This window comes from Lygodium microphyllum, chromosome 17 (assembly GCF_053477565.2).
Source record: "Lygodium microphyllum isolate KBCC chromosome 17, Lygodium_microphyllum_v1.1.10, whole genome shotgun sequence".
Taxonomy (NCBI): Eukaryota; Viridiplantae; Streptophyta; class Polypodiopsida; order Schizaeales; family Lygodiaceae; genus Lygodium; species Lygodium microphyllum.
The window spans coordinates 54,978,356-55,122,534 of NC_141151.1; the positions used below are offsets into that span (position 1 = coordinate 54,978,356).

The 144,179-nt window shown below is 42.4% G+C and overlaps 1 protein-coding gene and 2 pseudogenes across 6 annotated transcripts; 2 read left to right on the forward strand and 1 right to left on the reverse strand.

The window, feature by feature from the left end:
* Positions 1 to 3,100: 3,100 nt before the first annotated feature.
* On the forward strand, positions 3,101 to 112,132 carry LOC148021902 (EH domain-containing protein 1-like). Of its 6 annotated transcripts, none has more exons than XM_087697415.1 (11): positions 3,103 to 3,258; positions 62,725 to 62,799; positions 63,165 to 63,281; positions 108,795 to 108,897; positions 108,986 to 109,035; positions 109,641 to 109,769; positions 109,911 to 110,153; positions 110,234 to 110,313; positions 110,389 to 110,518; positions 110,587 to 110,730; positions 111,215 to 112,132. In XM_087697415.1, the coding sequence occupies exons 1-11, from the start codon at positions 3,238 to 3,240 to the stop codon at positions 111,443 to 111,445; spliced, it is 1,323 nt and encodes a 440-aa protein (XP_087553541.1). In that variant the 5' UTR covers positions 3,103 to 3,237; the 3' UTR covers positions 111,446 to 112,132. The 6 variants fall into 6 exon arrangements, with proteins under 6 accessions (XP_087553542.1, XP_087553541.1, XP_087553540.1 ...); XM_087697414.1 differs by having other exon boundaries at positions 3,104 to 3,258; positions 109,902 to 110,153; positions 111,215 to 112,124; XM_087697420.1 differs by having other exon boundaries at positions 3,200 to 3,258; positions 62,725 to 62,810; positions 108,799 to 108,897; positions 109,902 to 110,153; positions 111,215 to 112,122.
* LOC148021903 (uncharacterized) lies at positions 65,944 to 67,230 on the reverse strand (annotated as a pseudogene).
* On the forward strand, positions 105,338 to 106,450 carry LOC148021904 (large ribosomal subunit protein eL32z pseudogene; annotated as a pseudogene).
* Positions 112,133 to 144,179: the final 32,047 nt, after the last annotated feature.

Genomic DNA, 144,179 nt, shown 5'->3' on the forward strand with positions numbered 1-144,179 from the left:
CTCTACCACGGCTACCATGGCCGCTTGATTTGAATAAAAGATTGCATCCTTGCTTTTGGAACTGCTTAACCCTATGGCCAAGCCAAGTTTAACCTCCTCATGGATAAGCAATGCAACCAGCTCATTGAAATCAAACATTTCAGCCCGCACAGACATAGAAGTATCAAAAGACTTATACTCAGGCCCCAAGCCATTCAAAGTCACAGCAACCATGTCTTCATCTTCAACCTGTGATCCAACAGATGCCAACTAATCTGCAATGGTCTTGATCTCTGTGACATAATCCTATATAGATCTGCTCTTTCTCTCCATGTTGTTAAATTTTTGCTTTAACTGGATCTTCATGGCACTTGTGGTCGTGCCATAGTACTTGACTAGGATGTCCCAAGCATCCTTAGGAGAGCTACAATTTATTATCAGCATTACCATGGCATCTGATATACATAGAGACAGCCAGTGCAACACCCTGCGAGCTCTTTCTGTCCAAGGTCGGTGTAGTCGTCTTTGATCAGCTGTAGGTCTCTTTGGGAGCTCAAGTTCGGCCTCTACTCCAGTCACCAACTCCCAATATCCTTTCTCAATTAAGAAGTTCTCTATGCGGAACTTCCATATGGCATAATTATGGCTGTCCAATTTCTCCCCCACAATCTGGCGTAATATTGTCTATCTTGTCAATATTTGCCATGTCGTAAGCAATGCCTGACTACCTGCAAGTCAACAAGTCTAATAGACTAACTGCAAACTTTGATTGTTTATGACCGTTTTTTGCACCAAATTTGTTGTTAAAACCAGAGTATTTCAGTCCAATGCTCAAAAACATCCACAAATAGGTAGTCCCTCCTGTAGGCACAATGGTCAATGCATACGCAATGTAGTTGCTTTAGCTTTATCTCCTGCAACCTTACTGTCAAAATGCATACATACAGTCTGTAAACTGTAGACTATCAGTGATTGACCAACAGCTTATTTAGTACCAAAACTGAGTCGTATACACATCATAGATGTCCCAAACCTTCATAAACATTTGCTAGTACATGTAGTAGTCCAAACATAAGCATACGTGCACAAATCAGTGCATAACCAGCAAGTACAAGTATCAAATATCTTGTTCACATATTGCAGTCAACAAATACTTAGTAAAATCAAGTCTTTCTAACTCCAGAACAGCCCCAAATCATGTCATACATTCACCTTGAAGTGCTAGGTTCAATACATGAGCATTCGAGTAATCATAGTCTTCCTGTCTTCAATGACCAATGGCATAGAAACATGAACTGTTTATAACCAACCAATACAATATGACTGCACTAATTTCCAGCTTCAAATGTTTGCATTCAACTCCTTTCTTGATCCACAAGGCATTTGCAAGCTATATGCCAAGTTATCTAGTACATAGTACTAACCAAAGTCATCTAAAATTCCAGGGCCATTAAGTGCTTGCTTCTCATAGATTCATGACAGTTTTTAGCCTGTCACAAGCTCTCAGATCAGAGTGCTTTTGTAAAAAATTGCAGCTTCAATGCACAGGAGCAAGTAAATATGTCTTTCAAGTAAATGCCTATGCTTTAGTGATGGCCAAAGTACATGTCATATGACTTCAATGCATCAACCCAAGGTCAAGTATATGCTGCCCCGTCGCTGTTAACAGTAGGTCTTCGCTGTTTTCAGATCTGTGTATCATTGTTATAGCTCACACATGATCTCCCATCAGTGCATTTGCCTCACACATGAGCTCCCATCACTGTTACAACTCACACATAAGCTCCCATCTATGTATCACTGTTACAGCTCACACACGACCTCCCATCTTTGAGCACCTCCCCAAGGGCATAACCAAGCATTCTATCACTTAGAATGCAATCAATGTGTTGATTTATGAGCAAGGAAGCTTCAGTCTGCATCAGGCGCAGTCGCACAAATATGTAATCTTGTTCCAGCAGCACGTGATGATGCCTAGGCACTCTAATGTGCTCAATGAAGTCTTACAAGGCTCCCCAACAAGCCATTGCCATTATTTCATCCAATGAAGACCACAACCTTACAATGCATACCTTCAAGAAACAATGGTAGTCTACTTGACTTTTGACAAAAACATGAGTCTTCAACTTCTTCAGATCTTCTTTAGTTCCTCTTGCTCTTGAGAGTCCACCAGACTAAGCTTAGATACCATGTTTAAAGTGAGAAAGATAGAGACAAAGAATTAGAACAACTATGAGGAGCCATATGCTCACACACACTTCTTTATTTTCAATTACCCATATATATCAAATGATTACAACACACTAAGGTCTATAAGACCATTCACACCAAGTACTGAATAAGTCTAAAGTCACCGACTTATTTAATGCCCCACACTTGCTGATACAGCTGGACACACGTAAGACTTTGTTGGCGGTCACACACCATACGAGCTTGAAGTCTCAACAAAGTTGCACTAGGATTCTATCGAGACTCTATGAAAAAAAGAAGAATTTGAGGCACTTCAATCATTTACAATAGCACAAGGCAATGCCTTTACAAGCAATGCTAATTTAAAAAAAATGGATCCTGCAAATTATTGTCTTTTGCTAAAACAAATATTTTGTTAGAGGGCCTTTGCACACAAATAATACCCTCATTTAATATTTTTTTAAAATAGACTTTCATGCAGTGTACTGAGCCATCATCTTCAAAGTTTTTCTCTTTTGGTGTAATTAAAAACTATAGACATCATTTATGCTTTCAAGGTAGACTTGCAAATTGTGCCCAATGTAGGGCCCTTCTTAGAAACAATTTATGTTCTATGTCTAGGTTATATTGTTTCCTAGGAAAAAGTTATGTCACCCTTTCCTCCCCTTTTCATATAGACGAGGTGCTTCGCGCCTCTTGTGCTTCCCTGGCAAGCATGCGTGCGGGTGGCCGGGCATGCATGTGGGCGGGTTGCATGGGATGTGTGTGGGGCATGTGGTGGCTCCACAAGGTTTTGTGGGGGGCCTCCGGGCGTGCCACGTGCCCCCTTTGCAAACCTTTTAGTAATAAGAGTAGAAGTCTACTAGTGGATTTCAAGTTTCCACAAACAAAAATATATTGTTAAAAATAATGAAGGAAGAGCTTGCTCTTAAGTTCTTACATGCAGACAGATTAATAGGTGGATGAACAAGTTGGCTTTCTTGTTCTCCAAGGCAAACGAAACCGCACAGGCACAGGCCGGGAGGACTCCCATAACTCAACACCACTGTCGAGCCCCCACCCCACGCAATGCAGCGAATCTGGCCAGAGGTGCTCGTTCAATGCCTCTCTTTTAGTGTGTTTTGAGGGTTACCATCAAGATGACTTCTTCAAATACATTCTGAGCTGCTTATTGCTGCTGAAATTCAAATCGTGTGTTCAGTTTTCAAGTATTGGCATGGATTTTTATTCTGGTTTTGAATCGTTAGGGCCATTAAGATGCCATCTTTCAAGATTACTGAGCTGCTTGTTGGTCAGACTCCAGATCGTGTACTCAATTTCAATTCTTAGCGTACATTATTCATCTGATTGGGGGTGTTTTGAATAACTATGGAACACTGTAAGCGTCGTCTTAGTTATACTGCTCAACTGTTTTTCCAAAAGAGGATCATCTTTAGATGCACCATCTAAAAGAGAAGCGACAAGAGAAGGGGAGGAATCCTTATGGAACAACACATCTTGACTCATAACCACCTCTTGAGTGTCAAGATTAGAAAGTATGTAGCCCTTGGTTTGCTAGTTGTAGCTTTAACAGCATGCCTCTTTGATTTGGCATGCAAATTACCCCTCTTGTTTTTTGGCACGTGCATATAGGCATCACATCTAAAGACTCTGAAATGAGCAACGGAAGGATTTTGCCCATGATAGGCCTTATACAAGGTGTTACTATGAACAATTAGTATGGAAAACCTGTTGTAGATATGAATCATGGTAGCAACTATGCAGTCAAAGGGAATAGGGAAGCCTTTTATGTTCAAGCAAGAGTCTAGCCATCTCTAACATGGTCTGTTTTTTTGCTATATAACAACATTCTCAAATGGTGAGGTGAGACAGTCAAAACTTGTCAAGTTGCTCATTAGAAACAAGTGGTGGCATTTACTAGTGGTGAATGGGAGGAGACCATGTGGCACCTTGTGAACCCAATGTTAGATTGAGAAAGCCATGGATCCCTCCCACATGGATAGACTATATATGCACAAGAACCACATCATTGCAATTTAGCAAGAAGAAATGGACATAGGCATTGAGCATTCAAGAGAGCAACCTAATTTGTGGAGGCATTGTTGGATAAATCTAGAATTGTTAACCCTCGGAACGAGACAAGGCGCAGAGAGGCTTAAGAAGGACCATAAGAAGATAGCCCAATGGAAAAAGAAGACCAAGAAGCGTAGGAAAAATTTTCAAGAATAGGGCACACAAGAGATAAATCACATTTTAGCCCTTTGTAAAAGAGCACTAGGCTCCCTCTTTGCAAGTTGTAAATGAAAAGGTGCATGTAAAGGAGTCATGCGAATAGGAAAAGAGTGAAAAAGAGGACCAAGACTGGATAGCTAGTCATGGAGATGGGTTAGGTGCCCAAGGGGAGAAGGACATGTATAAAAGCCAAAAAGTGAATGGCTAAGCTTATTCTTGGTGTGTGTGCAAACTAGCTGTCTTCTTGTTCTTGCTCTTGCTTTCTTCTTGTGCATGAGAGAGAGAGTGTGTGTGTGAGAGTGAGGGACTGTGGAGAAGCTTTTCCTCTTCTCCTTCTTCTCTTCTCTTTTCTCGTACGTGCGGCTATGGAGGTTGGAGGTTGGAGCATGGAGATGGAGCTTGCTTGAGCTAGTGCCTTGAATCATGGAGCCATCGAAGGATTTGAGAAAAAGGACTACAACGATCGGACTCAACGGTAAGCTCATGACATCATTGTGTGAGAGCGTGCATGGCTATGTGAGAGGTGGCCATTGCCACTCGCTTGAAATGCTTGACTTGATAAGCGGTCTGTAGGGTCTTAGTGGCTGCTAGTGATAGCATTGACATATTGGTTCTGTTGCTAGGACAATGAATTCAAGCTTGAGTGCTTGCGCGCTTCAAATCGAGCGATGGAGTAGGAGTTCGTCTTCAAAATGGTGATTGGTTTAGGTAGCAAGTGAGGGAGTTGAAAGGTATTTGATCTCTTTTGCCGAATGGTTTAGGTTTTGGAAGATTTAGGAACATTAGTTAGATTAGTGGGTAGGATATTTTTCATTCGTAGGATGCATTAAGGTTTGGGAAATAAGGAAAAAGAAAGAAAAGATAAGTTTTTGTAATAGCCAGGAAGCAAGGGAGAAAGGAAAGAAAAAAAAAGAGATTTTGAATACCTTAGAAGGAAACAGAGAGTAAGGGAAGAAAGAGAGAGCATTAAAAGAAGAGAAAAGGGGGGGGGGGGGGAGGGAGAGCTCATTTGAGCTCGTGAGAGATTGAGAGAGAGCAGCAGGTCAAGAGAGAGCAGCAGGACAGGATTATAGCTAGGTGCTTATGTGATTTAGTTCATCATTTGTTATTGATTTGTGCCATTCAGTTTTTTTTCTTGCTGCTCAGACGCAAGCTTTGGATGGTCGAGTCCTAACTAACCCCTCAGACTGCGGAGTCACCTTTGTCCACTAGGACACACCTGTTGGGTATTTGACTCATGCCTCACTTACGCCTACGCTCATATGGGAGTGTCGGTGATCAGCAGGACACTAGGGCACTTTTTACTCTCGGTAGGAGAGGTTTTTTCCCCCAGACTCATAGTCTTATTTTCGTATGTACTTATGTGCTTATGTTTCACATTTATGGGCACTTATCGTGTTCGGGTGTGAACACCCCCTACAACCCTAAGGTTTAAGGGTTGTACTTTGTACTTTCATGTTACACTCTTTCAGTCTATTGGATTGGGTGTCGTGCTTCACTCTGTCTCTCTCACTCTCACACTGTCTACTGCACTCTCAGCTGCACCTCGATCCTATCACCGCCTCACATTTGGTATCAGAGCAGGGATTCGGCTCAGCCTCTCGCCCTGTTCACTCCTGTACTAGCAACACCCAAATTCGCTGAGCTCTTGGTCAGCTCTAGCTTTGTCAGCTGTTGCCCCAACTGCTGGCCATTCAGATCTGCAATCTCCACCATTAGTGCAGCCACCTGCACCGCCTGCAAGTCCGCCCCCAACTGCCAGTGCACCAGCGTGTCCTGCAGCCCACGCCAGTTCTGCAGCCCCCGCCAGTTCAGCCCCAGGTCACCAGCTCCAGCCGCCTTCTCTGCCCAGCGGACCATCTGCACACGTCGCCGTCTCAGCCCTGCGCGCCACCTGCAGACGCCCTTAGCGCCGCCTGTACCCTCCAGCGTGCAGCTCGCCACCGCCTGTCAAACCGCCAGCATCCTTGGCTCATAAAAGAGACGCCGCCACCTGTCTGCTGGAGGCGCCGCCTGTACCTGCTACATCTATTGCTGCACCGCATGTCACCCGTCAGCACCACGCTGAGTGGTCAACGACAGCCTGTCAGTACGTCAGGTATTTTTAATTTTTTTTTTCTTTATCCTTTCATTCCAGGTAAATTTCTGGAAGAGAGGATTCTTATGCAGCAGGCACAGCATTCAGAAACGTGTCTGGGACACATTGAATGCAAATTTCTGGCCAAATTTATCAGACATTTTGGGGCTTTTATGTTTTTTGAGGACATTTGCATACGAACTAAGCTACAGTCTCACAAAAAGACTGTTTTGAACACATTTGAGGCAAGAAATTTTGGGGATTTTGGCATTACAGTGTTGCTGAGCACTGTTTGCACCTTGGGAAGTGTGCATTAGAGACGGTTTTTTTGATAGAGTACACCCTTGCACATTAATTGCAAAAGTGTACTTGCTGCAATTTCTGAAAATTTGTAGATTTCCAGTCCTTACTGCTTTGACATTGCTCATTTGTCTTTGGAAATTTGTCATCATGGCAAATCAGGGAGGTGATGTATTTACGTATGTATCCAAAGAAGACAGATTGGATGGAAATAATTATTCACTATGGTCATTCATGATGAAGAATGTATTAGTGGCTAAGAATTTATGGGATTATGTCAGTGGAGAGGAAACTCAATCGGGAGTTGTAGCTCCCGTTACTCCTCCTCCTCAAGGGGCACGTGGACAACGGGGACCTCAGCTCGCTCCACCTCAACTACTTCCTCCAAGAACTGTAGCTCAAAAAGCTTGGGATACACGTGATGCACAGGCTTTGTCGTTGATTGCTTTGGCAGTTCAGCGGTCCATCATCCCTCATATTCGTTCAGCATCTTCTTCACGAGATGCATGGCTGACTTTGGAGCATATGTTTGTAGGAAAGAATGAGACTTGAATCTCTTTCTTGAATTGCGAGGGATGCATTTTGGGGAAAATGCATCGTTTCTCATTTCCCCGTGATGTTGCTTTCAGAGCAACAACCAGATTGCAGTTGGTGCATTCAGATGTTTGTGGGCCTATGCAAACAATGTCATTGGGCGGTTGTTATTTTTTTGTGACATTCATTGATGACTTTACACGTTTTCGCTGGGTCTACTGTTTGAAAACGAAGTCAGAAGTGTATGATGCATTTTTGGCTTTTAGTTCACTTGTTGAAAATCAATCTGGATGCAAAATTAAGACTCTCTGTTCGGACCGAGGGGGGGAATACATGTCCTCTATGCTGAATTCTTTTTTGAAGCAGAAAGGCATAGTCCATCAGTACACTACTGCCTATACTCCACAGCAGAATGGGGTAGCAGAGAGGAAGAATCAGTCACTCATGGAGATGGCCAGATGTATGCTGAAGGCAAAGAGCTTGTCTCATAGTTTTTGGATGGAAGCAGTCATGTGTGCTTGCCATATTTTGAATAGATGCCCTACCAAAGCCTTGAAGACCATCACACCTTTTGAGGCTTGGAACAGCCGTAAACCTTCTGTTGGCCACTTCCGTACCTTTGGGTGTCTTGCCTATGCCCATATTCCACAGGTACTTAGAAAAAAGTTGGACAACAAGGCTGTTAACTGCATTTTTATGGGATATAGCAGTGAGAGCAAAGGCTACAGACTCTATGATCCCGTTACAAAGAAGGTTTTTGTCAGTAGGAATGTTATTTTGGATGAAAAATCAGAATTATCCTTGGCTGGTTTGGACACATATCAGGCTGCCCGTGATGTTTTTTGAAGGGCTGTTGCCCATTACTTTTGGTGATTCAGCTGGAGCTTCAGAAAATGAACCTAATGTTCAGCCAGCTGCTCCTATGGAAAGTGTAGGAATTCAGCCATTGGCTGATCGGAATATTCAGCATAATGCTGAAACTGAAATTCAGCAAGAGCTTGCACACAGTCAGGAAGCTAGACAGTTACCTAGATGGTATTTGCAGACTACCCATAGCTGGTCGTACTAGAAGGCAAACTCGTTTGCATGATTCAGCACATACCATGGAGTTTGTTATGGCAGCAAGTACTTTTGATAATGAAGAGCCTGAATGTTTTGAGGATGCACAACACAGTGTGCATTGGATGGCAGCAATGCAAGCTGAATTAGATTCTATCACTAAGAATCAAACTTGGGATTTGGTGTCTTTGTCATTTGGGAAGAAAGCCATTGGAATGAAATGGGTCTACAAACTGAAAAGGAAAGCAGATGGATCCATTGATAAATACAAGGCACGGCTTGTAGCTAAAGGCTACGCACAGAAAAAGGGCATTGACTATGAGGAGACATTTGCTCCTACTTCCCGTATGACGACCATCAAGTCTATGATTGCTTTGGCTGCACATTATGGTTGGACAGTGCATCAGCTGGATATCAAGACTGCATTTTTACATGGGGAACTTCAGGAGGAAGTTTATGTACAGTAGCCCATTGGTTTTGCAGTTGAAGGCTCAGAACATTTGGTATGCAAGCTCAAAAAGGCACTATATGGTTTGAAACAAGCTCCTAGAGCTTGGTATGCAAAAATAGATGCTTTCTTGCTTGGTCAGGGGTTTCTAAACAGCTCATCTGAGTCTACCCTTTACGTATGTAAAGAAAGGGGATCTATGCTGATTATATGTCTTTATGTTGATGACCTTCTGCTCACTGGAACACATGCTGATCAGATTTCAGCATTCAAACAAAATTTGCAGCAAACTTTTGACATGTCTGACTTGGGAGTTTCGCATTACTACTTGGGCATCTAGTTCATACATGATGCTCGAGGAATTGGGCTATCACAGTCAAGGTATATTTGGCAGCTTCTTGAGAAGTTTGACTTACAAGATTGCAAGCCAGTTTGTACCCCCATGGAACGTGGACTGAAACTGTCATCACATGATGACAGTGATTTGTTTGATATATATACATATGCTCCTGCAGTTGGATGTCTAATCTACCTATGCAATACTAGGCCGGACGTACAGTTTGCAATTTCAGCTTTGAGCAGGTATATGCATCAGCCACGTATATCACATTGGCAAGCTATCAAGTGTGTTTTTCGTTACTTGCAGGGTACTCGATCTCTTGGGTTGCTTTATGCCAAGGGGGGACCACTGCAGTTACATGCTTACAGTGATTTTGATTGGGCTGGTGATTATGATACACGTCACTCCACTAGTGGCAATTGTTTCTTTCTTGGCTCTTCTTGCATTTCTTGGCTTAGCAAGAAACAATCCACTGTCGCCACATCGTCATGTGAAGCTGAATACAAGGCAGCTTTCACTACCACAGTTGAATGTGTATGGCTTAGACGCTCGCTAGTTGATCTGGATGTATTTGTTACGGAGTCTACTTCTTTGTTCACTGACAGTCAGAGTGCCATTGCAGTGGCACGGAACCTAGTGTTTCATATCCGCACGAAACACATTGAGATCCATTATCACTTTGTCAGAGAGAGACTACATGCAGGTGATATCAACCTTGTCTATTGTCCTACCACCAGTAATGTGGCAGACATCTTCACCAAAGCTCTTCCTCGTGACAAATTTGAAGCATTTCGCAATGCTTTAAATTTGATATCCTTTGGTGGCGGATGATCCTAGTACTCTTGATCACTCTTCACTCCAAGGGGGTTTGTTGGGTATTTGACTCACGCCTCACTTACTCCTACGCTCATATGGGAGTGTCAGTGATCAGTATGACACTAGGGCACTTTTTACTCTCGGTAGGAGAGGTTTTTTCCCCTAGATTCATAGTCTTATTTTTGTATGTACTTATGTGCTTATGTTTCACATTTATGGGCACTTACCGTGTTCGGGTGTGAACACCCCCCACAACCCTAAGGTTTAAGGGTTACACTTTGTACTTTCATGTTACACTCTTTCAGTCTATTGGATTGGGTGTCGTGCTTCACTCTGTCTCTCTCACTCTCACACTGTCTACTGCACTCTCAACTGCACCTTGATCCTATCACCACCTCACAACACCTTCTCAGACTTGGACGGTCCCTGCCGAGTCGGTCCACTTGGACAGCCCACTCTTGGACGGCCTCAGATGGCCAAATTGTCCACTCAGACACATCTTCTCGGACTCGGACGGGCATCCCTATCTGAGTCAGACTCGACTATTCAGACTGGCCAAATTCACCACTTTGATGGCCGAGTCTGGGACTCATGTGGACAAAGGCATGCAGCTCGGAGGTCTGAATTGGAAGACTACTTGACCACAACACATTTTTAGGGATCATCTAGACCTCCCAAATATACCAAGGGCTGTGAGCTAATTACCAGGTGACCCTAGCTAGATCCCAGACCTATAAGTGTGACCATAGAAGTTGACCAATACTGGAATTTACAGAAAATAACAGCTTCTTCTCTGCTGCTCAGAACCCAAATTTGATGGCTCCCGTGGCTTCGAAAGGGGAGTAAAACCCCTGACCAAATCAGCCATTCACTTGTTGCAGTCTACTTTCCAATAGAGATACTATTTGACCGCCTAGGTGAACCACCTATCAGGAGCCCATAGAGAATCAAAATTGATTGCAAGATGTGATTGCAACTCGTGACAAAGGGCTGCAACTGTACAGAACTGATTGGCATGGTGTGTGTATGTGAATGATTTTATTGAAGGTTGCACCTCGCATTGTAGGCACTTAGGTGCATGAGAAAAGTTGAAAGCCTAATTGTGCATCGCTCACCTTGCATTGCACCATCCAAGTGTGTGAGTAAGTGTAAACTTGCGAAGTGATTTCATTAACAAGGAACACACTTAAGGGGAATTAAGCTAAGAAATGAACCCAGTAGTAGGACTTGCAAAATCCTTGGGGCCACGGAAACGAACCAAGAAACCCAACACTGAGAAGTGGACAAACTCAAACCACCAGATAACCAAGGGGAAAAAAGGAACGAACCATAATTAGAGACGTGTCCTTAGCCGACCTAATCATCCTCATTGACACCTTAGTGGTTCAAGAGACAGTGGTCAAGTGTGATTCTCCCATTGCTTCCATACTGCAAGTTTCTGGCTCCGATTCATAGGATCGCACTCCTCTCCTTAAGAGATGGCCACATGAGAAACTTGCAGTGGCTTGGCTTGGAGTTTTCTTTGTGCTAGCTCTACTTACTCTCTCTGCCTATGCCTCATCTCCACCATTCTTTTGGATGGTATGGCTTTCTTCCCTTGCTCTTCTGGTTGTGCTTGTGGTTGCAGAGGGGGGACTTGGTTCATGTGGTTGCTCTTTTTCAACGTAGTCATGCTCAAAGTCTAGGCTCTCTTCAGGCCATTGGCTCTTGAGGGAGACGTTGTGCTTGTTGCTTTGGCTCCCTAAACCCTAGCAATTCGAGTTCTTGCATGGTTAATCCAATTGTGATCAAATGGGCTCTTTATTTCTCCACTCCTAAGCTGGTGCTAGGTTTGCGTACCTTGGTATGGAGTTCGTGTTTAAGCACTCTCCTTGCCATCTCTAATTTTCTTTTGACTTTCTCAATTGTCTCTTCCTCTTTCTTTTGACTGGGTTATATTTAATACTATATTTAAAAAGCCTTTTTGCTGCTCCAGCATCCTTGTCTCTACCGCTGTAGCTTTGCTTTCTACCATGACATGCTTACTCTTTGAATGGGCCAGTCGGTAAGCTAAGTCTTTAATTCTATCCTCATTCTTGGCTGTCCATTTTTCTGTCTTCTCTTTCATCTGCTCCAAACCTCTGTTTTGGCATTGGGCTAGGGTGGTGATGACTTGCTCTTGCTCTTGCCATAATACATTCATTTGTTCTTTTTCTTGGTTGTGGCGCTCCACTTGTTCCTTTAGGATTGCTTGCTCATGGAGAGCTGTTTGAAGTTGGTTATTCAGCTCCACCAACTTCTTTGTGGCCTCTTTATCTTTTTGTGTTTTTGCCACATGTAGCTCTTTTCTTACTTCCCCTCTTTGTCTCTTCAACTCCTCGTTTTCCAGCTCCAAGCGTCTATTTTCTGTGGAGTTGAAGGGACACATTTTCTCTAGAGCCATAACGGTTCTCTCTTACTTCATCATACATGTCTTTTAGGATTTCTTCACCTTGCCTTTCCTTTAAGGTCACCTATTTATTATAGGAGCGCCTTCTCCTTTGTTTAGGTCTAGAGTGTGAGGCATGGAAACTATGAGTTCCAAATGATTGGCGTTTGTGAGGTTGTGGTCTATGCTTGGGAACCCAGTTGAGTGTTCGGTTCGTAGCTTTGGTTGTGGTTTCTAGATGCTGGTGGGACTTCACCATGGGTGTATGTTGTGGTGCACTATCCCCCTTCTTAGGGTTGACACTAGGTTTACCTACTGGTGGCATTACAGACTTTTGGATGGCTGTGGTGCCCTCGTTGAAAGCCATTACTATTCTAACATTGCTTATGGCAAGGTGGATATGCTTTGAGTCGTAGTCAATATTAGAGTAAACTTGTTTTTTGAACACTCGACCCAACAGTGATTCCTTACTAATACTTTGTTTGTTGGGTAGCACATAAAAGATGATGGATAGGCTCTCAGTCTCGATAGAAACCATTAGTTTGCATTTCCCTAAGAGTGGACAGGACTGTCCCCTAAATGGGTTGAGTTTCGCATTGGTTGGTTGCAATTGTGGTTAACCTATGGCAGTCCAATGATCATACGTTAAAATATTAGCGTTTGCTCCCTCGTCAGTTAGTGTGTCAAAGGTGTATGCCTTTTGACTAGTTACTGTTATTCGTAGGTAGGCTGGTGCTACTGCTTCCTCATCCTCCTCCTCTATTTTAGTGATAGTTGCAACTCTCACATTCATTGGTTGTTCTATCATTGGAGGTTCATGGAGTGAATGTGGTGAAGGTTAATACTTTTTGATGTAACTTTCGTTGAAAAAGCCTATGTCTTCTCCCTCTAGGGTTTGGAGTTTGACATTGCTTGTTTTACTAATATTGCAAAGCCTTCCTTGTGATGCGTGCCAGTGCCACTAAGACAAAAGCCCCAAATTTCTTGCACAAATGTCGATGAACAAATTGAAGTGGAATACTTGGGACAAATTATTAGTGAAAAAGGGATCCAGGTTAACCCGAAGGTGTAATGTATTAAAGTTTGGCTGACACCTACTAACATTGCTTCACGAGGATTTCTTGGTCTATCTTCATTTTATTGCCGATTCATCGGTAGCAGGATGAGATGTGCCTTGGATGGCCACATGTCCAATATGCCATGGGCTCATGGTTCTGACCTCCTCCCAGGCCTCTACCCTCCCTCTACCTAAAGCCATGACTGGCACAGGCCTAAGTCTATTAGTATGGGATTATCCTCCTCGTCATAAGAGACATTAAGGGCTCATGTATGAGTCTTCCTCTAGTGGTTTCTCTACAAAGTGCACTGGAGCATCGCTTATGGATGGGTCACTATGGTCTTGGTGGTCTAGGGATTCTTGTTGGGTTGATGTTGATCCTTGGGGCGGCTGGCTTTGAATTGGTACGTGCGGGTAGAGCCAAAGGGGCTCCTCTTCCAAAGTAAGGCTGCCTAACTCCTAGATAGATATGGCTGAGTATAGGGTTGCTGGTATGGCAACCGTCTTGGCAATCAACAATGCATAGCATCATACCCGAATCTTCTGCAGTTGGCACAAGGTCAGATCTAGGATCGGGTCATTTAGATGGTAGGTGGTTCCCTACACAATGCATACACTGCACGTGAGGTCGCACTGGCCTTTGTATTGACTCTTGTAGTTTGATCAGCTTTGACTTTAGATCCACTACTATCGCTTGGATTTGGTCGACACTCTTTCCTTTATCTTGCTCACTAGGGGCTTGATCTTTCGCTAAGTGCTGCGGTTCTCTCGGTATTTCTAATTGTGTTGTTCCCTTGCTACGTAACCCTAGAGATTCTTTCTTTGAGCAAGTCATCCACTTGTATAGCCTCCTCAAGGACTCTTGCCAGCACATCCTTTTGCAGGTTTAAGTTGCTCGGTGGAGACTGCTCTCTTATTGGGTTGCTTAGCTATAGGTATCCTTTTGTAGAGACTCCTCACATGAGTAACGTAGTCTCGTATGTCCTCTTTGTCTCTTTGATTGACATTCATAAGCTTAACAGTGAGGTTATCGGAGTATCCTGCCTTCAAGAATCTCTTGATGAAGAGATCCTTCATATTGTTGAAATTATTGCGTTCGACATTATCTAGATTGGTAAACCAAGTCCGTCCCTTGTCTTCTAAGCAAAGACTGAATGCTTGTGCCTGTTGAGTGGCTACAAGTATCCTCTTGTAGAGACACCTCACATGAGTGACATAGTCTCATATGTCATCTTTGTCTCTTTGGCTGACATTCATCAACTTAACAATGAGGTTATCGGAGTATCTTGCCTCCGAGAATCTCTTGATGAAGAGATTCTTCAGATCGTTGAAATTATTGCGTTTGGCATTATTTAGACTGGTAAACCAAGTTCGTTCCTTATCTTCTAAGCAAAGACCGAACGCTTGTGCCTGTTGTGCGGGGTCCATGATGTTGTTAGCCTTGCACACTTGCTCAAACTGCTTGATGAAGCTGTAGGGGTTATTGCCTACTTGATATTTGTTAAGTTGCTTGGCAACTATGGGTATCTTTATTTGGCTCCTGGTATTTGGGATGACTCCTAGCCCAGCTAGCAATGATGTTGCCATGGCTGCCCTACTTTGCTCGGCGTTGGTGTTGTCTAGCAACTGCTTCGTGAGTAGCTCACTCACTGTAAGGTCTACTTCTAATGCTCTCTCCCTATCGGCATTTCCTCCTGTTCTGTTTCTACCTAAGATGGGTGGAATTGTGTGAATCTTGTTGAGCTCTCTTTTGTGGTGCAACCCCTGAGCCCTTTGCTCCTGGTTATAGCTCGCTATGCATTGCACTATGATCCTGTTAGCCTGCTCTTCTTCAGTCTCAGTCTGTCATCTCCTGGTTGTGAGCTCCTGTCAGAGTCTGACAGGAGACAGAGGAGCTCTGTCAGTGCATTTTTGTGGCTGCCCTAGTCAGCATGCAGCCCTGGGTGTTTTACAGCCCAAACTGGGCTGTTTTTGTCCAGACTGCCCATTTTCTGGGCAGTCGGCCAGATCTGGCCAAAGTCGGCCAGATCTGGCTGGTCGGCCAAATCTGGCCAGGTCGGCCAGTTTGGCTGGTCGGCCAGTTTGCTGGCCTGGGGGCTATTTATAGCAGCCCCCCCAGTCAGTCCAGTATTGTTCTCTGCAGGTACAGCACTGCTCCCTCCGTCTCCGTCTCCGGCATTGGTGCTGCCACTGCTTCCAGTCTGTTCTGGTTCCCTCATTGACGCTCTGGGCTGCGTGCAGGGACTGTTCTGTCCATTCCAGTGTATTCAGCATTCATCTCAGTCAGTGCAGACTTTCTTCCTTCATTCTCTACTTTCTCTCTCCTCTCCTCTGTGTTCGTGTTCTTCTTCCGTTGCGCACTCTCACATGGTATCATCGCTTGATTGAGAGCACGGAGGACACACCTTCAGGAGAGAAATACCTTACTGCTGCTGCCAACAGATCCACAACAGCCAGGCGACTGCTTCAGGAGGCTGCCCACAGTTCCATAACAGCCAGGCGACTGCTTCAGGAGGCTGTACAGCCTGCGTTTGCTGCCCATGCTGACTGCAGAGGCTGCCACGTCATCCATCGACGCAGCAACCCTGCGTTTTACCCCAGGCGGCCTCTCCTGCTGCTGGGCGACCTCCCTACAGGCTGCGTTTTGCTGCTCTGCAGGTCGCTTCCACCCCAGGTGGCTCTTTTCCTGCTGGTGACCTCTGTCCGGGCTGTTTCCTGGTGCTGGTGGTCTCTTTTCTGGTGTTCGACATCAGATCTCTTTGCGTTTTGCAGATCCAGGTGTTTGTAGGCACTTTCTGCCTGCGTCTTGGTGGTTGGTGACCACATTGCTGGTCCTATTTCGACAGCGGCACAACTTTCTTTGGTATTTTGCAGATTGGAAGATGTCTTACCAGTTTTTAGGCTTTGAAGACTCAGAGGATGAGCTTCTCTCTCATCATTCCTCTGAGCGGAGGCGGGATTATCGTGAAGTTTGACATCGGGAAGAACCTCCTCGCACTCATCCTTCTTCAGTCCATGCATCTCAGAGGGTTCCATCTACTGCGAAGGTTTCTTCAGTGAAGACTGCTTCAGATGTGCGGATGCCTTCCTTGATTCCCTCTATACAGGTGCCGATTCTCCCTTCCTTTCCGAAGGAAGATAAGTTGGATGGTTCCAACTACTCCCTATGGTCGTGCAAGGTGGCTTGCATTCTTGATACCTTTGACCTTTGGGAGCTTGTTTCTTCGCCCATCGACCGACCCCCCGTGGATTCGTCCGATGGCACCTCTATGGACCGTGCAACCTTATGGGATAGGCTCAACTCTCGAGCCCGTTCCTTTCTTTTTATGAGTCTCCATGATTCTGTTCTTGTACATGTTCACAGGTTAAAGACCGCGGCGGAAGTATGGACAAAGCTTGCATCTTTGTATCAGCACAAGACATTTGCCCACAAGATTTCCCTAGAGAAGAAGTTGCGGATGCTCAGTCTTGATGGTTCTTCTTCCATGAAGGAGCACATCACGAAGATGGAGGATATGCGAGGCGAGCTAGCCTCTCTTGGTCGTTTGATATCGTCTGAGGATATGGCGATGATTTTGTTGACTCAGCTGCCATCACCCCGTTATGATGTTTTCTACACCAGCCTCATCACTTCGAGGACCCGTGAGACACTCCTATGGGAGGAGCTTTCCCCGCTTGTCTTGGAGCATGACGAGCGACTCAAAGAGGTGGGAGCCAGTGGCTCCCCCAAGGCATTTCCGGCCGGCACAGGTGGTGGCAAGAAGAAGAAACAAAAGAAGGAGAAGGCCAAGGACAAGAAGGATGCGAAGGAGAAGAAGCCCAAGTGTCCCCATTGTGGGAAGGGCACTCATCCCGAGGAGAAGTGTTGGCAGAAGTATCTCCATTTGAAGCCTAAGGAGAAGGACTCGAAGGCGGCCCCAGCCACAACAGAATCTGCGTTTGTGCATCTCTTTGTTGAGGAAGACATTGCCCTAGCTTCTACCACACAGGAGAAGCCTTGGCTCGTCGACAGTGGAGCATCTTCACATATGACCTTCCGTCAGGATTGGCTTCAGGATCTTCGTTCTAGAGGGGGTACAGTCACCATTGGTGACAATTTTACAGTTCCTGTTCGAGGCGTGGGGACTTTACCTATGTTTTCTGATAGGCGGTCTTCCTCTGCCAAAGTTCTCTATGTGCCTGATTTGGGTTTTAACCTATTATCTGTGCATGGTCTTACTCAGTTAGGTACCCGAGTCATTTTTACACAGGATGCAGTCACAGTGGAGGATGCTTCTACAGGTGATGCTCTTTGGACAGGTACACAGGAGGGTGGGCTTTATACGCTCACAGCCTTGGCTGCACGGACTTCCCATGAGCTTGGGCTACTTTGGCATGCTCGGTATGGTCATTTGAACCTCGATTCTCTTCGCCGGGCTTCTAGGAGGAAGATGGTGGAGGGACTTCCTGATTTTCCTCCTCTTTACACTTTGTGCCCTAGCTGCTTGAGGGGCAAGCAGCATCGGCAGCCTCACCCGCAGGTTGCTTCTAGGCGGGCTACTTCTCCGCTTGAGTTGGTTCATACCGACCTTTGCGGACCTATGGGCACGGCCTCCCTTGGGAAGGCCAAGTATTTGATGCTGATTGTGGACGACTTTAGTCGTTATGTGTGGCCTTATTTCTTGGAGTACAAGAGCGAGGCGTACTCCCGTTTCTGTGAGTGGCAGGTGTTTGTGGAGACCCAAACAACTTCCAAGGTTCGTGGTGTTCGAGCTGATCACGGTGGCGAGTTCACTTCTCACCTTTTCTCTCAGTTTTGCAGGGATCATGGTATTCGGGTGGAGTATTCCCATCCGAACACACCATCAGAGAATGGTGTGGTGGAGCGTGCGAATCGGACCATGATTGAGATGGCCCGATCTATACTGGAGCATAGGAGTCTTCCTCATTTCCTTTGGGGTGAGGCGGTGGCTACAGCGGTGCATATCCGCAACCGCTCTCCGACTTCGGCATTACAGGACATGACTCCGTATGAGGCTTTCTTTGGCAAGAAGCCTTCCGTGTCCCATTTTCGCATCTTTGGGTGCGATGCTTTTGTCCATGTGGATAAGAAGAAGAGGAAGACGAAGTTCGACTCTAAGTCGAGAAAGCTTATCTTCGTTGGTTATAGTACGACCACGAAGGGATATCGGCTCTATGACCCGACGACGCGGACGGTTGAGGTGAGCAGGGATGTGATCTTTGATGAGGCTTCGGCCTCTGAGGATCCGATTGATGGTTCTATTACAGATGTTTCTTCATCATCGACGGACCCCCCCCCCCCCCCCCCCCCCCCCACCTTCTCTTCCTTCACTTCCTTCCAGGATGCTGCTTAGCAACCCCCCTATTCCTCCTCCTTCGGCTTCCCTTTCCCCTTTGGTGGATGTGCCTTCGTCTACTACGAGCTCTTCTACCGCCACTTCGGGATCTTCACGGGATGTACAACCTTCTTCAGATGCGGAGGATCTACCTTCACTCGGTGAGGGGGAGTCCCTCTCCGATTTGGGTGCTTTACAGGTTCCGGAGGCCCCCTGGTCTCCCTCACAGCCGCAGGAGTCTCTCAGGATTCCTTTATGGTATCGCCGGCTCATGCAGGATTCAGGTGTTACTCACTTTCCTGCTTCTTCTCCAGGTCCCCGTCGATCAGCCCGTTTACAGGCCCAGCGGGACAGTTCACTATGTGTAAACTATGCTCTTATGTCACAGATTCTTCAGGATTCCGAGCCTTCCACTGTGGAGGAGGCTCTTGCACAGGATATTTGGAGACAGGCTATGCAGGCCGAGCTCGATTCCATCGAGCGAAACCATACGTGGGAGCTTGTTCCGCGTCCCGCGAAACGGAAGGTGATTGGTGTGAAATGGGTCTTTAAGACCAAATATCTTGCAGATGGCTCCTTGGACAAGCATAAGGCTAGGCTTGTTGCCAAGGGTTTTGCTCAGCGTGCAGGGTTGGACTACTTTGAGACTTTTGCTCCTACAGCTAGGATGTCCACCATCCGAGTTCTTTTGGCTCTTGCTGCTCACCACCGTTGGCATATCTATCAGATGGACGTCAAGTCTGCTTTTCTGAATGGCGTTCTTGAGGAGGAGATTTATGTTTCACAGCCTCTTGGTTTTCTTGTGTAGGGGAAGGAGGATCATGTCTACAGGCTGCGGAAGGCTCTTTATGGCCTCAAGCAGGCTCCTCGTGCTTGGTACCAGCGGATTGACCGCTTCTTTCTACAGAGTGGCTTTGCGCGCTCTGCTTATGATCCCAACCTCTACTTCCGGGTTGTGGATTCTCTTTCGGTGTTCCTTATCTTGTATGTGGATGATCTTATCATTACAGGGAGCGACACTCAGCAGGTGGAGCATACACGGTCCATTCTACAGCAGGAGTTTGACATGACAGATCTAGGGATCCTTCACTTCTTTCTAGGTCTGGAGATCTATCAGATGGCACAGGGCATTTTTATCTCGCAGCACAGGTACATCTCCGAGCTTCTTTCGGAGTTTGATATGGCTGAGTGTCGGCCTATCTCGTGCCCCATGGACCCTGAGTCCAAGCTTTTGACAGCTGGAGTTCCTCTTACCGATCCCACCCGTTACAGGTGCCTTGTCGGCTCTCTTATCTGGCTGCTTCACACTCGGCCGGATATCTCTTTTGTGGTGGCTTTATTGTCTTCTTTTATGCAGACTCCTACACAGGATCATTGGCAGGCGGCCTTGCGGGTTCTTCGCTATTTGCAGGGGACTCGATCCTTCGGGATCATGTATGGAGATGGGATTACCCTTTCTGGATGGAGTGATTCTGATTGGGCAGGTGATGTGGATTCGAGACGATCCACTACAGGTTATGCTTTCACCCTTGGATCTGGTGCTGTCTCTTGGAGCAGCAAGAAGCAGCCTACTGTGGCACTTTCTTCTACAGAGGCTGAGTATCGGGCCCTATGTTCGACCACTATGGAGGCAGTTTGGCTTCGTCGCTTAGTCGCGGAGATTGGCTTTTCTCAGACCGAACCTACGGAGCTGCGCGTGGATAACCAGAGTGCTCTTGCTCTGGCTAAGAGCCCGGTGTTCCATGCTCGTACGAAGCACATTGTGGTTCAGTATCACTATGTTCGAGAGCGGATCGTGGATTCGGAGCTGGTGGTGGTCTATTGTCCTACGGCGGCCAATGCAGCTGATCTCTTTACGAAGCCGTTGCCTCAGGCTTCTTTGCTTCATCACATGCAGTTCTTGGGTCTTCAGACTCTCCCAGGAGTTGAGAGGGGGTGTTAGCCTGCTCTTCTTCAGTCTCAGTCTGTCATCTCCTGGTTGTGAGCTCCTGTCAGAGTCTGACAGGAGACAGAGGAGCTCTGTCAGTGCATTTTTGTGGCTGCCCTAGTCAGCATGCAGCCCTGGGTGTTTTACAGCCCAAACTGGGCTTTTTTTGTCCAGACTGCCCATTTTCTGGGCAGTCGGCCAGATCTGGCTGGTCGGCCAAATCTGGCCAGGTCGGCCAGTTTGGCTGGTCGGCCAGTTTGCTGGCCTGGGGGCTATTTATAGCAGCCCCCCCAGTCAGTCCAGTATTGTTCTCTGCAGGTACAGCACTGCTCCCTCCGTTTCCGTCTCCGGCATTGGTGCTGCCACTGCTTCCAGTCTGTTCTGGTTCCCTCACTGACGCTCTGGGCTGTGTGCAAGGACTGTTTTGTCCATTCCAGTGTATTCAGCATTCATCTCAGTCAGTGCAGACTTTCTTCCTTTATTCTCTGCTTTCTCTCTCCTCTCCTCTGTGTTCATGTTCTTCTTCCGTTGCGCACTCTCACAGATCCTTCCTAGCCTCCTCTCCTCCTCAAGATTGGCTATGCTGCAGATCTTTCTTAATGTGTTATCCTTGTTTGTTGGTCATATTGAGTGATAAGTCGCCGGATGTTGTTCGAGTACCTTGCTATGTTAAGGTCAAGGCCAAGGTTGAGGTAATTCTCGTTCGAGTTGGTACCTGCCATGGTGGTTCTTGACCCACTAGTATTTCTATGAGGTCGACTAGGCCGGCTAAAGATGTGTCTCTAATCTTGACTAGTCCTTCCTTCCCTCAGTGGTCTGATGTTTTTGTCTTCCCTAGATCTTTGTTTCTGGTGTCTTGGGTCACTTGTCTAGTTCCCAAGGTTGCACCCCTACTGGTGGGTTCGTTTTTAGCTTAATCCCCTTTAGTGTGTTCCTTGTTAATCCAATCAATCTGCAAATGTACACACTTATACACTTGAGTGGTGCGGCTTGATGTGAGTAGTGCGAAATCAGGCTTTCCAATTTTCACATGCACTTAAGTGTCTATAATGCAGAGTGGAACCTTTGATGAAGTCAATCACATCCAATAAGTTTCATGCAATTGCAGCTTATTCGCGCAAATTGTGATTACTACTAACAGTTGATTTTGGGTCCCTCTCGGGTTTTTAAAGGTGATCTGATAGGTGTTCAGCCTAGATAGTCAACTTAGGTCTCTACCAAGGGATAAGCGGCCGGTGGTTAGTTATTTCAGTCACTTCTGGACCATTAGCTTAAGGTTCTAGGGACAATCGGCTTTATGGTCTCATTTACAGGTTTGGGTTCCAACTTGGGAGTGTTGGACAGCTAGAAATTGGCCTTAACTGGACCTGGAAGGGTTAGAAATGGTCAAAATTTGTGTGTTGAATCATCTTCATCTTCGACAATGCCTCCCACTCAAGATCAGATTTGATGGGATGGCCGTGACGCCCAAGTGCATGCCCTAATTACTTTATCTGTGAAGAGAGCCATTATTCCACACATTTGATCATGCAAGATATCCAAGGAAGCATGGGATAAGCTTGCATCATTATATCAAGTGCACAATGAAGGGCGAGTTGCTTACCTACGTAAGCAACTGGAAGACGTTTGTATGGAAGAAGGAAGTAATGTGGATGCCTATCTCACCGGCATCAAAGATCTTATTGAGCAATTAATAAATATTGATGAAGAAGTTTTTGATAACCAGCTTGTTTCCATCACTCTTAATGGTCTATTGGAGTCATATCAAGGTTTTGCTACCACACCACAGTTGGTAACTATGGGCAACCAAGCTACCTACAGCTTTGATCAGCTTGTATCTCTTTTGTTACAGCCTACAGGAGAAGCAAAGACGTCTCAACTGCAATACTACCATGGCAACCGAACAGGCCTTCTCCAACCATCATTGTGGAAAAACCAAACTCAAGCTAAAAAACAAGGTTGTTGGTCCAAAAACAACAAACTTTCATGTTCGTCATCCTTCTTCCTCCACTTCTTCTACATCGAAGACACCTTTCCATGCAGGTCCATCCTCTTCCAATCCTTCCAAGGGTCTAGTCAACAAAGCTAAGAGGTGCAATTATTGTCGGAAGATAGGGCACGACATCATTGAATGTGATAAGTGCATTGCATCAGAGAAGAAGGAGTCCGGTCTTGCTCTTACACACAAGACTGCAAACTATTCTCAGTTTAAGGATTATGCATTTTTCATTCAATGTCAGTATAATCCTTATATTCATGATATTTGTTTTTCTATTATTGATGCAGCTTCTACTTGGTACTTTGACGGTGGTTTATCTTAGCACATTACCTCTTTCTGAACATTATTTTTCTCTCTCTGACGTACCTAAGGGGGGTATAGTTATGTGTGCTAACAATGCCACTTATGCAGTTAAAGGCATTGGATATGTGTTGGTTATCTCCTTCTTGGGCACTCCTTTGATATTGCATGTTCTCTATGTGCCCGGTATCAAGAAGAATCTTATCTCCATTTCAGCCATTGCTACTTCCAAGTTTCACGTCATTTTTTATGGCACTCGATATGCAGCATATGACAATTAGATTTCTTCTTTCATTGTCTTGACTCTCACTAAAGGTCTCTATTGTCTTGATACTTATGTTCAACAACTTGTTGAAAATCCTATTGACACTCCCTTGGTAACAAAGGAATCTTTTCACGATATACATTTATGGCATCAAAAGGCTTGGTCACATAAACTATCGAGTCTTGATGAAGCTCCACTTAGAGGATATGGTCAAAGATCTTCCAAAAATTCACTTGCCATCAAATCACATTTGTGAAGGTTGTTTACTTGGTAAGATTCATCGATTCTCCTTTCCTACGGATTCTCGTGTTCATTCGCCATCTATTTTGCATCTCCTTTAGAGTGATATTTGTGGTCCTATGCAGACCAAATCCATTGGTGGATTTTTATATTTTGTCACATTCATAGATGACAAATTCCAATTTACTTGGGTATATGGGCTGAAATCTAAGTGTGAAGTCTTCTCTTGCTTCAAAACTTTTATCGCTATGGTGCAAAACCAAAGCGGCTTTTGCATTTGGATCCTTTGCACCGACAAGGGGGTGAATATCTTTCCAAACAATTTTTAGAGTATCTTGCATCTCAAGGAATTCATCATCAATGCGCCATTCCTTACTCCCCACAACAAAATGGAGTAGGAGAGCGCCAGAATAGGTCACCCATGGAGATGGCAAGATGCATGTTGAAGAGTAAGAATTTGCCTAATTCCTTTTGGTTCGATGCTATTCTATGTGCCACTTATGTATTGAACAGGTATCCCACAAGAGTTTTACGTACCATCACTCCTTATGAGGCATGGATTGGTTCCAAGCCTTCTCTCTCTCATAGGAGGATTTTTGGATCATTGGCATATGCTCATGTGCCTTCTCAGAAAATGCATAAGTTGGATGATAAGGTTGTTTGTTGCATATTTATTGGATATAGTCCTGAAAGTAAAGGGTATCATCTTTATCAACCCTCTACAAGCAAGGTTATTGTCAGCAGAGATGTTATCTTTGCTGAAAATGCTTCTCACCCCTTGCTACGCTGCCAAAAACAGCCTATTATTGATGCTTCAGACACTTTGATAGCCTACTATTGCTTTTCCATAATGGTTCCGTGGTTGATCTTTCTTCTCAGCCTTCATTTCCACCACCTACAGATGCATTACAGCAGTCTATTCAACCTGATTTACAGCCACAACAGCATCATAATACCTTGTCTGAAGAGCAGCCCCCTATTTTTGATCAAATGGAGCATACAAGGGCTGAAATTCAGCAGCCTAAAAGAGCCCCTTGCTGGCTGTTAGACACTCTTCGAGACAGCAAACAGTCTCTTCCTTTGGCTGCCCGCACACGAGCCTCTGTCTCAAGGATCAAGGTAATCTTCTTGCATGTGCATTGGTGGCTATAGCATGCAATGAAGAACCTCTATATTATAAACATGCTTTTTCAGATGAAGGTTGGGTGGAAGCAATGAAAGCAGAGATTGATTCCATCCATTAGAATGACACTTGGGAGCTATATGACTTGCCTCATGGCAAATGTGCCATAGGTGCCAAATGGGTTAACAAAATTAAAAGAAAGTCAGATGGTTCTATTGACAGGTACAAAGCCTTCCTTGTTGCCAAGGGCTATGCCCAATAATAAGGCATTGACTTTGAGGAGACTTTTGCTCCTACCTCTTGCATTACTACCATCAGGAGTATTATTGCCCTGAGTACAAAGTCTATCGTCTCAAGAAGGCTTTGTATGGTTTAAAGCAAGCTCCACGGGCTTGATACCTTTGCATACATTCTCATCAATTGCATCTTGGATTTTAGAATAGCCCTATTGAGGCTACTCTTTACATTTGACATCAAGGATCTGATTTTAATAATCTTGTGCTTTATATTGATGACATGCTTGTCATTGAGACCAATACTAGTCAAATTGCAGCATTTAAGTCTGATCTACAACAAAAATTTACCATGACAGATCTTGGTCTATTTCACTATTATTTGGGTATCCAATTCGCCACCATTGAGGGGGGCATCATTATGAACAATCCATGTATATTGGATAGATTCTCCGAGGTTTTCAATTTGAGGATTGCAAGCCCACATTTACTCCCTTGGAGCATGGATTTAGATTTACTTTTAATGATGGTAGCAGATCCTCTGATACTACTATATATCAGGAGGTTGTTGGATGCTTGATTTATCTATGTCACACGAGGCCTTTTGTTGTGTCCCAATTGAGTAGATATTCAATATTTCATTGATAGGTAGTGAAGTGTGTCTTTTAGTATCTTAAAGGCACCCAGGATCTTGGCCTTTTCTACAAGGCTGATTGTTCACTCTCTTTGCATGGATATTCTGATAGTAAATGGGTTGGATGTTTAGATTCTCGTATCTCTCATAGTGGCAACTGCTTCTTCTTGGGTACATCTCTTATTTCCTGGTTTAGCAAGAAACAAACTACGGTTGCTACTTCTAGTTGTGAAGTTGAGTACATTGTAGCGTTCATAGCCACAATGGAGTGTCTTTGGCTCCGCAAGTTACTTGCATATCTTCATGTGCACCAGAAGCTCCAACATTTATCTACATTGACAGCCAGAGTGCTTTGGCCATTGCGTGGAACCCAATGTTCCATGCCCGCACAAAGCATGTAGAAGTTCATTATCATTATGTTTATGAGTGGATGGCGGTTGAAGAAATAGAGTTGTCTTACATATCCACTGAAGACAACTTGACAGATTTTTTCACGAAGGCTCTTCCTCTGTAGGGACCGGTTAGGCACGGAGATCAAGGCACATAGTCGTTATGCACCGTGAGAGACAGAGAGTGAGAGAGAGCAGAGTAGAGAGTGAGCACATTTTCAGGTACAATGACGAGTGTGTACCTTTAGGTTTTTAGATAGATATATATGTGTAAGTATAAGTACTAAGGGTGTGTTCACACTCGAGCACATTTAAATGGCACGAGGCCTTTATTCCCAATAACCTCCCATCTAAAGGCAATGTGCCTTAAGAGGAGAAAAAGAATCAGCTAAGTCTAGGTATGTACAAAGCTGAAATACATATATCTATCCAACTCCCATCATCTGTCGGGAATGAGCAAATTGCTCTGCTGGAAGACCCTTCGTGAGAAGGTCTGCAGGGTTATCATCTGTATGCACTTTGACAAGCTCAATGCTTTTGCTGTCAAGTACATATCTAATGAAGTGGTACTTTACCCGTATGTGTTGTCTTTGCATGAAAGGCAGGATTCCGTGCTAGCATGATAGCACTCTGACTATCATAATGGAGAACAGGTAACTCTGTGATGCCAAGCTCTCCCACCAGACATGAAAGCCATAAAGCCTCCTTGCATGTCTCAGTGGCAGCCGCATACTTTGCCTCTGTAGTAGACAATGCAACACACTTTTGTAGCCTGGAGATTCAAGAGATTGCTTTTCCTGTGAAAGTAAACACATACCCAGAAGTGGACTTCCTGCAGTCTGCATGACCAGCATAGTCTGCATCCGTAAAGCCAACAACAGATGCCTTTTACTTTCCAAAGCAGATGCACAACTCCTTTGTGCCTTTGAGGTATCTCATAATACCTTTCAGTGCATTCCAATGCTTCTTGCCAGGGTTTACTATGTATCTGCTAACCACTCCCACTGCAAAGGCAATGTCAGGATGTGTAGCAACCATAGCATACATTAAACTGCCAACAACTGAAGCATATGGTATCTTGGCCATTTCAGCCTTCTCATCATCAGATGTAGGGCTGTCCTCTGCACTAAGTTTCACATATGGAGGCAATGGAACCCCAATTGTTTTCCCCCCTTCCATATTGAAACACTGAAAAACTTTGGAGATATACTCCTGCTGAGATAGATAGAGTAAGCCTTTCGATCTATCTCTGAGTATTCGCATGCCAAGAATGTGATTTGCATCACCAAGATCCTTCATGTCAAAGCTGCCATGAAGACTTTGCTTCAATAAATCCAAGGCATGAGTATCATTGTCAGCAATTAGCATGTCATCAACATACAAAACCAAGATAATCAGGCTGTCATCTGTTGCCTTCTTGGTATACAAGCAGTAATCCACTTGACTTCTATGAAAGCCTTGGGACTGCATAAATGTATCAAACTTATGATACCATTCTCTTGGTACTTGTTTCAGCCCATACAAACTCCTTTTGAGTTTACATATCATTTTTTCTTTCCCTTGTTTAACAAACCCTTCAGGTTGCTGTATATATATGTCCTCATGTAGATCACCATGTAAAAATGCAGTCTTTACATCTTTCTGTATGAGCTTCATATCCTCAATTGCAACCAAGCCCAAAATGGTTCTCAATGTAGTCATCTTGACTATAGGAGAGAAAATCTCATCAAAGTCAATTCCATGCTTTTGCTTGTACCCCTTTGCAACCAATCTTGCTTTGTACTTTGGTGAGGAACCAGAAATGACATTCTTGTAAATGCATTTGCATGGAAGAGTTTTCTGCCCTTTAGGCAACTGCACCAAGTCCCAAGTGCCATTTTTTTCAAGAGATTCCATCTTTGACAGCATGGCTTTATACCATTTATTGCTATCTTGTCTGTTCATTGCTTCCTTGAAGCAAGACGGTTCACCACAGTCTGTCAACATGACATAATCAGCCACATTAATTGCACCAGGAACAAACATGTCAGGTTGTCTAGTAGCTCTAGACGATCTCCTAACCCAATGATCATTGTTTGTTGGCTGTTCATGCAAATTTCCATTTTCAGCATGCTGTCCTGGCATTTTAGCCTGCAAATCAGCATTAACAGCTTGCTGTCCTGGCTGTTCATGCACATGTAATGGCTCATTTTTATGGGCAATAGCTGTCTGATAATTTCCAGCATCATTTCCTGCATTTACAAGTTCATTTACAGCAGGTGTTTGCTGCTGTATTGCGGGTACATTTTGCTGTCCAAAAGGTATTTCTTCCCGGAATACAACCCTACGGACCTTCTCAGTCTTTTCGGGCTGTTTGTGCATGCGATCTTCCCGGAAGATAACATCATTGCTGCGTACTACTTTCCTTTTCTCGGGATTCCACAATCTATACCCCATTTCACCCTCGTCACCATATCCTAGGAAAATGCATTTACAGGACTTTGGCTCAAGTTTGCTGCATTTTTCTTTACGAATGTGCACAAAAGCCTCGCAACCAAACACTTTCAGATAAGCATATGAAGGTGGCTTTTCCGACCACGCTTCTTAGGAAACTCCCCTCCCCAAAGACGTGTTTGGTGACCGATTAATCAAGTGAATCGCTGTTATAACAGCCTCTGCCCAAAAATCATGGGGTAATGCAACATGAGACAGCATCGTACGGACCTTATCCTGTATGGTCCGATTCATACGCTCTGCAACTTCATTTTGTGGCGGATTATGAGGGGCAGTGAGCTCCCTCTTTATCCCTTTGCTGTCACAAAATGCCTGAAAGGCCTTGGACACATATTCCCCACCATTATCAGAGTGAAGACACTTAAGTGTCTTATTTGTTTGATTTTCAGCCAATGCCAAGAATTTTTAAAACTTGTCAAGCACTTCATCCTTGCTACCAATAGGGTAAATCCATACTTTCCGTGTAGCATCATCGACAAAGGTGACAAAATATTTCTTTCCCCCTAAAGATAATCCCAGCATTTGACATACATCCGAATGTACTAACTCTAAAGGAGAAGATTTCAAAGAAAGAGACTTTTTGTGAGACATTTGTGCATGTTTGCCATAAATGCAATGATCACAATGCTCAAAATCAGCATAATGAAGACAAGGCAAGTAACCCAAATGAGAAAGCACTTTCATTTCTATTTGACTCATGCGTCCCAACCGGCCATGCCACAAAGAAATGCTTGGCTGCTTGGTCACAGCAACAATATGGTCACGCACACTAGATACATGAAGTGGATACAAAGTATTACTCTTGCAATCTTTGGTAATAACCCTAGATCCCTTATAGATCTTCCATTTTTCATCACCAAAGATGGTATGAAAACCATCATCATCTAGCTGCCTTGTGCGAATCAAGCTCTTCTTGAGCTGAGGTACATGCCGTACATGCTGAAGTGTAAAGACAGAGCCAAATGAGAAAGCACTTTCATTTCTATTTGACTCATGCATCCCAACCGGCCATGCCACAAAGAAACGCTTGGTTGCTTGGTCACGGCAACAACATGGTCACGCACACTAGATACATGAAGTGGATACAAAGTATTACTATTGCAATCTCTGGTAATAACCCTAGATCCCTTATAGATCTTCCATTTTTCATCACCAAAGGTGGTATGAAAACCATCATCATCTAGCTGCCTTGTACTAATCAAGCTCTTCTTGAGCTGAGGTACATGCCGTACATGCTGAAGTGTAAAGACAGAGCCATGCTGAAACTGTAATTACACACTGCCAATACCTACAATCTCACATGCATAGTTGTCCCTAAGATGGACAACACCATGTCGACCCCCTGTATAGGCGGAAAACCACTCATGATGAGAGGTGACATGAAATGAAGCACTTGAATCAAGAATCCAGGTATGCATGTCATCATCTGTATCTGCAAGTAAAGCATGTGTACCAAAGTGGGAAGAGACAAACATCACTCCCACTGCCACTGCCATGAGTGACTACATTTACCTCTTCAATTTTGACATTGCTCTTCTTAGGCTGACTGTCATTCTTCTCTTCCTTGCTATCATCTGTCTTCTTGCCTTTTCCTTTCTCTTTCTTCCATTTGTAGTAGTCATGTTCAAAGTGACCCTTCTCTCCACAATGATGGCATTCAACATCTTTGCCACATGATTTACTGCGTCCCTTGCTATCATATTTGCCCTTTTATTGTGATCTGCCCCTAGTATGCAAAGCATTGGAAGACTTATTGGATGCATTGTTCTGCTGATTCATCTCTTCCATAAGTAGAGCACTCTTCACATCAGCATACAAAAGGATTACATTAGAATTGCTCATAGCAGTCCTGAATGTATCCCAACTCTCTGGTAGAGTGCAAAGTAAGAAAGCAGCCTTAAATTCATAAACTTCAAGGTAATTAGCTGGCTGAAAATGGAGTTCAACTCACTCAAGTGAGTAGACATTGTTGTACCCTCTTTCATACGCAAATCCATAAGCCTTTTCAGTCAATACACTTTGCTTGCAGCACTCTTTTGTGCATATAGTTCTTCCAGTCTAGTCCATATAGCATATGCAGAATCCAAACCTTCAATGTTGAAGAGCAAGGCATCAGAAATCGATAGCTCTATGGTTGAGCATGCAAGCTCATTTAACTCATCCCAATCATCCTGATCCATGTCCACGGGCTTTGCCCCTTTGGTTTTGATCGGCTTTGCCTGCTTCTTTTGTAACAGGATATTGTAGCACTGCTTTTGCCAAACAGCAAAGTTATGTGCGCCTTCAAGCTTATTTATGTGCATCAGATTACTGCTGCCATTGTTGCCAAGCATAATTTTCAGTTCAAATGTGACAAAAAAACCGGCAAATGCAGGCCCAAACTGTCACCCAAGTGACCAAGGTACAAACAAGTACCAATCAGCAATAAATGACCACGCAGAAGCACATATTTCAGATCTGTAATTAAATTTTCAGAAGCACCAAACCATGTGCTACAGCATTATCCAACTGATTACAGCTGTTCCAAGGACATGCGCATCACATTACATGAGAAATCCCAAAATTTCAGCTTCAATTTCTGTTGTACATGTACCCACGGGCATAAAATTTGACACGAACAGTCAAAAGCCCCAAAAATTTTGTGCTCAAAGCATCAAACACACATCTGTATTTCCTCTGTCATGCATAGGACAGGCCAATTTTGCCAAAATAGAGCAATTTCAGCAAAACCCCCAAATTTTACCAAGTGTGATGTCCAAATTGCGTGGAATTCAACCTGCATGTACATAAAATGACCAAGAGCTGCACAAATTTTGCCCAAACTACAAAAGCCCCAAATTGCACGGGGTCCAATTAGCTTTCTTTTGCCCAATAGCCTAAGGAGAGTCATGCCACTTAAAGTAGTGGAGGAAGTGATTGCGATTGGAAGCTGACTAGGCCAGCAATGGCTGGAAGAGAGAGAAAAGAATCCCACTCTCTGGGGAACCGAAGAGGCAGAATTTTGGCAAAATAAGGTCTTTGAAGTGCCACATTCTATACAAGGCTATAACTACCAGCCCATGTGGAGGAGACGGGTGTGCGGCATTAACATGCTTGCCTGGATGGCCTTTTGCAACACCTTACCCTATGAGAAGAACAACCCTACATTTATGGCGTACCCTCGTAGGGTAGGAGTGGATTTTGACGCTACCCTCCATGGACGCTATGACTTCTCCTAACAACATAAGGTATCCATGGTAATATTGGCCATGTTTGAGGACTATCATATTGGCAAGTAAGCTCCATGATTCCCTTCTCTTGTCGTTGTAGCCTCGTGGCTTCTTGGCTTGTATCTATTTTTGAGTTTGCCTGGTTGGCGAGAAGGTCCTTTGAAAATATTTTTATTCTTGAGTTCAAAGTCCTTCACAAAAAAAAAGGATGGAGAAATCTAAGACAACAATTGCAATGCTAGAGAAGTGAACACATGCAGAAGGAGCTTCTCTTGCTGGTCACAATGCTGCTCCAGATGATGGCGCTGCTGTTCTAGACAGCTGTAATTCTGTACCAGCCTCCACAATCCTGTTCCTGCTCTCACAATATCAGGAATGAGTTTGTCGAACCCAAAAATGGCTCGACAACTTGCATGAAGCTGAATCTCTACATTGAGTTTAATGGTTATTTTAAGCATTGTATCTGCCCAAAGTTTCATTTGGCTGTCCAAATTTATAAATGGTTGCTGCAAACTTTTGGCCAGCCCAATCTTTGGTCCAAACTTTCACAGTACAATCAAAAGCCACTATTTTGGCCCTTAACTAAAAGTACATTTCAAACATTTGGAATCTTCAATTCCAAGGTCCCGCCCATGTCCATCATGCCTAGAGCTAAGAGTAAGTTCGCATGCTGCATCAATGTCAAGAAATTGGGTAAATTTCAGCCCAATTTGCGCATGTACATTAAAGCCCCAAATCTCAGGGACAGAATGTCACAAATTCCCGCAATTTTCGAGATAGATATCACTGTTGCATCTTGCTCGCATCAAATTTGGACAAATCCCCAAAATTTCCAAGTCCTATGTGGACTAATTTCAGTGAAATCGAAAGAATTTCACTAAAATGTGAAAAAGCCTCAAAATTCCCAGGCAAATGTGCACCAACTTTGCAATTTCTGAGTCAGATTGTCCAATTCTGTGTTGAGATCCCCAAATTCAGGAAAAGCCCCAAATTTCTGGCTCAATTTTACACAGATCTGCACATTGTGCTTGCGCGGGCGAACTCCCGGAGGAGAAGAGGCAAATTCAAAGGAGATTTAGAAGAAAAATTTTTTCCCCCTTTTTTTTGTGTAAGGATGTGACGGGGTCCATTGACCCCGTTCGACTATCCTGCCCCACACACGGGACCTATCCCGCCATGCAACGTGTCCATTGGCTGCGCGCTACTTTGCCTAGTCCTATCGATTGCTGCCCGCTACCCACATGTCATCAGCCTTGTTGACCCGCCACGCCACGCAGGATAGACGCCCGTCAATTGCGTGACGCAGATGCCCGTCAGTCCCCGCTGGTTGTTGCCACGCTGGTCAGCACCCCACTGCCAGCCGTTGCCCAACTTGCCAGTCCAACAGTTGTTCGTCAGTTGGAGCCTAGTCCTGTCGCACTCTCCACAGCCCGCCTTTCTGCAGCTCACGACCTATTCAATGGCTACCTGCACGACTTGTTGCCCACGAACGCCGAGAAGTACGAAGGCCTCAACCGCAGCTCTGATACCAATTTGTAGGGACCAATTAGGCACGGAGATTGAGGTAGACAGTCATTACACGCTGTGAGAGACGGAGAGAGTGAGAGGGAGCAGAGTAGAGAGTGAGTACGTTTTCAAGTACAATGACGAGTGTGTACCTTTAGGTTTTTAGATAGATATATGTGTAAGTATAAGTGCTAAGGGTGTTTTCACACCCGAGCACATTTAAAAGACACAAGGCCTTTATTCCCAACATCCTCGATCAAAGTTCCAGGTTTTTTGGCAAGCCTTGACCTTGATTCCATTTGTTCCATGATTTGTCATACTTTGTATTGTCATTGGTTGCTATGTCCACTTGGATGAACTTGTGTAACCATGACCTCATATTTTCTTTCATTTTCTAGGATTTTACTATGTTTCGTAGATCAGTCCGCCCTTTTCATGGAGGGGGATTTGTAGGCTATCTCATGGGCTATGCATGATACTGTTTGATCCATGATCCGGGATCCCTAGGCATTTAAACTATCATTAAGTGCAGTTGTTTCCCCTAGTGTCCTAGTGTCCTAGCAGTAGGTGACACTAGGGTTAGGGCTTATTTGAGGGTTTTCTATGACGGTTAAGCCATTAGGGACTCCCTGAGGTAATTTTTTATAGGTTCTCTGTTTGTTAGAGGGTATTGTCACTACTAGTGATATTTCTTCGGTGCCTATTAGTGGTATTGGCACCTTGCCTATATTGTCTGACCATCCATCAAGCTTTGTTTCTGAGGCCCTATATGTTCCTGACTTGGGCTTCTCTCTCCTCTCAGTTCATGGCCTTCTTAGAACCTTGACTGTGGTCGTGGTGAGGAAAACTGCTTGCTCCAACTAGCAAAGTTGCTAAATGGACAAGTTTACCCCAAGTTGGAGGACATGATAGATATGAGCTAGGGAAGCGAGATTCAGACCTTGGTCAGTGGGAAAACTGACACGACCTTGGGCGTTAATCTTAACAGAGGAGTTGTTTTCTACATGAACACTCAGTTGTAGGGGCTTGGGAATTGAAAATGTCCTCTATAGGAGTAATGTGATGGGTAGCTTCACTCTCCACAAGCCAAATAGGTGTAGAGGTACTTGGTTGTGATGAATGGGCCTCTGCAAGCACCTCATCAAGAAGCAACTTGCAGATGTGAACAAGGCTTACATTGGATGGACGATGTGGGCCTCTATAGACCAATCAGATAAACGCTTTGGAGTTGAGTAGTTCACTGACTGACTGACTGGTGACAGTGTGGGTCTAGCCTTGCCAATATCCTTGTTGGGGGTTGCCACCACCCTGCTTCCCCTATTGAGGGCTATCCAATTGGGGTGTGGGGGTCCGATTCTTGGATTTTGGCTGTGCCTCTTGCCTTAGAATGGCATTCATCGTCATAGTGACTAGTCTTTTGACAATGTTGACAAATACCTATTCTTCTTAGGTACATTCTGCCATCCAATTTTAAGAGTAGATCGAGTGGTTCCTTGGGATTCACTAGCCTTGTTTTGATTTTGATTTTGATTTTGAGTTGAGTTTTGTTTACCCTTGCCTTGTTGCCCCCTTTGAGAAGATGCAACAAGAGCCCCCTCTATTGAGGACGTGTTATGAAATTGATTGAACAACCGTGCATAATGCGATTGTTGATACTCAAACTCATAAAATGTGGGCATTAGAGGTGGTGAAATCACTTGTTGCACAAAATGAAAATATTTTCTTGGCAGCTTGTTAAGGAATAGGGTAACTTGATCATGAGAGGACTTTGGAGCCCTAATGGTTAAGAACTCAATGAGGAGATGCCAATACTTAGCCAACTTGACTTTCAAGTCATCCTTGTTTGTGATTTTAAGGTTTTGGAGCTTAATTGATGCGACAGATCCTATCTTGAGCAACATAGCAGTTAAGAGTCAAGTGTGCCCAACGCTCGGATGCTAAGTTGAAATGCTGAAGCTGAGAGTGAAACTTAAGCAATAAGCCTTGCATAAGCTTGACAATAGCGGAGATATTATGAGCCTTCCATGAGCAGACAACCTCATATGGAACAAGTGTGGGATCAGGTTGGGGTTCCAACCCCTATACTAAATCCCATAGGTTATGAGAGTCTAAGACATGTCTCATCAAATTTGACCAAGTGAAATAGTTTGACCCATTGAAATGAGTCTTGTGATTAAATGTATGCTTGGCGGATGAGGAGCTAGAACTATGAGGTGTCTGTAAAGAGGGATAAGTGAGGTAAGATGGAGAATAAGATGGTGGTGGTGGTGGGTAAGAAGAAAGAATAGGTAAAGGTGGATAGGCACAAAGGTTATTGATGTTCAACGAGTGCCAATCGCTATGAAGGTATGGAAACCGACATAGGTCCCTATGATACCATAGGTGGAGATGGAGGCACAGGGACATGACAGCCCTATCCAAATGTCGGTTGGGGTAATGCCATAGAGGCAAATTGCGGTACCAAATGATTCACACTTAAGTATGTCTAGGATGCGCCTATAGAGGGATAACTGAAAATTGTGTGTGTGGGAAATCATGCCTTTGTCGCACGTACACCACCCAAAAATAGGTATGGAGAGGTCCTAAGGTTGTCTAAATGTGTGGAACCCCCCGGTGTGGTGTGTGGTGAATAAATGGGTGTACTTAATGGAAGTGGAAAGGAAGGTGCAGCGGAAGATGAGGGAGGGATGGGTGGGAGTTCAAATGGATTTGTGATGGATGTTATTGCGGGAACATGGTTGGTTTCTTTTGTCCATTAAATGCACTAGATGAAGATGTATCTACTCCAAATTGGCCATGAGAAATAAAATCATTTGAAGGAAAGGAAGAGAACGAACACTTACGAGTTTTTCTTTCAACTTCTTACCTAGTTTTGAGTTCATAAAGAAATACCTGTCTTCTTCCTTACTCAAAAACCAAAGGTAGTTTTGAAGAGTCCCTTCTTGATAATCATCCCTCGATCCAAAAGAAAATACAGAATTAGTTGGCATAGAATTTGAAATAATAGGATTTGTATGTGGCATTGGAGAAAAGATATACTGTGGAAGATATGTGTAATCTAAGCCAGTTTTCACTTGCAGATGGCTAGTCCATAGTGGCGATTCCAAAGGTCATGCAAGGTCATTAGTTCTGTGCACCGAATCTAAAGGAGAGAACTCATGCTTACCTTCAACCTCCTGGTGAGCCCTATGCATAAGGATGTGATCATACTTAGTGGATGAAATGTGATATGGCCTGTGGACTACATGGTAGTCCTATAGTTCTTTGCCCATGTTAGATCGGGCAGAAGCAAGCTGGGAGGCCCACTCTTGATCGTTTCTATCCATGTTTAGCTATGTAGATTGCAGCCATGTTGTGAATGTGTTTGATGCCATCTGGCCCTTTTGTTGTTCCTACTTTTCAGGATGAGCTTTCCAATCAAAGGCAATTTATTCTCAGAGAGTACCTAGCTCTGATATCATGTGAAGAAATGCTCTAAACGCAGAAAACACAAAACCAATTGCACGACAAAGCATAGGGTTGATAAACACAGAACGCAATCAGGGTTAGGGTAACTCAGAGACAGTGAGCACAATAAATAATGTAAATGACTACCGAATATACAATGCTCATGTAGCAAACATAGTATGCAGTGAATATTGAACCTCAAACTCTTGTATCTCTAGGATCAAGGCAGAGGTTATGAGCTAGAGAATGTGTTGTCCTCCTAATGGATTGCGAAATGTAGCAAAGTAGCCTTTGTGTGTTGAACTCTAGTAAACACAGCCAGGGAAGGATGGATTTGATGCAGATGGTAGTGTAGGAGAGAGAGAGACTCAAAACAGGGGAACTTGAGAAGAGAGAAAATTGGGCGACAGTTGTTGGATGCAAATGCAGCAGATAGAGGAGAGAGAAAGCGAGGGCAGCAGCTCAAGATTCTAAATGCAGCCTTCAAAAGGATGTGTGCAGCTGGCCAATGAGTAAACACAACAAATCGTCTCAGTGAAGAGTAGTCAATGATAGTAGAAGAGCCTCCAGATACAATTGCTAGCAATGGATGAAGGAGATGGAGGCTGAAATCAGGCCCCCGTTGATGGTAGCAAAGGGCTGTGGGAAGCTGTAACTGTGATGCCCTTTGCGAACGAGGAGTGGGCACTAGAGATATGGCTCTTGAAACCTGCAAAAACGAGATTAAGGGTGAGTGGTGAGCTGTATATCTATTTATAGAAAGTTTGGGGCACGCAAATTAGGATTTTGTATGTGGGACACAATAACTCTCTAGGATCACGTTTCTTTTTAAAGTAAGATGGTTTCTTCATTAATTAAGCGTGTTTTGGGGCTGTTTAAGTTAGGCTAATGGATTTTTAGCTCAACAACAAGTCCTACATAAGCTCGACAGTATCCCATGCATTTTGAGCCTACCATTAGCGGATGACCCCATATGGAATAAGTGCGGGATCGGGTTGGGGTTTCAATGTATGCACTAGATTCCATAGGTTCTAAGAGTCTAAGACATGCCTCATCAAATTTGACCAAGTGGTGTTGTTTGATCCGTGAAAAGGAGTCTTGTCATTAAAAGCATGGTTGGCGGATGAGGAGCTAGAACCATGAGGTGTCTGTGAAGATAGATAAGTGTGGTAAGGTGGAGGATAAGTTGGTGGTGGTGGTGGTGGATAAGAAGGAAGAGGGGGTAAAGATGGATAGACAGAAATAGGCTATTGAGCCGATTGCTATGGAGATATCGAAATGGACATAGGTCCATACAATACTGTAGGTGGAGGTGGAGGCAGTGGGAGATGATAGCCTTGTCCAAATGTCAGATGAGGCACAGCATGATGATTTGATGGTCCACTAGGTAGTGCCATAGAGGCAAATTGCGGAACCAAACGATCCACACTCGAGTATGTCTAGGATACACTCCCAGAGGGATAACTCAAAAGTGTGTATGTGGGAGGTCGAGCCTTCGTCACAGGTACACTACTCGGAAATGGGTGTGTAGAGATCCTAAAGGCTGTGTCTAAATGTGCAGAACCCTTCGGTGGTGTGTTTAGTGGATAATAGGATGCACTTAATGGAAGGAAAATGAATGTGCAGTGGAAGATGAGGGAGGGATGGATGAGGGAACGATGGGTGGGAGCCCAAATGGATTTGTGATGGATGTTGTTGTGGGAAATATGGTTGGTTCCTTTTGTCCATTAAATGCATTAGATGAAGATGCACCTACTCTAAATTGACCATGAGAAATAAAATCATTTGAAGGAAAAGGAAGGAATAGAATACTTACAAGTTTTTCTTTTAGTTTTTTATCTAGTTTTGAGTTCATAAAGAAGTACCTGTATTTTCCTTACTGAGAAACCAAAGGTTGTTTTGAAGAGTCCCTTCTTGACAAGAATCCCCCGATCCAGTAGAAAATGTAGAATACGTTGGCATAGAATCTGAAATAATGGGATTCATATGTGGCATTGGAGAAAAGATATACTGTGGAAGTGATGTGTAATCTGAGCCAGGTTCCACTTGCCGTTTGCTAGTCCATAGTGAAGATTCCAAAGGTTGTTCAAGATCATTAGTTCTGTGCATTGAATCTAAAGGAGAGAACTCACGCTTACCTTCAATGTCCTGTTGAGCCCTATGTATAAGGATGAGATCATATGCAGTGGATAAAATGTGATATGGTTTGTGGACTCCATGGTAGTTTGATGGTTCTCCACCCATATGAGATCAAGCAGAAGCAAGCTAGAAGACCCACTCTCGATTGTTTCTGTTTGTTTTAGGCCATGGAGATTGAAGCCATGTTGTGAATGCGTTTGATGTCATCTAACCCTTTTGTTGTTCTTGCTTTTATGGATGAGCTTTCCGGTCAAAGGACAAGACTTCTCAGAGGGTACCTAGCTCTGATATCATGTGAAGAAATGCTCTAAATGCAGAAAACACAAAACCAATTGCACGACAAAGCACAGATTGATAAATACAAAACGCAGCTAGGGTAAGGGTAACTCAGAGATAGTGCACACAATAAATAATGAAGTGCAACAAACATACTACGCAGTGAATACTGAACCTCGAACGCTCGTATCTTTGGGGTCAAGAGAGATGCTATGAATTGTAGAATGTGTCCTACTTTGAATGGATCCCAAAACGAAGCAAGGCAGTCTCCATGTGTTGAACTCCAGGAAATGTAGCTAGGGAAGGCTGAATCTGATATAGATGGCAGTGCAGGAGAGAGAAAGACTCAAAATAGGGGTACTCGAGGAGAGACAAAATTGGACGATAGCTATTGGATGCAAATTATATAGATAGAGAAGAGAGAAAGTCAGGGTGGCAACTCGAGATTGTAAATGCAACCTCCAAAAAGGTGTGTGCAGTTGGCCGATGGGTAAGAACAATAGATAGTTAAGCAAGGGCAGTCCAGCAACAATAGAAGAGCCTCTAGATACAATTGCTAGCAATGGATTAAGGAGATGGAGGCTGAAATTAGGCGCCGGATGGTAGCAGAGGGATGTGGGAAGCTCAACTACAATGTTCTTTGCAAATGAGGTGTGGGCAGTAGAGATATGGCTCGTGAAACTTGCAAAAACGAGATTAGGGAGAGTGGTGGGCTCCATACCTATTAATAGAAAGTTTGGGATATCCAAATCAGGGTTTTGCATGTGGGACAAAGTAACTCTCTAGGATCCCATGTCTTTTTAAAATAAGTTGTTTTTTTCATTAATTAAGCGTGTTTTGGGGCTGTTTAAGTCAGGCTAATGCATTTTTAGGTCAACAATAAGCTCTACATAAGCTTGATAGTGGCCGAGGTATTACAAGCCTTCCATGAGCAGACAACCTCATATGGAACAAGTGGGAGATTAAGTTTAGGTTCCAATGCACACACTAAATCCTGTAGGTTTTGAGAGTCTAAGACATGCCTCATCAAATTTGACCAAGTGGTGTAGTTTGACCCGTTGAAAGGAGTCTTGTCATTAAAAGCATGGTTGGCGGATGAGGAGCTAGAACCATGAGGTGTTTGTCAAGATAAATAAGTGGGATAAGGTGGAGGATAAGTTGGTAGTGGTGGTGGATAAGAAGGAAGAGAAGGTAAAGATAGATAGGTAGAAATAGACTGTTGATGTCCAATGAGTGCTGATTACTGCAGAGATACCGAAATGGACATAGGTCCATACAATATTGTAGGCAGAGGTGGAGTTAGTGGGACATGATAGCCCTATCCAAATGTCCACTGGGGCACAACATAAAATGATTGGATGGTCCACTAGGTAGTGCCATAGAGGCAAATTGCGGTACCAAATGATCCACTCTCGAGTATATTTGTTATGCAGTCCCAAAGGGATAACTCGAACGTATGTGTGTGTGGGAGGTGGAGCCTTTATCACAGGTACACTACTCGGAAATGGGTGTGTAGAGGTCTTAAAGGCCGTGCCTAAATGTGCAGATCCCCCTTGTGTGGTGTATGGTGGATAATAGGATGCACTTAATGGAAGTGGAAAGGAAGGGGCAAGGGAAGATGAGGGAGGGATGGGTAGGAGCCCAAATGGATTTGTGATAGATGTTGTGGGAAATATGGTCGATTCCTTTTGTCCATTAAATGCATTAGATGAAGATGCACCTACTCCTAATTGACCATGAGAAATAAAATCATTTGAAGGAAAAGGAAGGGACAGAATACGTACAAGTTCTTCTTTCAGTTTCTTACCTAGTTTTGAGTTCATAAAGAAATACTTGTCTTGCCCATTACTCAAAAACCAAAGGTTATTTTGAAGAGTCCCTTCTTGGTAAGCATCCCTCGATCCAATAGAAAATATAGAATTAGTTGGCATAGAATCTAAAATAATAGGGTTTGTACGTGGCATTGGAGAAAAGATGTATTGTGGAAGTGATGTGTAATCTGAGCTAGGTTCTACTTGCGGATAGCCATTTTGTAGTGGAGATTCAGAAGGTCGTGCAAGATCATTAGTTCTATGCATGGAATCCAAAGGAGAGAACTCAAGCTTACCATCAACCTCCCGTTGAGTCCTATGCATAAGGATGTGATCATACTCAATGGCAGAAATCTGATATGGTCTATGGACTCCGTGGTAGTTTGAAGGTTCTCCGCCCATGTCAGATCGAGCAGAAGCAAGTTGGAAGGCCTGATCGTTTCTATCCATGTTTGATTGTGTAGACTGGAGCTGTGTTGTGAATGCATTCAAGGTCATTTGATTCTTTTGTTGTTCGTACTTTTCCAGATGAGCTTTTCAATCAAAGGCCAATGTTTCTCAAAGAGTACCTAGCTCTGATATCATGTGAAGAAATGCTCTAAATAGAGAAAACACAAAACCAATCGCATGACAAAGCATAGACTGATAAACACACAACACAACTAGGGTTAGGGTAACTCAAAGACAATGAACACAATAAATAATGAAGTAAATGACTACTGAAAATACAATGCTCACGCAACAAACATAGTATGCAGTGAATACTGAACCTCGAACTCTTGAGGTGAGATTTGAGAATGACAAAGCATAAGTCCATTCAAGAATCAAGATCCAAGAGAGGTAGATGAGAATGGTAAGTCACAAGTGCTTGTTGGATTGGTGTGGAACCATGGAGGAGAGGAGCACCTTTTGTAGATGAGAGAAGGGTCAAAGTTCAAAGAGTCAAAGAGGGGTCAATGGTCAAAGAGAGGGTTGGCAGGAATCCGAAGAGGGCTAGGGAGGGGAGTGCATGGCTGGAAAAGGGGGTGGGGTGAGGTATCCAAGGCTTCCCACCCCCCAAAAAGTGCCACTCTTGAAGGTGCAGTAAAAGCGGGGGTGCAGAAAACGTGTGACGTGGGATTGATGACACGCAAGCGATGTGGCCCAAATAGGCCCAAAAAGGCGTACGAATTCGTATGGATACGCATCATACGGTACCGTACGGTTTGTATTGTACAAACTTGTCCGTACAACGTACGAAGGCAACTATGAGTCTAAGACATGCCTCATCAAATTTGACCAAGTGGTGTAGTTTGACTCGTTGAAAGGAGTCTTGTCATTAAAAGCATGGTTAGTGGATGAGGAGCTAGAACCATGAGGTTTTTGTGAAGATAGATAAGTGGGGTAAGGTGAAGGATAAGTTGGTGGTGGTGGTGGTGGTAGATAAGAAGAAAGAGAAGGTAAAGGTGGATAGGTAGAAATAGGCTGTTGAAGTCCAATGGGTATTGATTGTTGTGAAGACATCGAAATGGACATAGGTCCATACGATACCATAAGTGGAGGTGGAGGTAGTGGACATGATAGCCCTTTTCGAATGTCGGCTAGGGCACAACATAATGAGTGGATGGTTCACTAGGTAGTACCATAGAGGCAAATTGGGGTACCAAATGATCCACACTCGAGTATGTCTTGGATGCACTCCCAGAGGGATAGCTTGAAAGTATGTGTGTGGGAGGTCGAGCCTTCGTCACAGGTACACTACCCAGAAATGGGTGTGTAGAAGTCCTAAAGGCTGTACCTAAATATGCAGAACCCCCTAGTGTGGTGTGTGGTGGATAATAGGATGCACTTAATGAAAGTGGAAAGGAAGGTGCAGTGGAAGATAAGGGAGGGATGGGTGGGAGCCCAAATGGATTTGTGATGGATGTTGTTGTGGAAAACATGGTTGGTTCCTTTTGTCCATTAAATGCATTAGATGAAGATGCACCTACTCCAAATTGACCATGAGAAATAAAATCATTTGAAGGAAAGGGAAGGGATAGAATACTTACAAGTTCTTCTTTCAATTTCTTACCTAGTTTTGAGTTTATAAAGAAATATTTGTCTTCCTCATTACTAACAAATCAAAGGTTGTTTTGAGGAGTCCCTTCTTGATGAGCATCCCTCAATCCGATAGAAAATACAAAATTAGTTGTCATAGAATCTGAAATAATAGGGTTCATACCTAGCATTGAAGAAAATATATATTGTGGAAGTGATGTGTAATCCAAGCTAGGTTCCACTTGTGGATGGCCATTCAGTAGTGGAGATTCTCAGAGACAGTGAACATAATAAATTATGAAGTGAATGACTATTAAATATATTGTGCTCATGCAACAAAGACACTATGCAATGAATATTAAACCTCGAACTTTCATCCCTCTGGGATCAAGGGAAAGGTTATGAGCTGGAGAATGTGTCGTACTCCGAACAGATCTTGAAACGCAGGAAAGCAGCTTCCGTGTGTCAAACTCCAGTAAACGTAGCTAGGGAAGGCTGGATCTGATGTAAATGGTAGTGCAAGAGAGAGAAAGACTAAAAACGCATGTACCTGAGGAGAGAGAAAAATTGTGCAACAGCCGGAAGCAAATATAGATTGTAGATGATGGCGACAGTGTCTGGTAGATGGTGACAGGTCTTGCTGAGTGCAACAACAATAAACGCAAGGATCTGCAAGTAGGCATAGCTCCAGGGTACCAGGAGGTAGTTGTAGGGTGAAGGTGATAGCTGCAGGATGTGGGCAAAGCCTGGAATTAAGTGCCAAATGGTAGTAGATGGCTGTGGGAAGCTCTGATCGTGATGTCCTCCGCGGACGAGGTATGGGCAGCAGAGATATGGCTCTCGAAACCTGCAAAAACGAGTTTGATGCTGGTAAAAGAGCAAAACTTTAAGTTGATGGAACCATGAAAGGAATGGCGGGCATCTCCTCTCTCCAACTAAGGAAGGACTTGTGCAAGGTTGCATGTTAGCCCTACATTGTAATACAAAACCCTACAAGAGATAAAAAATTTGCATTCACAGAGGTGAGTAGTGAGATGCTCCAGAAAACAAAATTGAAAATAAAAGAAAGCAACGTTGAGTGCAATGCAATGGGTATGTAAGTATATAGCAAAAGTGTTAAAAAAGGGAAAGGCTAAGTGTGTGGCTACCATCGTGTACGCAAGGTGGGGAAGTGGTTTTAGAAGGTGTAGTGGATGTTCTAGGAATGGATGCGTAAAGTGCAATAGGTGAGCCACTAGTAGACCAATCAACCAATCCTTCAGTAGTAGTGAAGGAGATAGATTGCTGAGGGTGTCCGTGTGCCACGTGTCCAATAGCCACCAAGGAAGATGGAGCATATGGTACAGCAGTGGGAGGCGCAGCCCCATTGGACTGGCCAGCCAGAGTGGAGATAGTTGTAGCAGTCTGCTGTGGTTTTCTAGGAGGAAGACCTTGGGCCTTGGTACGACACTCCTTGTCCATATGGCCCGACCTCTAACAGTGTATGCAAAACCTATTTTTCTTAGGAATTTGCTGCAGAAGGGGTCGTGTTTATTTGTTTCCGTTGGAGGAAGTGGTGTCATCCTTGTTTTGGCTTGCCTTTACATCTTACAAGTTCTTGCCATTGTTGTTGGTTTTTCCTCCTAAAGAAGAGGCAACCCACCCTCGCCCCTTTGAATGGATGTGTGTGGAGGACTTCTTGTGGACTTGATCATGTAGCCTTGTGTAACATAAGAACTGACACTCCAACTCGTAGAAGGTCGATAATCTAGACAGTGAGATAATGTGTTGGATAAAAAGAAAGTATTTGTTGGGCAACTTGTTCAAGAAGAACATGACTTGAGTGTCATTTGACTTTGGGGCATAGTTACCAAGAACGGGGAACGGAACCCCCCGGAACGGGGGGAATGCTTAGGATGTATGTGTGTGTGTGTGTGTGTGTGTGTGTGTGTGTGTGTGTAGATAGATAGATAGATAAAATTCAGTCAACACATTGGAAAAGCCCCAAATTTGGGGACATTGCAGCCAATGCCATGCCCCAAATCCTTGCTGAAAAAGCCCCAAATTTGGGGCAATGCTTGATCTGAAATACCCCAAAATTGGGGACATTGCAGCCAAGTCCAATGCCCCACATCTTTGCTGAAAAAGCCCCAAATTTTGGGCAATCCTTTTAGGGACATTGTAGCCAATTCCATGCTCCAAATCCTTGCTCAAAAAGCCCCAAATTTGGGGTAATGCTTGATCTGAAATGCCCTAAAATTGGGGACATTGCAACCAAGACCAATGCTCCAAATCCTTGCTGAAAAAGCCCCAAATTTGGGGCAATCCATGATCTGAAATGCCCCAAATTTGGGGACAGTGTAGTCCGATTCCAGGGAACGGCTGTTCCAAACAGGGAACAACTGCTGGAATGGCCCAGAACGGGGTTGGAAAGGGTAGGAACAGGGCTTGGAACGGGCAGGAATGTTCCATGGGCGTTTCGTTGGTAGACACATGTTGGAACGCGTTAATCCCTTTCTAAGGTCTGGAACAGGCGTTCCCTGTTTCTATGCTTTGGGGAGCCAATAGTAGCAAACTCGGTGAGTAGCCGCCGCTATTCAACCAACTTGACTTTCAAACTATCCCCTTAATGGAAAACTCCTAAAGCTCAAAATCAAGATTGATACATCGAGTGCGATCTTGAGCCGCATAGCGGTCCATGAGATGACTCCAATGCTCAGATGCGAGGGGAAAATGCTATAATTGAGAGTGAAACTTAGGAAGTAACTTCTATATTAACTCAACATTGACTGTGGATGCGAGCTCTCCATCGACAGATGTGATCAAGGTGAGCTAATTGAGGATCCAGCATGTAGCAACGATAAGATCCCAAAGTCCCTAAGATTCAAGCACTTGCTGCATGAAGTTTGATCAAGTGGTGAAATTCGACTCGTTAAAACGAGTCTTATTTGTGAGGGCATTCTTGGCCATTGCAATAGGAGTGGTAGTGCTAAGAGATGGAGAAGGTGTGTTATGGGGGTAGGGTGGATAGGGAGATAGAGTGGAGTACACTTGGGAAGTAATCCCAGAGTGCCCACCATGCATAGTAGATCCAAATGTGGGCATCGGCGAATGGGCATGGTAACCGCTTGCGGAGCCCATCGTGGAGGGATAGGGACATGGGGAGTAGAGGATGGAAATCCTTGCGTAGGAGTGATCCAAGGGATGTGGGACGATAGTCCATAAGCAGAGGATGGATATCCTCGCATTTGAAAGGTCATGTAGGGGGTCTGTGAGTGTTTGGGGGTAGTGAGGGGAATGTCCATCACAAGTGTCCCAGAGTGGAAGGATGTGGTAAAGTTGGGGTAGGTGAAAGGTACAGTGTTAAAGGGTGGCATTCCCTCTAATGATTTACCGAGGGGTAGAGTGAGTGGAGGGTAGGTAGATGGTGGAAGGGAGAATGAGAAGGTGTTAGGAGTAGAGATGGAACATTCAATCCCTAGTGTGCTTTGAGCAGAAGTGGAATGTAATCCAAGATTTTGGAATGAAGATGTGAGTAGATCAGAATGTGGAGAAGATAGTGGTGGGATGGGAGGGAGTTGAGAAGTGTGGTTTACCTGCTCAAATGAAATAGATGATAGAGACATACTTGATGAAGGGTATCTACTTCGAGAGCCTCCTCTATTAAAGTTAACATATTGAAAACCATCCGGCTCCTGCATATCAAAAGGAGAAATAAGAGCGGGTTTTGGCTCATACGACTCAAAAGGGTTATGTGAACTTGACATAATACCCGACTAAGATAAAGGAGATGGATGGCGAGATGCACTGAATGTTGTGGTCCCTTCAAAATTAGAGAGATAGACACTCTCACCAATCGGTCTAGACGGAGTAGTAGCACTCGTTGGAGTGTAAACTAAATGACCAAAACGAGAAGAAGAAGATGGTAAAGATGAAGGTGTGTTCATCTCCTCCTTGAGACCATAATACCTTCTCAGAGCCTCCAATGATGGAGAAGCCTGATAGGGCATCATAGGATCCGAAGAAGAAGGTGCATGAAACATTATGAATTAGAATCAAGTTGCATGTGAGTCTTGCACAAAGACTAGTCTTCATAATCACCACAAGATAGTCTTTAGAAGAGCACGGGCATTGATACCATGTGAAGATATGCTAGGGTTTGCATTGAGGAAACACAACATGTACAACCAAAACTGAAATACAAAGACTTAGACAGAGACAAGCAAAACTCAACCCTAAACGTAAAATGCAAAAACTCAAAACTCAAACATAGAGACAAATAGAGAGAGAATAAACTTTGATGTGAATGAATGTTATAAATGAATGTAAGAGTGTACAGAATGACCAAGGGAAAAGCAATGCAGTATCGGAGAGTGAGGTCCACCAGAGATGGGTCCCAAGTGCTGTGAACACTAGTCGGAGTGTGAGAAACACCAAACGCTGATCACTAGTGTCAGGGAACTAAGGCGACAATAAGAGAGGCGTTTGTTGATGTAGACGGCCTGCTGGAAACATAGGTGCTACATCAGTCACGTGGTGGGAGAGATGATAGCAGCCTCTTCTCTGGCACTAGATGTTGAAAACGCAAGCTAATTAGGTGCTATGATGACACAGCGATGGAGACCTCCAAACAACAGGGCGGTGGCTAAAAACAGGCTGTCTAGGGATGGATAGTGATGGGCTGTAGTTGGTGATGGTTGGACAGCAAATGGTAGGTGGTTGATGGTTGAAATTTGCATGGTAGAGTGATAAACGTGCACAAATGGATGAGACTAAATGGTGGGCAGCTTGTCTATTCATAGATGTTGAAGGGTACCCCAAAAATTAGGGTTTTGGGGGACCACTGAAACTCTCTCGAACGACACATCAAATTTTCGTTTTACATTTATTAAGCGTGTTTTGGGGTTGTTTGAATATGTTAATCAGCTGTAAAGTGCGTTTCAGCTCAACAGTGCTAGCACCAAAAGTTTCCCACAATTTCATAGGAAGGCGTATGCTTTTTCTTCTTTGCAATGGTATGTGAAAAGGAACCATATTGAAATTCATATACATCAAGCTTATCTATGATCACACCTTCTAGGTCCAAATCATACTTTGTGTACGGCTGCACTATCTCCATCCATCCATTATTCACCTCTTCATTACTCTCTTGGTTTTTCCTTCACCATCAAGGATGCAAAACAAAACTTGTTGCATGCAATGGTGAATGCATCATGTTCCAGTGATTGTTGGTATGGAGCTTTGCAAGTGAGGATAATAGGAAAATGGTGAATGGAACTCCATGGAGAGAAGAGAAAGAGAGAGAAAACTCTCACAAGTACACAAGGTGAAGCAGAATGAAAATGATTGATTGATTGATATGAAAGTATAATTGATAAGGCTTGAATATATAGGCTAAGGTGTGTACCTAACCCTTTGACCCTTGTTTAATACTAAGTGGTGTAAAAGGTGTTCACACCTAAATACACACTTTTATACATACTAATGTGTGTTTACACATAGGGATAAATAAAACTAACAATTCCTCCTTCGGGTTATGGGTGACTAAACCTGTAACATAAAATAGAGGAAAAAGAAAAATGAGAAGGCCTTACCTCAAAGAGGCAATGTCTATAGCTGTAAATTGAATCTGGAAAGGATATATGTAAACAAGAGAAATGCAACATGAGGACGGTCATGGCATGGTCTATCGAAAAGCTTACGGACGTGAAGTATGACATGGTCTAGAGGTGCATGTGCATTGCATAGAGGCTGATCAAAACCCAGTGTGGCTCAAAGGCATTGGGCACATGACTAGAGACTGTGTACGTAGGTATAGCTTTTTGGATCAACTCAGAGGTCATGTGTAAAGTGGTTACAATCTCACCAAAACCATAACTCCTTTGTGAATTAGAAAGAAAGGAAATAAAATGAAATACAACTCCTTTTGGATGAAAATTTGGGTAGAGGGCCCCACACAATTATTGAATAAGTGATGGAAAGGTCTTAATGCATACATGCACATGGCCTCTATCTAATTTCAATCATCAGATTTTTAAACTAATTTTTAATATTTAATTTTAGCATTATTTTTTAAATATAATATATTTTTTTGGATGGAAGAGAATGGAAGGAGAAGATGTGCACTGAACTAAATGAAAGCCGAATACAAAGGAGGACTGATCAGTCCTTGCACATAGCCCAAGGTGTGAGTGAGGGTACTAGATCACGCTGATGATGGAAGGCAGCACTAGTAGATAGAGGAATGACCTGGATGTTGGAGCATGTGGGAAGCTTGTAAGAGAGAATGATCTGCTAATTTTGGGCGTTGCATATGAATAGCAGTACCAGCCCAAAACTGGCCAATATGCTCTTCTAGGGGCCATGAATACTGGCCAACTGCATAAAAAATAGGGAAATATGCTGATTGTCCTTGTAAATGCTGATTGCACCAGTTTGGACAGTATGATGCAGACTAAAGTCAATAAAAAAGAAATGCAATGTGCTGGTAAATAATCAGCTAGTATGAACACACCCTAAAATCTGATTGAAAAAGAAATGCACACACTAAATAGAGCTACCGCCTCCATTAAAACACATGGTAGATCGAATGTCAGAGCTCCTAATGTCCCCATCTGACTTAGATTGAGGCTCACAAGCAGGAGATGACAGTGCATGACAAATATGACTGCTAACAACAAAATGCTTTTAAATCCCCTTGATTTTCTTATAAGGTTTATAACTTCAATTGATTAAGGTTATTAAAAGAAAAACCTTATCCCTGGTAGATATAAGGTTGAGATGATGGATGTGGAGCTGCGTTGGCATGAAGTGTGAAACCAACCTTCCTTCTTGGATAGAGTGGTAAATAACCTGATTAAGCACTGATTAGAGCAAGCATAAAATTCACATAAACTGAAATACAAATGTTACCTATCAATCTTGGCCAGTGGATTCCAAGTTGGCCCCAAAATTGGCGCCTCTGTGGTATTTCTTTAGCTTCTATGGAAATTGGATGAAGTACATTGAGATTTGGCTCTAATCTTCTTCCATATCCAATGTCTCTTGCTGTAAAAAAGGACCAGCAAGCCTTCAATCTAATTTGCCCCTTAATCTAATAGAGGATTGTCAATTGACCCTTGGCTGGTCAAATCTTATCCCAAATCCAATTGGGATGTTTGGCTTCTTGAAAGCTTTGGCAAATCCTTGAATTCCAGCTGTTGATTCGAAGTACTAAGTCTTCAGTGGCCACTGCTGGGAAAAGAGTGCTAGCCCTCCTTCACCCATCCACTGGGAGATGTGGTCTGCAACTAGGACTCTTAATTCCTCCTCTATCTGTGTAAACGTCCAGTATCGTGAAAGAGAGTTTTGAAAGAAGAAAGCATAATTTGGTCCATCCGGTGGTGCTAGTAAATGGACCTTGCCGCTCCTTGACTTGCGGACCAGGAAGATCCCCACCTCCAGAGGTAGTGGAAACTCTACGCGCTCCGCAACTCTCAAATAGAACCATGGACCACAGCGGAAAAACTCCTGTGGGAGCAATTGTGCCGGATGAGGGAAAGTGTGACGGGCAGTTGGGCTAGATGAGCTAGTGGCTGTGTGGGGAGGGGGCGGGATTGGGCTGTGGCAAGGAGAAGATATGGGTGTGTGAGACTTGTCACCCCTTGTGGAAGGGGGGGGGGGGGGGGGGGGGATATATGTACTGGGTGAGGATTAGGGGGGACTGGTTGGCAGGGGAGATGGTGGGGAAGAGGAAGAGTGAGGGATAGTGGGGTGATCACAAGTATGTGGCGGGTGTGAGGGGGGGCGAGTGGCCCTGGAAGGGGGGGGTTGTGGGATAGGGTCAAGAGGCAATCCATGAGGTGGGGGTGGACATGGGGGTTGGGGGATCTCGGGTGGGGTGGGTTGTGACGCCTCAGTGGGTGGTAGGGATGGAGGCTTGTGATCTTGTTGGGTGGGACGGGCGAGGGGCTACTGCGGGTTGCTCTAACAGGGGCCCGTTGCCTGCCCTCCTGCTCTTAGCTGCCGTGGTTGTGTTTGAGGGGTCTTGGTGAGGCCCCCTTTGCCGTTTCCTTCTCTGTCATTGCTGGACCTGTATAAAACTATAAGTATCCACCTGCGGGTCTGCCAGTTGAGCCGCCTTGGCTCCGAAACACATGCAATTTGTTGCCTGATGCCCAAAGTCATGGCATCACAGGCACTGACCAGGTTGCCTTGTCACAATAACCTACTGCATGAAAGAGTGTCTGCCTGCCTCAATCTCAAGAAACTTGGGTGAGCCCTTGGCTCTTGTGCACTCAGATGTACGTGGACCCATGCCCTGTCAGTCACTTGGCGGGGCAAAGTACTTTGTTACTTTCATAGATGATTACTCACGTAAGGTTTGGGCTTATCCCATAAAGAGAAAATCCAATGTCTTAGACACATTTCAGCGTTGACTCGAGCCACTCTACCAATGTGTCAAAGGGTGAGTCTCCTATGCCTCGCAATGATGGCTCTAATTTGACCATGGTATGGGCCCCTCGGTCATGGACTAAGTCATCAAGGTCATCGTGCTTGGCAAAGTGCAAGGCTATAGTCATTCAGCCATTTCCAGCAAGACAACAACAAATTTGAGCATTTCCTCAACATAAAAAGCAAAAATCTCTCTTTTTTCAACTCACTCTTTTGTTTACAATCAACAAAGTATTTCTACTATAAACCCTAATTTATAGCAAAAAATAGGGTTTAGCAACCACCTCGGGTCCCATGCCAATAATTGGTGGGTTGGAGCCGAGGTCCCACATCCAAGCATTATTTTTCAAGCCCCTACCCAATAGAGCTCATCGATGGATGTAATCGAGTGGCCCCTTACACAGGCTGCCCGCTTCTACCAGTGCACAGAGTCATGTCTCTCAGCTTGGCTGATGGACGCCATGGTTGTACTGCCTGGAGCATCTATCATCCCCATGGTCGCTCGAGAGCCACCATGGGGGAATGGAGTTCACCCTCCAAGCCTGCGGCCAAGCGCATTCGTATGCCCCATAGCTCTTCTTCTTCATTAGCAGCTTCCACACCCAAGTTCGGTCAGTCACAGGTTTCCCCATGAGTCTACACCTAGCATCTTGATACGTGAGCAGCTTACACTACAGTGGGGCACGTGGTTTCAGGAAATTGATTGTTCGGTAGGAGCTCTAGCTTGCCCTTGCCGGACGGATCGACATTTTCTTCAGGAGCATAAGCTCACACCCTCCTAGGCCCATCAAGTGGGGAAGGTACTTCCAAGCAGCTCACACACCTACTAGGAGTACTCCATCAGTGCCCACGGCAGGAGTGAAGGTGTATGCACCTCTATTGGCTTGAGCCTTACCGCCTATGTGTGAGACCACGGGACGATTGTGGTAGGGGGGGTCCTATGGATCAGACTGGATTTGGGGGACGCATGCCTTGGAGTCCTCAATGTTTATGCTCCTACTGAGGTTAGGGCACGTAGCAGGTTCTCGATGGAGATTGCAGCAGGACTTCCAGAGGTGGACTCTTGGATTGTTGGAGGAGACTTCAACAACCTGGAGGCCTTAGAGGTCCAGCAAGGTAGAGGCAAAGATTACCAGGGTATGGTAGGGGAGGAGCTGGAGGCATGGGAGGTCTTCCTCCTCGTAGTAGGAACATTTGATGCTTGGCGGGACCTAGCTTTTCACATGAGGGAGAGGTCGTTGGACTTGTCTTGGGGATACAGGCGGCTAAGCGGAGCTCTTTTGGAGCAGATGGACCGGTTCTATGTGGGAGAGTGGGGGTGCTCTAGGGAAGGCTAGGTAGGGCTGTTGGCTGGCACCACTTTGTCTGCTCACTGCCCGGTTCTGCTTACGCTTGATGCTCCCGCTTCAGCCCTTGACATTGGATCTTGCCAGATCCTTGACTCGATCTATAGGAGGGAGGAGGTAAGGAGGCAAATTGAGCATCTCTGGACTAGGGAGTGGGCCAAGGGGGACCGGATCGCAAAGGAGGTTGCAGAGATCTTAGTCGAGTCGAGTCGAGTAGGATCTGTGAGCAGGCAGCCCTACAGGCAAGGTAGCAGGGTTGGGAGGAAGAGAGAGCACTCTAGGGAGACCTAGCAGCCACTCAGAGACTACTCCAAGAGGCACAAGGGATTCCACTCTCCACACGCAGGAGGTGCGCCCACGACATATTATCCTGAAACGTCGTTTTGGAGCGCCAAAACAGATTGGCCGTTTTGGACCGTGATGGAAACGGCCGGAGACTGCCGTTTCAGGATTCTGTGGCCCGTTTCGGAGTGGTTATCTAGCGCCGGGATTCGATTCGTTCACCTTCATGACTCACGCGCGCGGCACACTCCAGCAGCTCTCACCTCCTTCTCTTTAGACCTGCAGCTCTTGCCTCAAGCTCCTGCCTCCTCTTTCTCTTTCTCTTCCTCTTCCTTTTCCTCTTCCTCTAAGCTCTTCTTCTTCTCCTTGTTATTCTTTTTTTTTTTCTTCTTCTTCTTCTTCTTCTCCTTCTTCTTCTCCTTCTCCTTCTTCTTCTTTCTTCTCTCTTCTTTCCCTTCTTCTTTCTTCTTCTTCTTCTTCTTCTTCTTCTCCTCGTCCTTTAATCCATTGCCTAGGTTCTAAAGGCTAATCACATCATGGCGCCAGGACCCATATTGGAGGCACGTCACTCCAATCAAGGGATACAAGGGCTCTGACGGATCAAAGAAGTGGCAGTACAACTATTGTGGATTGGAGAAATCGGCGAGTGTAACACGCGTGAAAGACCACTTGGCATGTGTTCCCAACAAAGATATCGGGCCTTGCGTAAATGTGCCGGCAGGAATAACAGTAAGTCTCCATCTTTGGCGCCGAAAGCGTATGGGTATTGAGCTAGAAGAGGATGAATCAACACCACATCGGGCTAATGAAGCACAAGTGGGGCAAAGAGAGGCTAGTGGGCCTAGTGGTGCTAGCCAAATTGGAGGTGCCAGTAGTCCATAAAAAAGAAGTGCATCCATATCCATATCGGGTCAAGTGCAAAAAGGACCCTGTTGCCATATTCTAGTGGTGGTGGAAAAAGGGCTCCTTGCATGGTACAAGTGTCCATGCAGGACTTCAGAGATAGGTAATTATGGAGGCAACTAGGGAACTCACACACTTATTTATTCGGTGTGCTATTCCTTTCAATGTGGCCACTACACATCAATGGAAGAAGACAATCAGGGCAGTAAGCCATATAGGGTGTGAGTGGGAAGACCCATTCGCAAATGCATTACGCACACGGGAGCTTGAAAGGAGAAAGTATTCATAGAGGCTCAATTGGAGCCCTTGAAGGAGACATGGGTGAAATATGGATGCACAATATTATGCGATGGATGGTCAGATATGCACCGAAGGAATGTTTACAATGTTTTGGTGTCTTCATATAAAGATACCATGTTTATTAAGGCCATCGATGCCTTTGCCTCAGGTCTTACCATCACAAGAGCTTTTATTTGGGAGCACATGCGATAGGTCATCATGGACATAGGAGTCCAAAATGTGGTGCAGGTGGTGACAGATAATGGAAGCAATAATGTGTCTATGGAACGTATGCTTAAGGAGGAGTTTCCTAGCATAGTATGGAATCCATATGTATTCCATTGCCTTGACTTGCTTATTGAAGATGTTGGGCAAATATCTTGGGTGGATGACATTTTTAAGACGGCAACAAGCACGGTAAGATTTGTGAATAAAAGGCCATCTGTCACAAGCATGTTTTGAGCCAATAGCACACTTGAGCTATTGAAGCCCTCCACCACTAGATTTGCTTATATGTTTATTGTATTGAAGAGGTTGATACGGGTCCGTCTAAATTTAATACGGACCATTACATGCCAGGAATGGCTCACATGGAGTGAGAGAGTCTCTCCAAAGGATCTTGCTTTTAGACGCAATATTTTAAATGAGAGTTGGTAGGTTGAGGCAGAGGCATTGGTGAAAAGTCTTACTCCTATTTACACTATATTGCGCATCTTTGATATGGAGGGGAGTACTTTGGGGCTTCTATATGAGTATATGGATAAAATTGGCGAGGCCTTGCTTTACAACAACTTTTTGCCCCAAGATAAGTAAGTTTTTGTTTAACTTTTACACATGTAATTATTTGGTATTAATGACTCCTTGATGATTGATCATTATTCTAACTTCTAAGTTTTTAACTTATTTTATCTATAGGGTTGATGAGATTCGTGCAGTGTGGAATGCACGATGGGATTGGTTCCATAAACTAATCCATGCTCTTGTATATATCTTACATCTCCTTTGGTGTAGCAAGGAGCAGTACCCTAGCGAGGAGTTAGAGGAGGGTTTCATGGAGTATATGAGGCGCCTCACAGGGGATGATATAGATGTGATGAGAAGAATAGAGGATGATTTGCTGGCATTTCGCAATCATTCTCTTCATTTTGACTGACCCATAGCTAGGCTTCGAGAGACACAGCTTCAGCCTGTCTCTTGGTGGGAGAAATACGATAATTGTGCTTCTACTTTGGTATATCACTGGTCACTTTTATATTTTGAATCTTAATTATCTAATGCATAATGCAACCTAGGTAACAAGTTTTATAATCTATTACCCACTCAAATGTTGATTTTTCTACATTATGCATGCATATTAGCAATTGCCAATTACTTAACCTCAATCACTTAAATTTGAATAGAAACGCATTGCCATTCGGGTCCTCTCGCAATGTTGTAGTTCAGGGCCTGCTGAAAGGAATTGGAGCACATGGGCCCTTTTTCACATAAATAAGAGAAACAAGCTCACAAATTGCCTAGCTGGAGCATTTAGTGTTTTGCCGTTGCAATCTCCAGCTTCTTGAGAGGGTCGCTCTGTCCTTTGAGCCTTCACATGTAAATTGATAATGATTAGTATTATGTATAATTAACTTTTTAGCCTTGAGTCCTTGACACTTGACATTGCTAATTTGCTTGGATCGTTCACCTTTATAGGTGAATGTTGAGACAAGATTGATATAGAGAAGGTGCGTGACATTCCGCAGATACCACAGGAGTGGGATATCTGCTCCATGCTCTATGAGGAGCTATCGGCACCGGTGCATGAGACTCATGCACAGAGGAGGGTTAGAGTGAGGGCCACACGTGGTCATGCATCACACGTAGAGTCAGAGCCAGAGTTTGAGGATGAGGCTGAGGCTACTTCATCAATTTCTCGGTTAGGGTTCTCGGAGTCGGATGAGGAGATGGTGCATAGATTCTCGGAGTCCAGATGAGTCATGAGTCATGACTCGTGATATACATGAGTCAGTTTAGCAGTGTAGAGTCCAGACTAGAGTTGCCAGTTGTTCATTGATATTGATACTCATAGCCTCACTAGACTTTGGAGTTTTGACAGATTATTCACATGACATAGTTACTATCATTGTATCTTGATTCCACTTACTATGCATCTTGATTCTTGTTCCATTGTTCTTGATGTCAGTTTTCAGTGCTCTTTAGATTTAGATTATTCACGAGTCATAAATTCTAATTCATTTTGTTGACTTAAGTTTTAAAAATTGAGTCTTAATTGTGTTAAGTTGTCTTAAGTTTCAACCATTGAGTCCTCAGTCTTGACTCCTCAATCTTCACTCGTGACGCATGACTCGTGACTCGTGAAATGTGTAATGAATCATGATTTCAATCATATGACATAAAGACTCAAAGTTTTGTATGAAATTTGGATACATGTTGTTGTTGTAGGCATTGATATATTTACATACCCACATATTACTGTATTTTTTTTTAGTGTACAATCCGAAATGTTGTTTCCCCATTTCCAAAATTTGGTCGAAGCTCCGAAACTCCGGTTTTTTCTGTTTCCGTTTCTGTTTCCCTTGTTTTCGAAACTCCCTCGTACTATGGCGCACAGGCAGCCCTCGCCGCTGTTGAGGACAAGCACTTTGAGTTCTCCTTCCGTACCTCAAAAACCTTATGGGTGCGAAAGGGGGACATGATGTGCAAGGAGTTTTTTCAGGTGCATCAGCCTTCACCTCAGGAGATGAGATTCGCAGCCTTCCTGATCAGTATGGGAGATATCGCTCTAGCCTAGATGAGGTGATGGAGATTGCCACTGGCTTCTACAGACAACGTTTTCAACAAGAGGTAGTTTCAGCCAAAGTATAGTGGTGTAGACAGAAAGTCTAGGATTGCATTCCGTCCCTTGTCATAGAGGAGATGGGATGCTCCCTCCTAGACCCCTTCACAAAGAAGGAGCTAGCTGAGGCCTTCCATGCATAGGATGGGAAAAAAATGCTCGGGAGAGGATGGTCTTTCTAAGGCCTTATTCACTACCTATTGGGAGGTGGTGAAGGACCCTCTACTACTGGCCTTTCAGGAGATTTTCAGCTCAGGAATGATGCCAGGGAGTTTATTGGCAGGTCTTATTAGTCTCCTTCCCAAGGGGGGAGACCAGTTGGAGCTGTCCCAGTGGAGACCAATCACCTTGTTGTTAGTGGCCTATAAGACACTGGCCAAGATGATCGGTAGTCAACTCCGCTCCGTGCTTCCAGACATCACTCATGACACTCAGATAGGTTTTGTCCATGATAGGAGCGTCCTAGACAATGTCTTCATGTTCTTCGACTCGACCAAGTGGGCTAAGCACAGTGGTCATGGATTGGCAGTACTTTTGGATTTTGAGAAGGCCTCTAACAGGGTTGAGTGGGACTTCTTAGAGGGCACCATGGCGAGGTTGGGCTTCCCCCAGGCATGGATCAGTGGGTTTTCTGCACTATACAGATCGGCCACTAGCAGGGTTCTCATTGGTGGCAAGAGGGGGGAGGAGTTTCGGCTAGAGAGATCTGTCCGGAAAGGCTGCCCTCTTGCCCTATATCTTTTCTTACTCTTTGCGAAGGCAATGTCCTACTTCCTCCGCTCACATGTGAGCAGGCTACGTGGCCTTTGACTTACGGTGAGAAAGGAGATTGAGCTTTTGGACTTAGAGTACGCAGATGATACCGCTCTTTATGCAAAGGATAATGAGCTGATGTTGGAGAGAGTGAGACTAGCTCAGGAGGTATTTTGCACTGCAACTCCAGTGAAATGAACTAGCAAAATTCGGTTGGTTTTCTTACAGATTTGGACTCTAGCATGGAGTGGGGTATCCACTTGGGGTTCAAATGGGTGAGCAGGGGACAGACCATCCGATATCTAGGGTTCCAGGTGGGACTCGACATCACTTCTGCCCAACAATTTCTTCGAGTTCTCGACTCTATTCATAGCAGCTAAGAAACACATTTCTTTGAATTTGAAACTTATGAAACGTTTCTTAAAGTACGAAACGTTTTTGAGAGTAAAAAACGTGGGCGTTTTTATTTTTTTATATTTTTTTGGTGAGTTGGGACTCAAAATATGGTTTTTTTTTACAAAAACTATTGGGCAATGTTAAACATGATAATGATGATATGTAATGACTCATGAGGGCTCGAGATTTTGGATGAGAGACTGCTTTTTTTGTGATTTTGTTTAGTTATTGAACTTTTTCGATCTAGTATCTATTTTTGTATTGAGATTTGAATATTATACAACCTTAGTCTCATTTATAAGTTATTTATGATATATTACGATTCATTCTCGATTTTGACATTTTGTTAGTTTGTTTTGAAATGAGAATCATGATGTTGCAACTTGACTCAATCCATATTATAGATAGGCTATTTACATGTTAATTTCAATTTTCTTTGTATGATATGTATGAATCATAATGTTTGAGTTCTAACCATACTATAGCTTGGTCCAAAGACTAGGTCCAAAGACTAACTTTGACATAAGTTACAAGTCAATAATGGATCATGGATATGTAATGTATAATGTATTATTCTCAATTGACTCTATTATAACTCAAGCTCAATTAGCCATTCTTTGTTTAAGAGAGAGTTCCATAGAGGTTTAGAATCTCTTTCCCCAATCAAAACTATTAAAAATCCCTATATTAAAAAACCTGTGTTTCTTATTTTACCCTCTGTTGAAAGGAACTTACGAAACACGTTTTTGACATGTCATTTCTTAACGTTTCTGACGTTTCTGGTTGCTATGACTCTATTAGGCAAAAGCTGACCTACTGGAGCACAGTTCGCCTTTCCTTAGCAGGTCAAGCCCTGGTGGTCAACCAGGTCCTCCTAGTGACGGCTTGGTACACCGCCTTTTGTTGGTGCTTCTCCTCGTCTTGTGTGGTTCAACTTTGTTGCCTAGTGTGGAATTTTCTCTAGGCTAGCTTAGACGGTTCCAAGGGTTCTTGGGCCAAGGTGGCGTGGGCGACCATCATCCACCGAGGGAGGGCTTGGGATCATTGACCTAGAGTTCTAGAGCCTGGCCCTTTTGGGCAAGCTAGTGGTCCGTGGTCTCACACCAAGTGGGCAGACCTGAAAAGTCCTTTTGCAGAAGGGTCTCCAGGAGTGTAGACCGAGGCTTGGCAGTGGATGGAGGCCATCCTTGAGATGGATCTTCACGACTGCCCAGATCACGTCACCCAGATCTTCCTTCCTCTGCAACTTACTTCGAGTGTGGCATGGCCTTCTCAAGGCCCTAGTTCAGAGGCCCCCAGGATGTCAGGAGGAGACAGATAGCCAGCTGGTGGTCCGGAATCCCTAGGTCAAAGATCGGGACAGGATACAGATCGGTGAGTGCCCCCACATCCAATGGGTTGGTTGGGAGGCTAGCTTGGCTCATACTATCAGGATGTGGCAAGAGGTGTATAGGATGGTGGATTAGGAGGTGTTGTAGTGGGCATTAGGTTGTCAGTGAGGAGCTAAGGTAAGGAGGAGAGAGATTGACTTAGCGATCCCTTAGGAGTGGCTAGACCCTCCGATTCAAGAGCCGATGGAGCCTGGTAAGGTATGGGCTGCTAGATTCTCACCAGCAGGTATCCCCTTACAGGTGGTAGGTAGAGTGGGTGGTGCCCCCTACGAGACTTTCTTCACTGTGTAGGATTGGGGGCGGTTGGTTCTTGACAGAGGACAACAAGATGAGGAGATTGTTGTCCTGCCTCTTGGAGAAGAATTCGTGTGGTTGGGCTCTAGGGGAAGACTTGGCGACTAGACCCTTATGTGCCTTGGGAGGAGTTTTGGAAGTGGCGTCTTTGGATATAGGAGAGTAGGCCACTTGATGAGCTGGAGTGGGACTCTGGAGAGTGGCTATGGCCGGCCATTGCGGTCGCTAAGAAGCCTTTGAGGTTCTTGAAGTACACAACGAGGAGTGGTAGACATGTACAGATGCAGGAGGACATGGATTGGGCGTCTTTGCATAGCAGATATTGGGCGGAGCCATAGTGACACGAAACGGCCGGAACGGCCCCCCGGCACGTGGAATCGCTGTCCCTGGAATGTATCCGTCATGGACCGCGTTTCCAAATGATGGAATGTTTACTGTCCCGTTTCAGACAGGGAACGCAGCAGGGAACACGTTTCCTGCTGCGTTCCCTGTTTGAAAGGGGACAAGGAACGCCACGTGGCAAAACTTGACTGCGCCCGGTCGCGTCGTGCTCCTGCCTGCATCCTGCCCCCAGCCACCTTCATTCTCTTCCTTCTTCTTCTTTCTTCTCTTCCTTCTCTTCCCTCTCTTCCTTCTTCTTCTTTCTCTTCTTTCTCCTCCCACCTCCAACCTCTTCCTTCTCTTCCTTCTTCTTCTTTCTCTTCTTTCTCTTTCTTCTCTTTCTTCTCTAGGTTCGGCGTTCCTGTTCCTACTTACTTCATGAATTTTGATTTTTTAAATGCCGTTCCCATTCCCACGTCCCCGTTCCCTAGGTTTGGCGTTCCCGTCCCCGTTCCCCATTCCCGTTCCCCGTTTCATGTTTCTATGGGCGGAGCACAACATTAGAGATGCCTTCTGTCGGACTTTCTGGCATCACTTGTGGGACAGCTAGAGGCCGAGAAGGGTGTCGTATTTCCTTTGGCTTTTGGCACATGGGGGTCTGGTTGTTGGGAGTTTGTTGGCCCAGATGTAGCGGGATGGAGGTTGCAAGCACTGCCCACAGTAGCACTTGGAAACTCCAAAGCATTGCCTTTGGTCTTGCGAGGCGGCACAACTTGTGTGGACAGGAGCCTGCTATATTCTCCGCCGTGTGGCACCCAGTCTTGGATGTATCTCATGGGGGCTTTTTGCTGGCAGGTAGTCAGCCAGGGCCGTCATCTTTTGTATGAGGCCGGGATGTAGGACACTATTTTTCTCATCAAGGCTGGGTTTGTGCAGTGGTCAGCTTGGAGGCTTTACCCAGCCGCCAAGTATTGGATCCCACAGTAGAGCACTCAGAGGTATGGGAGATCATAGGGAGTCTTATAGGATGGCACATTCGGAAGGCATGCTGTCAGGTGGTTTTTGGCGGGGAGTGCCTTTCAGTATATGTGACTTTGGCATAGCTTTGGACCTCCATCATCCACTCCCTCCGCAGCCGTTGGGATCAGGTGCAGGACGAGTCTCGAGCTTGTCAAGAGGTCCGTCTTCACTTTCTGCTCACTTGGGGCGGCCATGACCTGTTCTTCACGATGTAGGCGGGCAGCCCTAGATGGCGATACACCCCCCTCCATGGCTTCTTGCCCTCATCCCCCCTAGACTGCCTTGAGAGACTTGTATACATGATGGATTTGTGATTTGCATCAGCTCTAGCTAGTGTGTTGAGCACGTGCACTTCATTGTAATCAGCCTTCTGAGTAATATAATTAGCTACATTTTACTTGCAAAAGAAAATCTAGATATCTTGTACTATAATTTTTAAACTTAAAAGATCTTTAGATATTAGCCTTATACTAGGATGTTAGAGCATTGGACTGATGGCATATACTTGTTTTATTGTCATGCCTCTGTGTGATTTAGTATGGTCCAAGCTTGGACAGAGATTGTTGTAAGGGAAGTGAAGTTTCCATAATAAATTCAATAAAATATTGCTCGTGATGTGAGCGAATAGCTGCACATTAGACTGTAGCTTAATGCTATGATGCAGCAGCCTTGTGGTATTGCTAGTGGAAGCAACTCACTCCCTTTTGCTAATTTCTTGGTTGGAGCTCGATTGGAGGCACTATCAGTGGTGCAGAATCCAGATGGAATATAAATTTCCATGCTCCAAAGATTAATCTGTGGCACTGGTTTTGTACTGGTTTGACAGTTCCTCTAATGAAATTGAAGATTTGGCTCTATAAATGATCAACAAATAGTGTTTGTTTCTGATTGTAGTATATTGCCAGATATCCTCTCATTGAGGACTTCCACATTTGTAAACTAAAGGAATACATAACTATCATTTACCAAAAGGTTTGTACTATCAAAACAATGTTAAAAACTAAAGATTTGAAAACTTTTAGAAAAAAAATATTTTTTGCTTGACTTCATAAATCATTTTAGAGAGACAAAGTTACAATTTATATGACTAAAGGTGACAGGCTACAATCAGGATATCGTTATGAAATTTTGTTGTCAAAATTTGTGTCAAACGATGAGCCACAGAGAGAGTGAAAAGGAACACATGGCTGATTGTGTATGATTGCCCCTGGGCAAGGTTTCACAGGCAACAGAGCAATAAACAAGATGAATGGTGCATTTTCCTCACGTGATAAATATTCCAGAGCAACCAGTTTCTTTAGAAAAACACAGAGCTGGTTGCCTAATATGTCTAGCTTCCATCATAGCTATAGCATTTGTTTGCTAAAAGCTAGGCAAGGTTCACTTTAGAAGATACAGTCCCTCTTGACCACTAATGCTTCCTCTTAAATGTTTTGGCCTGCTTCTAGTATAGCAATAGTATTTGTTTGTTAGAAGCTAGGCATCGTTCACTTTAGCATAGCATAGCAATAGCATTTGTTTTCTAGATGCTAGGCAAGGTTTATATCAGCGCATACTATAGAAAAAAAGACATCATGATGTATGAACTATGCCAGCCCATCAGCAAACCTGGTGCAGACCTTACAAAATACTGATTGTTGTCTGAAATCATTGGACAGGGTGAGTAGTAGGTAAAGCTACTTTAATGAAATTTGATTGTGATGTAGGTAAGGGCAATCTTTACTGCTAGGAGTGCAAATGAGGGAGGAAGGGAAATGCTGCAGAAGAGGATAAATTGCTATGTAAGCACAAGGTAGTAACAATCAAGGAAACTTGATCTTGGTGAAGATAATGAATGGCAGTGATTTGCATGGATGGTAGAAAATAAGATCTTGGTCTTATCTTGATAATGAAGTGGATGGCTGGTAGGAAATCAGCCCTTGGTTTATCTCGGTAGTAAAAAAAGGATTCTTCTATGAACTTGGTGGAGACAATAAAGTGCATGGATGGTAATAAATAATCCATTGGCTTTATCTTGGTAGTAAGAAAGTTTTCTCCTGTAACTGAAGTTACTCTCTTGGCATTTGAGGATTGTTTGATAATCTGATGCTTTCATGTTTATATTTTAAGTATCTTTTGATGACATTATATTGTTGGGATTGTATAGTTTGGGCCTTCAAAAAGCGTGAGGTCTCTTGCTGATGGACTGAAGAAGCTCTATTTTGAGAAGCTCAAGCCTATTGAAGTGACCTACCATTTCAATGAGTTTGTCTCTCCAATTATGGTAAAACTCTATCTCATACCTAGCTGGGCTGAGTGATATTTCAGTGCTGGACCAGATATGAAACTCTTCCTTTTAATAGTAATTTTTATCTGGTTAGACACATTCGTATTGCTTTCAACCTGATTATGCCAAGGCTCAAATGGCTCGATGATGACATAAAGGATGTTTATTGACACATTTTCATGATTTTTGAGTTGTTGACTGGCTTACTTTCCATGCTTCTCTCCTACTACTCTTCAGTTGCTCATTTTCTGCTGTTGATTTTGATTGCACTTCTCTTTTCTTTTTTTGACATTCTTTCTACTCTTCTTATGCTGTCAATGCTCATTGGCAAGGTTTTCTTTTTTTCCCCCTTCTCTTCCTCTTCCTGCTTCCTCAACTACTTATTTTTCATCTCAGTACTCTCTCTTACCACAGTTACATACCAAGGCTCAAACAGCTAGATGATGGCAGAAAGGAGGTTTGTTAATATGTTTTCATGATTTTTTGAGTTGCTGACTGGCTTACTTCTCACGATCATCTCCTATTCCGATTCTTCAGTCACTCATTTGCTGCTGTTGCTTTTGATTGCTCTTTCCCTTTCTTTGTTTGACATTCTTTCTACTCTTCTTATTCTGTCAATGCTCATTGGTAAGGGGTGAGAGAGAAATGAAATGAAATGATTTATCAATGTCTACATAAGGCCAAAATGACCTATGAGACCAAGAGTTACAATCATCTATATCGTGATATAATTATTTGGAAGAAAACAATAAATGGAAATGAAAGACAAATAAAAGAAAAGTCCTACCTGATACAATCATAAGTGATGAGACTATGTACATGGAACAAGACTAATAATACCATCATAGGCATCATGGTGGCATGTTATTAATGCTGATCAGCCTGCTCATCTCAAATCTTGCATGTTTTTGACTCACTTGGTCCATTCTTGGAAAGTGGTGCTTGCAAAGTTTTATTGGCATCTAGATGTTGTTCGCTTGGAGGCTAATTTTGTATAGGCTGAATTGCTGGCTAATTCAAGGCTTGTTTCATGTGAAGGTATACAACAAGCGAGGGTCATGTTGAAGAGAATGACAAGGCTTGGGATGATTACTATTGTTGATGTTCTGTTGACAATGTGCCCCACTGTGATGTCATTTCGATCAGTTTGAAGGGTTTTTTGTGCTCCCAAAGGCTATTCTTACTTATGGGATATCATTTTAGCTTCCTTGCATGCTTTGCAGCCCTTTCCCCACTTAAATTGCAATGGCCCTTGGCAGGATTGGAAAATCAAAGGGTGATTGTTGTTAGCCTGTGCATTTGTGAATCAAATATATCATTTGCTTATCAAAGCTCAAGATTGGTTGGCACTGAAGGATAATCACACTAGGTATTACAAGGGCAAAGCTTGGTGGAAATTTGCAGTGATAATGGGCTGGTTTAACAAAACCCCTTCCCAATACAAAGTGTTTATTTGGAGAATGCTGAGTGGTCTTCCTCTTGCTTTTGCATTGTCAAAACATGATATTTCCAATGGCTCTTGGTTCTTTTGTACTACTAACGAGGAGACTTCTCTTCCATCACTTCCTTTCTTGCCTTGGCACCATGTGGTTGGAACTTGGACCCACCATGCATCCAAGAGACTGGGTTTTTGGAAAGCCAAAATCTTCGATCCTGTGCAGCCACATGTGAAGGTTGTTTTCCACTCTTTGTGTTTCTGGGGATGTTGGCATATTTGGACTAATGTGTTCATTTTTTATCCTGCTTCTGGAGTGCATAGTCTCATTACCCGTCAAAGAGGGATTCTTAATTGGTAGTTTAGCATCATTCAACTTGCTAACATTCTTCCTAGGGAAGATTTGCTTTCTTGGCACTGAGTCTCATTGTCAATCATGTAGTCAAATTGTGACTCTTGTTGTCAGTCATATAGTTTACTCGTATTTTGTGTTTTTGGTAATTAATACAATTACCCTTTGTGCGAGAGAGAGAGAGAGAGAGAGAGAGAGAGAGAGAGAGAGAGAGAGAGATTGATTAACATCTTTTGAGGCCAAAATCGGCCTGTGAGACAAAATCATGTACAATGTTGATCATCATTGGACATCAAAATGTGATGTGCTGGAGTATAGTCAGTGATATACTGTAAAAGAAGCTAAGGTGGTGTACAAGAAAAAATAGTGCTCATGTGGGGATACAATGGGAGGATGAGATAGTACATGTCTAGCTGTGTAGCTGAGTGACACTCGTATATCTAGTTCCACCCAATTAGGATCGGTGGGTAGAGTATGTCATACATCTTGGATGAAATAGTATGAGGGTAGCATCTAGCTTGGGCCCTCAACTTTGTCAACTGCTGCTCATGTTACTGGAGAATCTCCCTCATCTCTCTTTGATGTATCATTTGTGTCTAGTACCTTTGTAGTTGCGAGTGGTGTGCTGCTCTAATCTCCTTTGCTCTTTGGATTGTCACCCCTCTCTATATAGGTGCCGCATGTGTGGTCATCGTCTGGAAGAAATTAGTAAGTTGTGATTGGCGCCCCCCTATTTGTGTAGTTCCAGTTTGTAGTAGTGATGTATAGAGCCTTTGGATCTCAACTAGAAACTGGCACAAGTGGTGTTGGTGTGAGGACTCCATAACTAGTCTGAACAAGGTGTCTCCTCCAAATTGTGCCGGGTATCTAGCTCAGACCGTGCTGTAATTTGTAGATCCGCTCATTCTAGGGATATGGGCTATTCTCTCGGCCTTGATCTCGAGCTAGTGGGAGGATATCCTAAGCTGGCCAATGGCTATCCGCCTCTCATGTGGCATGTATACATCTAAGTATCTAGGTTTCTCAATGAAGCCATCCATGGTAATCTTCATGAAGTGGTCTCTATAATAAGATATCTTGAGGGGAAGGGGCTGCTTGAGTGATAGTCGTGTGTGCTCTATGTACAATTGGTAGAGATCTTGTTGCACGACCAAGTTTCTCTCTGTGGTGTGGGAGAGGTGTATAAAGGGGGAGTTAGGATCATATTGAAAGTCGGGGAGATGGTGGTCCACATCGTTTCCATATCCTGTAAGCCACCGCTCGATCTATGCATACCATGAAGTCTCCTATCTTGCCTGAGCTAGCTGCCTAGATGCCTCAAAGGCTCTCGTAGGTGGTCTATCTAGAGGCATGTCATGTACTCTGTGTATGAAGCTGGTGGTCTAAAAAGAGGGCCTCCATCATCATGGGGGGTGCAATAAATTCGGCTCTAATAATCTCATGTGGTATTGATGGTTTGCTACGGATCATTCGTGAGAGCATAATGATTTGTGGTATCTCGATTTGTGTCTATAGGTATGTAGTCAGGCTTGAGGTTCAAATAGGTGCACGATACATCATGGCTGGTGTGACCTATGTGTCAAATAGCCATCTTCATGTGCGGGGGTCTTGGAAGTGTGCATGGTGGCACTGTCTCTCCATCATGGCCAATGATGTGTATACTTGTGTGAATATCTCTTTGGCTGCTTGTGTTGTGGTGAATCTCCTAGTTGATGTAGTGAAAGTGATCCCTATGTAGACATATGAGTCCACAACCTCCACCTGTCTGGTTCCTAGAGTGAAGATTGATCTCCTCCTCATTGGGGGTGATGTGTGGAAGATTAAGATCTTGGTTTTCCTAAGATTAACTGTCAATCCAAACTGTGCACAAAAATTATGAAGGGCATGAAGATATTGTTGTAGACCCTCCTGTGATTTAGAGACCAGAACAATATTGTCAGCATAAAGCATAATGGAGACAAGTATGCTTGCTATCTCCACCCCATCGCCGCCTCCTTGTGTGATGTGATCTTCTATCTCATTGATGTAGAGACCAAATAGTATGGGGCAGAGGGGATATCCTTGCTTTACTCCAATGGTGCTTGAGACCATGTCTAAAAGTCCTAGAATCTCACTTGGCCTACCACCCTCTCCTATAGTGCATATTTGCCCCAAATCATGTCTAATGGGATCTCCAGTGTCTATAGCCTTTTAATAGTCTATCTCGTGGGATTGTATCAAAGGCTTTTTGGATATCCACAAATTAGCAATAAAGTTTTTTCTTTCTCGTTTTCGCCTGCTCAATCATGCTCCTCAAGGTGAAGATATGGTCAAGTGTGGAGAACCCCTGTCCTACTGCTCTCAATCTCCCTCTCTTTGCATATGCACTGAGCTTTGCCTCTATCACTACTCCATATAGCTTCGCCAATGTGTGGCCCACCATGATGGTTCTATAGTTATCTGGATCTAGTGGGTCTATAGACTTGTGGATGGGCATGATGGTATGCATGGTCCATTCATCTGGGAAGCTCTCTGCTAGAGCCCTATTGAACATAAAAGCAAGGAGAGGAGCTAAAATATGCACTGCATAAATGAAGTGCTCACCTTGTATGTCTATGTGATCCATTGATCGTCCATGCTATAGACGCTCGATCGCTCTCCTCACCATATCACGAGTGAAGGTGGTGGGTGTGGTAGGGTGGGGCTTTTTGGTGGGTGGGGAATTGGTGGCTGGTGTGGTACATCATATAGCCCCTCTTCATTAGGAGTGCCATGTCTTTAGGTCACTGATGGGTGTGGGGTGACGAGACTCCCACAATTTTTGCCATGCTATGGCTACATCTTTGCTCATGAATAAATGTTATAGATCCAAATACTATGCCTCCTTATATGCTCGCCATTTAGGAAAAGTCAAGGTCTGCATTTGCCTACGCGCTTCTCTCTGTGATGGTCCCTAATCTAGTCTGAATCTAGATATGTATGTATAGCTCTTGACAATCATCATCGTACCCTCAGTTTTGAGGTATGGTGCCTAATTAGGTGGATTTGCTAGTGTGTGTGGAGTATGGAAAGCTTTGGAGAGTAGCCGAGTGGAGGATGGAGGTGATTTGGGGGGTGAGCGTCCCTAGAGGGGCATTATGCTGAAACTGTGTGAGCCACTCATTTATGTGGTGGCTATATATGTCTACTAGCTCGTGCTTGAAATGCTTGCCTTGGCTCTTTCAAGGTGCTGTATTTCTAATGGGAATTGTTTTTTTTTTTGTATTACTAGTACGGGATCTTACTGCCACAAATTTTGTGTCCATTAGCCAGGAAGATTTGGTCCCTCTTGTTTGACATTTGGAGAGCTCTGGTGGGACTTTTGGTGCATCCCTCTAATTGGGTCTATGGCAAGGCAAATATCCCACTCTTGCACAACCACAAATGAAGATATTGCTTTTATTTTCTTAGATGTTGAGTGGGTCACCTAGAATAGCTTCATCTTTGATTCCACCTCTAGGGTCCAAAGTCATTTTGCTAGGCTAAAAGGTGTTCTTCATTGGTAATTGGATCTTGTGTAGCACACTAATCTTGTCCCTCGTGAGGATTTGGTTTCTTGGCATGTGGCAATTTCTTCTGCTATCCTACCGTGATTCTTGTACTTTTGTACTTTTCATGTGATGAATATAACTCCCCATTACGAGAGAAAGAAGAAAGAAAGAAAGTTATATTAACATCTACAAAAGGCCAAGTTGGCCTATGAGACCAAAAGGCTACATACAAAATGTCTGGGAAGTTTTCCAAGTCTCAGTAAAGCTACTATCTAGTGTTATGGTGAACTGGGTGAGTAGGTACAAAATGGTATACAGACTTGATACAATCTAGATGCATTGCAAGTGCAGTGTGGAACTGCTCATGGAGCGTGGTCATCTTAAGATATCCCGCATGGGCCTATCTAGAATGGAGAGGCTGAAGCGGCGGGGTATGGCTCCCCGGTGGCGCTGTAGTATCCGTTGTATCTATAGGTGGTATGTCTCTAGAAGGCTAGAATGGCCTATGAGTCCATAACTAATACAATTGGTATCATCATCTCTCATCAGAGAAGAAAGCAGAATTATGTCTAGGTCTACATGATAAATTAAAATGGAAAATGAAAAATTGAAAAGAGTATAGAATATCTCCCTCTTAGTGTATGGAATCCACCAAGACTTTGCAAGCTACCTCCTATTGACTCGGCATGGTAATCTTCGTCTGTAATGAGCAATCATTAAGCGAATGTGTCGCATATGAGCATGCCTACACTGCTAAGTAGGTACCCTAGGGCATCGTGCTCTACATAACGATGTAGCTCTATCTACTGTGATGCCATCTAATGATGTCCCTTGATGGCCCTTGTTAGTAGATGTAGTGTCTAAGGTGGTAGTGGCTAGGACGTCAGATGTACTAAAAAAGCTTGTAACTGCTCTTTGGAGGGGTGGATGTAGTTGGGGTTGCCTTCGATCTTGTAACAATGTTGCTCTGCGCCGTTGGAGCTCCAATAAGAAAAGGCCTAGACATCTTTGGTCCTCATAGTCCATCACCTGTCTCAATGGTCCAAAGCCCTCCTTAAAGAGGCAATGGGAACCAGCTTGGCTGCGGTATTGATACCAATTTTGTTATATGCAGACGATATTGTGTTCATCTCCAATTCACCCAAGGGGCTATAGCGACATCTGGATGCATTGCATGTGTTTTGTGAAGAGAAAGGCCTCAAGGTTAATGTTGGAAAGACTAAAATTATGGTCTTTAACACCTCGGCAGTTGTTAGAGTGAAGCAATGCGGAATCGAATGACCATGACAAAGAGTGAACGGAGAGAGAAGAGAGAGAGAAAGAGACAATGAAAGCCAGAAATCTGCAGTGAAGAATGCTGTATAAGAATGCAGAATTATACACAGGTGCAAAGAAAATATCTGCGTATGTCTCTGCCTTGAGGACCTCGATCTCCGTCAGCCTGAGTGCTGTCTCTGTCACCAGCAGGCTGTAATCTGTCAGATACAAGTGATCAGAACTACTGGAAACTCAGCCTTTAAAAGGCTGAAAAGATTGCCTCGTAAAAATGCCAAAATAGGCAAATCGACTGCATTTAATGCAGCCGACTGCAGTCGGACAGCGGACTGCGGCCACGTGGCAAAACTGCTACGTGGCACTGCTGACATGGCAGGGGAGTTGACAGCTAACAGCAGTTTGGGTGACATGCTCAGAGCATCACTTTATGTATGAGGATCAGTCTGTGGAAATGGTTAGACAATATGTATACCTTGGGGTCACTTTCAAAGGGCCATAGTTTTCATGGAAGGAGACTTTAGAGGCTAGGTTTGCACGGGCATATGTAGCTTTGGGCACTCTAGAGCAACATTGTGCACACGTACAGTTCCAAGAGCTCCATACCAAATTGTGGCTCTTTGACACTTTAGTTATGTCCACATTACTCTATGGAGCAGCCATTTGGGGCCCAAGCCTTTATCATACTAGATAGGCGCCTCTCATGGACTGTAAAGGACTTGAAGCACAACATTATGATGGCTGGGAATATATGGAGAGACCAATGGTCATAATGATAGCACATATGATAAGGGCAAAAGCCTCAGTACCACAAGAGATCATCCAAGTAGAATTGGGTGCAACACCCATGGTAATGGAGGCACTATTCTGGGCAATCACCTTCCTCCAGAGGATATGGAAGCTTCCTAAAGATCGATACCCTAGGCTAGCTCTGGAGTCCAAGACAACTTGTAGCAAAGGGAGATAGACAGTGTTGGTATGCACATATGAGCACGTGGCTAGACTTGCATGGCATGATTATAGACAAATTGCCACCGTTCAATTACAGCCTTGATTGTCCCACTTTGAGTCTTAGCCATTCAGAGTTGAATAGAGTGATTAGAGCACACATCACTAAAGTGGATACAATCAAGGCCCCTTTCCCATTTGGCATGAAGATGGCACAATACCAAGGTCACTTCTTGCAGCTTTTCCATGATGGTTTCATAGTGAGGCCGAGATATATGGATGCTCAACTTTCTCATGGGCTTTGAGTTGCTATTGGACAAATGAGCACAATATCGTTTGCATATAACAAAACTGGTATCAATACCCTAGCCAAGCTTGCTTCCATACCACCCCATCTTTGTATGTAATCCGAAATCTTGTCAATGTACAATCCAAACAGCAAGGGAGAGAGCAGACAACCTTGCTTTACACCAACCGTGCTAGATACTGATTATATTGTGTCTCTAGGCACTTATACTCTACCTATCACTGTCTCATACAATGTATAAATACACCAGTGCATATCTTTTGGGACCCGATTTGGTTTGCAATGAAACCAGCTTTTCTTCTTGGAATGGGTGATGATAACCTGATTTAAGAGTTAATTACAGTAATAAATAAACGCACATAAAATGAAATACACACTTTACCATAACATTCTTGGACAGTAGACACCCTCTTGGCCCCAAAATTGGCACCCCTTGCGGTATTTCTTTAGCTTTCATTCAATTGGAAGGAGTACAACTTGAGATTCTTCAATCTCCTCCTGCTAACCAATTGCTATTGCTGTCATAAATGTCCAGCAAGCCTTTTGGGTTATTTGCCCCTTGTTTCACCTAGGACTTCTTCTCCAATTTGACCCTTGGCTGGCCAAATGCTGCTCCAAATCAATTTTGGGACGGGCTGGCTCTTGAAATCCCTTGATAATCTTCAATTATCAGTTGCTGATTTCAGTCCCTTGAGCTTTCAATCTTTGGCCTGGATCCCAAGGTGGCTGCTAAACCCTAATTTCTGATGTGAATTAGGGTTTACTGCAGAAATTACAGATTGGCCCACCAAAAATGGCTGAGAATCGCTGAGAATGGCTGTGCTTAGGCTGAAGGAGATGAGAAAATGCTGTAGAGAGAAAATTTTGAGATTTGTCACGAAGAATTGATCAAAATCAGTTGCTGCCCTGCTGTACCAGCCCCAAACGGATGCACCAATAACAATAGGAGCATCAGAGACTATGATCTTCAAGAGAAAGTGCATCAGCAACAATTGTCAGCTTCCCAAGGTCAAGAATATGCAATCTCCATCACCAAAATGGTCTCCAATGGCTGGGAATTGACCCCAAAAGCTAGTAGCAACAGTCCAACACCTCTTTCCAACAGCTCCAAAATGAAAAAACGAGATTTCCCTCTCCCTTCAGCCCTATTTAGCCTTTCCTCCACTTGCATGGGAAAGTTTTGCCAAGTGGCAGCTTTCTTAATCCATTTTCAGCAATTTTCAGTCATTTAATTAATTTTCAGAATTAATTAATTCTGAAAATTAATTCAGCCCTTAATCCATGCCCAGAAAATTGACCTTGCCCATCCAAAAATTAATTGGCTAGGCCATTTGCAACCCAAAGTGGTTCCATGCATTAATTGACCATTGGACAAGCATTAATCCATTAATTAATGCCTAGTCTCTAGTGTCATCACTGACACTTAATGGCCAATTAATGGTCCTAGGGGCAAACTGACACCAAAATTCACCTAGAATCTAACAAGTGTAACTTGTTACAACTTTTGCCTTTGATACCCATCTTTTTCACAGGGTCCTTTGGTCTTCAATTGTGAGAAAGTAGCTTGCACCTCACATGTGCAACACATGTGCATCTTTTAATTGCACATTTGATTAATCCTTTAATCAAATGTCAATTAAACATAAGCAAAGCATTAAATTTTCACGTCCTCGTGACAAACCACCCCCTTGAAATCCTTGCAATTGTCCTCGATTGCACTGTAATGTGTCAAAGAAAACAATACTACACTGGAATTTTCACAAGGCATCATAGTCAACACAACATTGGCCACTGCTGACTAACTTTCTCATATGCCCACACCATTTGCTGAAAATTTCCAGCCAGCATAAACATAGCATAAAGCTCAACAATAGTCCAGAACTGTTGCCAAAAACTCATTGGATGCATCCCAAACTCTTGTTTCTCAACAGTGCTGACTACACAACCATAGTAAAGCATAAACCAAGCCGAAACTATGGCTGAATTGTCAATGACATTCGTTTACATGCGGCTGTCCATGGAATCAGCTGTAAACTATTAAAAACTGAGCATGACCTGATCATAAATGGATCATGGACTGATATGAGAATTGATCACAAATGGTTGCAAATGTGACTCCAAACTGATCACAACCTGATGGTAAAAAAAAAACTGATCAGAAACTGATGCAAAACTGATCCCAAAGTGATCATAAACAATTCTCAAACTGATCAAAAACCGAGCTGACACCAATCAGAAATTGATCTCAAAATTGAGGCAAAAACTCATGCCAAAATCGTCCAAAAACTCATGCCAAACTGGTCCGAAAACTCATGCATAAGTGTAGTCTTAGAGCCGCGGTGACAACCATACTCATATACATGTATCTCATAGTGACTAGTACACCGAATAGTGACCTCATGGCCGACATACTGTCAGCACAGTACCTTGGATGCATATTGAATACATCCGAGATCCACTACATATGAGAGCTGTCCAAAACTGGTGGAGTGGAAGTGCTACCTCCCCCTTGAGCATCAGGCAATGCTCTGGACGCCCGCTGTGCTGAACCTGAGTAAGCTGGATCCAAAGTCCGCTCTAACTGAAAGGCATCGAGATAAAGTTGCAACAATTGAGGATGGTCTGCCAAGTCATGCTCTTTCATCCATTTTGCATCCATTGGTGAATAATTTTGAAACTTCACCAAATATCTTCTGGAAACTTTACCTCTAACCTTCCTTTCCTTATGTGCCGAAATCTGCTCGGGTACCGAAATCTCATCTAGTTTCTCAACCTCTGGCTGAATTTCAGCAGATACATCTTCTGGCACATCTCCACGAAAAGGTCTCAACAAACTGACATGAAAGGCATTGTGTATCCGCCAATGTGGAGGCAATCTCAGCCGATATACAACATTACTGACCTTTTCCAACACTTGAAAGGACCCATAGTATCTCATACTTAACTTCGGATACAACCTCTCTCTTCCCTTCATCTTTTTCAGCATTGCCTTTTCGAAACGCAGCAATACATAATCGCCTTTGCAAACTGCAAAGCACGTCTATGGCGATCAGCTGCCCGCTTTTGCTTGTCCTGTGATCTTTGAAGTGCATACTTTATCTTTGCATAGGCTGCATCCAAGCTTTCCACAAAGCGATCAACCTCAAAGATCTTATCCTTAGTGTGCAAAATAGGTGGAATCTTCTTGCCACCCTCAACCACCTCAAATGGAGCCTTGCCAGTAGAACTATACACCGTATTATTATATACAAACTCAACCAATGGCAAATACTGCTCCCACTGTGTTTTGTGGTCTGAAACATAGCACCTCAAAAGATCCAACACTGTGGAATTTGCTTTCTCAGACTGACCATCTGTCTGCGGATGGAAGGATGATGAGAATTTCAGTGTGGTACCTATATTCTCAAACAACTCCTTCGAGAATAGATTGGTCATTCGAGGGTCTCGATTACTGATGATCGACCGAGACATATCATGATACTTGAAAATGTGCTGCATAAATAATCGTGCCATATGATCAGCCTTTATCTTCTTCCTCACCGGAATGAAATGGGCTTGTTTGCTAAATCTCCAAATAATAGTCCATATCCCATCATTCCCTGTAGGTGTCCTAGGAAGCGCAAAGATAAAGTCCATAGCAATGCTCTGCTAAGGCCTATCTGGAATAGGCAAGGGCTGCAACAAGCCCGAACATCTTTTGCCTATCATGCTTTACCTTCTGACATATGATGCATGCCCTCACATACTGCTCTACATCATGCCTCAAAGCTGGCCAATAAAAGAAATGCTCCACTGCCTTGACTGTGGCATCAATACCTCTGTGCCTTGCATACGGAGGGACATGACTTTCAATGATCACTCTAGGCCTCAACTGCTTTGTGACTCACAGTCGTCCATGCATCAGCAAAAATCCATCTCTTAGCATAAAATGCTCATGCCTTTGGCCATTGCAAAGCTGATCATAAACATTAGCAAAGTCCGAATCAACAGCATATTGCTCTTTCATGGCATCCAACTCAGTGTGATAAACCATAGTGCCTGCTGAAATTTGTGGCTTACGTGACAGTGCATTAGCCACAACATTCTTTTTACCATCAATGTGTGCAATCTGAAAATGAAATATAGAGAGAAAATTTGCCCATCTCATATGCTTCTTTGACAACTTTGTTTGCGTCAGAAAGTACCTCAAAGTCTGATGGTCTGTGTGCATTGTAAAATCAGCCCCCAACAAATAATGTTTCCACATAGACAGTGCATGAATTACATCCAAGAGCTCTTTCTTATAAACCTGTAAATTCCTCTTTACACCATGGAGAATTCGGCTCTCATAAGCCACAACTCGGTCATCTTGCATAAGGACAGTCCCAATGTTGTTACCACATGCATCACATTGAACCACAAATGACTTCCTTAGATCAGGCAACACAAGTACAGGATCTGAAGTCATCTTTTCCTTCAACTTTTCAAATGCTGAAATTTTCACTGTTGTCCATCTAAATGGCACATCTTTCTTTTGCAAAGCATGCAATGGAGATGCAATTTCAGCAGACCCGCACATATACTTCCTATAGTAAGAACATAAACCCTAGAAGCTGTGGATCTCATGAACATTCTTCAAAGCTGGCCATGAACGTATTGCTTCAACCTTAGCAGGATCCATACGAATACCATCAGCTGATACAATATGTCCCAAGAAGTGGATTTCATGCAAAAAGAATTCACTCTTCTTGTCATTGATAACTAGCCTATGCTTACGTAGCTCATTGAAAACAATGTCCAAGTGCTTTCTATGCTCCGTCTCATTCTTTGAACAGACAATCATGCCATAAAAAAAAGTATCCACAAATGCTCTATGTGGCCGAAAGATGCGATCTATCATCCCATTAAAAGTGGTAGGAGCATTCGTAAGTCCAAAAGGCATGACAAGAAATTCATATAACCCAAAAGATGTCCTAAAAGTTGTCTTAGGCACATCCTTCGGTCTAATGTGTATCTGATGATACCCACTTTTCAAATCTATACGACTGAATATTACTGCCCCTTGCAATCTATCTATAACATCATCGATCCGAGGGATCAGAAAGCCGTTCTTTATCGTGATCTTGTTCAGAGCACGATAGTCAATGCACATACGCCATGAACCATCCTTTTTCTGCACCAAAAGCAATGGAGAACAGATAGGAGATGAGCTGGGCTGAATCAGCCCTTTTTCTAACAGCTCATTTACCTGGCTCATAATCTCCTCTTGTTGGGCTGCACTAACTCTATAGGGTGGCTTATTAGGAGGGCTACTTCCAGGGATAAGGTCTATGCCATGATCTTCGGGTCTTTCAGGTGGTAGCTGCACTGGAAGTGACTGAGAGAAGCAATCAGTATACATTTTCAGAAGTGACATGCGATCCTTCTCTAATTTAGACATATTCCCAACATTCTCACTATCATCCTTATCCTTAGCAAAAACTAAATACGTTGAAAGATGATTTTTCATTACTTTAGAAATAGTAGCTACAGATACAACAGGGACAGATTTCCCTTTCAACTTTAAATCAAGTGTGAGTGTCTTTCCCTTATGTTGAATAGTGATCTCTTTTGCATATGAATCAATCACTGTATGCATACGGTGGTACCATGGCATACCAAGCAACACATCACAATCCTCAAGTGGAGCAATGTAAAACTCTTCACTGTCCACATATCACTGCATGTGCAACCGAAGCTTTCCAATGAGTGGTGTGACAGGTTTTGCATGACCCTTACATGCCATTCCAACTTCCCCCATGGCTCCCATCTCATCCTCTTTGATGTCTAGACGGGCTGCCATGTCAGTAGAGATGAAGTTGGCTCGTGCACCATAATCAAAGAAGATTAATGTATGGTGATGCCTAATTTTGCCCCATGCTCTGCACAACTCAGTAGCATCATCATTGGGCTGATCACTAACAACATTGGGCACCAATCCCACTGATGTTTGTAAAATATTACACGGCGCAGCGAACAGAATCTAAGAAAGAGATAGAGAGTACACAACAAATAAGAGGAGAATCAGTAAATTCTTTAACTTCAAACAACTGATACAAAGATGGCTCTGTCCACCCGTGCGCTTCCAGTGTGTGAAGCTTAGATGGCGATTTAGACAGAAGATAGGTGAAGAGCTTAAGGCTAGCTGGAACAACAACTCTGACTGGGTGAAAGATGAGTAAGTGATGGCTGCGAAGGGGTTTAGCTTTTATAGCTTGTGAAGGTCGTTAGGTTGGCTTGCTGACCAACCTACCATATGAGCCTCCACTAGTTGGACAGGGAATATTCCAAGGAATATTTCCTTTACCATCGGGCCGGGAGCGCTGCCCCCGGACCCCCGCTAGGGGGGTTGCTGGCCCCCTTGGGACCTCCCAGCTAGGGGCCGCTTCCGCGGCCCCCGGACCCCACAATAGGGGTCCCTTTTAACTCCCTTACTACGCAATTCAATGCAATGTGCCTCGAGTTGCTACCAACTTAACCTCTCCGTCTAACCCAAAGATTAGACCCACAATGGTTACCTTTTTGCCATCCGGTCACATAGACCTCATCTGATATACAAGTCAGGACTCCACCAATGTCCGGGCTCACACTTGGCTTCTCCTCATAATAGGGGCCTTACAACTTTGAGCACCATGGATCATTGGTAGCACCTAATGAGGGTGGGGCATTGATCATATCTAACACCCCCCCTCAATGTCCACCCATAGGTAAACTATCTCCTCGGCCCAATGCCGAGTCTCTGAAGATGAACTTAAAGCAGATCCTTCGTAAGTGCTTTGGTGAAGATATCTGCTCCATTCTCCTGTGTTGGACAGTAGACCAATTCCACTATCCCATCCTCCATCAAATCACGCACATAGTGATACTGGATCTCTATATGTTTGGTGCGTGTATGAAACACTGGATTTTTGGCAATGGCGATGCAACTCTGATTGTCACATCTCAGCACAGTTGGTTCTTCATCCTGCACTCCCATATGCCATAGAATCCTTCTCAACCATACGGCCTCACATACAGCAAAACAAGCTGCCTTGTACTCTGCTTCGGTAGAAGACAATGCCACTGTTGGTTGCTTCTTACTAATCCAAGAGAAAATTCCTGAACCCAAAGAGAAACAATAACCAGACTGACTTCCTAGAATCAATGTCTCCTGCCCAATTTGAGTCACAGTTCCCCACAAGAGAAGTTCCGAAACTGTATGTGATACCATAGTCAAGAGTTTTCTTCAAGTATCTGAGCACCTGCATCCCAGCCTTCCAATGACTCTCATGAGGTTTGTTTGAGAACCTGCTCAAAACACCAACAGCAAAACTGATATCTGGTATGGTGTTACACAAGTAGATCAGACTGCCGACCAACCTCCTATACCTCCCAATGTCTGCTAGTGCTGATGTATCCTCGACGGATAACTTTGCATTCACCTCCATAGGTGTAGCTATCTCCTTGCACTCGGTCATGCCAAATGCCTTCAAGATCTCCCATGCATACTTCTTCTGAGAGATGAAGATCTTTCCTGGCTCTTGCCAGACTTCAATCCCCAAACAATAGTGCAGCAAGCCCAAGTCTGTCATTTCAAACTCAGAACTCAAAGCCTTTGGAGTTTGGTTGATCATATCTTCATAGTCACCTATAATAAGAAGGTCGTCCACATATAGGACAATCACTACAGACTTTTTACCATCCCTGTAAACATACAAGTTAGCATCTGAGGCACATCTTTTGAAGTTTAGGTTTAAAAAGAACTTATCTATCCGCTGGAACCATGCTCTGGGGGCTTGTTTCAGCCCATACAATGCCTTCTTCAGCTTACACACTTTATTCTCAGAATGGGGAGCCTCAGACCCTGGTGGCTGGGCCACGTACACCTCCTCCTTGAGGTCACCATTTAAGAACACTGACTTAACATCCATTTGGTACACTGGCCACTTCTTGTGGGCAGCCACTGCAAGTACCGTGCGAATAGTGGTCATTCTGGCAGTTGGGGCAAATGACTCTTGAAAATCAAACCCTTCAACTTGTGAAAATCCTTGGGCAACCAGTCTAGCTTTGTACTTTTCTAAGGTACCATCAGCCTTGTACTTTACCTTCCAGATCCACTTGGTGCCAATAACCTTCCGCTTTGCTGGTCTATCCACTAGCTCCCAAGTGTCATTCTTCATTATGCTGTCATACTCCGCCTGCATAGCAGCCTTCCATGATGGATCTGCAAGTGCTTCTTCTAAGTCAGTTGGCTCCTTTACTTCTCTCATAATCTCAACCATCAAGGCCATATTGACTATGTGAGCAGAAGCCCTCCTTTGCTCCTCTATTCTCTGAGACCTCCTTGGTTGGTCTGACTTCTCCTCAACAGATGCAGGCATAGGATTATTGTGGTCATAGAGCTGCTTCACCCACCGCGGCAATGGCTTTTCCGGTGGGGTGATGTCAGGTTGGTGAACTTTTTCCTCATCATCTGAAGATGATGCTTCCTCCTCCTTAAGGATAGGGATAGCTCTCGGGACAGGTTCATAGTGGACTACTTCTTCGCTTGATGATAAAGTGGAAGAACTTGCCTTCTCCTCCTCCACTGTATGCGGCTCCTCCTTGAACACCACATTACGGCTCGCGATGATCTTCTTTGCCTCTTGGTCATATAATTTGTAAGCCTTCTGCTCATCACTATAACCCAAGAAGATACATTTTCTGCTTTTTGGTTGTAACTTGTTTCTCTTCTCATCTGGAACATGTGCATAACATTCACATCCAAAAATTCTGAAATGTGAGACAGATGGTTTCTTACCAGTGTAAGCCTCATGAGGTGTTTTTCCCTTGAGAGCCTTTGTATAGCTCCGATTTAGAATGTAGACTATAGTATTAACAGCTTCAGCCCAAAAATGGTTAGGCAATCCCTTGCCCTTTAGCATGCATCTTGCCATCTCCACAATGGTGCGATTCCTGTGTTCCACAACACCATTCTGTTGAGGTGTGTGAGGCGTTGTCAATTGACGCTTGATCCCTTTGCTCTTGCAAAAGCCTTCAAACTCCTTTGAGTTGAACTCACCACCACCATCTGTTCTAAATTTCTTCACACTTTTCCCTGTTTCATTCTCAACAAGTATTAGCCATTCTTTAAACTTACCAAAAGCTTGAGCCTTATCACGAAGGAAGTACACCCACATCTTCCTACTGTAGTCGTCGACAATCAACATAAAATAAGAAGATCCCCCCAAGGCCTGTGTAGGCATCTTACCACACAAGTCAGTATACACCAACTCTAGAGGAGCTTGTGCTCTATTCTTGCTTTCTTGTGGAAATGCCTTTCTCTGTTGCTTGCCCATCATACAAGCTTCACATGGTTCCTTCAATTCAGTTATTGTAGGTAGGTGAGCAACTATACCTTGCTTTTGCATCTCCTTTAATACTGCAAATCCGATGTGTCCAAACCTTTCATGCCAAAGCTTACTTGTGCCCACTTCAGCGGTGGCTGTAAGAGCACTTAGCTCATACAAGTTGTTCCTTCTTTCTCCTTTGCCAACAATTGTGCCAGCACTATCAATAATTTCTGCACCTGTCTTCTTGAACCTCACTTCATGACCAAGATTAGTTATGGCAGCAACTGATAAGAGATTTCTCCTGATTTCGGAAACAAACAACACATTTGAAAGCTTTTTGACTTCACCATTTGCAGCAACAAAAGAAATAGTACCTGTGCCTGCAGCAGGGCATTTAGCATCATTTCCAACCGTCATAGTGATGGATTCTTGTAGAGGCTGCATAGAACTGTATAGACCTTTCTTGTTGGTCATGTGACGGGAGGCCCCACTATCCAACACCCATGAGTCAGTGGTAGATTCTTCTTGCGCCGAGGAGCACACTTCCTCAATGGTCGCCATGAATAATTCCAACTCTGCTTCAGCCGTATTGGCTATCTCTTTCCCTTTACTTTTAAGGGTACCATTCTTTTCATTTGCCTTCTTGACACGACAATCTGCAATTGCATGTCCTTTCTTCTTGCAGTAGAAGCACTCTCCTTGAAACTTCTTCTTGCCGCCCTTCTTCTTTTTGTCACTATCATTTTTAGTGGAGGAAACACCTTTGCCTTTTGCATTGACAGAGAATGCAGCATCCCCATTGTTGCTTCCTTCTCGGGCTTTCAGCCTCAACTCCTCCTCCATTAATAATGCACAAAACTCCTCAAAAGTCAAAGCTTAAGGTCTCACTTGAGTATTAAGGGCAGTTACTAGTCCATCAAACTTTTGTGGACAAATCCGAAGACACCTCCGAGCTAGCTCTTCGCCTTCTTGACACGATAATCTGCAATTGCATGTCCTTTCTTCTTGCAGTAGAAGCACTCTCCTTGAAACTTCTTCTTGCCGCCCTTCTTCTTTTTGTCACTATCATTTTTGGTGGAGGAAACACCTTTGCCTTTTGCATTGACAGAGAATGCAACATCTCCATTGTTGCTTCCTTCTCGGGCTTTCAGTCTCAACTCCTCCTCCATTAATAATGCACAAAACTCCTCAAAAGTCAAAGCTTGAGGTCTCACTTGAGTATTAAGGGCAGTTACTAGTCCATCAAACTTTTGTGGACAAATCCGAAGACACCTCCGAGCTAGCTCTTCGCTAGTCTTTTGTATCCCAGCGCCAGCCATCTGGTCGCACAAATTCTTAATCCGAGTGATGAATGCTTCAACCGTCTCTCCTTCAGCAAACTTCTCCGCTGCTAGTTGATTCTCCAAGTTTTGAATCCTTTTTTGGTTTCGTGTTTCATACTGACTCCTTAGTACATTCCAAGCCTCTGACGCTTTGGTTGTATGCTGAATCAGAGTCAAAACACTGTCAGAACAGCTTGTAACTAAGGCACACAATGCATCTGCATTCCTTCGTTTTCAAGCTCGTAGAAGATCTGCATTCGGAGGAATCATCACACTAGGATTTGATGGGTCGGGGGTAGGCTGTGGTTCTGCGTTAGTCCCCAGCACAGTCTCCAGAAGCTCATAAGAATCAAGGATAGTTGTAATTTTGAACTTCCACAAGGTGTAGTTTGTACCATCTAACTTACCTTCGCTGAAGGTTGGTGGACGAATCCTCAGTGTTTGAATAGCCGGTACAGCAACACCACCTCCTGCACCGCTTCCGGAAGTCGACATAGTTTCTCTTTGCTGTTGAAGCCTTTGCCTCTTGCACGCTCTCTGATCTCTAGAGCCCCCTGGGCTTTGATACCATGTAAAATATTACACGGCGCAGCGAACAGAATCTGAGAAAGAGATAGAGAGTACACAACAGATAAGAGGAGAATCAGTAAATTCTTTAACTTCAAACAACTGATACAAAGATGGCTCTGTCCACCCGTGCGCTTTCACTGTGTGAAGCTTAGATGGCGATCTAGACAGAAGATAGGTGAAGAGCTTAAGGCTAGCTAGAACAACAACTCTGACTGGGTGAAAGATGAGTAAGTGATGGCTGCGAAGGGGTTTAGCTTTTATAGCCTGTAAAGGTCGTTAGGTTGGCCTGCTGACCGACCTACCATATGAGCCTCCACTAGTCGGACAGGGAATATTCCAAGGAATATTTCCTTTACCATCGGGCCGGGGGCGCTGCCCTTGGACCCTCGCCAGGGGAGCTGCTGGCCCCCCTGGGACCCCCCAGCCAGGGGCCGCTTCTGCGGCCCCCGAACCCCACAATAGGGGCCCCTTTTAACTCCCTTACCACGCAACTCAATGCAATGTGCCTCGAGTTGCTACCAACTTAACCTCTCCGTTTAACCCAAAGATTAGACCCACAATGGTCACCTTTTTGCCATCCGGTCACATAGACCTCATCTGATATACAAGTCAGGACTCCACCAATGTCCGGGCTCACACTTGGCTTCTCCTCATAATGGGGGCCTTACAACTTTGAGCACCATGGATCATTGGTAGCACATAATGAGGGTGGGGCATTGATCATATCTAACATGTTTTGAGCCTTTTATCCTTAGGATCTCCCTAATTTTCTGATTTTGCAGCTTGCTGCCTATTGGGACAGTTCTTTGCAATATGACCCTCGTGTTCACAAATAAAGCATTTATTTGCAGCCATCAATTCCCTATGTTGTGCCAATGTTTTCGAGCCCTTTCTTTGCTGTTTTGGCCTCTTTTCAGGCTGGTTTTCAGATATGCCCATTTTCTCAACCTTAAACAACTTTTTATGGAAGCATGAATTCTTTCCACGCAGCAAAGCATCGGCTGTAGCAACAGTCTCTATGAGCTGAGACATGCTAGACATTGTGGATTTTATGCAAAAATCCCTGATTCCTTTGGGCATCCCACATACATATTTTTCCACTTGCCCATGAAGGGGTACGGCACGATAAGAAGTGACGGGCAGCAATGCATCCAAAACTTCTTATTGTAGTGCTCTAAATTCTTGCATTCCTTTGCATCAAGCTTGTTCCAAGCTGTCATGATGTCCACCTCAAAGGTACTAGTCAACCAATTCGATACAAACATTTGCTTGAATTGTACCCATGTTGACGGCGCTCTACCTTGCATCAAGAGCGTGGACCACCACTGCCATGCATTTCCCCTCAAGAAAGTGGCTGCCTTTCGAATCTTAGAGGATTCGGTGAAGTTTCCCCCTGAATAGGCTGCATCAAATGAAGGTCAAAGCTTTCAGCCTATCTTGTGCACCAGTGAAGGACTCGAACTTCACTGCTTTTCCACCCTCATCATAGTCTTTTGCTTCCCCTTTGGGAGTCAAGTTGTCATACACTGGCTGTTGCAAAAAGGGTGCATTTGCTGTATTTACATCATGACCAAGTCCAAATGAAGCATTTGGATGACCAACAGTCATTCCTTGAGCCCCATAAGCATTCCGGGGTGCAGATGCATTGCCAAACATTCCACTTTGTGCCTCATGCATCAAGCCAATGCTACCATACATAGGGTTTTGCACATTTCCAGCCATACCCAAAAACAATGGGCCTTGCACACCATGCATTGGCTGCTGCATATCATAGGGATTTGTGCCATGCATTCCTGTATGCGGCCCTTAGCCAACCATTGCATGAAAAATCATGCTACCACCAAACTATCCTGGCTGCCCCATCATAGCATGCATGCCTGGCTGTCCAAAATCCATTGGATTGGCACTTCCATAATGGCCTTACATTTGCATTCCTTGCCCCATAGGTACCAACTGTTTAGCTTCATTGGCCTCTTTAGGAGCTTCAAGTGAAGGATTTGGCACTACCTTCGGTGCACCTTGCTGTCCCGAAGGTGTAGAAGTTGACTTCTTCTTCTTGCCCTTGCTGTCCTTCTTCAGAGCATTCAAAAATCGGGTGAACTGAGGATCCTTTGCCAATTCAGCAAAGAGATTTGCTGCTGCCGTCCTCATCCGATTCTTGAACTGGTCATCAAATTCCTCTTCACTTTGCTGGTCATCTACCTCATGACGGCTTGAAGGCCCTGCATCTTGCCCAACAACAACATTTTCAGCTTGTTGTCCATCATGAGAGCCTTGTCCAAGATTAGGCATTGCATTTCTTTCATTCCCATGAGAATGTCTATATTGAGAGGCATCATTATTGCTTGATTCCATCTCACTGTATGAAGACATGTTGCTGTAATTTCTTAGCTGAGCACAAACATTAGCACTAGCACAAAGCTTTGGCTTGCAATCAGGTGCCTTGGGCCCACCAAATCAAGAGATTGGATCTATCCCGACTATGGAACCATGAAACCAGCCTGCCTTCTTGGAATGGGTGGTAATAACCTGATTTAAGAGTTAATTACAGTAATAAATAAATGCACATAAAATGAAATACACACTTTACCATAACATTCTTGGACAGTAGACACTCTCTTGGCCCCAAAATTGGCGTCCCTTGCGGTATTTCTTTAGCTTTCATTCAATTGGAAGGAGTACAACTTGAGATTCTTCAATCTCCTCCTGCTAACCAATTGCTATTGCTGTCATAAATGTCCAGCAAGCCTTTTGGGTTATTTGTCCCTTGTTTCACCTAGGACTTCTTCTCCAATTTGACCCTTGGTTGGCCAAATGCTGCCCCAAATCAATTTTGGGATGAGCTGGCTCTTGAAATCCCTTGATAATCTTCAATTATCAGTTGCTGATTTCAGTCCCTTGAGCCTTCAATCTCTGGCCCGGATCCCAAGGTGGTTGCTAAACCCTAATTTCTGCTGTGAATTAGGGTTTATTGCAGAAATTACAGATCGGCCCACCAAAAATGGCTGAGATCTCCTCTGAATGGCTGAGAATTACTGAGAATGGCTGAGCATAGACTGAAGGAGATGAGAAAATGCTGTAGAGAGAGAAAATTTTGAGATTTGTCGCGAAGAATTGATCAAAATCAGTTGCTGCCCTGTTGTACCAGCCCCAAACGGATGCACCAATAACAATAGGAGCATCAGAGACTATAATCTTCAGGAGAAAGTGTATCAGCAACAATTGTCAGCTTCCCAAGGTCAAGAATATGCAATCTCCATCACCAAAATGGTCTCCAATGGCTGGGAATTGGCCCCAAAAGCTGGCAGCAACAGTTCAAAACCTCTTTCCAACAGCTTCAAAATGAAAAAACGAGATTTTCCTCTCCCTTCAGCCCTATTTAGCCTTTCCCACACTTGCATGGGAAAGTTTTGCCAAGTAGCAGCTTTTTTAATCAATTTTCAGCGATTTTCAGTCATTTAATTAATTTTCAGAATTAATTAATTCTGAAAATTAATTCAGCCCTTAATCCATGCCCAGAAAATTGACCTTGCCCATCCAAAAATTAATTGGCTAGGCCATTTGCAACCCAAAGTGGTCCCATGCATTAATTGACCCTTGGACAAGCATTAATCCATTAATTAATGCCTACTCCTTAGTGTCACCACTGACACTTAATGGCCAATTAATGGTCCTAGAGGCAAACTAACACCAAAATTCACCTAGAATCTAACAAGTGTAACTTGTTACAACTTTTGCCTTTGACACCCATCTTTTTCACAGGGTCCTTTGGTCTTCAATTGTGAGAAAGTAGCTTGTACCTCACATGTGCATCTTTTAATTGCACATTTGATTAATCCTTTAATCAAATGTCAATTAAACATAAGCAAAGCATCGAATTTTCACGTCCTTGTGACAATTCGCAACCTCTACATGAGTCTTGTACGTGGTATCATATCAAAAGCTTTGCGAAAATCGGTGAAACAACAATAGATTGTTTGCCTTTGTGATTGTCCCTCCTCAATCAAGGCCCTTAGTGTGAATATATGGTCAAAAGCTTTGCAGAAATTAGCGAAACAAAAATAGATTGTTTGCCTTCATGATCGTCCCTCCTCAATCAAGGCCCTCAGTGTGAATATATGGTCTAATGTATTGTATCCTTGGCGAAATCCAGCTTGTCTTGCAGACCATATCCCCTTTGTTTTAGCCCATCAACTCAACTCATGCTCCACAATAGAGGCATATATCTTTGCTAGCATATGGCCAATCATAATAGTGCGGTAGTTGTTAGCGACCAATGGATCTCAGCTCTTAAAAATTGGCACTATTGTGTGGTCATGCCAACTTGCTGGAAACCCCTCACATACAACTCTATTGAAGATATTTGACAAGATAGGGGCCAATGCATAGTATGTATGTGCAATGTTTTGCCAGAAAGCCATCTTGATTCCTCACGAGTAGATTCCTCCATGATGGAACATTATATAGTGCAAAATGTCAACTGAATTGGGGATTGTCTACCATGAAATTTTCTCCATGCCTTCTTGCTGTCTTTGCTAAAAAAGAGCTGATACATTTGTGTGTGTGTGTGTGTGTGAGAGAGAGAGAGAGAGAGAGAGAGAGAGAGAGAGAGAGAGATTTACATCTCCAAAAAGCCTAAATGGCATGACACAAAGAAATAAGTAGATATGACCAAGTTGTCTCGACAATGAAAATGAAAAACAACCAACTATGCTGATAATTATTATGATCCTAAGAACTCCAAAAGTGTAGGGTGTGTAAGCTACCATCATGTACAAAAATGATCTCTCAATGATCCTTCAAGTGACCTGTAGGATCCCACCTAGATCAATAGGACTCTCTAGAAATACTTTACTCTTCTAGAGGCAAGAATATCTGTCATGAGGTGACTAGTATAGTGAGTCCTCTAAGAGGAGATATTCGTCGTTGAAAGCAAGCAATGATGGCTCAAATTTGTTGAAGGATGTCAAACATGGTGACAGCGTGTGGGTATCGTGATCTACAGGTGACTTCTTTGAGTCATGGATGGTGTGGTGGTGATTGTATAGTGATAGTGTTTGATAAGCTAGCTCTAGAGCTAGCATTGAAGAAATCTATAAGAAATTGCTGGCTCATTGGCTCTACCTTTGCCTTTTTCTTACTCCTCAAAAGTTTCTTTGTATGTGTTCGAAGCTCCAGTAAGAACAAAGCTAAGCATCTTTGATCCTCGTACTCCACCCTACAAAGAGGCCCAAACCCATCTTGGAAAAGGTAATGAAATCTCCCTCTCATCTCATAATATATAGTACATTTGCAAGTAAAGTACTCAAATTCAACCTCCTGGTGGCAAATTGGCAAATGCATGCATCCTCAAATGTGTGTATAATGTCCTCGCTCAATCTTGAGCTGATGTGATGATGTTCGTATCTATCTAATAGCATTACATTATCCAAGGGAGAGGTGGACATCCATGTACGCTAGCTTGGCTATGCATCCCTACACATGTAGAAATGGTGTTGATATTGTGCCACCTTCATGCCAAGGGCTCTATGGGTGTCTCCATATACAATCTATATCAATCTTGACAAACTTGATTCTACTCTATATGAGTGAGATCTAAAGTATGGGCAATCCAAAGTGTACTATAATGATGGGAATGCATTCATTGAAATCCATGTATCCTAAATCATGACTATATCTCCACATACCAATGATGTGTCTCTTCACTCTTTGTTAATGCCCAAAGAATTCATTGCCAATTAGAGATATTTGTACCTATGGAGCTTCCATATCCTCTATAAGATAGTCATGGAGTGAAATAATATCTCCATGATCACAGATGGTGCTCCAATTTGTGCTTTGACAATCTCATGGGGTACTGGTGGATGCTTGCAAATGCATCTATATGTCTCTACAAGCCCTTGAGAGAGTCTGTGATCAATACCACATGATCCGCATACAACAAGATAGGTATCAATGTGCTAGCCAAGGTTCCTCTTGGTTCCCGTAATCTATCCACATAATTTGAGAGCTCATTGACATAAACAACAAGATGGGTATCAATGTGCTCGCCAAGCTCCCTCTTAGTTCCCCCAATCTATCCACACAATGTGAGAGCTCATCGACATAAACACCAAAGAGAGTAGGTGAAAGTGGGCACCCGTGCTTCAACCTGATGGCATTGTTTATCATATCAAAGGGTCCACTTGGAGCACATACCCTCCATGTCATTGACTCATACAAGGCATATATCCCTCACCATTGTAGATTCTCTAGAGTGCGAATATCCTCCTATAATCACGGCATGAGCTTGACATGAGGCATTGTGTTCAATGCTTTGTGGAAATCCACAAAGCAACAATAAGTCATCTTCCCATGTGTGCTACCCACCTCTATGATAGCTCTGAGGATCAATGTATGATTAAGCATAGTGAATCCTCTCATGCAGCTTGCCTGCCTCTGTGCTTTATATCCATGTCTCTTTGCCCATGTATTGAGCTCATGCTCTAAAATACAACTAGATATATTGGCCAATAATCACAATCGCCCAATAGTTCTTTGATACCATGCTTTGTCAAACTTGCTAGAAAGCCCTCACACATGGCTTGATTAAAGATGTGCCTCAACAAAAAACTAAGAATCTCACATGCATGTATAAAATGTTTCCCAACTACGCCATCAAGATGTTGTGCCTTTCCATGTAGCAATCCACAAATTTCCTTTATCACCATTCCTATAGTAAAATATAAACTCCAAGATGGGTGGGGTGGCAACGGGGCCCCTATGGGGAAGACGGGGAAGACATCATACGTTAGCCTTGTATATCATATAGGTTCTTTGCATTGCACTATACCATGCCTTCGGTGCTGAAATTGGTGTACTTGGTTATCTTTCCAAAAAGCTCTCTCATGCCTTCTTGTTGTCACACCATGCCCCAAAAATAATTGGTATATCTCTGCCTCCAATTTGGCCAAATATGCTCATTTCTTTCTTTGCACTAGACATAGAAAGAGCAATTGAGCTCCCTTATATGTAGTATCCCTTGTAGCTATCTCACGCTGCAACTTTGTCTATGTCTCATGATAATCATCGTCATACCAATTGTTTTGTGCGGTAGGACTTCACAACGAGATGAAAGAAACCATACTATGAAGGAAAGCATGTGTCTCTAATGCATGCAAAACTTCTCCCAACCTTTTCATTGTTGGGTGTAAAGGCCCTTACGCTACTCGTGTGTATATATTTATTTACACATGTGAACACACCCTTGTGGGTGTAAGTGTACCATACCCTAAGTATAAATACATTCTTTTATTCTGTGTGTACCAAACTGGTACACATCCATCTCTCGACTCTCCACTCTCGCTATGCACTGCACTATTGAATACACCTCGATTGACGTGCACACTACTTGAGTTCTTCCTCTCGCTCCCTTCAAACTGGTATTAGAGCTTCGACAAGAGTGCGTGCACTTGGTGACAGAGAGAGGCAGTTGAGATCAAATCTGACCAGGCGACCAGCAAGCATGACAGTCTGCAGCAGCAGTTGTGACGAGTCGGCAGTCAATTTCTGACCAGGCAAAGACGTTTTACAGGCACATGGCAGGTGATAGGCTGAACATGCCTGTGACAAGTAGGAAAGTGACAAACAGGCCTGCAACAGCAGTCGGAGGGCACAAATAGGTTAGCGGCGACCAGACACAGCACCTCGGGTCAGTGTTTCAGCTGGCAACAGCTCGCAGGCAGTCGACGGGTCAATGACTGGGCTCCTCGACACTTTTTCAGCCCTTTTTGACATTTTCTAATTCTTTTCAGCAAGCAGGTCCCTTGCTCACTAATGGGGGTTTGCGGGCGTAAGCATAGTGTCCAAATCTGTGCCGATTTATATTTGAAAATTTGGGGCTTTTCCCAGATTTGATGCTGGTCATGGAGAACAATGTCTGACACAGAAATTGCAGACATTGTGTGCATTTGCTTCAAAAATTTGGGGTTTTTCTTATACAAGTGAAATTTTGCTCACCTGAACCAATTTCACTATGATTTGTGCACATTTGGACCCCGAAATTTGGAGCTTTTGCAGAATTTGTGAAATTTTTGCAACATTTGCATGTATTTGACACTCAAGATGATGTATTAATGCAATTGGGGCAGATTTACTGCAAAAACTTTGGGGCTTTTCGCATTGGTGATGCATTTTGATCTGATTTGTGCTTTGACAGTGAAATTACGGCAGATTCACTGTTGAGTGGGAGAAATTTGGACTTAGGATGTGTAAAAGGGCGGCTTCTCTTGGCACATGTATTGCTGAATGCTCATTATGTAGTGAAACAATGGTACATACAACAATTGGTTTATTGCATTTGGGCATTATGGTGATGCATTATTAAAGTGGGAGCTGTCATTTATGCATATGTATCAAATTTGATTCATGTACATGCTGTAATCAGCTCTTGAGACTGAAATTGCAGCAAAATATCTGCTTCTTGGACACCTTTTGCAAGTCCAAGTGTGTGTACTTGCTGCTATATTCAACATCCTTGCCATTGGCTGAAAGTATTTAGTATTTTATTGCAATCTTTTATTGCTAACAATGGCTGGCAATGCATCTACACCTGATCCAAAGAATCTTTTTGAGATTCGTAAATTTGATGGCAATGGCTTTGATATTTGGAAAGATCGTATGCAGGGTATACTTTTTCTGAAGGATTGTGATGTTGCTTTGGAAGACTGTAAGCCTGTTACTTTGCTAGATGAGAATTGGGCTAAAATGAATAAGAAAGCCATTACTTATATTAAAATGGCTGTCACGATTATAGCTTGGTTGATATCAAGGGACTTACTACTGCTTATGCAGTTTGGGAGAAACTCAAGGCTACGTATAAGAATACAACTCCTCTCAATCAAGTCCATCTCATGCGAAAGTTAGTCAACTTGAAGCTTGATGAGTCTAAGCCCACCTCAGAGCATTTAAATGCTTTCACTCATATTTTGAGTTAGTTACAGGATGCAGGCTTGCCGGCTTTTGTTCCTAAGTTAAGAGCTATTTTCTTGCTCATGACTTTGCCAGATTCATGGGAAGCATTGGTTGTGTCATTGAGCAACAACCCCAACTTGACAGTTGATGGTGTGTGTGGTTCTATTCTCAATAAGGAGATTAGACATAAGGCAAGTGGGGAAAATAGTGGATCGGCCTACAATGTAAGAGGACAAATTGAAAAGAGGTCAAATGCTACAAACAAGAACAAAAATCGCAGAAAAAGCAAGGAAAAACAGCAAGATGTCACTTGCTATTAGTGTGGACGCAAAGGGCATAAAAAGCCCGATTACAGGTACTATAAAAAGGAGCAAGAACACAAGAAGCAAGCTAATGCAAAAGGAAAAAAGAATGAGAATGATGGCAGCTCTACCCCTAAAGAAATAGAAAAGGCAAATGTGGTATCTAATGTCGTTATTGAGGAGATAGAAGAAGATAAAGATGTTGATTTGTTGGTTGCATCTTCAGATCAACATGCTATGACAGTGGAAGACATGCATATCACTAAAGGGATGTAATAAATACCTTTTTGTTTGCTCATGATGGTTTGTCACAATCGTGGATTGTTGACAGTGGTGCTTCATTTTATGTAACTCTATCTTTGGAGTAATTTTTTTCTTATGTAGAAGGTAACCTTGGAAAAGTTTATCTAGGGAATAACCATGCATGTGATATTGAAGGAATGGGCATCAAATACCCGGCTATTGAAAATGGTTAAGAATTGATTCTTCAGGATGTTAGGTATGTATTTGGCATCAAGCAGAGCTTACTTTCAGTTGGGCAGCTAGACAACAGGGTTTACTTCACTACCTTTGGTGGTGAAATGTGGAAGATATAGAAAGGATCTATGCTAGTCACTAGAGGCGGTAAAATAGAAACTCTATATTATCTTCATTGCAAGGCACTTCGTGAAAAGTTTATTGCAGATGTAGAAGTGCAATCACACATGGAGTTATGGCACAAGCATCTTGGACATATGAGCCAAAAGGATTTATAGACATTTTTTTCACTTGGAAGAGTTGATGTGAAAAACTCAGAGCTTGACTTTTATGATGATTGTGTTTTGGGAAAACATATAAAGAGTTTATACTCTCATGGAGCCTCTAGGAAGGTATGTATCTTGAATTTAGTCCATTATGATGTATGTACCATGCCAATAAAAACTCATAGTGGTTTCCGTTATTTTGTGTTTTTTATTGATGACCATTCTAGAAAGCTATGGGTTTACTTGCTTAAGCAGAAAAGTGAGGCATTGAAAGCCTTTAAAAAGTTTTATGCATTTGTTAGTACTCAAAAATGTTTAAAACTGAAATGCATAAGAACAGACAATGGGAGAGAGTATGTATCTAAAGAATTCAATAAGTTATATGATGTCAATGGGATTAAACGAGAGCTTACAACGCCTTATAATCCGTCATCTAATGGTGTGGCTTAGCAAATGAATCACACTTTATGTGAGAAGATTCGGTGCATGCTGTCCACAACTAATCTTCCGTAATCATTTTGGGGAGAGTCTATTAAAACTGCGATGCATATTTGCAACTAATTTCCACATCGTGCACTTGAAAGTGGTATACTTGAAGAGATTTGGTCTAGCAAACCTGCTTCATATGACCACTTAAGGGTCTTTGGGTGCGAATGCTATGTACATGTACTTGTTGATAGTAGAATCAAACTTGACATGAAATCCCATAGAGGTGTCTTCATGAATCATGGAGATGAAGGTGAAATGGGCTATAGAGTTTGGGTTTCAAGCATGAAAAAGGTGCTACGCACCTGAGATGTGGTATTTAATGAGTCAAAAGCTGCTGAAAAATGCCACATCTAGTGATTTGGACAAAAAGAAAGTGAAATTTCAGTATGATCAGCCACTTGAACAGTGATTGGCCACTGAAAATTCAGCTCTATTTGATGCTGGTTATGATAATTAGCATATCATCATTGAATCAGATAAAAATGAATAACAAAGGGATACTGAAAATCAGCTTGGGCAACAAAATCAGCATACTGAAAATGAATTACAGTAGCTTGAAAATGAATTACAACAACTTGAAAATGTAGTTCAACAGCCAAATAATGAGGTCATTGACATTCCTTTGGATGTGGATCCATTGCCTGATAATACAATTCATTGGGTGAGGAGGTCTACACGTGTCAAGAGACCTATACGGAGGTTTGAATCCTCTTTGGACTGCATTTTACTCACAGATGAGGGTGAGCCTCTTACATATAAAGAGGCATTATCATGTGAGTTAAAGAAAAAGTGGAAGCTAGCTATGCAGGAAGAATGCTTGGGATTTGGTTCCATTGCCTAAAGATAGGAAAGCCATTCCTAACAAATGGGTCTATAAAATCAAGTGTGTGGATGGCAAACCCAAATACAAAGCTAGGCATATGGCTAAGGGCTATCCACAGAAAGAGGGGATTGACTTTCAGGAAGTCTTTTCACTTGTTGTCAAAATGACCACTCTTCGGGTATTGTTTGCTATCGTAGCATCTATGGATCTCGAACTTGATCAAATGGATGTTAGAATTGCATTCCTGCATGGTGATTTAAAAGAAGAGCTGTACATGAAACAACCAGAAGGCTTTGTTATACTAGGAAAGTAGCACTTGGTGTGTAGGCTTAAGAAAAACTTGTATGGTTTAAAACAAGCTCCTAGACAGTGGTATAAAAAGTTTGATGGCTTCATGCTCTCACGTGGGTTTAAAAGAAGCAATGCAGATCATTGCTTATATATAAAGAAGGCTGATGATATGCTTATTTTGGTGGTAAGCATAAAAGCCAGGTTAATACACTGAAAAGACAATTGAATTCAACCTTTTCCATGAAGGACTTGGGTGTAGCTTAACACATTTTGGGCATGCGTGTGACAAGAGATAGAGAGCAACAACTCTTTTTTCTCTCACAAGAAAAGTACATCAGCAAAGTACTTGATCGTTTCTCTATGGAAGATACTAAGCCACTTGGTGGTGTTTCTCTATCACCATACCTTGAGCTTAGCAAAGCAGATTGCCCAAAAGATGATAAGGCAGCTAGCTCAATGAAGGGTGTTCCTTATGCTTTAGCTTGTGAGTCACTCATGTATGCTATGGTTGCCACTAGACCTGACATTGCTCATGCAATGGAAGTTGTGAGCAGGTTTATGTCAAATCCTGGCAAAGTACATTGGGAAGCAGTGAAATGCATCTTTTGGTACCTTAAGGACACACAAAGAAAATGCATTTTCTATGGAAAGGGTACGTTAGATTTGTAGGGGTATTGTGATGCAGACATGGTAGGTGACTTGGATACTCACAAATCCACTAGCGGGTACATATTTACTTTGATTGGTGGGGCCATTTCTTGGTGCTCTAGATTGCAAAAGATAGTAACACTTTCTACCACTAATGATGAATACATTTCAGCCACCATTGAAGCTTCGAAAGAAGTTGTTTGGCTTGGTCGTTTGGTCAAGGATTTTGGGCTGCCCACCAAAACACCTATACTTGGATGTGATAGCCAGAGTGTTGTATGCTTAGCTAAGAATGCCATGTTTCATGCATGTACCAAACATATTGATGTGCGATATCACTTTATCAGATAGGTTCTGGATGATGGTCTAGTCATCCTGACTAAGATCAAAACAAAGGATAACCTTGCAGATGTTCTCACTAAAAGTCTTGCAAAGGCTCAGCATGAGCATTGCATTCGGCTAGTGGGAGTGGTTAAAGGTTCACTTAGGACCTTCAAGTGGAAGGTTATTGGGTGTAAAGGTCCCTATGCTACTCTTGTGTATATATTTGTTTACACATGTAAACACACCCTTGTAGGTGTAAGTGTACCATACCCTAAGTATAAATACATTCTTTTATTCTTTGTGTGTACCACACTGGTACACACCCACCTCTCGACTCTCGATTCTCGACTCTCTCTCTGCATTGCACTGCTGAATATACCTTGATTGACTCACACACTACTTGCGTTCTTCCTCTGGCCCCCTTTAAACATTGGTGTAAAGACCCTCACGCTACTCTCGTGTATATATTTATTTATACATGTGAACACACCCTTGTGGGTTAAGTGTACTATACCCTAAGTATAAATACATTCTTTTATTCTTTGTGTGTACCACACTCGTACACAACCATCTTTGGACTCTCTACTCTCTTTTTGCAATGCACTGTTGAATACACCTCGATTGACGTGCACACTACCTGAGTTCTTCCTCTCACTCCCTTCATTCATGATCTCATCCAAAGAGCAATATGAATCCATAGTAAACAACCCATTATATGTTGTAGGTCTAAATACATGAGCCATCGCTAGCAAAATTTGGTATCTAGAGTGTTTAGAAACTTGAGTGGCAAGTGAGTTCTTAGGGAAACCACCTATCACTGTGAAATTCAAGTATGCATGATCCACTACTAAACAAATAGGTCTACGCGAGAAGGTAAAGTCAATAATATTTAGTAACAAAGAGGGTGAAACCATCAAATAGTCTACTTACTTGGTCCTCCCTTGGGGTTCCAACACGTGAGCTTTTTGAATCTAGCCTCATGACATGCCATTAAAGATGACAATCCTATGTGCACTCCCCAATACAATGAGATGTTTGCCATACTCTATATGTTGCCCAATGTCACATGGTGTTCTTTGCATATTTCCATCCTCTAGGACAATCTCTCAATACTTGGTGTCACTTGTGTCATACATCATTGTTTGGGCAAGACCTGTCACACGTGTGTGTGCGTAGTGGGGAGAAAGAAACAAAGAAAGAAAGTTATATTAACATCTACAAAAGGCCAAATTGACCTATGAGGCTAAAATGGTACATCTGACAAGTCTAGGAATTTCCCATGTCCCAAAAAAGCTATCATCTAATGCTACGACTAACTAAATGGAGAATAAATATTGAACGATACATAGCCGATGAGTAGAAAATGATGTCTAATCCAGATACAATGTGGAACTGCTTAGGATGCACTCTCATCCCATGATGTCTCTTGTGGGTCTATCCAATATAGAGAGGCTAAAGCGGCAAGGTAGGGTCCCTTGGTAGAGAGAGAGAGAGAGAGAGAGAGAGAGAGAGTTTGTTTCAGCTGACCTGGTTCTTCCTGACATTGCTGCTCCTTGGTTGGATATTGTTCGCTCCACTCTGGCTATTCTTTATGTATGATATTTGTGTGTTACGGTCTTTGAGGTCTTTTGGCTTGCTTTGTGTTTGTTTAGTTTTTCTTAGCTAACCTGATGGTCTGATGTAAATATTGCCATTTAATTCAATTATCTTCACGAAAAAGAGAGAGAGAGAGAGAGAGAGAGAGAGAGAGAGAGAGAGAGAGTCTCTCAGATTTTATGCACGATGGCCTAGAGCCATCCTATATCTTGTAACCATGTAATCTTGTACTTTGATTTCAGCCTTAAAAAAGCTGAATTGCAGCATGATTTTGGTGTGACTGATCTTGGCCACTTACACTACTATCTTGGCATACAATTTATTGTAGTTGAGGGGGGCATTATTCATGTATTTCTTGGCTGAGCAAGAAGCAGTTTATAGTGGCCACATCTAGCTATGAAGCTGAATACAGGACAGAATTTGTGAGATGGAGACAAGATCGAAGCTCAACACAGAAATCAGTGGACAATGTGAGAGTGAAGCACGACACCCAATGCAATAGATTGAAAGAGTGTGATGAAAGTACAAGGTACAACCCTTAAACCTTAGGGTTGTAGGGGGTGTTCACACCCGAACACGATAAGTACCCGTAAGTGTGTGACATACGCACATATGAAATAAGACCATAAGTCTAGGGAAAAAAACTTCTCCTACTGAGAGTAAAAAGTGCCCAAGTGTCCTACTGATCACCGACACTTCTATGTGAGCGTAGGCCTTAGGCGTAAGTGAAATACTCGACAAACCCCCCTGGAGTGAAGAGTGATCAAGAGTACAAGGATCATCTGCCACCAAAGGAGATCAAATTTAAAGCATTGCGAAATGCTTCAAACTTGTCACGAGGAAGAGCTTTGGTGAAGATGTCTGCCACATTACTGGTGGTAGGACAATAGACAAGGCTGATATCACTTGCATGTAGCCTCTCTTTGACAAAGTGATAATGTATCTCAATGTGTTTCGTGCATGCATGAAACACTGGGTTCCGTGCCATTGCAATGGCACTCTGACTATTAGTGAACAAAGGAGTAGGCTCTGTAACAAATACATCCAGATCAGTTAGTTGTTTCTTGCTAAGCCAAGATGTGCAAGACGAGCCAAGAAAGAAACAATTGCCACTAGTGGAGTGACGTGAATCATAATCACCAGCCCAATCAGAATCACTGTAAGCATGTAACTGCAGTGGCCCCCCCTTGGCATAAAGCAATCCAAGAGATCTAGTACCCTGCAAGTAACGGAAGACATGCTTAACAACTTGCCAATGTGACATGCATGGCTGATGCATATATTTGCTCAGGGCTGAAACTACAAACTGGGCTGATGTCCTTCCGTACGGCTAGGAGACTTTTCCGGACTCCTCGTGGATACTGCAACTTATGGGGCTAGATTGAAAGGGTGGTGCAGCCTATGCAGTCTTTTCTTGCACTTGACTCTAATTGCCCTTGGCAAGATTGGGATCTTGCTAGCCCTCTTAGTCTTCAGAAGGGTTCAACTAACTGGATGTATCATATCTTGATTAAGGGCAATCATTGGCTAGTTACTGAAGGCAATGCAATTTGGGGCATGCATAAATCCAAGGCTTGGTGGGAAATGACAGTGATAGAAGGATGGCTAAACAAGACCATTCAAATGCAAGGCCTTTCTTTGGAGAGTGAACATTGGTGGGCTTCCCCTTGTTTCGGCCCTTTCAAAGCACCGAATCTCAAATGGCAATAGCTTTTTCTATATGACCAGTGTGGAATCCTTGCATCATAGATTTATTTCCTGGCCTTTGGCTAGGAAAGTTTGGGCCCTCCTATCAAATATTTGTTGAGTGGTTGTTGGTCTATTGCGTGCCCTTTTGATTGGGTTTTTGCCAGGGCCAAATACCCCACCCTGGTGCAATTGCATATGAAGGTCTTGTTTCATTTTTTTCAGATTTGGGGACTGTTGGCATAATTGGATCACCTAGAATTCTTCCGTCTATGACTCTGATGTGGCCATCTAGGGACACAACCAAATTCAAGGGTCTTCTACATAGACAGTTAGATCTTGTGTAGCATGTTGATCTTCTCCCTAGGGAGGATCTAGCTCCTTGGCATACAACAATATCTTATGCTTCTTTGTTGTGACTTTTTGTATCTTTCATATCATCTGACTTTTGTATGCCTTCTGTGAATTGATATAATATAAATTACCCATTACGCAAAGGAGAGAGAAAGAGAGAGAGAGAGAGAGAGAGAGAGAGAGAGAGACCTTGTGTGCGGTTGGGCACAAGAGTCACGGTGACGCAGGAAAAGTTGTGGATTGCCATGGGTTTTGCTTGTTTTATGCAGGGACACATGCTATGCACTATTCTGGCGTGCTTATGATTGTCTATGAGAAATACCAGCCTGTTCTTATTAAAAATGATGTACAGGGCCGCTTTGTTGTAATCGAAGTTTTATTTGAAGGAGAGATCTTATGGTTGCTGGGCCTCTATGCTCCGAATGACCCTGCTTCTCGACGGGATCTTTGGAAGACTTTGTAGAGCTCCATGTCACTTGGCAGAAGGGGTTTTTGATGGGGATTTCAATATGTGTATTGACTCTTCTCGTCCACTTCAGGGCATTCGGTGATGGATGCTCCGGAAAGTCAGGTGTGGAATGCCTTTGCTCTTGAGGTACTTAAGCAAGATCTCTGGTCTTGGCTCCACTCTTCTTCTTCAGGGTTTACTTTTCATTCCGCACAATATGCAACCACCTGGTCGCGGTTGGACCGAATGTATATCATGCAGGAGGATGATTTTCTTCCCGAGATGCTGGAAATGAAAGTCTTACAGCAATATGCCTTATCGGACCATTTCCCTCTCTAGCTTGAGATACTTGCACAACCCATTGCACCTTTTATGCAGTTGCTGGATAGACTCCCTTTACGTTTCAACTCGTCTTATTTGAAGCATCCAATCTTTTAGGGCTATATGCAGCAATTGATTGAGAGGTTTTTATTGGACTTCGTCTCTAAGGGCTCGGCTTCCTTTGCACGACTGCTCTCTAATGTGCAGCGGGTTGCTCGGCAGTATGGGATCCATCATGCCTCTATTTGTCGGCTTCGTCCACACGCAGTGGAGGACTTACTGGCTTTAGTTTGTTCGCTGCTGGTGGACACCCCAGATGATGAATTTCTGTTGTCAGTGGCGATGCGTTTGGCTGATCTTATTCAAGTATTTCAGTTGAAATCTTATCAGTAGGCCAAACTGCACAACTTGACTGACAAATTGCAAGATAGTGCTTGTCAGACTCATAAGTTCTTTCCCGCCTTGCATGCTTCTCCTGCTCGCGAAAATATGACTAGACTCCAGGATTCAGAAGGTCGCATGGTCATTGATCCGCAAACCATTGTCAATATGTGCAGGAATTATTTTTTGGATCTTCTTGGTTCTTCTCCGTCGCCTTCTGACCAGGTTACGCATGCATGCTCAGCCTTCTATGATCTGGTCCGCCAGCAGGTTCCACTTGATATGCAAGCTACTTTGGAGGCAAATATTTGTGAGGAGGAGGTTATGGATGTTTTGTTACACCTACTTAAGGATAAAAGCCCTGGTTGTGATGGTCTCACCAATGAATTCTTTGAGAGCTCGGCTACCCAACTGGTGAAGCCATTGGCAGCTATGTTTCAGCAGGTTTGGGAAACAGGGGTCATGCCTTCCTCATGGAAAGAAGGCCTTATCAAACTGCTTCCAAAGGTTCCTTCGCCGTCAATGTTGCAACATTAGAGACCAATTTCTTTGATGGGTTCGATGTATAAAATCTTTTCCAAAGTGTTGGCAAATCCGCTTCACAAGCACCTTTCAGCTCTTGTGCATCCTCTTCAATATGGTTTCATTAAGGGCCGCAACATTCTGCATACTATCTTAAATGTGCAAATGGCTATTGACTATGCAAGGGACTCTAGTCAGGAAGTGGTATTGATTCAATTGGATCTAGAAAAGGCTTTTGACTATTTAGACTAGTCTTTCATTGCAGAACTTATGTATGCTATGGGTTTTGGTACTCGGATGTCCCGATTGATCTACACCATTAGTGCTGCGGCTTCTTTGCGCATTATGCTCAATGATGGGGTTACAAAGCCATTTGTCCTTGCACGCTCGGTGAGGCAGGTTCCCTTTGAGTCCTCTCTTCTTTGCCCTGGTGACCCACCCGGTTCTTTCAATGTTATCTTCAATGGCAACTTCTACTTAGCTGGCCGGATTGTCTCTTCCTTTGGGACAGCACTTCATTAGCCAATCTCTGGCTGATGATAGCTTTATGATTTTGTGTGCGGATAAGGACAACATTCGCAAGGCATTAGATGTTTAGACGCTCTTTGGTCATGCTTCTAGTCTTCGTATCAATGCCTTCAAATCAGCCATTCTCAGTTGCACGGAGTTTGATTTACAGTCATTGGGTTGGCAGGGTCAGGTTGTTCCCCGTGGCTCCATTGTCAGGCATCTTGGATACACGTTGGGGATTGATGTTCGGCCAAAGCAACTACTGGAGTGGATTTCACAAAAACTGGTAGCTAAGTTTATGTATTGGAAGTCGCAAGCATGGCCCTTCCATGTCCGCCTCAAAGTGGCTTAGACAATTATGCTGCCAATGCTCACATATTTCTTGCCATTGCTGCCGTGGACTACTACTTTGAAGGCTCTCACTCGCCCCATTCGTTTCATGTTATGGAAGAAGGATTCATTGCACGCAGGTATTTCGTGGATTTCATGGTCACATACATGTACCCCCAAACGCCTGGGTGGTGGAGCTATTTTGGATGTTGAAACTCATATGCTGGCTCTTCGTTGGTCTCTTTTTCGCGCTGTGTGTGTGGATCATTACCTGTGGACCATTATAGCCCGTTATTTTCTTGAGGAGAGTGGGCTTTGGCATGGTAATATACAACTTCGGAGCTCCTGGTGGCATGTCCTTAATGCAAACTCTCGGTTTTCCAATCCCTCCTCCTCTCTGTTACTGCATTTGGTCGGCTCCTGGAGAGTGGTGCTCCAAAAGGCGCGTTGGCATCCAGTGGAGGACTGCTTGCATACTAACTCCTTTCAACTGGAATTGTTGGCAATCTCGAGATTATTTTCATGGGAAGACAAACATGAGCTCATACCAAGATTTAACCGCATGGCCCGTTTGGGTGTGACTTCAGTTGTGGATGCCACCCTTGCCACTCGTAATGTCTTCGCATCGTTTCGTACTGCCAGGAAACTTTTCAGAATCCCGCGCGGATACTGTGATTTATGGGAACAGCTTTTGTTAGTGCTTCGGGGTAGGCAACCCTTTCCTGCCCTTGCTGTGGATCGTCCTTGGCAGGACTGGGACCTTGCAGGTCGGTTGCGTCTCGAAAAGGCCTCTGCTAATCAGGTGTATCATCTTCTGATTAAAGATCATCAATGGCTGGGTGTGAAAGCTAATACTGTATGGGGATTGCGGAAATCTCAGTCATGGTGGAAGGCAACTGTGATGGAGGGCTGGTTGAATAAGACACCTTTCAAATGTAAGGTCTTTCTTTGGCGGGTGATGATTGGTGGTCTTCCTCTTGCCTTGGCCCTTTCCAAGCGTCGAATCTCGAACGGCAATTGTTTCTTCTACACCACTATTGTGGAATCGGCCCGACATCGATTTATTTCTTGCCCGCTCGCCAAGAATATCTGGTCGCTCTTGTCACAGGTTTGGTGCACAGTGGTGGGGTCGTCACTAACCCCTTTCGATTGGGTTTTTGTGAGCCCAAAATACCCCACACCGCCACAGTTGCATATGAAGATCTTATTCCACTTTTTCAGATACTGGGGATGCTGGCACATTTGGACCACTCGGAATGCCTTTCTTTTTGATTCGGCCTCTAATGTACCGAGACACATTGCCCAGCTTAAAGGTCTTTTGCATTGGTAGATAGATCTCATTCGGCACTCAGACTTGCTCCCTCGGGAGGACTTATTTCCCTGGCATATGGCAATTTCCTCTGGGTCTTTGCCATGACTTGTGTAACTTTTTCGTGGCTTAGTCTTGGGATTTTACACACGTTGGCTTAGGGCCCTCGTGTATCTTGTAATCATGTAAACTTGTACCTTTTTTTTTCGTAATTAATACAATTACCTTTTATGAAAAAAGAGAGAGAGAGAGACCAATGGATGTAGCTCAGTTGGTTAAGTTGAATGCATGGTGACCAGGTCTTTGGTTCAACTCCTACATGCTGCATGGTCATTTAGTATAGTTATAGAAAAAGGGAGATTTGAACCCAGGTCAGTGGGTTAATAAAAATAAGTGGCTTACCACTAGGGTAGCCACTAGAGAGAGAGAGAGAGAGAGAGAGAGAGAGCATACAGATGTAGCTCAGTTGGTCAAGTTGAATGTGTGGGGACCGAAAGGTCTTGGGTTCAACTCTTACATTCCACATGGTCATTTAATATAGGTGTAAAAAAAGGGAGATTTGAACCTAGGTCAGTGGGTTAATAAAACAAGTGGCTTACCACTAGGGTAACCACTTGATTACAAAAAACAAAGTGAGCGAGCGAGTGAGTGAGCATTCTGTCGCAGGCATCTCAAGGCATTAAACAGAGAGATGAGTCCAAGCCAACCATAATAGTCTCCAAGTGGCATGATAGTCCAGGTTTTAGGCGACAAACGCAACCCTGCTAGACAGGGAGACAAGTGTGACAGTCTGAGCATCTGATGATAGGCATAGTTAGGCCAATTAGAGAGGGTGTGACCTATAGTAATAGACCTACACATAGACTCCGTAGGTGGACACAGGTAGGATAGTGACGGTCTTTGCGCATGAAAATGATGAGCTGGAAGGGTGGGTCCAAGCAGAACAGTAACATGCTCCAAGTGTAGCCTTCGCATTACTTGCTGGTTTTGAAGGACGATTGTGCCAAGCCAAAAATCCGCGGAGGATCAGGAACATAGCAAGATGAAAGAACTCACTGAAATTGAACCAAGTGAGAATCGTAGAAGCACGACTGTTTGAAGCCAAAGCAAACCTTTCGATCAAGAAAGAATGGACAAGTCCTTTGATAGCCTCAATAGTGGTGATGTTAGAGAAGTTCAAAAGCTTTTAGCTCAAGGCAAGGACATCATAGATTGACGATAGCTTTTGTCAAGCAAAGCACATTAGGTGGGATCTCAAGGGTTTTCAGTGACTTATTACATTTGTACTTGGATAATCCTTGAAGTGAAGATATAGGAGCACGAGATACAATGGACAAGGTTTTCCATGCAAATTGAATTAGCAGCCTTTCTTCACTCAGCAGCTCTGTCCAAACATGCAGGCAGTCCCTGTTACAGTAAACAATGATTCCCTGAGAAGCCAGCTTCAGTTCATGACAAAGATATTGCAGACAATGGGCTGGAGCACCTCCAGCAGAAAGACCATTATCAAATTGCCCCTCAACATCTGGTCTCAGCATGTCCAGCAACAATTCCACTAAAGTCAAACATGTAAGATTGTGAGCACACAGGTTATAGAGCAACCGTTGCAGAAATCCCTGTCCCAAAGGTTCAGCAAGTCAAAGTAGTCTCTGAATCGCTTTCAGAGCTGCCATATGCACAAGGGGTTTGCCACCTCCCTCCTAAGGCTTTGCTGTCTTTCTTTCCCTTCCTTTTTGACTGCTATCTCCTCCCCCCCACATGACCAGCACACAAGCATTTTTTTACTGCAGCAGACCAGCGCAAATGTTGGGTATCAAGGGCAGTCAGCAGTTCAGCTACACATTTCAGAAGACTTGAATCAGTAGCACTCCAACTGATTAGGCCTTCATGTGCCTGTTATCTCATGGCCATGAAATACATGTTCTCTCGCAGCTGCGTCGACTTGTCAACCTTCTTCTCCTACTCTGGCTGTTCCCTGCACAGGTTTTCTGGTTCCTCAATCTCCTCCCAGATTGATCAGATAGCGTAACTTCAGTGATTGCAGTAACTTAAGCACCTGTCATCAGCACTGAATTCGGAGCTTCTCCTCCTAGTGTTAATGCTGTTCATGCTTTTGGTCTCGGTGAACAGACGAGAACTGATACATCTCCATCACCACTTCAAATCTTAGGTTTCCCATCTGATGTACAGCAAATTGACTGCTGTGTCATAACAAGGGAGTTCTTCTTCCAACTCTGCCTCCCCCCCCACTGCAGTCGTCCTCCCATGTAATATAGTGTTGGAGCTTTTTTTTCCAAGCAAAGCACAAGCACCCCTCCTTTTTGCCCGGTGCTGCTTTCTTTTTGGCTAATATTAGCCTTTTCCTTTTCACAAAGCTTGGTGTCATGCATCCACTTTTTGTGAAGAGTAGCACCATCAGCCCAATCAAATATAACTTAACAAGAAGAGATACATTTTGATCCCTTGCTACAAATATGATCCAGTTGCCTGCCTTCACTCAACAACTTTAAAGGTAACGTGGCTGCATAATACACATGACATCAATTTTGTTGCTAAGCTTTTGTGATCCATGATGCTCTCAACCCAAAGGCTAGCAAACAACGATATGTCACACCCCTTTAAACACCAGCCTATTTGCTTACATCTCAGCACTCGGCACACAGCCATGAAGAACTCCCTGCTCACACTCCTGAACCCTTTGCAAGCTTTGAGATCGTTGCATCCAAGTGTCTATATGATACCAAGCACTTATATTGCTTCATTTGTCTAAGGCTTTATTAGTCTTGGCACTTCATATTGCGTTGACGAACGTATCTTGGTTTCACCCGTGTCATGGTTGGAGGGTTTCATCACTAAATAAAAATCCTCACGACACCAGGCATGTGGTTTGTTGGGCAATAGTCAAGTGGGATTTGTAGCAATTGACCTCTATGTGTGTGTGTGTGGGTGGGTGGGTTTTGGGGAGAGAGAGAGAGTTTTTGCGACCTCACACGCAGAGGGGGAAGGATGCTGAATGTAAATGGTGACTCCTCTAGTGAAGGCGAAGGTCGTGAAGAAACGCATCAAGAAGTTCAAGCGCGTGCAGAGCGACCACAAGATCTCTGTCAAGCCACAAACTAGAGGAGGCCAAAAGGTATTGATTCATGGGTGTTAAGGAAGTTCAAAGGATTTTAGTGTCAAATATAGGTTATTGTGCCAATAAAAAGACTAGGCATGTGCTTCCAAATGGTTTCAAGAAGTTTTTTGGTGCACAATCCTGTAGAGCTCGATTTGCTGATGGTGCATAACAGGAAATTCTGTGCTGAGATAGTGCACAATGTGTCCACATTGAAAAGAAAGTCAATTGTGGAGTGTGCAGCTCAGCTTATCATCTCTATGACAAATGCTTCTGCAAGGTTGCGTAGTCAGGAGGATGAGTAGAGTAAAAGTTTTACTTTTCTTAGCAACTAGAGTGAATGCAAAGCTCATATTTCCTTTTGGGCTGACAAGGGTGGAAAAGAACAATACAAGCCATTCTCTATTTTTGTAGTTAGAAATGTACGATTTTTAGTAATTGAGGGTGGTTGTTTTCTCTGAGAGAGAGAGAGAGAGAGAGAGGTTTACAGTGCAGAGAACTAGGGATATACTGCAGAGACCTGAGGATTTACTATAGGCAAGTGTGTGGTCCTGGGTTGACTGCTATGCAGCTTGCAATTGAGAAAAAGACCATCATGCCCACTACTACAAGTGCATCAAGGAGTGAGAGAGATGGCTGACTTGAACACAGCCTTCAATGACCAGCCCTGGGACCAGATTCAGCAGCTGACGAGGAAGAGGAAATGGTTCCTTGCACTAAGGAAATGGTGCTGGGTTTTGATGATTAGCTAGTTGTTAAGTGCAGCAAGCGTGTTGCAGATGAATCGATGACGGGTTCAAAGGGTCCTTTCCCCTCAGAGCCTCTGATGCACTCTTATGTCCAGGTCACCACTAGGCTCAATGAATTTGAGGATTTGGACTGGGAGCACTCCTTGGAATTCACCATTACTTGAGTGATTGTATTTAGCATAATCATAGTGCTTTTCTTGACATTGATAAGAATGATGTTCTTGATGCTTGTGTGGATACCAAGGCAATGCTGCATTCTTTTTCGGGTTTTTATGAGAAAGGTGTTACTCTCTTTTTCATGGGTAGGATCCCTATGCTTTCCTAGATCCAGGAGTGGTTGTATTCATTGTTGCAGGAAGAATGTGCGGATGAAATTTTTGTGGGACCAAGGGTTTCTATGAGGTGCTACTCAAATCATCTAAGAATCGTGACGCACTCCTAACAAGGTTGCCCTTGTTTTTTGATCACCAGCTAGCACATGTTGTGCCACGGAGACCTATGGCGGATTTCCAGTGTCTGCTTTATCAGGAATGCCCAATTTGGGTAAAAGTTGAAGGATGTCCCGCAATGTATTGGCTGTTATTAAAAGATGCCATGGCAAATGTTGGTACTATTTTGGTTCCCTGCCCCCCACTATGAGGGTGGCGAATCGAAATTGCATGTGCATGTTGTGGGATACTTCTTGTAAAAAGCTCAATTGGTTGTGTTTGGATTTTTTGGGTATGCATCCACTGCTCTTTTATCTTAAATGGGACACTTTCGCAGGCCACTGCTTTTCTTCTAGGAAATTGGGTCATTTTATGGCCATGTCCAGAAAAATTGGATGCTAATATTGCTCCTATCATTGTTGTAGATATGACAGTTGAGGATCCTAATGAAGAGCCCCTCGTGCATAGAAATACAAATAAAAGTAAATAGCCCATACTGGCCATGGATCAATTGAAACATGGTTGGGTTGATTTTCGTTCCAAAAAAAGGGGAAAAGGGAGACAAGAAATGACATGACTGCTAGGATTTTGTGTCCACTATAACATGTAACCAATGATCAATGGCCAGCTCTATTGCACTATCTAGTTATCTTTAAACTTTCAAAGGAAAAAATTAGACTAATTACATTTGCAGATTTTACCAACGGATGCATGTTGTTTCTGGGAACTTCCTCACTGCTTGAAGTTGCTCATTTTCTTGAAGTGCTAAACCCCCAAGAGTAGCTACAAAATCTTTTGCATAGTCATCAAATGACTCATTATGGCTCCCATTCCATTTTAACATCTCTTTTAAAATGGAAGAGAAATTGGGCTTTCTAATCTGTGACAACATTGTTCTAGGAATTCGGAGCAACATGCTTATATTGAGACTGCATGCACCTGGCACCAAGTGTTGGCTTGACCAAAAGTAGAGTTGCAAACTCAATCCTTTCTTTATTTGTAATTATAGTGACCATATAATATTTGGAGTTGAGGAACAAACTTAAGAAGAAGATCAGGATACAGTGAACCGCATTCAATTTGATATTCTTTTCAAGTTGGGATTGTGACTGTGACTTGATCTTCTTGTTATTAAATCTTCATCCATTTCTAGATCTTGAGGTTGAAGAGGATGAAGTGGTTGATGAGGATGAAGGTGGAGATTGCCAACACCTTTGTCAATATTGAGATCTTCCATGAGAAGAGTTTGGCTCTTGGCCACTTTGTGAGAATTTATCAAAGGAGGCATTGGATGACTTTGAAAAAGAGCATAGGCTTTGGTGGGATCTTTTTCTTTGTCTGTGAATGAAGAATTGAGCCTTTTGATTTGATCACTTCATCTCCTAGAAGTAGATGGCCTTTCTAATTGACTCCTTTCCTTGGTATTGAAGAGAATTATCCTCTCTTCCCCTCACCTATGTTGACTCCCAGTTCATCTCCCCCTCCCTCCACCAGCTGGCTAAGTGATGAGGTGGCTGGTACAAGCAATGAGATGGAAGGTTCAAAGAGGGAGGAGGGAATGTTGGAATGAGCAAGAGGAAGGGCAGGGTTAAGACATAGAGTGGATAGGGGGTTTGAGGGCAAGGGGAAGAGGAAAGGAGCAACATTGAGAAGATGGGCTGTGGGATGGAGGAGGGCAGAAGGGATGGAGGAATGTGGCCAGGGAAGAGGAGAGGAGAGAAGGTTGCAGAAAGGAGCAGGTGGCCAGGAGGGAGGAGTGGAACTGGGCTGGAGGGGTTCCCAGGCAGTGCAGAGGAGGAAAGGTGAAAGGAAAAGGTGGGGTTTGGGTTGATTGTGTGGGATGGCGTTCTGGCAGGGTAAGCAGCATTGGGGGAGGAGCAAGGGTCTCCGTCTTCACAGCAAAATTGCCTGGGACATGTTTATTCCTGGAGGCCAGCATAATGTGCACTTCATGTCCTTGATCCAGGGTTATCAAGTTTTCAGATGGCTGTTATGGCTGCATCAAGTTCATTCTAATGGCTGCTCTAATATTGGCTGACATAGGTTTTTAATAGGCAATGTTAAATCTTGATAATGATTTCAATGTTTTTGAAAAGATTTTGGGTACTTGTTTCTCACACTTAGAATGTACTGTTGATCTGGAAGTCAGAGAGTGAGTTTGAGGCAAAGCCACAGGTAATGCTGCTAGGTCAATATTCAACCGGAAAGACCAGTTTCATCAAAAGTCTACTTCAAAGGGAATACCCAGGTGAACAGCATTATATTCTTATGTTTAGAACATCTGTTCTTTGCACCATCGCATTTCTACTTATAATTGAATTGCTTTATTTTTCAAGGAGCATATATCGGACCTGAGCCCACTACAGATCGTTTTGTAGCTGTCATGGTACAAGTTCTTTCTCTTTGCTTGCCTGTTGACTTCAATATTGTCTGCATAAGCACATTCCTAAATAGATTACAAATTTTCTACCCTGTATTTATGAAGGCTAGTTGTAGTTTTGTCCCATCACATCATTCATTTAAATGGCATATATGCTCACGTATCTGCTATTCTATGCAGTTTTTTAAGCACATTTCAAGTAAGAGCTTAACCCTGTGCTATTAGCGAGTCTCTGTAGGTAAATTCGTCTTACTGTATCACCTCATTCAGTTCTTTAGTTAGACGAGGTCAATCAATTTAACAATTACAACAGAACTGAGTCTGTCCTCATTCCATAGCTCTTTATCGATAAATTGACTTGTGCAGTGACTTAAGGTGATCCATTTATAATTCTTAAAAATAGTTTCTCTAATTGAGGACCCTTAAGAGCAGTGGTTTTACAAAGACAAAGTGATTAGTGCAGCATCTTGCAAGAAAGGTTTGTTGAATGTCTGGACTCTGCACAGTCCTCAAAGCATTTTTCTTGTTTTAATTAGCTCTTGTGATGACTGTTATCATTTATATGCACACTATATCTTTGAGCATAGCAGCTGGTGTTACTTATATTGCAGAATGGTGTAGAAGATCGAATTATTCCTGGCAATGCAGCTGTTGTTCAGTCTGATTTACCTTTTGGTGGTCTCAGTAGATTTGGCTCGTCTTTCCTTTCTAGATTTGAGTGCTCTCAGATGTCTCATCCTGTGAGTTCACTATTGCATCTTGAGTATTAGGAATCCTCTTTCATATGTCTTTAATGCATGTTTCCTTCTGTTGATGTGTATAAATGCTTGCCTGCTTCTTGAAAACTGACAACATCCAGTCCTGTTTAAAAGCTTTTGCAGCATCTTACTTTCATAGACACACCAGGAGTTCTTTCAGGAGAGAAGCAGCGCATAAATCGCAGTTATGATTTTCCTGGTGTGACTGAATGGTTTGCAACAAAATGTGATATGATTCTACTTGTATTCGACCCTTACAAACTCGACATCAGTGACGAGTTCAAAGACGTCATAAAGTCTTTGAATGGACAAGACAGCAAGATACGACTTCTGCTAAACAAAGCTGATAGTATAGATACACAACAGGCAGGTTTTCGCTCATGATGTCTGTGATATCTACTGAAAGTCTATATAATAACTACTAATCTGCAGTATTCTTGAAACAGCTCATGAGGGTTTATGGTGCATTGATGTGGTCGCTTGGAAAAGTGGTCAATACTCCTGAGTGCATGCGTGTGTACATAGGGTGAGTTCACAGTTCCTTACCCTTTCTCTTTCCTTTTTCTCACTTCAGAGTTTTACTTGTGAGTTCCTTGATTAGGTCATTTGGGGATCAGCCTACTGGTGAGAAAGTAGATGATTGTGGTATTGCGAAGGAGCTATTCAACAAGGAACAAGATGATCTACTGATTGACCTCACGAGTGTTCCAAAGAAGTCTGGTGATCGTAGGGTAAGCTTACTAGAGGAGAGTGCAGTTGGGTGACAAGTTCACATAATGATCAATGATCTTCCTGGCAGGTTAATGAGTTTGTCAAGCGTGCTCAGTCAGTGAAGCTTCATGCTCTGATCATAGGCCATCTAAAGAGCCAGATGCCTTACCTGCTCGGGAAGACCAAGAAGCGAGATGAGCTGCTTCAAAACTTGAGATCGGAGTTCTACAAGGTATGATACAAGTGCTTGCATAATAAAACTAGTGGAAATGGGAAATGCTGTGAGGCTAGTTACACACCAAGTGATGGACGGCCAACCCCTGCCCAGAGTGTGGGCGTGCACTTTCTGAAACTGGGCGCGGACATGGGCATCATACCTTTACACACCAAATAGAAACAGTTTGTTAAAAATAAAAAGTAATAAACTTATAAATTTTTTGATTGGTTGCAAATGCAAAATATGCACCCTTGTCTGCCAGTAAAGTGGCAGGGGAGACTCCCCGTCCAAAAGTGTGTAGGGAGTTCACCTATCTAGCAGGTAAACAACATGTCATGTCCTCTCCAATGTGAAGAACTGTGGACGCCCAACCCTTAAATAAGTGTTTTGATCGGTTAAAGCTTATAAAGTGGGCATCCATCATTTGGTGTGTAACCAGCCTGAGATTATCTGATCTTTCCCTGGTGTCACAACTCACTATGGGGCTGCATTATGGCAGATACAAACGAAGTACCACATACCACACGGGGATTTCCCAAACATCGAGCGCTTTAGAAATACACTGGCCACATATGATATCAGCAAGTTTCCTAAATTGAAACCGAGGCTGATTGAGGATATCAATGAGATGCTGGCCAATGACATCCCTCAACTTCTGAAAGCATTGAAAAATTCTTATGTGTCTCCTCAGCTTCCACCATTGCTCACACGCGCTGAGAGGATTTCATGATAAGAAGCCTGCATCCTTGTCAACCATCTAGATGCACCAAGCAAATTGAAAAACTCTTATGTTCCTCCCTCAGCTGCCACCATTGCTTGCACCAGCAGAGAGCATTTCATGATCAGGAAACCTGCATCCTTGTCAACCCTTTGGATGCAACTTTTCGCAACCCTCTGGAGGGAGCTTCTTGCAATCCAAATTTTGACCGTTACAAATGGTATATTGCCTTGTACAAATTGGCTGTCAACAGTGATATTCTTCCACAGTTAAGAAGGGAACCGCCCCCCCCCCCTCTCCGTGTGTGGGCACATGCTTGACGTTCTTTTGTAACAGTTTTAATCACTCATGATCATCTGAGAACTCTCTCACACATCTTTATTACTAGGACGGGACTCCATGAATCTCTATCTCAGACTCTATACACAGGTAACGCAGAAGGGCTCATATATTGTAGGGTAAAGTTGCCTGAAGTCTTTCAAATGCTTATGTAATGGTTATGAGGTGTAATATTTGCCGATAGGTAAACCTCAATGGATTTCTAAGATTGTCCAATCGTAGAATATGATCATGAATAAAAGTTATCCATGCTAAATGGGCACATCTAGTTGGGTAAGGAAACCCCTAGAAAATGGAGAGGTTTCAGTACTCCCATACATGCAAGAGGTAGCATCTAGAATCACAGAAATTCCATTATTTTAGAGCCGTGGCTATGTCGGCATTAAATATATTAAAACATACGCACATTCATTGTCGCTTCGTAAAAATAGGTGATATGTTTAAGAGGGATGAGAGCATAAATGGTCGTAATCTTTATTTTCCTTTTGGGAAGTTTTGGATATTGTTGTGACGATAAAGTCTAGTGTGTGAAAGCTTTTAGCGCCTTACAACTTTGTGTGTCAAAGTATGAAGATAGAACTAGGAGTGTCACACACACACACACACCCTTATGCCTCTACATTACTTTACTTCTCTAAGCTACAACTCCCATTCTATCACTATGATTGCAAATTTGGACAAATATTCCATAAGGAGATAGATTTGACCACATGTACATAAATCCACTCGGATCGAATGCTATAAAAAAATCCTTGCTATTTAGTATTGTCATCACATATGTTAAATATCTAATAGTTTGACTTATTATTAATTTAATTGAGTTTCATTAGAAACGTGGCAATAGAGCCTACAATAAAGCAAAGTAGGTAGGAGAGCTCTCCTTGCTCCTTGCCCCATATATAATATATCTCATCATGCCCCTAGATAGAGTTATTGTTTTATGACCCATCACTCATTATCATTGTACTCTTATGGCATACTAGATAATGGCCAAACAAGCTTTAGTATATTATTTTTAATCTCTTTCTCAAGTTTATATAATGCTAGAAAACACAAATTTGTTAAAGATTCACCTAGTACTTCCACAAACTTGAAGTATTGTGCAAAAATGTACATGGCCTTCAACAACACCGAGAGGCATTGATTCGAGATGGAGGGATGCAAAAGTGCAATGCATCAATTATACTATGCATTGACATCACTTATGAGTCCCCCTAGATAATATCATTTCCCCTCTTCAATGGTGGCACAGTCAACGGTACCTTGATGTGGGGCCCATTTTATGATTGTATATATATAGAAGAACAATCAAGCACCTGCACAAGCTAGAAATGACTAGATCTTGACATGGTGCCCAAACTCGAGGACAGGGTTGGAATTGTTGGTGTGATCAATAATATGCCACAAATAATTCATGTGCTAATGGATGGGATGAAGGTAGTGTACAATGTTGGCATAATCCATTTTGACTTGCACGCAAACAATATGGTGCTGGACTTTATGAAAGATAACACCCCCAAAGTGGGAATAATTGTCTGGGGTTTAATTCTCATATTTGGCATGAAAGGCCAACCCTCAATTGGAAATGTGGCATACCACACAAGCCCATGCATGTCATTGATGAGTGTTGAAGGAAAGGTGAGAAGGAAAGTAGAAAGAGGCCATGGACTACATCAGATATTCACAACCCATGTGCCAATTTGCATACAAAGGATTATGATGTATACACTATGGGGTGGCTTATCATGTGCCTCACTAAGTTTTGGTAGTTAGGCCAACACCTATGACTATTAAGGGAATTAAGGGATGCACCCTAGACAAAATGATAATGCAGTGGATAGAGTTCAAGGTTAGGGAGCTCATGCTAGCAAATGATAGGTTGTAGAATTATCCTTTGTGAAACTTGGAGAATCTTTTAGGGTGGAATGCAACACCGACCTTGCAAAGGCACAACGACCTCTCATAGTAAATAGCCCCAATTTTTGTAAAAGAACTTAGCAACTTCCAAGGCTTTATGGCTTGTAATTTCAATGGTGCTTGATAATGAGTCACAAAACAATATACTATACAACTTAGTAACTTTCACTATTTCTATAAGTCCAATGGTCTATAATTAGATTGTAAATTTGTCAACTTTGTTATGTAATTTGTATCTCTATGAATTCCTAATTGCCTTTAGTACCTTGTTTATCGAGACTAGAAAGTCTTACATGCTATATTGTGCATATTGCTTTTACTACCTTGATTATGGAGACTAGAAAGTCATACATGCTTTATTGTGCATATTATGTGTACCTCTGATTGATTTAAATTCAAGTGATTATATTATGTTGTATTGTTGATCTTTTTAATTTGATTTAGATCCTATGTAATGATTTATAATGTGATTGAATCTAGTTTTTTGTCCCTAATTGTGCTCATTTGTCAGCCATTGTGTTGTGATGTCATATAATTGCTTGTAGCCACTTCATCTTCTGTCTCATTTGTAGATATTTTGTCTCTTGATGAAAAAACATGGCTGAAGGCAATGAGTATCAACAAGTGAGAGAAGAGGTGATGAAAATGAAGAGAAGGCATACAAAGAGTGCACTCAGAAGACATACAAGTACTTGACAAGTTTGCCGATAGAATTGGGTGGAAAAGAGGCCCAATAGATCACCCAATGACTCTTGTAATGGGCTAACCTGGCTCATATGTAGTAGAAAGAGGTTAACAAATTGGTGACCATTGTCATGGTCAAGATAATGTGGCCATGCTTGGACATAGAGATAAAGGAGAGAGTAATGGAAAGTGAGCAAGTGCCCCGATGAGGGTATCAAGGAGAACACGAAGTGCATAGCCCTAGAAGTCTTTGACCAACCTCTTCACAAGTGCCTTCATGAGGATATCAAGAAGAATGCTAAGCACATAGCCCTCAAGGTCTTTAGCTACCCACTTCATAATGCCAACTCCCCCTTGTATCTAGCCAAGATATTATACATGCACTTTTTGATGCATCAACAAGTGGACTTCTTGTCAAAGGAGACACACCATTCTATTGAGGACACATGTGCATAATGCACGACCATCATAGGGGATTATTTGTAGTTGGCATAGTAAAGTACATTAATAGACTTGTATGCAAGAGAAGAGGCCTTGAAGAACAAGTCGGCCCAAAGGGAGGTGGAATTTTAGCAAGTTTTTCAATCCCAAACACCACCATGTGTATATCCATATTGAGAAACAAATTGAGTAGATTGATGAACATGTGCGGTGCCGTGTGGTGGAGGGTGCTTCTCAAGGGGCATTATTGTGGGACTACCCCATGTGCACCATACTCCATCCACATGCCATCATGCACAATGTAGATACCTCAACATGCTTGAGCAACATTTGTATGGGATGCTTCAAGCCATTTGACAAGGAAGCATACTCATACTTTTTTTCATGTGGCTATTACATACACCTTGCTTGCCTAGTCCTTTAGATGATTCTGTCCAATAAGTGTCCCATTTGCAATATGTTACCTCCCAAAACCTTGTACAAGATATTTAGAATGCCTTATACATAGCCTCAAGAGGGCAAACAAGAGAGCTCTCTTGATGTAAACTTGTTTGATTAAAACCTAGTTGAGGATTGCAATGTAATATCATTTGTACATGTGATTGAATGATAAGCCTTGGTAAAAGTAATAAAATCATTTGATCCTCTATTTCTTTCTAACGTTCAAAATTTATCAATTGTGGATACAATTAATACTTCTTTCATTATACAAGTTACGCGTTGCAAATAATTAAGTATGCTGAATGTTCAAGCTTACAAATTTGAATGGGTTAATCACTTACAATGCATAAAGGTTTTTGCATCAAGGCTAAGCTTGAAAACTAATTTATTTTTGCATCATGTTGAAACTCAATGAATATTGCTCAGGACTGATTCATCCTACGGGCAAGATGCTCCTCAATGTCTATGTCCACTACAACAAGCCTCATTTTGATCTCAATTTCCATCGTAATGTTGTGAGTCCCACCCCCAAAATGGTTGACCCTATCAAAGATTGATGCCTCTATCTTAGCATCGTTACAATTTTACACATTCATAAGGCATACCTTTCTCCTAGTCATTGCTCTCAAGGATCTAGAATATCATACTATTGCAATACATATTACCAAACTCTTGGCCCTATGTGCCAATAATCTATTCAAATAGTGTTATGCACATATAGAGATGTGCTCCAATTTCCTTATTTTTTTGCTCTAAGCTAGAGTTTCTAGCACATTGTACCAATACACACAATGTGGGAAGTCTCAAGTATGGACAAGCATCTCGTGCATTCATAGTCCACTTCCACACTATAGAATGAACCTTCTTAGTATGAATCTAGAACTCTCATTGGCATATTCTTTACATGTGTCCTTGTTTTCTACATAGAATATATTGATCATAGTATAAAAATCTACAACCCGCTACTATTGCTCCACAAGTTTAGGTCCTAGTACTCAAGATCTAATAGGTATGTGACACTATGCAATGGTGTATTGCTAGCAATCTACCTTCTCTAAACATATTTTAACATCTTCCTTTGAGATGTCTTGAAAGGTTTTTGCCATGACTTTGCAATGGAGTCTTTAATCTCCTCAAACAACTCTAAACTCTATGGCACTGTCCACCACCATGTTGTCCATACTTTTCACATGTTTTTCACCCTTTCATCCATGTGCGTGTGGTGTGCATGACAAGAACAATTACATGGTATGCATCAACCACAAATCCCCACCACTTATATTTTCTTAGACAATTAGAACACAATTGGGCATCCTTATCCCTCACTTTCACACTTTCCTCAACCTCCCATTCATATATCTCCATGCATGAGAATGGCATAGGTAGTCGCACTTGCAATTTCATGTGCGCATAGTTGCACTTAGCCCACATTGTATCTAGGGTGGTGCAACGTATGTACATCCGCGTGCCTAAGAATACTAGTACACCTCAAGTGCACATGGTGCATTCATGCATTGTCCGTGAACTTACATCTAGAGTGTACACTACCATTTGTCCATTGTACACCATAATCATCATAGATAGCCAACACCTATCTTGCAGCTTAGGAATGCACATTGCATTGTTGTGACAAATGTAGGTGCATGACATCACTAGTGCCTCCAGCATACAATCTTATGGCACCATCCTTGCTTATCATTATAGTCTTGTGGGATTAAAACTCTAGGGCACGCATCCCCAACCCTAAAACATCTTTCAGTGCACCATTGTAATCCATTATGGCACTAGCTTAATGCATTAGTGCACAACACTTGTACGCAATATCCATAGTCACATGTGCACTAGTGTGGTACTCATTACACATAACTTGTGCATTCGTGCATCACCTCCTTCTCTTGCATACATATTTTGAAAACACACCCAGTATGCACTCATTCATATAGGCATGTATTCATGCACATGTAGGCAATCCCCTAGTGCACCAACATCACACATGCATGTATAACCTTGCCCACACACTCAAGCACTAGTACTTGCACACTAACATATTAACCCACACATCCATCCTAGGATCCACATCCTAGCATTCGCCTTGCATCTCACATCCACATGTATAGAGGCCTAGGGCATGTAGATTAGATTGCACCATCACATGTGCAAACATTGTTGTGCAAGTGAGCTTGGCAAATCAAAATTTGATGAGCCAAAACCTGAAATACGCGAAGCCAATGGACCCAAAAATTGAATTACAAAAAGGCATGGGAAACAAAATTTGAGATACAAGGAGCCATGGGAAACAAAAGGCAACACATTAAATCATTTGAACTTTTGAGATAGTATTTTTGACATATGATTGAACTGTGTAAAGTGCTATAAGTCGACTAAAATTTCACAAGCTTAGGAAAAGAGAGAAAGCCTGCTTTCACACTACTCACTTGAATACACTTAAGCATACTTTTAAAAATGATTACAAGAACCCTAGAACTTGATTAAGCAACAAGGCATCGGGGCAGAGATCACAACAAACTAAAAAGGAAAGAACACTTAAACACTAAATGGGGACCTACGACTTTCAACTCTCTTCTTCTATTAAAAAAATTCCCTCATTAAGTGCAAAAACCCTAGTGCTAGCAAAGAATCTTGGACATCTACTTGACTATCACATGAACTCTTCCCAATGCACCAAGGAATGAGACCTCTCTAGTATGACTTCAAATGCCATAAAGCTAAATGACCAAGGTACAAATTGGCTAATAGACATCAAGGGGAGTGAGACAATTGAGGACCCTTAACAGATTGAGACTTGGAATGGGAACATATATTTAGAAATGCTAAACTCCATCAAACACAATCCAATTGCAATGCAGAATGCAAAACATATATGACCATTTCACAGAGATAATACAAACCTTTTCTTTCCTAAGTGGCTTTACATTTTCCTTTTTTGAGCATTCCTCTGTAGCTTAGGTAGCACCTTGTGAATGGCCCTTTTCTCTCTTCTTTGAGATTGTTGGCTAATTACGAACTATGGACCCTATCCTTGGACTTGACAATCGCATCAAGTAGTTGCACTTTAGGCATGTGGGGCTGATATCCTTTTTTATGATAGGTGAAGTTCAGCTTCTTGGGTTCTATTTTAGAGGGCTCAATCGACAGAGGTGGTGCACAGATGGTTTAAGTACCCAAATTTATCAATTACCTATGTGATACTGTTGAGCACATAGCAATGCTTTGGGTACCTAGCATAGTGTTGCACAAGCTTAGATTGTCCAATTTGAGACCACACATCATAGATAATGATGTTATAATCTTCTCCTTTATCAATGAGAGCTTCAACAATGTGCTCTCTTTTCGCACCTTCTAGAACTCATCCCTAATGAAGAAGCTAAGGAACATCGTTTGGTCCCCACATTCCGTATCACTTTATGCGACCAAACCATTGAGGAGATATCAGAACTCGATCAGAAAGGAGAGGGTGCAAGCATATTCAAGCAAGTATGGTACACTATGAGAGCCTCAATGGCTAAAATTGGAAGTCAGCTCATGATCATTTTAAGCAAAGACAAGCTATATGGAAATCCTAAATTGACCCAACATACATAGCTCCGACCCCTCCAAGTTCTACCACTATATGAGGATCCTCATAGAAGAAGAGCTCATGTTGCGAGTAGATTAGATCAAGGAGGTGTGGTACTTGATGTTGTAGCATATATAACCCTATTTTGCAAAATTGCCACAACTTCTTAACACACACGTTGCACTTCAATACAATCTTGACTTCTACAAATGGTTCACATCTCAACAATAGTACCCCTGTATCATAACTTACTCACTTGTAAGTACAATTGTATATGTAATAGACGTTTAATTTATTAAAAATTTAAGAAAAATCCTTGCATACCATAAGATCAATATCCTTTCAATGCTTACAAGTAGCGCAACATTTTTTGTGTGAGGAGGGAGCAAGTGAAGCAATTGCTTACTAGTTGGTAAGATTCTCAAAATATTTTCAAAAAGACAATTTCGTTGAATCCTACTACATGTGCTCTCAATTTTATCAAGTGATGTAGACAAATAGGTGACAAAGATGATGCTCAATGCGACAACAATGGAGCAAAAGCTTGTCAACAACATAAACACTTGAGAACACAAGGCTAAAGACAAGGATATGAAGAACTTTCAATGCACTCCATAGGCACGTGAGAAGAAAGTTCACAACAAGAAGCTGATTTTGTCAAGAAAAACTCACTCCACCTACTATCCAAAACTCTCAACTACTTCAACATAAAGTATAATTGTTGGCCATGAAATTTAAGTGCACCTCTTCATCAACAACAATTTCTCTAGCATTGAGGCATATTGAATGATCATCCCTATAGTATCGATCATTCTTGGCCCCCAAATTTTAACATTCTCCTATCTCTTTTGAAAGGCTAAAAGCCTCACTATATAGCATTGTTATGATTTTTTTATAAAAAAGTATGCACAATCACAACACCACACATAGGGGTTCTCATATTACGTATGTCTCCTAACCTTGATTTATTGGCTCCATCCCTAATCCCCTAGCCCGTTGTACATTCCCCCACAAATTTCTTAGAGCAAATCAAGGGAAAAATACACCAAGGGAGTTCATCTCACCTATGGTTAGACTTGTCTTCTTGACCCATTTGCACATTTCTTTCTATATTCCATCTCAGTGCCATCACAATTAGCAAATAAAACAAGGCAAAATTACATTGGGACAATTCTTTTCAATCACTATAAGTAGCTGCAGCTATTGAAATATTAAGACATCAAGTCACTCACCTATGATACAATGTCTCTCCAAGACAATGAAGGTGTCTCAAGAATCCTTTCAAGGGTAATTTTTCTCAACGTCAAAATTATTTCCCATCTAATTGCACCTCATGCTTCATCAACTACACCACTTAAGGAACCAAGGTGGCTATTTTCTAAGTAATACCTATGTATGTATATGCACTCACATAATATTTGCACCATAATCTACATATGGGTTGGGTCTTTATGTGCGGGACAACACTCTAGGCTTGCTTGGAGTAGTTTGGACTTGTCTCCCAAACCAATAAAATATGACTTGTGCACGATAAGAAGTCTAGTATTGCCCCTAGGGAGAGACCACACAAGAGGTTTTCCAATTGCAAATACTGAATATTCCAAAAATTAATGCACCATCAGCTCTTCGTTGACCTTTAGTCCCAACACTTTTTTCCTTCATCTCACCATCAAAGCTTACCAGAAGAACGGTCACCATCAAATCTCACCAAGACAATCCCAAGAATACCAACAACTTCAAGAGCCATGTCAACTACCATCATTCTAACCACTGTTGACCTAGCACTACAAGCATTCTTCATTAGCAACTACTAGGATTCCTTCAAGGCTACATAGTTTTCCCTAGCATCCACATCTTCGATGCAGGCAAGAGCATGCTACCTACGATAGTGAGTCTCATGGGACTAGACTCATGTAGGAAGGGGGTAATGTTAACTACAAGAAGCAATGTGCAACATGCAAGCAAAGCACAAAGATGGAGCCTAATTTTTGGATTATTATCCACAACACAATGTGCATTGAAGTAGCTACACATTTGAATTGCAATTTGTAATATTGGAATAGGCTCCCATGGTAAAATCACAAAGATTCTATTCTATTCTCACCATAGGAAAGGCATGCAATAAGAGATGATTGGTCTTTTAGCCCAAAAGATGGGCTAGATGCCCAAGAGGGATGCAAAATACCTAGCCCTAAAAAAGTGTATAAAAAGGATGAGAATGAATAGAACAAGCTATTTTTATGTGTACCAAATTTTGATTCATGCTTTCTTGCTTTTTTTGCACACACACACACACAGAGAGAGAGAGAGAGAGAGAGAGAGAGAGAGAGAGAGAGAGAGAGAGAGAGAGAGAGAGAGAGAGAGAGAGAGAGAGAGAGAGAGAGAGAGAGAGAGATGAGTTGAAAGCAAGTAAGTAAGGGTGAGGGTGAGGGACCAAGAGGGTGAAGCCTCCATCTTTTCTCGCAATCTCTCATGTCTTACCATGCTCTCCTCTAGCATGAGCAAGGCTATAGAGGGTTTGAGAATCTAGGAGGTGCATCTTGGATTGTGGAGTGTGTATTGAGTGACCTTCATTATTGAAGGTATGCTTTGCACATTTACTACAAACAGAACTTGAAGTTGTGTGCAAGAGGCTATATGAGAGAGAGTTACTGCTCCTAAAAGAATAGTAGCACATCCAAACATCCCAAAAATGTTGAGCACTTGTAGCCCAATAGCTCATCATGAGTGAACTAAGGTGTTGCACCAATTGACTATATCGAATGATGTCAGAAAGAATGACCTTTTCATTTCAGTCGTCATGGAGAAGAAAACAATGCTATACAAAGAGACTATAATGTACCCAACTTGGCATTTTAAACTGAATTCAATATTTAGTGACAATAATCAATGATTTTTCTTATTTTATTACCTATGATTAACCTACAATAGTAATAATAACATTTGTGAATACTATTATTGATTTTTTTTAGACATTAGTAGGAATTCATAATGAAAAAACATAGAGATTGAATTTTGGGTTTCTTATTTTTGAAAAATACTTAAAGTGAAGTAATAAAGTTATAAATCTCATTCTTAGCTTTTTCCTTCTCTTTGATAATCATATGGTATTTCTACTAGCATCCGTTGAGCTCTTTCCTTTTTCTCCACACATATTGGAATCTTCACCAACATCCACCGAGATTTTTTCCCCTTCTCCACACATACATGTCAACTTTGCTAAAATCTATCAAGCATTTTCCCTCTTATGCACTCATGTATAGAAGCTCTACTAAAACCTGCTAAGCCTTTTTACTCTTCTTCACATATGTGCGGAAGCTCTATCAAACTCTATTGAGATTTTTCTCTCTTGTCCACAATCACACAGAAGCTCTACTAGAACTAGTCAATCTTTTTCTCGCTTCTCTATGATCTTGTGATAACTTTGCTAAAATTCACCTTGCTTTTTCTCTCTTTTCCGCAATTGTGTAGAAGCTCTATCAATTTGACTTCAAATGATGGCTCCTAAGACATATCGTGATAGAAAGGAGGTCGTTAGAGAGAAGACACTTCTCGAGAACTCAAGGAAGATACTCTAGTGATGGATCTAGAGGATGTCATTGAGGATATATACCATATCATAGCAAGTTGTGATAATTAGGTTTGGGTTATTGATTCTGAGGATGTCATTGAGGATATAGACTATATCATAGCAAGTTGTGCTAATATGGTTTGGGTTATTGATTTTATGTTTTGTTACTTTATTCAAGTTAAAATGTCTACTTTAGTTAAATTTATTTGTTGATGAAAAAGGATTATAAACATTATTTGGGAATGTTTGTTTCTCACAATTTTCCTTGTGGTTGACTCAAATGATAATGGAAGCTCATTTAGGGGAGAATCTATGCTTATTTTGAGACCCATGATTGATTCAAAGGAGGGAATCTTGCATATAGGTGGGGAACACATCCATGGTTTCATGCAAAATTGCCAGTAATATCTGGGTGTTTTGGATACATGTCCCGATGTAGGGACTAATGTTAGTGAGACATAGTACCTTAAAGAAGGTACTATCTTACACATGTGTTTGTTTTAACAAATTTCTCTTATGTTCGTGTACATGATCCAAAGATATGAAATGAATCTATGCTAAAGGATTAATTAAAGGAGCTATTTTTAAATATACAAACTAATTGTGCTAGAATCCTTATTAAAAAACATCTTTCCCTTGGAGAAGGTATGGTTTTATACATGTATTTGTTGTAATATTTTTCTCTTGTTTTCTTGTAATGATTTGAGAATGATCTAAAGGGGTAAAACAACTATGTACTAAAGGGTTAATTAAAAAATATGGTTTTCAATGTCTAAAGTAATTGCATCAAAATTCTAAATTTTAGAAAACCAAAGAGGTTTTGGGTATTTGCATGGGAAGTGCAAGTATAGTTTTTATAATGAAGTTGTCCTATGGTTGGATGGGCTCGATTAGGCAAGTGGCTTTCAACAACTAGGTTTAGAGTTAAATGCTAACTTTCTTTGAGTCTAGATCTTAGATTCTAGCAAGCACCATTTTAGGGGGTTTATATCCTAATCCGTACCATTTCCTAATCCATACCATTTCTCACTCTCATTGAACCAAGTCCAATGCAATAGTGACCTTCTTAAGCTCGATATTAAAATAATGTTAGCAATCACAGTTAAGTCACTATGATTCTTAAGTTGATCCTCATGGGTCAAGTTGGATGCTCCCCTGTGAGATAGACTCAAATGCAACCTAACCATCTAAGCTTGTTGGTCTCAAATTATCTAGATAGTGATGCTCAGGACAAGCAATTGAGTGACTATCCAATGTTACTCCTTGGGTATCCTAGTTGGATACATCTCAAGTGGTATCAAAGAAAAAGGTTATTGGGATAAAGAGTTTGGAAAACATAAAATATCGAGAGTATGAGAGGTAATTGTTTAGTCATCAACTTATTAAAGTAATTGAATATTCATTCAAATTTCTTGGGAAAACTTAGTGCAAGTCATTTCCAATGGAGTTAGACTGAGAGGTGAAATTAATGGGACTTCCTATAAGGAAAGGATTCCCCGAGTTAAGGGAAGGAAAAAGGATGTACTAATTAAAAGCAATTTTATTGAGTATATCTAAGTTTTTAAGTTGAAAAGGGTTGTGGATAACTAGTTTCTGCAAGGATGAGGACATCTCAATCTTTTCAAGGGGGAAGATATATGTGTAGACATGTGTGTATGTGTGTGCGTATGTATCTATGTGTTTAATACATGTGTCTATTTGTGTGGTCCCGTGAATGTGTGTGCTCTCTCTACCTCTCATAATTTTTATTTTCTCTCATCTTTCTTCACCTCATATGTGTGCATATGTATGCATGTATGTATATGTGTATGCACGTGTGTGTGTGTGAGTGTGTGTGTGTGTTTGCATAGGTGCATGTTTTATAAGTGTATTCATTCTCTCTCTCTCTCTCTCTCTCTCTCCATTTTTTTTACTCATAGATTTTTACGTGTGTATGAGCATGTATACATATATGTTTGCACATATGTGTACACGAAAAATGTATGTGTCTATGTATTGTTTATGTGTTTTTATTGTTTGTGCATTTGTGTCTAGTTTTAGAGTATATATACATTGCATATGTTCACTCATTAAAATTATTTTATTATCCTATGTGTTCAAGAAAAAATAAACTTAACTCTTTTTTTATAGTGTATGCATATTTATAGATGTTTTTAGAGTATGTACACATTGCATGCACATGTTCAACCATTTTTTAAAAATTCCTCTCTCTCTCTCTCTCCAACTTTCTCCTTTCCATGATCATATCATATGTTCAATTAAATTGGAGAGAGAGAGAGAGAGAGAGAGAGAGTATGTGTCTATTTAATTAAAAGAGAGAGAGTATATGTACATATTTCAATTGAGAGAGAGAGAGAAAGAAAGAGAAAATAAATATAACCCCCACTCACCCTTCTTTAAAAAATATCTCTTTATTTCTTGAATATCAAACTTCTCCTCCTTGTGCCACATAGAGCCTTCTGGTTGGTTCTTGATCCCCAAGGTAAGGTTTTAAATCATATATAGAATAAATTTGTGCTCTCTCTCTCTCTCTCTCTCTCTCTCTCTCTCTCTCTCTCTCTCTCTCTCTCTCTCTCTCTCTCTCTCTCTCTCTCTCTCTCTCTCTCTCTCTCTCCAATAAAACCCATTGTCTTGCAATGTGCTAAGATGGCTAGAAGGTTCTAATAGTAGAAGTGTATACATGAATCAATTTATGTGTAGTATGAGAAGCTTCCATGAGGGCAAGGATGAGGGAAAGCACAATGAAAAGGCATAAAAGACAAGTCAAAAAAACAAACCAAAATAGAAAAAGATGTATAATTGTGAATCAACCCTCAAATATTGAGCCACACACATGGGCATTGTATTCAAGCCATATTTTGTCGAAATAGACTATGCGTCTTTAGTTAATGGAGGTTGCATCATTTCTTAACTATTGTCTCAAAATTTTCCTAAAGGATTGACTCACCCTTTCCCTTCATTCTTATTGTATAGAAATGTGTGTGTGTGTGTGTGTGTGTGTGTGTGTGTGTGTGTGTGTGTGTGTGTGTGTGTGTGTGTGTGTGTGTGTGTGTGTGTGTGTGTGTGTGCGTGTGTGCGCGTGCGTGCGTGCGTGCGTGCGTGCGTGCACGCGCATGCGGGTGTGCGCGTGTGCGTGTGTGAGGGCGTGGGCGTGGGCGTGGGCGTGCGCATGCACATGCACATGCACATGCGTGTGGGGAGAGAGAGAGAGAGAGAGAGAGAGAGAGAGAGAGAGAGAGAGAGAGAGAGAGGGAGAGAGGAGAGAGAGAGAGAGAGAGAGAGAGAGAGAGAGAGAGAGAGAGAGGCATGTTTATGGAAAATAAGAAGGGAATGGTAACCCTAATACGACAATGTAAGCCTCATTTAAAGAAATAATTATAGCATTTTGTGACAATAATATAGAGAGAATCACAAACAAAAAAAAAGAGGAAAGGAAATGCTAATATGACATAAGATTCCCCTTTAGACACCCTTCGAATCAATCTTCTTTATGCCTTAATTTATTCTAAAGGGAAAGTAAGAGAAACAAGTTTGCTAGGTGCATTTTTATGATTATAGAATAGTATTCATAAGTCTTATCTATTTTGCTCTTCAAACTTTAAAAACTTTAGAATAATTATTTCAAACTAGCATAAGTTTTATGATTAGATTAATCTATTCTTAGATCTTACCTAGGCCTTCAAGTAGCATGCTAAGGTTGGGTGCCAAATATCAAGTGCTAGCAAAGGAGATGGATTATGACAATGAGTGAGACATGGAGAGTGATAGTGGCCAACTTGTAGCACCACATCAAGATAGGTGAGTGACAAACTACTAGTGTATCATTTAAAAATGTTGATATATATTTGTTTTCAGGGATCCATAACCTAATACTTGGGAAGAGGTAGCATAAAATTGACTAGCATAACCTTATCCAGGTTTTCTTTTTGCTTGCATTACCACATAGAAGTGGTAGCATGGGTTTAGATTTAGTGCCATTTTCTCATATTGGCAATGGAAGTGATGTCTATGTTCGATAGATTGCATGGAAAAATGTTAATGAGTGGTTGTTTGAGCACATTTTCTTCTAAAGGGATTGTTTGAGCACTACAACATCTAGTTTCAGCACATTTTTTTCTAAAGGGATTGTTTGAGTACTATACCATCTAGTTCTAGCACATGGTGTAGTAGCTTAGTGTAATATAATATTGGTTGCAAGAGTTGTTTTTCTATGGCAAATCATTATAGAGGGGGATATGTGTCAAGCCACAAACCATAAGGTTCAAAAGAATAGACAAGATGGAAGGAAGAATCAAGAGATGAAGAAAAAACTTTGTATATTACTTTGCAAAAGATTTTGTATATTGCACACCCTCTTGAATTACAAACACTTGTTTGATAGAATTTAGAAACCCTCTACCAAATCCTTGAGGAGTGCAGTCTTATCTTGAACTTGCTGCAACTTGTTTTTGCTGTAACTTTCTCCTCCAAACTCTGAATATGGTCATTCGAGTACTCGAATCGACCAAAACAGACCTGATCTAAAGCCAATGTGTGCAAAATTGCAAAATCATTTTAGAATAGCCCAAAAAAACCACTTTTCATAAGACACGTTGCTTTTTTGTATTTTTGGGCCTAGACGCCTTATAGTACTTAAGATAATTCCTTGCATAATTTTCATTAAGTTAATAGAACCCAATAATAGATTTTTAGATTATTCTAGAGACCAATTCTAAACTTAAAAGCTATGTCAGGATCATAAGTAAGTATTCCATAGATATATATCTAGAATATTTACATGGGTGTCTTTTTCTTTTTTTTCCCTCATTGAATGTATAACCACATGACATCGTATGAGATGATTTCCCTATATCCTAAACCTTAAACCCTAGTGTTTATTCCTTAAATCCCAAATCCTATAGCCTATAGCCTATACCCTAGACTTCTATCCCAACCGTATATCCTATAACATGAATTCTTGATCCTAAATCTTGAATCCTAGACTATATATCTTAAATCTTGAACCCTAAACTCTATATCTTAAATATGTACCCTGAACCCATGAATCCTAATGCTATACTCTATATCTTAAATCATAAACCCTAAACTCTATATCTTAAATCTTTACCCAAAACCCTTAAATCTAATCCTAGACTCTAGCTTGTAAACCCTAAACCCTAAACTCTAAACACTAAATACTAAACCCTATACCCTATATCTTATATCCTAAAGCCTCAGATTGATACCCTAAGCCCTAGAACTTAAACCCTAAATCCTATACTGCATAGCCTAAACCCTTAACATATTATGTAATAGCATAGACCCATAGATCATAAACCATAGATTATAAACCCATAGATCATAAACCATAGATTATAAACCCATAGATCGTAAACCATAAACTCCAAACCATGCATTTGAACCCATAGATCGCAAACCATGCACAACAAACCCTAAACCCTAAACACTAAAGCTTGTGAGTGAGAAAGGCATGCATGCCTAAATATTGTTAACACATTTTTGTGATTTTCCTGTCATCTCACTTTCCATCTCCATGTATTCAAGGAGCCACATAATGTTTCCCAACTAGGAAGTCCTAGTATCACACAGTAGAAAATTGATGTATTCATCCTAGAGATACATTAGAACTACAACAAGTCTAGCCTCATCCATACCAACTCACAAGCCTAGAGGTTATTGTTGTAAGATTGAGACAGACATGTATATATGAGGATCTACAAAACATCTTTTTGAGATATACAGAGTCTGATATTGGAAATCCAAGCTTATAGTGAGGAGATTTTTTAGGCATGTTTCAGCAATAGTTGGTCATCATCTATTAAATATGCTCAATGTCCCACCCTAATAAGGTGCCACCAATGATCCATTGTTCTCTAAGTTGTAAGGTCCCCATTATGAGGAGAAGCCATGTGTGACCTCAAGTTGGATCTTGACTTATATGTAAGATGAGGTCTATGTGAGTGAATGGCAAAAAGGTGATCTTTGTGGATCTAACATTTAGGTTAGATAGGGTAGTTATATTGGTAGCAACTCAAGGCACAATGCAATGAGTTGCGGGGTGTGGGAGTTATTAGGGATCTCTATTTTAGGTCCAAGGGCTGCAAAAGTAGCCCTTGGCTTGGGGGTCTCAAGGAGGCCAGTGATCCCACTAACGAGGGTCAAAAGGTAGCGATGACTCAATGATAAAGAGAACATTCCTTGGAATATTCTTTAATCGAAGGTTCATAATACGATTAGGCATGCCAACTAGACTACCTTCCCAAGCTATAAAAGCAAGACCTCTCCAAGGCCATCAAAAATCTATCTTTCACCCAATCAATAGCTAGTCTTAAGCTTTTTACCTATCATGTATATGGATCACCATCTAAGCTTCACAATGGAAGCACATGGGTGGACAAAGCCATCTTTGTATTATTTCATTTGAAATTAAAGCAATTTCTATTCTTCTCATATTTGTTATATATTCTCTACTCCTTGCTCAGATTATGTCTATTGCATCGTGTAATTTCTACATAGTATTAGAGCTTGTCCCAAAAATCTATCCCTACTCCAAGGAGTGAAGAGTATGTGAGAGACAAGGGCTTCAACAACGAAGAGAAGAAATTTCATATGTTGCATTAGGTAGCAATGTTGATGTATCAAGTGGTGGTGTTGTTGTACTAATAATTTAGAATAGAGTTCAACTCAAATGAGTTTGAAAACTTTTGCAAGAGCAAACAGATTAAGTGTCAATTGATATGTCCTCATACACCTCAGCAAAATCACATTGTTGAATGCCAAAAATACAACACTGTGGAAATGGCAAGGTGCATGCTTAAGGGCAAAGTAGTTTTGGGAAAAAGCAATTAATACTACAAACTACATTCTCAATCAAACTTGAACAAAGGCTCTTAAGGGAAAAACTTCTCATGAGGCCTATTCTAGTAAGAAATCATCTCTCTTGCACTTTAGAACTTTTGGATGTGAATGTTATGCACATGTTCCACAGGACAAGAGAAACAAGTTAAAATCAAAAAGCACAAAATGTATCTTCTTAGGTTATAATGATGAGAAAAAGGATTACAAATTGTATGACCAAGAGGCAAAGAAAATCATAGTGAGCCATGATGTGGTGTTCAAGGACCAGGCGTATATAGTGGAGGAGGAGAATATAACTTTTTCCACATTATCATGTTGGGGTAAAGGCGCCTCCGCCATGCCGCCCCGTGTATTACTACACTAACAGTACCTGCCACTGCACACTGCAGGTGGCGGGCGCCCGTCACGTCACTTTATTCTTTACATTCATTTTAGTGACTAGTAAATAAAGGAAGGCCCGGTCACACATTGTGACTGTTGGAGTTCCCATTTCTTGTCTCTCTCTTTCTTGCTCTTGCTCTCCCGCCATAGCTCGCGTGCAAGCTTCGATCCTTCTCACCTTTCAACTGGTATCAGAGCTTGGCTTCCTCTTGCTCGAGCTCGGCTCAGTGCTTCTCTACCTTCGCATCAACTCCCTTCACGCATTGGGTCTCCATCCCGGCAGCCATAGCCAATATCCTGGCTTCTCGACATTGTTGGGCTTCTTCAAGGCCTTGCCCTTAAGGTATTGCATCAGAGTTTGAAGGGTTTTACTTCAGTTCTCAATTTTAAACAGGTGGAAAAAGAGGGGCAGCCATCATTTGAAGCTTCAAAGCTCCATATCTCCCTTGCCCTTTGCTTTGGGCATTCATGGCTTTGTTGTATGCCCTCTTTGGGGCCTCTTTGAGCCTCCCATCCACACCAACATTGCCACATGGAGCAGCCACTTCCCAGGACAGCCTGCGCTGAATTTGCGTCAGATTTCTACCTGCCTACTCATCAAGTTTTCAGCCTATATGCCTTGGCTCCTAAATGAGCACTTAAACAATGGTTTCTAGAAGGCATTTGAGCTACTTTGAAAGCCTCTTTAGGCCTTGTGCTTGGCATTGAAGCTTTGGGGCTGACATTCTCTAATTTGGGACTGTCATTTACTGTTATATAATGCTGGAAACAAGGCAGCCACACTTGCAATTGGCATTTGATGCTTATACTCTACTCCGGTTACCTTGTTTGATGCATGTATGCGGCCTACATGATGCCTAATGCCTTGGGAATGTATGCACATGATTATGCCATGATTTTGGCCTGAAATATTGGCTGAAATTTCTCAGTTTTGACAGTCAAACTTGGCTATAATAACAGTGGGCTGAAGGTACTTTGGATGCTTTGTCATTTACCTATTGGTACCGGATGTATGCTTTGGGATTTGCCATCATGTATCTGACATTTGGGGATGACTTTGAGCTCATGTTTGAATCTATGGAATGTATTTGAGCTACGCATAAGCTCCATCTTGGTTGGTATTCACTGGCATTTGGACCGACTTGGCATGCTCTTGGACCGCTTATGCCTCATGTCTATGCTTGATAGTTAGGCTTCATACATTACATGCTTTGGTTTGTGATATATGCCGCTTGGTTCGTCTATGCTTTACCGACATTGGGAGCTTTGCCTTGGATGTATTTGAGCATTTCTGACTCAGTTTGATCATTTACTTGGTTGCTATTGGATGTCATTGAGTTGACAGATATCTTATTTTGGGATTATGTATTGCTCGTTGGTTACTTCCATCAGTTGCTTCATGTATGTCATGCTCTTGGGATGTGTATGACGCATTGACTTGGTCACTTGTCATTGGTACTTTGTCTTGGGTTGCTTGAGCCCTTGAGCTCGTTTGTATGCCTTTTGTGCCAGTGGGAGCGTCTTGCATGCTTACTTGACCTTGAGGAGGAATTACATGTTATTGGAGCAGTTACATGTATTGGAGCAGTCTATGTCATTGAGCAGTTACAGATGTATTGAGACTTTGGGATTATACTCTGACAATTGGATGTTGCATTGAGTATATGTCTTGGTTCATAGGATGCTTATGAGCTGAGTCTCAGTTTTGGATCCGCTTTCCTTTGAGAAGACACCTATTTGTGTCAGGTTTTGGCAGTTGCAGGTACATTTTGCCTAGATTGTCTAGGGGTGTGCCTCTTACTGGCAGATGCTATTTGACATCTCTCAGTGTTATGCTCATGTATTTTCACTTTCATTTGGCTTTGCTTTGTCCTCTTTATGCTGGCTTTGGACCTAGCATTGTTTAGTTGACATTAGATCCAGTTTTGGGACAGTTTGCTCTCATTATTGCAGTTCTGAAATTTATTACAGCAAGCATTTATTGGTGGACTGAGCAGTATTTTTTACGCTAAAATATCCTGATTTGGTGTACCGCACCTAGTACTAAGTGGGCAGCATCTTTTGGCACACTTTTCTCGCCATTTGGAGCTCATTTCAGTGGATTTTAAGCATTTTTTACAGTAAAACAGCCAGCAGTTTTACATTGTCTGGTACCAACTACTCTTATTGGAAGACTCAAATTTGGCAGGTCTTGGTGCAGAAATCTCAGATTAAGCCACTTCAGCTGAGCAGGGAGCGGCCTAAAACTATGGACAATGACGACTGGCTTGAACTTGATGAGCTATGCAAGTCCACGATTATATTGTCTCTCACTGAACAGGTACATTATAATGTATTTGAGGAAGCACAAAGTGCATGGGATCTATGGAATAAGATCAAGAATCTTTATGATAAGAAAAGTCCGACAAGTCAAATGTACTGGTTGAAGCAACTTATGGATCTGCGTATGAAGGATAATGCGACTATGTCTGCTCACTTAAGCCAATTCCATGCTATACTGAAGAACCTAACTTTGCAGGATATCACCTTTGGAGAGGAAGTAACTCCTCTTTTCTTGCTTGGGACTCTGAATGAGTCATGGGATGTATTCCGCAGTGCCCTATGTGCCTCTAGTGCTACTCTGAAACTGAATGATGTTGAGAGTGCTCTTCTGCAGGAAGAGGTTAATCACAAAAACTTGGATGCCTCTCGTGTTTCACATGCTTTGACAGTTAGAGGCAGGAATGATCGTGGTCATCGCCGTGGCTGTGACTCGCAGAAGGGTCTATCTAAATCTCGTGGAAAGTCACGTAGTAAGTCGCGTGGGCGCAACGCTAATGTCACTTGTCATCATTGTGGAAAAAAGGGCCATATTAGACCACAGTGTCATGAGTTGCGCAATGAGAAGCGCAAGGATAAGGGGAAAGAGAAAGTGCAGGAGAAGTCCTCTGATCGCAGCATAGTACCTACGAAGTCCAGCGTCAAGATTGAGGAAATTAATGTCACGCAGATCGAGGATTCCGATGGTGGTGATGAGTTCATACTTGCAGCTAGTTCTTCTGATGCCTCACACTTGACTGAGACACCTAGTATGTATGCACAGTGCTGGTTATTGGATTCAGGTGCGTCCTTCCATGTGACGCCTTACCATGAGTGGTTTCACTCTTACCGTATTGTATCTGGATCAGTCAGACTTGGAGATGACAGGTCTCTTGATATTGTGGGCTGTAGAGGAAGTTTGGGCTGGTAAGCCACCCTCTTATGCGCATCTCCGTGTCTTTGGATGTGAGGCACTCTGCCATGTGCCCAAGGACAAGAGGAGTAAGTTGGATCCAAAGAGCATTAAATGCATATTTCTTGGTTATGGTGATTCAAGAGAGATGGGCTATTGCCTATGGGATCCGCAGGCGTAGAAAATACTACGTAGCCATGATGTAGTCTTCCATGAAGACAAGATGCACAAGCAGCCTGAGAGTGATCTTTCAGGAGGAGCCTAGAGCTCCTGCATAGCCAGTTGGACAGTCTACAATTACAGTAGATGCTCATGGTCAGGGTGTCGGACAGGTAGCTCGGCAGGCAACAGAGCCTGCAGTGAGACGGTTTGCTAGAGAGATAGACCTCCACCTAATAGATTTCAGCCCTCTATGCATTATGTTTTGGCCATAGATGTAGGAGAGCCTTTCACTTATGATGAGGCTATGCGCAAGGATGACAGTCACTCCCAGGAGAGGGCTATGTAGTCTGAGATTGACTCCTTGCATAAAAATGAGACTTGGGATTTGGTTGCCTTGGCTAAGGGCAAGAAGGCTTTGCCATGCAAGTGGGTGTACAAGCTGAAAAGTACCCCTAAACACCCCAAGCCAACATACAAGGCTAGATTGGTAGATTGGTAGCAAAGGGTTTTAAGCAGGAACATGGTGTAGACTTTGATGAGGACAATGCCAATTCAAGAATTGAATTGTCGGTTCTTTTCTCCTGTGGTTAAGATGACCACCCTGCACTTGGTCTTGGCTTTGGTTGCTCAGCTTGACTTAGATCTATATCAAATGGATGTCAAGACGGCTTTCTTGCATGGGGACTTGCATGATGAGATCTATATGGAGCAGCCTAAGGGCTTTGCAGAACCTGGCAGGGAGCACCTAGTGTGCAAGTTGAAGAAAAGTCTTTATGGCTTGAAGCAGGCACCTAGGGAATGGTATCATAAGTTTAATACCTTTATGCAGTCATAGGGCTACAGCAGGAGTGTTATGGATCAGTGTCTTTACACGAAGAAAGCCCGTGATGGTTCATTGCTTATTTTGGTACTCTATATGGATGATATGCTGATAGCAGGGAAAGCTCATGATGAACTAGATGCTCTTAAATCTCAGTTGAAGAAGAGCTTTGAGATGAAGGATTTGGGACATGCCTCTCACATACTTGGTATGCGCATTAGATGCGACAGGCATCAGGGACTCCTCTACTTGTCACAGAGGGAGTATATTCATAAAGTCCTTGAGCACTTCCACATACAGGACGTAAAGCCTATTGGCTGTCCATTGCCTTCTTATGTGAAGGTATCACAGTCCAATTGTCCACAAACAGATGAGCAGAGGGCCAAGATGGCCCAGATCCCTTATGCTTCAACCGTGGGCAGTTTTATGTATGCCATGATAGCCATTCGTCTAGATATTTCCTTTGTAGTTGGTGTTGTGGCACGCTATATGGCTACACTTGGCAAGAAACATTGGGATGCCCTGAAGGGTATCATGAGGTACTTGAAGGGCACAACAAATATGTGTATTTGCTATGGCAGCCAGGATACAGGGGTCGTGGGGTACACTGACTCCGATTATGCAAGACATCCAAATAGTAGGAAGTCCACTTCTGGCTATGTATTCACCTATGCTAGAGGTGCTGTCTCTTGGATGTCCCGGGTTCAGAAGTGTACGGCTTTGTCTACCACTGAGGCCGAGTATGTTGCAGCCACCACTGAGGCTTGCAAGGAGGCCATATGGCTAGGCTGTCTAGTTGCTGACCTTGGGATTGATGCTATACCTACACTGCATTCGAATTCTATGAGTGCCATTCAGTTGGCTAAGAATCATGTCTTCCATGCGAAGACGAAACACATTGAGGTGAGGTATCACTTCATACGTGGTGTCGTGGAGGACAAGTCTGTTGACCTTGTCAAGATCTCCACTGACGAGAATCCTGCAGATCTGCTCACGAAAAGCCTCACTACTGAGCGCTTTGCCTTCCTCAAGAGATTGATGGGCATTGGATGAGATGTTGCCTTTCCTCATCCCTTGTACATATGTATAGTTGTACTGTCTTTTTCTTTTCTTTTCTCTCTCACTGGGGCAGATTTGCCTTTAAGTGGGAGGTTGTTGGGGTAAAGGCACCTCCGACGTGCCGCCCCGTGTATTACTACACTGACAGTACCCACCACTACACACTGCAGGTGGCGGGCGCCCGTCACGTCACTTTATTCTTTACATTCATTTTAGTGACTAGTAAATAAAGGAAGGCCCGGTCACACATTGTGACTGTTGGAATTCCCATTTCTTGTCTCTCTCTTTCTTGCTCTTGCTCTCCCGCCATAGCTCGCGTGCAAGCTTCGATCATTCTCACCTTTCATATCATCCAGCGATGAAGTAGTCCTCTATGAACTTGTCCCAAGAGCTATCCCTACTCTCAAGGAGGAGAAAGCATCATCTTTGGATGATGATGAGAAATTTCACCAACTTGTAATCACATCACTAGAAAAGCCATTGCCACAATGGGTGAGCAACTCTATGATCACAATAATCCTATACCTACCATCATTAAGGAAAAGGCTGATGGAAAAAGGACATTTCAAAGAATAGAGGAGCAAAGAAAGACTTCTGCTCATAGAGTCAATATGGCCTTGATGGCTGAGATTATGAGAGAAGTAAAGGAGCAATTAGACTTGGATGAAATCCAACATGGAGAGTAGCAACGCAACCTGAGTATGATAGCATAATAAAGAAAGATACTTGGAAGCTAGTGGATTACCAAAAAATAGGAAAGTTATTGGCACCAAGTGGGTCTGATAGGTAAAGTACAAGGTTGATGGAAGCTTAGAACTATCCCAAAAAGCTATCCCTATGTAGTCCACTATGAACTTGTCCCAAGAGCAATCCCTACACTCAAGGAGGAGAAAGCATCATCTTTGGATGATGATGAGAAATTTCACCAATTTGTAATCACATCACTTGAGAGGCCATTGCCGCAATGGGTGAAGCAACTCTATGATCACAATAATCCTATGCCTACCATCATTAAGGAAAAGGCTAATGAACAAAGGACATAGCAATTAGACTTGGATTAAATCTAGCATAGAGAGTAGCTACACAACTTGAGTATGATAGCATAATAAAGAAAAATACTTAGAAGCTTGTGGATTGGCCAAAAAAGAGGAAGGTTATTAGCACCAAGTTGGTTTGATAGGTAAAGTGCAAGGTTGATGGAATCTTAAAAAAGTACAAAGCTAGATTAGTTGCACTAGGATTTTCACATGTTGGAGGATTTGATTTTCAAGAATCATTTACTTCAACTGCAAGCATAACTACTATTCGCATATTACTTGTGGTAGCCACTCATAGGACATGGCTATTTACCAAATGAATGTTAAATCAATGTTCTTGAATGGTGACCTCAAGGAGGAGGTGTAGTGGCTCAATCGCCAAGGTTTGAGGTCCCCCCATTTTGATGATAAAGTCTATAAGCTAAAGAAGGAATTGTATGGGAATTGTATGGGATAAAACAAGCCCCTAGAGCATGGTACCAACAGCATCGGATATATAAATTCTTTTTAGCTTAAATTTAAAAAGATGTGCCTCAAATGCTAACTTGTATATTATAGGGATAGTGAAAAGTCTGTAGTGATTTTCCTATATGTTGTAACGTGCTCACTTGAGCTTTGTTGAGCAGCACATTCTTAGTAGCCCATCAAGAGATGTCGTAGGAAGCGTTGTTCGGGATTTTGATGAAAATCCTCAGAGTTTGCTAACTAGGCTCACTTGAGTCTACCCCCCACAGTGGAAGTTCCAGCTATCCCCATGAGGATCAACCTGAGTCTTTCTAGTCAAATCTATTACTAACGGTTGATTAGTATTATCAGTTTGAGATTCCATTCCTTATAGGATTGATGAGACTGAAACAGACTTACATTGCATTGGGTTCAAGAGAATGGGAGAAGTATGACACTTTAATCCCTTCTGCCTAGGGTTCTAAAGTGATGCGAGTCAGGCTTTTTGATCTCTACTAGTCTATCAAAAAAATCCACTTTTTATTCCTTCTTAGGAAATCCAAGTCTTACCGAGACCACCCAACCATAGGTCTAGCTCTGCCGTCAGGGGTCCATCCTCTCGCTTCCCTTGAGAGAGTAGTTTTAGTTACCTAATTACCTACGACTTTAGGTTCAACATATAAAAATAGCTTCTTTGAATTATCTCCTGATATACATTCATTACACGCCTTTAATTCATGACACAAAAACAAAGTAAAGCAATTCCTTCTTAATAGTTCCTTTTTTTTTAAAGGACTTTTTACAATGTTTTCTGTTGAAGGTATTATTCTCTCCAAGTTCTGTTCCCTAACTAATATTAGAACTTCCAGGACACATTCTAGAAATTGAAGGGTAGTTGGCAGTTTGTAAGAGCCTAAGGAGTTTATGACTAGAGCCCCCTGGTATCCTCACCTCCTCTTGCCGACTAGAGTTCCCTACGACAAGACCTTTTGCGTCATGATTGGTCTATCCTAATGTGAAACAAAAAAGAAAATCCATTGGAGAAGGTTTTATTTACACTAACCTTGGGGAGGTCTAGCACCATCAAGAACAATGCCTCAATTGGCGTTCTGTGCTCATTGGAATACTACCTCACTCACGGTGATCTGTACTACTCAGTCATCCATCTTTTAGCCTGATAATTTTAGGAAAGTTCAGTACCTAGCTTGCAAACACAAACATCTTATTTTTAATGGATTATACATAAACTTTTAACAAGTTTATTTCCAAGACAAGTCTTTTCTTTCCAAAAATAATAACATCAAGACAGATTGATATAAGTGGCAAAATTAGTATAAGTGGCAATACCTTCCAATAGTCTTCCTAGATTCCCCCTTCCTTGGGGTCTACTTTGGACCGAATCTAAACAAGAATTTCATACTTGAGGATAAATCCCTTGGAGTTTTGTGGGTCCTTGCCCGCAATAAAAGAAAATCTTGGTTAGTTTAATTTATGAATAGTATCCTTTGGCAATTTCATTTCAAGGTCTCATATATACTGAGGATTAGCTTCCTTGATTACCCATTAGAGGTTTAATTCTATCAACACAAATCAAAAACATCAAATCCTTTAGGGACACGATACCTTCCTTGTACTCTCTTAGGTTCATCTTGTACTACAGACCCAAGTTATCCTTTGGAATTTGTGATTAAGAATTCTTTTAAAAAGATTATATGCATGAATCGAATAAAAATCTTATTTTACGAATGCAGCTTTTGTTGCCCGTTCATGGGATAAAGGCCTGCTAGCTATTTTTATTTTTTAAAAATAGTACATGAGGATCCATGACAGGTGCTTGGTTAATGGTATTCATAGCTTCGTTTGTAATCCCTGTACTTGCCGTTCTATTCATAGTAATTGTGTCCGCAGCATTATTGGAAACTCCTGCCTCCACAATCTTCGTAACTTTCTTCTTTGGGGCCATGGTCTTTAATTTCAATATTGAAAAGGGGATTTTTGGCAAAGGAGATTGGGGGTAATTAGATTGATAGAAATTTGATTGATGGGGAAAGGCAATCACCAAGAATTTAGAAAAATCGAGAAGAGTCTTGATTCCACAGAGAAATAGGATAGAAGGGATGGAGGATTTGAATTCAAGAGCTCGTCGAGTATCCTCCTTGTCTTCGTGACGAGGGTTCCCATCCTCACGCTTCTCTTGCCCCACTTCCTCTCACTCTATACTCCTGAGAAGGGCCTCCTCTCTTGTTCAGACTACCTCAACGGCTTCTCATGCATTGTATTTATAACTAAATTTAAGAAGAAGGGTTGTGGCTAAGAAGAAGAGCTCTTTATGGAGGGTATCTTGGCAAATCAGCAATCTAGAAGCTTTTAAGATGCAATCTAATGCTAGCAATTTGAACTTGGAGGTCCAAAGAGGTTGTCAGAGAGGCCACGACTGATCCGCCTGGCTTTTGAATGATCTTGCTTCAATCCAAGCCTCTCGTCGAACTAAAAAGAGGGGGAGATTGCTAGAGCTTTCTTGTTAAGATTGAGAAGGGAGATTTCAGGATTTTTTTTCTGTTTTGATTTGCCAAATTTGGGGATAATGAGGGCACCATTTTTTTCAATTAAAAAAGGGGGTGGGTGACAGTCTGTTCGCGACATCTTCCTCTCCTTCTTCTATTTTTTTCAAGCCTTTTAAGCTTTAAAGTTTAAAGCTTTGTGATTTATTTTACTTGCCAAGTTTTAAACGAGTTTGGTCAAATTTGACTTATGACTCACAACTCTCGTTCACGTGGTAACTTCTGTGATGGAGGGCTGCATTCCTTGTCAATTCAGTGTCGGGTTACAATCCTTGGGTCATTTTGCTCAAGATCTTCTCTATTTAATGATCTAGAGTTCTTCAAGTCCATTTTACGAGAAGTGGGAAGATTTGAAATTAAAGTCGGGATATCATATATGTGGATGACCTTCTTATTACATGTGATTATGAAGATATAGTCCATCAAACTAGAAAGACTTTGAGCTCTACATTTGAAATGATAGACTTGGGCTTGTTAGACTATTGTTTGGGGATTGAAGTATGGCAAGAGCCTAGCAAAATCTTCATCTCTCAAAAGATGTATGGGAGATCTTGAAAGCATTTGATATAACCAAGTGCAAAGAGATAGCTACACCTATGGAGGCCAATGTGAAGTTATCCATTGAGGATAAACAGCACCTGCAAACATTGCAAGGCACAAGAGGTTAGTCAATAGTCTCATCTATTCGTGTAACATCAAGCTAGATATCAATTTGGTTGTTGGTATTTTGAGTAGATTCTTAAACAAAGCACGAGAAAGCCATTGGAAAGTTGAGATGTAAGTGCTCAAATATTTGAAGGAAACTCTTGACTATGGTATTACATATAGTTTTGGAAGTGCTCTTATGGGAAACTATGATTCAATTTGGGTAGGTGACACTAATTCCAAGAAGCTAATTTCTAAATATTATTTCTCTTTGGATTCAGGAATCTTCTCTTGGATCAATAAGAAGCAATCAATTGTGGCATTGTCTTGTACCGAAGTAGAGTACAATGAAACTTTTTTTGCTACATGTGAAGCAATATGGTCAAGCAAGAACCTTTGGCATATTGGGAGTATATGATGAAGATCCAATAGTGCTAGGATGTGACAATCAGAGTTGCATTGCCATTGCCAAAAATCTAGTTTTTCATGCATGCACCAAACACATTGATTTCTACTATCCAATGGAGGATAATGGAGTAGATATCTTCACCAAAGCTCTTACAAAGGATCTACTTTGAGTTCATCTTTAGAGACTCAACATTGGCATGAGGATGTAGTTCATCTCTACAGGTGGACATTGAGGGTTTTGTAATTTCTCTATGTGCTTGTGTTGGTATTCTTATATTTGTGTTGGTGTATCATGATGGATGGATCTAGGCTTGTGTTGGTATTCTTATATTTGTGCTAGTGTGTCATGATGGATGGATCCATTCTTACTATACATGCTTGAACATCATGGGGGCTTGGCTACAATACATCTCATGGAGTACTTGGCATTCATAGAGAGACATGTTATAGACTTGCTAGCATGAACTTCAACACTACTTGTCAACACAGATGCAAGGAGAACAATGGAGGCTAGAGAGAAATATTGCCTTACAACTAGTGTGTGTAGTGCAGTGTTGACTTTGTGGAAAAAAAATGGATGCATTATGTCCTCCTAGGGGGACTATCTTTGGATATGGGTAGCGGTAAAACTCCATTGATGCATATGTGCATGGCTTCTTGGCATCCATGCTTTTCATTTGATAGTAATCATGATATTATTGATCACATTGTGCAGCCTTTGATAGAGGGATCTCTTCTAGCTCTCCTAGGGGTGACAACGAGGGTAATAGTATGAAAAATGACTAGGAAGATGATGCCTATGGGTGCCCTTTTGATTAGTATGAAGCGCTATTTAGAATGCTTAACTTTATCATACAATATTTGATGGCTTGTGCTATTAATGCAATGCACATTATAGTTATCTAATATGTGAATGACTTTTGTTTCTTGCATGGCATACTTTTGTATTTGAATGGAAATCCATCATCTCATCCATGGATGCATCATTGTGGTTACTATTTTTTGTCTTTTTATGGAAATACATCATCTCAATTGTAGATGCATCAAGATGGTTGTTATTTTTACAACAATCAATTTGCTTGCAACTCTACATAAAGTTTATTACTTGCACACTTTGCAAATATCCATGTAATGCATTACTTTGCTATGTGGGGACACTTGCAATCATCATGAGCATGGATGCACATTATGACATGGTCCAACCAAGGTCTACAAGAAAATGCAAGCTAGGCCAAAACTATATTGATAACGAGAGCAAGGAGGGTTCCGCTCATTAGTATGATGTTGAAAGAAGGCATTTTATATCAAGTTGGATTGCAAAAAAATATTGAAATGCAATCATATTTAATAATAATAATATATAGTAGTTTCACCTTGTCTTTATCTAATAAATACTAATTTTGACCTTATCTTTGTCTTTTTTTCTTTAATACTACTAAATTTATCCTTCTATCTATCAATGATTTTCAAATTTTTGAAAAATTTCTCCATTTCTACCTTTGCTCAATCACATCGTGCTTGGTTTCAAGTTAAACTCATTTTGGGAAGACCTTGGTCATGAGAAGTGAGATCCATACAAGATTAGGGTAAGGGGGTGATTCCCTTGATAAAATAGGAATGTTGCAAAGGATGAGTATGATTACTAAAAGCCTTGTGGAAGGTGATGGGAAATAAGAGAATAAGAAGGGATCACTAGTACGGATGAGGGAAGTAATCAGGAAAAAGAAGGAATCGCTAGTGTGGATAAGGGAAGTAGTGAGGCAAAAGATGGTGAATAAAATAGTACTTGTGATGATGTTGAGATGCTTTCACTTGTCAAGGATGAGAGGGATGATATTGGTCAAATAGAAGCAACTGACAAAGGCATTATAGAATAGATTATGTCTTCTCTACAGCAACCAAGAACTAGTTCTTTAGAGAATATTATTGAAAAAATGGTGCCCATGGACTTTTCTTGTGTTGAAAAGGAAAAAAAATTATGATGCTATCTAAGTATCCTAAGTTGTTCATGTAGTAACACCCTTAATAAACTTTTTAAATCATTTTTGCTTCATCCTTCGACCCCATCGTCATCATCATTGTCATCAACACATGTAATCACCATCTCCATGATCATGCCATCATCATCCAAAGTGACAGGGACAAGCACCACCATTGGTCTAATCAGCACAAAAATATTGACCCCCTTCATCATGACATCAAAGCTAGGCTACATCATAATCATCATCTACCAAAGCTACTCAAATCATGGACATAGAGGGAGAAAAGGCAACTAAATGAGGGGGCGAGAGGCAAATTACCCTACAGGGCCTGATAGATACAAATGTGCACAAGAGAGAGAGAGAGAGAGAGAGAGAGAGAGAGAGAGAGAGAGAGAGAGAGAGAGAGAGAGAGAGAGAGAGAGAGAGAGAGAGAGAGAGAGAGAGAGAGAGAGAGAGAGAGAGAGAGGAGAGAAGTGATAGTAAGAGATAGGGGAGAGAGTGATAAAGGAGTTAGAGGGGGAGAGAGAGAGAGACAGAGACAGAGACAGAGAGACAGAGAGACAGAGAGACAGAGTAAGTAGAGAGGAAAGTAAGGATTTAGAGAGAGATAGAGAGAAGAGAGAAGAGATAGTGGGAAGAGAGGAGAATAGAGAGAAATATAGTGCAAGAGAGAGATAATTCTTGGATTATCATTTTCTCCTAGCCTAGATACTTCCTTGCTTTGCCAGACTCTAAGTATCATGTTAACCTTGTCAAGATTTACTTTAGAGACATACAAGCTTGGAGGTCCTACAAGGGTCCAAAAAGGGATAGAGCAAAGAATGTGTTAGACAAAGTTTGCTTACTATGGTGACCCCAAAGCAATGAAGAGTTGGAATGGGACAAGAAGTCACGCATGTGAACAAAGTCCCATGTGCACCAACTTTTGCTCAAGTGCCTTTATATAGATTTAAAGGAATTTTGATTAATTAAAATTGATTGATTGATTGATCTAGTTAGCTATTGTTACTACTTGCAATAATGGAGAATAAAGAGTAGTTTTTATCCATGCAGTTAAGATCCTTGTATTAGAATACATAAATGAATTTCCCATTAGAAACTAATCATGATTATCCCTTAAAGCACTCAAGTACTAGGAATAAAGATAGATGTCTTGCACATGCATGTTAAAGTGTTGCATGCTAAAGCATTGTAACTTTCAGAGGAAAGCTTATGACCCTTGAAAAGTATAAAGAGGGTTTGAGAAGTATCGCATCCTAAACACTAGGGAAAGTGGCATGTATCGCTTTATGTGATTGCACTCTAAGGAGAAATAAATTTTGGATTGTGTCTTCACCTATGAAATAAATTTTGGATTGTGTCTTCACCTATGAAATATTCAAAGGAAATTATTTCAATTTTGATGAAATATCTTTAAGAAATGCTTGTTCCTTGGAAAAGAGATGGTTTCCTAGGAATAAGTTGATTACCTTGTTTAGGGATTTTGGAAAATAGATATTTTGACCACATGGTCAGATTCTTGGATACACCCTAGATCTCCCCCAAGGCTAGTGGTAGATCCCTTCACCAAAGGGTTGGATTTGGCTAAACTAGGTGTTAGGACCAGCCCCAGATGTAAGAGGTCTCTCCATAAGAAGGACATTAAAAAGCTAGGAGGCAACAATGGTGCTAGGGGGTTTCGGCCATAAATTCCTTAGGCATTGTGGAGTGGCCTAAACCCTACGAGCTTAGGATGGTCTTCTTAGAAGACCCTAATGCTAGATAAAGGCTGATTCATGGATTGTGTCCATGGCAGTTGGACACATGTATCCAAATACTTTGGATACATGTCCTAGTGTAAGGAATAGAATGCCAACACAGCACTGCACCTTGCAGAAGGTGTGGATATATACTTTGTTTTCAAATGTTTTCAAAAGATTATTTGAACATGTATTCTATCCATGCCTAATTTACGTGAATGAACATTGTTTGAAGGGGTTAATTAATGAAGCTAATTTCTATATATCTAACTAAACTATGCTAGAACAATCAGAAAACTAAAGAACACCCCTAAGGGAAGTAGGTGGTTAGATCCTCGATGGGTATTTCCATTGGTAGGGTATTCTCGATTAGTTGAGAGGCTTTCATTAACTCAAACATTAAGCTAGGCAAGGCTACAATGAGCCAAACATTGTCTATTATAGTGTGTTATCTTTAGAATCCATGCAA

Bases quoted from the DNA above. Each gene is read 5' to 3' on its own strand.
- LOC148021902 (XM_087697414.1), top strand. From the start codon at position 3,238: ATGCAGCGAATCTGGCCAGAG. The intron at 108,898-108,985 runs GTGAACAGCATT...TTATTTTTCAAG, and splicing joins ACTTCAAAGGGAATACCCAG to GAGCATATATCGGACCTGAG. The intron at 110,731-111,214 runs GTATGATACAAG...GCATTATGGCAG, and splicing joins TGAGATCGGAGTTCTACAAG to ATACAAACGAAGTACCACAT.